General features: G+C 40.7%; 2 long non-coding RNA genes across 7 annotated transcripts; one reads left to right on the top strand and one right to left on the bottom strand.

Moving 5' to 3' along the window:
* Nucleotides 1-30,765: 30,765 nt before the first annotated feature.
* LOC123370776 lies at nucleotides 30,766-132,714 on the bottom strand. Of its 6 annotated transcripts, none has more exons than XR_006579538.1 (4): nucleotides 132,436-132,714; nucleotides 84,340-84,443; nucleotides 43,375-43,496; nucleotides 30,766-33,319 (listed from the first exon to the last, which is right to left on the bottom strand). It is a non-coding gene; the product is annotated as an uncharacterized LOC123370776 (long non-coding RNA). The 6 variants fall into 6 exon arrangements; XR_006579537.1 differs by lacking the exon at nucleotides 132,436-132,714 and adding an exon at nucleotides 105,250-105,309; XR_006579540.1 differs by lacking the exon at nucleotides 84,340-84,443.
* On the top strand, nucleotides 119,941-132,562 carry LOC123370777. Its single transcript, XR_006579543.1, has 3 exons — nucleotides 119,941-120,009; nucleotides 129,797-129,873; nucleotides 132,479-132,562. It is a non-coding gene; the product is annotated as an uncharacterized LOC123370777 (long non-coding RNA).
* Nucleotides 132,715-144,179: the final 11,465 nt, after the last annotated feature.

Genomic DNA, 144,179 nt, shown 5'->3' with positions numbered 1-144,179 from the left:
TAATCTGATGACTGAACCACTTTATTTAATATTAGAAATATAAAATGAAGCACAAAATCCTGTTACCACTATAAAAATAACATCACAACCCTCGTTAGGTTAAATTTCCTCCAGATGAACTTACTCATCTTAAACTGTATGCTTAGTTTCAATCATGTTGACAGCATACCACTGTGGATTTCAAACAAGGATCTCTTTAAAATTACAGGAGGTGGTCCAAATGGCTAACACAAATGATAGATGGTTTTTTTAAAGGTAGTTGAGATGAAGGAATTTTAGTCTTCCAAGAAAAGAGGGAACATGTCTCCTCACGGCAAGTACCATAGGTATTTAAAAACAAATATGTTACTATTTATCATTGTGCGACCGAATCAGCTTTCCCTTTGTGACTATAGCTGAGAACTATGTGAAATTAGCATTGCAGCTTTGGGGAGAGAAACAAAAATTGCATCAGGAGGAGTGACCTGTGTTAGACCTCAGTCACATGATCTCTTGTCCACTTACCAAGCCACTCTACAACTCTTGGTAGTTTGAAGCTGTGAAAAATGCATACTGAAAATGTTATCTGCTTGGTTTCTTGTTGAATCAGCCAGCTGTGTGTGGAGGTAAACTAATTTCCACCATCGTGTGCAAGTTTAGATGTCAGAGAAGCCAGAAAACATGTAATATTGAATTAGAGCTATTGGCCATCAACCTTTTTAGTGGTATTTGAACAGTGTTTAACGAAGATGATCACCACTAGTGACAACATGACAGTTTTCGTCTCCACTCTTCACGGAAGGTGGAATAGGAAATGATTTCAGAGATATTGTACGTCACATTTTCAAAGCTAAGTGACCTCTGGCCACAAAAGTTCTAAACAACAGCAAAGCAGACCTTTATTAAATTAGATCATATACATTGTTTTCTTTAGCAAGTAACTAATTTATGTGATTACTTTGCTGGCATATGGCTTAAACTGTATGCTTAGTTTCAACCACTTTGGCAACATATATTCCCTAAAACACTTAAGGGTAAATATTCAGAGAGCTGTACAAGGTTTAGCCATGCAACTCTTAATAACATTAATGGGAGCCGCACAGATAAATCCCCAAAGCATCATACTAAATATTTAGCCCTGAAGCAGAACCAGGCTTTTGTCTCTCTCTCATATATATATATATATATATATATATATATATATATATATATATATATAAAAACTCATCAGTAAATCATTTATGATCTTGGCTGAACCAGAAAATATTTTTCCATTTCCTTAGGACAATATTTTCCTTTGAAATTCATTACATTTGACTTAATGATTCTGAACGTGTACCTACTGTATACTCACCCTTGATTATTGAAATGGCATGCTTTTAAGATTATTTTGAAGTTTATTGGGATCATTTCACACTAATGAACCAGTACAGATATTGCACATAGATGCACTGCAAAGGCAATCATTGTCAATGACAAGCCCATATTTGTTGGACCTGCTATAGCATATTTTGTATTAATAAAACCTTCAGCCCTTTAAAGCCCGTGACATATTCCAGAGATACAAATTAATTAAAAAAATATAAACTTTCAAAATAAATCAATTATTAATTCATTTCTTCAACAAATGTCAGTTTAGAATTTCATTACCCTATTATATTGTTATGACGCTCATGCTTTTGTTCTTTTTTTAACCTCGGAATGCTAGAGGCCCCTGTATTACAAAAATAGAAAATGGCCAAGCTTGGAGAGTAAGCAAAACTAGATATCTACATCAGCCTGAGAAAAGGCAAAGATACTGAGACAAATGCAGAAAGATCTAAGTGAAATGGAACAATAGAGAGAGTGAAAAGTTCAGACAGCTGACTCGCAAACTAGAGAAAAGTAACATGGCATACTCCTCAGATCCCCTCACTTAGTTACATGTTTAGATAATGTAGGAGTGAAATTCGACCATCTGTCAAAAGATTTTTATGGTTCTAAGTTATGACAAAATGGATTGAAATGGTAGAGAAGAAAACATTCTTCGTGCTTTCTTTCAGATGCCAGCATTGGTAGTTTCCTGACATTATTCACAAGGCAATTCCATACCCCGTTGTGCATGCACGTGTATGCATGTGCGCATGCAACTGTTATGTTAAATGCCAACTTGAGATAATCTATTGAATGTTCTGGTTGAAAATTGTTTGTAATCATAATGCCCAAAGACTTGAGGCCCTCTTAACCTGTTAATTTGCTTTTAATATTGGCAAGCATCTTCACCCATAGGCAAAGCACCAGGATCTAAATTGTGTGCTTTGTGCAGCTAAAACTCAAAGAATAATTACATGCTCATGCTAATTGTTATTCCTTTGTTGATTTCAGCTATTTATTATTGTAGTATACTTGTCGGTCCCATATTACTTGGTATGGATCTTTATTGAAACTTTTCAGACACACGCAGTTGGAGCTGGACAAAATTTTTCAGACAAATAGTTTATCCACCGAAAAATGAACTTTTGTGTTAATCAAAACTATTCACGAATTCATGTCAAGGTAAAACAGTTTCAACTGAATTGAAAAAAAACTCAAAACAATTTGGTAATGTCAGAATGAAACATTTTGGTTTTAATTCAAAAAATTTCATTTAGATTTTTCACGCATTTTGACAATAGCAAAAAGTCACAATAGAGCTGGAGGAAGAGGTAAAGGTGATGCCTCCCTTATTAACTTTAGCACAGTGGGTAGCACACTCATTTGGGATGTAGGAGCGCTGGATTCGATTCCCCCTCCTCTTCTTGAAGCTATTTTACTTGCTATAAATAAATTAAATAGCAGAGCTGAGATGTGAGCTCTGGTTTCCATACCACAGGTGAGTGTCCGAACTACCAGGCTGCAGAGTTACTCTCATTCTTGTTCTCTGGCCCAAAGACTATCCATTGTCATTCATAGTGGCAGGTCATACTCATTCATGATGCCAGTGAATAGTCATTGGGCCAAGTTCAAATCCCTGTTCACAATGACTATTTAATTATTTATAAAAAGTGGAACAGCTTCAAGAGGAGACATTGAGAAAGCCTCCTACCAGAATATCTCACAGCCCAGTGGGTAGGGCAACCATCTGAAATGTGAGAAGCCTAAATTCAAATTCTTTCTCCACACTAGGCAGAGGGGAGACTTTAATCTGGGCCTTCCACATCCTCACTTACCACCCTGGTGAAGTCAACAGAACTTTTCTAAAATGGACTTTTGCTGCATTTCAGTGAATCCTGTCCAAAGCAAGAGTGTGGATTTAAAGGGAAGTTCAGAATAAAAAAAGGTTTCCTAAAAGGCATAGTTTGAAAGTAGATTCAGAAAGCAGTAACAACAAGTGAAGTCTTCTGCACTACTTTTTGAACATCACACTTTTTAAAATTACATTCTAAAAATAGATTAATCGGCGTTGTGTCCTAGGTACTTATTTGCCACAACTCTTTTAACAGGTTATCATCCTGACAATGTAATTTACATAACATTTTCTTGAGAAGCAAGCAAGTGTAGGTCAGCTTTGTAAAGATCTGTGTACACAGAGTGAATACTAATACTATAGTGACCCTGTAGCAATTGTTAATGTTAAGGGCGAATAGCCATTCTATGTGAAACCCTTTATTTATCAAAACATTCTAAAAAAATTCTTTGTACTCCAATTTTGTTCAGAATTATTTTTGTTTGTATTACAGTTGTACTTAGAGCTCCAACTAAGATCAGGGTCTTATTGTGTTAGGCACTCTACAAACCAATATCGCTTGATATGGGGGTTGGGCAAACTTTTTGGCCCGAGGGCCACATCTGGGAATAGAAATTGTATGGTGGGCCATGAATGCTCAGAAAATTGGGGTTGGGATATGGGAGGGGGTGAGGACTCTGGTTGGGGGTGCGGGCTCCTGGATGGGACCAGAAATGAGGTGTTCAGGGTGCGGGAGGGGGCTCTGGGCTGGGATGGGGGAGTGGGAGTGGGGTGAGGGCTCTGGCTGGGGATGCAGGCTCTTGGGTGGGGCTGGGGATGAGAGGGTTAGAGTGCAGGAGGGTGCTCCAGGCTGGGATCGAGGGGTTTGGAGGGCAGGAGGGGGATCAGGGCTGGGGCAGGGGGTTGGGGGATGGTGAGAGGCTCAGGGGTGCAGGCTCCAGGCAGCGCTTATCTCAAGCGGCTCCCAGAAGCAGCAGCATGTCCCTTCTCTGGCTCCTATGCAGAGACGTGCCCTGGCAGCTCTGCACGCTGCCCCATCTGATTGCTCTCTTTAAATATATCAGAGGGATAAATACCAGGGAGGGAGAGGAATTATTTCAGCTCAGTACTAATGTGGACACGAGAACAAATGGATATAAATTGGCAGTCGGGAAGTTTAGGCTTGAAATTAGACGAAGGTTTCTAACCATCAGGGTAGTGAAATTCTGGAACAGCCTACCGAGGGAAACAGTGGGGGCGAAGGACCTCTCTGGCTTTAAGATTAAGCTTGATAAGTTTATGGAGGGAATGGTTTGATAGGATAACGTGATTTAGTCAATAGGTCAATAACGTGCCGCCACTGGTAATTAGTACCAAGGGTCAATGTTGGGATATTGAAAGTCTTTTTCCCGAGTGTCTGGCTGGAGAGTCTTGCCCGCATGCTCGGGGTTCAGCTGATCGCCATATTTGGGGTCAGGAAGGAATCTTCCTCCAGGGTAGATTGGCAGTGGCCCTGGAGGTTTTTCGCCTTCCTCCGCAGCATGGGGCAGGGGTCGCTTGCTGGAGGATTATCTGCTACTTGAAGTCTTTAAATCAGGATTTGGGGACTTCAACAGCTGAGTCAAGGGAGAGAATTATTTCAGGAGTGGGTGGGTCAGCTTTTGTGGCCTGCATTTTGCGGGAGGTCAGACTAGATGATCATAATGGTCCCTTCTGATCTTAAGTTCTATGATTCTAGGATCTGCAGGCACCACCCCTGCAGCTCCCATTGGGGCACTGGAGGGGGGCCATGCTGCTGCTTCCGGGAGCTTCATGGAGCAGCCCCCGACCCTGCTCCTCAGATGGAGCGCCGGAGGGGGACTATGCCATGGCTTCCGGGAGCCACGTAGAGTGGCCCCCAACTCTGCGCCCCGGCTGGAGTGCCGGAGTGGGGCAAGCCCCAGACCCTGCTCCCCTGAGGGAGCTCAAGGGCTAGATTAAAACCGCTAGCAGGCCGAATCCAGCCCATGGGTCATAGTTTGTCCACCCCTGGAGTAAATGTTAAGGTGAACAACCCAAATACAAATAAATAATTTTTCTCTATTCCTCTCAAATAAGCATAATTTCTTGTTCTTAAAATCAAAGTTAGTCTTGTAAAATATTATTTTACTAGACTTAAGTAATTAGTAGAAAATAATAAATTTGATAAATTCAGCTTCTTATTCTTGTTTACAAGTTGTCCTGAAACAGATTATGATTTTCTCAACATTTATTTGAAATGACCTGTTAAATAATTTCTATCATTAATGCTTTGTCTATAGTTCATTCATGCCCCATTTGCTATGAGTATTTCAAATTTGGATTGTGCTGATTGGACACAAAGGTCACATTGTGCTCTTGATTGGATGAGCTCAGCTCTTAGAATCAGGTGTCTGGTGACAATACCCATATTTATATGTTTCAATATTCACTTTCTGCAGTTAAAATTATCTGTTCTTTCTAGCCCTGAAGGCAATAAATCCTTCAGCTCATTTGCTGGAACATTCACAAAAAGTGAACCCAAAAGAATAGTTACCACAACGAAAGCAAGTTCTGTGTTTTATTTGAGCTAATATTCACATAAATGTTTTTATGTATTTGCTTCACTCTAATTTTTATTCGCCTCTCAACTTCCTGGCTTTATTAAGAACCAGAGCAGAACTACCAAAAGAGCCTGTTCTTGGGGATCTGTGACCCAGATGCAGGTAAGAAGTAGAAGAATCTCATGAAAGACAGTTTTTCTAAGCTTTGCAGTTGAATTTCTCATGGGGAAAAAAGAGGCTTGGATATAAGCTTCAGATTAGCATTCATACATTTGGATTCATTTTCACACTTCCAAACTTGTTGGAAGCAAATCGATACGAATCCTACACAACTAAGTTCAAATAATCACATTAGGACTCTAATTATAATGTCACTAATAGCATAAATGCTGGAAATGCAAATATATTGTTGGGTTTCTCTTATTCTCTATTGGCCATAACTGTTTTGCAGTTCTGGGAAGGGTGCATTCCCATCAATTTTCCTTATCTTGGGGTAAATTTTTGACATTCCTTTGCTGTTCCCTTCCTCCAGAGTTGTTTTACCCTGTGGCTTTACCCTGCTCCTCACAGCAAGGTCCATGTCTTGGCAAGGGCTTGGCTACACTTACAAATTTGCAGCGCTGCAGCAGGGTGTGAAAACACACCCTCTCCAGCGCTGCAAATTGCGGCGCTGCAAAGCGCCAGTGTGGTCAAAGCCCCAGCGCTGGGAGCGCGGCTCCCAGCGCTGTCCGTTATTCGGATTCCCCACAGGGAGGTGGAGTACGGATAGCGCTGGGAGAGCTCTCTCCCAGCGCTGGCGCTTTGACTACACTTAGCGCTTACACTTTGCAGTTCTGGGAAGGGTGCATTCCCATCAATTTTCCTTATCTTGGGGTAAATTTTTGACATTCCATTGCTGTTCCCTTCCTCCAGAGTTGTTTTACCCTGTGGCTTTACCCTGCTCCTCACAGCAAGGTCCATGTCTTGGCAAATTTTCTATCAGTGAGTATCAGTAAAACCAACCTATGGGGATTTTCCTATTGACTACCTCAGGAGTTGAATCTGATCCTATAGAAATAATACCTATTGCCTATTAGAAATAGCCTGTGAAAATTAAAAAAAAAAAAGTAACTACCCATAGCATATTTTTAAAATATTAGTTACCAAAATGTGCAAAGCATAACAGGATAAATCAGTATTACACAAAATAAGGAGATTTCAAATGTGCAGCACATATGTAAGAGACTCACAGAAAGGCACTAAAATGTTAATATCTCATTCCCATAATTGTTGCTGTCTGTTGGTTAGCTGATGTTTGGAAACATAGCCCAATGCCTAGAATTTGCAAGCTTTTCCTTTCAAGCAAGAAATCATTGCTTGAATCTTAATCCTAATTGGTACTGTTAATGTAGACAAAGCTGCTGATAATTATGCTCTCAGTAATGCTCAGTGTAATGTGGGTTAATTTTTCTGCCCATAGTTTTCTCAGAAAAAAATATTCTTGTCAGGGAGGGGGAACAGGAAAAATGGTATGCAAATTGTGACTCAAGGACCTTGCTACTCTGCATTACATTTATAAGTAATAGGTTTATAGGCACACATAATAAGCATGTAAATATTGCCACTTCAATTTAGCAAGCCCTCAATTCAGTTGGGAAGAGCTAAGAGCTAATCTGTTAGGCCCCTTTTTTTTTTTTTTTAAAGTAAGACCTCTTCTGTTGTATGTTATCAGACACTATCTGGAAAACAATTCTTGTTTTTCATTTAGCTTCCTGTGTAGATGCTTAATAGGCTACCCCAGTAGGAAGGCATCAAACTGAAAAGTCTCACCTGTCTCTTGCAGGTAGTTCCAAATCACTGACAATCTTTTGCTTGCCTAAAGCTGCTCTTTATAAATCTGTCACAAAGCAGAACAAGATATTTAAAAGACTGACAACTGAAGTATTTAGTTAAAAAACTAGCATTTTCTAAAGTGTGAATACATTGATCAGCTAAGCAATTTAATGAATCTGCCATCTTGCATCAGCACTATTTTCTAAATTAAGTCATATTCAGTATAAAAGCCTTATTGTTATTCAGAACACTTCTCAGCTACAGCTGTAGGATTTGATTAAATCAATATGTGCCTACTAGGAACAGCTTGTTGAGAGAAAGGAATGTGAAGATGCAATACAACACAAGGTGCAGGAGGAAGACAATGCCAGGCTAAATTCCACTAATAAAGTCGGAGTATGCATTACATTCTTATTTAGAGTATTTTTTTATGATATTTACCCTCTATTATTCTAAAGTTTTCTTCAGGATTATAAACATTGTTAAACTACAAAAATAGAAGTAGAAGCTATTTTGAAGTTTATGTACATACACACCATTCAACTCTCTTTTTCTAGCTGTGTTTGCTCACTGCATATTAAAACGTGTGGTGATGTCTAAATAAAACAATGGGGTCCTAAATGTATATGATAGATTCTTAAATAAACTTTGGGCCAGCATTAATTTATGGGAGTAAGGAGTTCATAATCTGGCTTCTTGATATTTCCAGGGGCATAATAGAGGACACAAAGTGAAGACAATGAGGTTGAACAGGGCTATTAAGGCTCTACTTTGGCCTGCAGGAGATTCATTACAATTTATGACTCATGTGATCGAAAGAACCCAGCTTAACTCTCAGAATCCAGGTTGAGTTTACAGGGCTGGCAGCTAACAATAGATCCTCATAATATATTCTTATGGAATCCCTATTCAGAATAGATCTGAACTGAATCTGTAATGTTGTAATGGATGAGTAGTGTAATTAAATAACAGTGGTCATGGTTATCTTTGATAAATATTTCTGATACCTGAAGTATCATAAAATCATAGAAGATTAGGGTTGGAAGAGACCTCAGGAAGTCATCTAGTCCAGCTCCCTGCTCAAAGCAGGACCAAATCCAACGAAATCATCCCAGCCAGGGCTTTGTCAAGCCTGACCATAAAAACCTCTAAGGATGGAGATTCCACAACCTCCCTAGGCAGGGCTCAGCAAGCAGGTGCTTGGGGCAGCCAAGGGGAAAGGGGCGGCAATTCGGCAGCGGGTCCCTCGGTCTCTCTCGGAGGGAAGGACCTGCCACCAAAGTGCCGCCGAAGAAGAAAGCAGCGTGGTGGAGCTACCACCGAATTGCCGCTGATTGCGATCATGGCATTTTATTATTTTTTTTCCCCCGTCACTTAGGGCGGCAAAAACCCTGGAGCCGGCCCTATCCCTAGGTAACCCATTCCAGTGCTTCACCACCCTTCTAGTAAAATAGTTTTTCCTAATATCTGACCTAGACCTCCCCCACTGCAACTTGAGACCACTGCTCTTTGTTCTGTCACCTGCCACCACTGAGAACAGCCTAGCTCCATCCTCTTTGGAACCCCCCTTCAGGTAGTTGAAGGCTGCTATCAAATCCTCCCTCATTCTTCTCTTCTGCAAACTAAACAATCCCAGTTCCCTCAGCCTCTCCTCATAAGTCATGTGCTCCAGCCCCCTAATCATTTTCGTTGCTCTCTGCTGGACTCTCTCCAATTTGTCCACATCCTTTCTGTAGTGGGGAGCCCAAAATTGGATACAATACTCCAGATGTGGCCTCACCAGTGCCAAATAGAGGGGAATAATCACTTCCCTCGATCTGCTGGCAATGCTTCTACTAATGCAGCCCAATATGCCGTTAGCCTTCTTAGCAACAAAGGCACACTGCTGACTCATATCCAGATTCTCGTCCACTGTAATCCCCAGGTCCTTTTCTGCAGGACTGCTGCTTAGTCAGGCCCCCGCCTCTAGCAGTGCATGGGATTCTTCCATCCTAAATGCAGAACTCTGCACTTGTCCTTGTTGAACCTCATCAGATTTCTTTTGTCCTAATCCTCCAATTTGTCTAGGTCACTCTGGACCCTATCTCTGCCCTCCAGCATATCTATCTCTCCCCCCAGTTTAGTGTCATCCGCGAACTTGCTGAGGGTGCAATCCATCCCACCATTCGGATCATTAATGAAGATGAACTAAACTGCCCCAGGACCAACCCCTGGGGCACTCAGCTTGATACTGGCTGCCAACTAGACATCAAGCCATTGATCAGTACCTGTTGAGCCTGATGATCTATCCTGATTTCAATCCACCTTATAGTCCATTCATCCAATCCATACTTTTTTAACTTGCCGGCAAGAATACTGTGGAAGACCGTATCAAAAGCTTTGGTAAAGTCAAAGTATAGCACGTCCACTGCTTTCCCCATATCCACAGAGCCAGTTATCTTATCATAGAAGGCAATCAGGTTGGTCAGGCATGACTTGTCTTTGGTGACATAGGTGCTGACTTTTAGCGGCGCTGGTGGGTGATCCAGCCCTGGAGCACCCATGGAGTTGGTGCCTATGCTTGGTGAATCCATGTTGACTGTTCCTGACCACCTTCCTCTCCTCCAAGTCCTTCAAAATGGATTTCTTGGTTACTTGCTCCATGATTTTTCCGGGGAGTGAGTTGAGACTGACCGGTCTGTAGTTCTCCAGATTCTCCTTCTTCCCTTTTTTAAATATGGGCACTATATTTGCATTTTTCCAATTGTTCGGGACCTTCCCTGATTGCCACAAGTTTTCAAAGATAATGGCCAATGGCTCTGCAATCTCATCAGCCAACTCCCTCAGCATGCTTGGATGCATTAGTTCCGGCCCTATGGACTTGTGCATGTCCAGCTTTTCTAAATAGTCCTTAACCTGTTCTTACACTACTGAGGGCTGCTTACTTCCTCCCCCCCTACTGCGCTGCTCAGTGCAGCAGTCTGGGAGCTTACCTTGTCTGTGAAGACCAAGGCAAAAAAAAAAAGCATTGAGTACTTCAGCTTTTTCTACATAATCTGTCACTAGGTTGCCTCCCCCATTCAGTAAGGGTCCCATACTTTCCCTGACCTTCTTCTTGTTGCTAACATACCTGTAGAAAGAAAGTTAGTTGGGAACTTAAGATTTTACTAATAATGAGTTTTGTTCTATTTTGTATTTTCATTAGAATCTCTGTATTCAAAGTGCATATGTGGTGTTTTGTTCATTTGTTTTTCTCTATTTTTACATTCTTTTTTTCATGAGATACAAGTATTTGAATTTTAATCTCCAATAAATTTGGTTAAAAGTAGTTTGCAGCACTTTCATCACTTCTCTCTTTCACACTTCAAGTGGCTATCCATTCTAGCTTACTAGAAAGTAAAGCTTTCATGGTCATTAAACTTTTCTCAGAAGTCAAAAGGAGATCAAGCTACGTAGAAGCATGGATCTGCCTTTTCATGAATGGCTAGTAGTTATTTGACAAATTGTTTCACCGCAGAGAGGGCTGCAATTGAAAAAAATTAAGAAAAGAACTGTTCAAAGTACGAATTGATATCAGTGTAACTTGGATACTATCCATCAGTATTTGTTGGGTACATGTTTGGAGGCTCCAAGAGCCAATATAATTCTAGGAGATAATGAGAATTAATGGATTGGCTGTATCTTATGATCAGGATGAGGTTGCTGAAGGCACAGAATTAAGTTATGAGAAAGTTATCCATGGCTATCAGTATCACTGTTCAAAGGGACTCTTGCCAGTTGGCCATTGCCTAGGCTCACTACGATTTATGTTTGATCCTAGGAAAATAAAAGTGTAGATAAGACACCAGAAGATATGAGATTTAGGGGAAATAGTGGATCTGAAATAAAATTATTCGGTGAAGCTGCTTGCATGATTTTCAGTGTCATGCATTGATTAAAAATCAATTCAATGGGCAATATTATACACATATTTTGACATCTTCTGGAGACATGAATTGTTAAGCTGTGTTTCCCTAATTATTATTTTTTCCCGTTTCTCCAGTTATAGACCCAGCATCTTCGTTATGGAAATATCCAAGGAAGAGTGTCCGGGAGAATGAAAACAAGGCCCAGTGCCACCATGTTGTGTCTGGGGAACCTGGTCTGCTGCCTCTCCTCCCAACTTCCTAGCAGAGCAGTTCAAATGCACAAACCACAAAAACCACCCACCTTTTCTTTTACAACCCTTAAAAAAAAAACCACTTACCTGTTCTACCCAGAACGTTTTATTTCAGAGTGTTATATATTAAATAAACATAATTAATGAAGTTCTGGATGGACCACTTCCAGGTGTGTTAGTGTCACAAAGGATCATGGAAACTGAGTTTGGTCTTGCATTTATAAAGCAGTATCCATTGTTCCAAATCATTATTTATTTGCCACTTCCATGTGTAGGTAAAGTGTAAAGTCTGATGCTAAAAAAAAAAAAGACAAAAAAAGAAGAATTAGATTGGAATATAAAGATAAAATATTAATTTAAAAAATTAAACCTTGACCAATTTTACTGTTACTACACTCTGCCAATGCAGTGATTGTGGAAATTAGAAACACTTTCCCCAAACTTGCCTAACTCTTAATATTAATAATCCTTTCTTCATCATAATCATGTATTTAATTACTAGAGTCACTACAACAACAAATAGGGGCATTAGTTTGTCCATAATAGCAATCATAATTAATGCATCAAGATTACTGTCTGTCAAGTCTATTACACAGCAGTGAAACCTGCATCAATCTTAGCACATCATTTGCAAAAGAACAATAGCAGTTTAGGGAAAGGATTTTAATTGCTTCCTGATTATGTTGCAGTGGCTACTTCTAAAATATATGAAATCCATGTTAGGAGACATATACATTTTCCCCATCAGCTAAAGTTAATAAGTACTTGCAACAGTTCCAAGCTGATAATGTTCCACAGCCCCAACTGACATACAAGGGCATTGTAATGTATTATCACTGTACATTTTACACATTAGAATAGTTGCACAACAGAGAAATAGTCTTTTTTATAAACCATGATCTTGGTATTAATATAATTAGAATCTTTTGTCATTGTATGGGCTCTATGACCCAAATCCTCAAAGCTATTTAGGATAACTATTGATTTCAATGGCAGGTCGGTGCCTAAATATCTTTGAGGATGTGGGCCTATTAGACTTGATGGCCCAGATTCTGACCTCATTCGTACCAACAGCAATCCAAGGTAACTCCAATGACAGTAGCATCAGTTTAGCTGTATCTTTCAACCAGCTTAATTGAGAACAGAATCTAGCCCTGTGAAGCATAAAACTATGGAGCACAATAAAGATTTCAAGTCATTCCAATAATCTATTCTGTTGTGTAATACCAGTTGGTTTCAAGACACAAAATGAAATACAGGAAATTCCTCCTCTTTCACTGTCAGAAATATTGGCTAACAAATACATATCTATAGATTTGATACATTTATTATTTTTTTTCTTATAAGCATTCTCTGTGTCTTACAACACTACATACATTCCTTTTCATACAGCACCCAACATAATGGGATCCCAGTCCATGACTAAGGCTTCTAAGTAATACAGTAATACAAATAAAAACATAACATAATTACTAATATAACTCCTATGGGTGTAGTGAGGTAAAATTTGCTCAGCCAAAATTTCTCTGCAACTATCCTCTGGGGTGTCTGATAGGAGATTTTATTTATTTATTTCAGTTGAAATAATAACTAAAAAGAGGCCTATCCAAGGCTCCAGACACCGTACCACAACATTAACAATGCAATTAAATCCCAGCAGCATTAAAGTGGTCCATTCGACTGGAACTCCGCCAGCCAGCTATGTACAAATCACCTTGCTGACCCTTCATCCTTAAGAGGTAAATCAGAAACCTGGTCAAACTCCCTCTGGTCAGGCACTCACCAAACTACTGTGTTTGCATCTCAACAGTGGATCCCTGTGGCAGGCTGCAGGCACTGCCTCTTTCTGTGGCTCCTAGGCTCACTCCATGGGCATAGATTCAATCAGGTACCCCTTCTCAGAAGTGGAACCCCACAGTTCTGCTGCCCTTGGCCCCAAGACTAGTGCTGAATCCGCAGTAGCTTAGGTAAACCTCCTCAGAGCTCCACCCTTGTGGGTACTCTGGTTTACAGATTGACCTTTATGGGACTCATGATAGTTGAAGAAAATAAGACAGACTTTGCAAAAGGATGTCTAAACATATTTCTCTCTTTACTTTACACTGCAAGTCAGGGACCATCTTTTTGTTGTGTTTGTACTGCACCTAATACAATGTGGTCCTGGTCTATGACTAAGGCCCCTAGGCACTATGATAATACAAATAATAAATAATAAAACAGCACAAGAGAGATACAGATCCATGGAAACTAAGAAACAATTGTAAACAATTCCCTAGCTCAGGTTCCTCACCATACTTTCTTTAGGATTTGGTCAGTGCTTTCAAGGGTTTCCAGGTCCTCTCTCCTGACCTTGCTTCTCCCAGCTCAGTATCTTCTGTCTGTTCTGGTCAGTGAGAGAGCTGCTTAGAGAGAATCTGGTCTTTTTATAACGTCCAGTCCCCTCTGTCATGTGACTCTCCTGGTTAGTGTCAAAGACCCGTCTTGTGATAAAAGTCCCCTGTCAGGTGGTGTGTTGCTTGGTTGCCACCAACATGGATCCAGACTTGAAAAGCTGGTTTGACTTAGATTGCAGCCATCCCATTGTTCTGTCAGAACAAGGCTTATTCCATTGCTGATGATCCTTAATGACTGTCCAAGTAAGAGGCAGACACATAGGCACCAGTTCTCCTCTCCTCTCCACAGGAAGTACGATGCAAGAATATAGTAACGGCCATCATAAGAGCATAAGCATACAAAGAAGTCACAATATCAAACAGAATTCATAAATTGTACATGGACAGATTTGTCTATGACTGTCATATCAAGTATATACTCCAATATGATTTCTCAAAAAACACTGTCAAAAAGATGGCAGCTTTCGAATCTGTTCTGATCCATTCATTGAGTAAGTCTACCTAAAGCTATTCATGAATTTGACATAAAGTCATCTAATAGTTCTAGCCCATTTTTTTTTTACTGACTTAGCTGCCATTCAGAAAGTGACCTTTAGCCAAGTGGGGAATGCATGCTTTAACTCTCCCTCTGCAGGCTGTAGAGCAGAGATGTGCACTTGTGTCTCCTATATTGCAGAAACATGCCCCAGTCACTAGGCTATAGAAACTTCTGATATGGGGCTTTCTCAGTCTCTCCCCTGTTGAAGCTGTTCCACAAGGATGAGACAGTAAACAGAGGCAAAGCAACTTGGAAGAGCCAGGACTAGAACCCATATCGCCCAACTGCTAGGTCAATATCCTAAGCACTAGACCATTTTTCCTCCCTTAAATATAAATTCATATACTCCTGTCCAACAAAAAAGAAAACAGAACATTTGACCTACCATTCTCAAGTTTCTTAAAAAGAATTAGGCATCACAGCTCAGCACAGGGAAAATGTCAATTGTTCTAGCCCATCTAGAAATATCATTGCCAATATTATTTAAAGGCTTTATCTTAAAATCCTTCTATATTCAGAACTCCCATTGAAGTAACTAGTTGCTTTGAACATACTGACTGGACATAATCTTTGTTTTGTTCCCTTTGTAATTCAGAATTGTGGTAACTAATAATTTGGAATATAGTCATTTTAGGACCTGCTGCGTTAAAGCACCTAAGCATGTGCTTAAAGTTAAAGCATGTTCTTAATTGTTTCATTAAATTGGGACCTTAGTCTCTTACTTTGAATCATAACTTTCTGTACAATCATTAGAAAAGGATACTTCACAACATGCTATTCTCAGATTAAATAATGTGCACTTGGTGCACTAGAACAGATGCCCTTTCTCAGGAGAGCCCCTGACCACCAGAAAAAAACCTAAAACTGAGTGGCAGTGCTGCTCTGTGCACTAGATCACTCAGATTTGGCCCAGCCATCCTTCTATGAGGATGGAAGGTTGGCTGGGCCAAACCTGAGCAGAGCAGAGCCATGTGAGTGCATGGCAGGTGATGGGAGTGATCAGGTCATGGTGGCCAGAAGTGGGAGGAGCCACCCTTGTTCAGGATGGGAACAAAGCACTAAGCTGGGAGGGGGGTGCACTGGTGAATGGCCAGGAAGGTCTCAGAGGCAGTGGATGAGGGGACAGGGGAGTTGGTGGTGGGCTACAGGGTGAGTGGGGAGTGATGGGGGCCTGTGGGGTGAGGGGTTGAGGGCCAGGATGTTGATGGTGAGTGGGGTATGTTGGGGTTGAGGTACTGAGGATTGCAGTGAGCAGGATATATGTCAGGACTGCTGGGATCTGTGTGAGGACTGTCCGGTGGAAGGTAGTTGCCACAGTTGCCAACTTTCACGTGGTAAATAAGCACCTGACTTTCACAAAAAGCCAAAGATCAAGCTAATCCCATTTCAAAAAAGGCCAAAACAAGCCAATTCCTAAGAACCCCAACACTATGTGACTAGATCCCCTTAACTCTCCCCGCCTTGCCCGTGCTTGCCAAGAGCCAATCAAAAAAAAGAAGTAACGAGCTACAACAAGCAACAAGCTACAAGCCAAAAACTAGCAACAAGCAACTCACAAGCCAATTAAGCCAAAAACAAAGCCAATTTCTGTGGGTTTTTTTTTTTTGTGGATTTGGCATGTCTGGTTGTTGCACAATTTGTAGGCAGAGACGGGCATTCTAGGGTCTGTGTGGGATGTGACATATATGGAATAGAGACACTTTAAGGAAGGCAGGAGGCCCCCATTTCCATAGGCACAGGGCCCAATTTTTTAAATCTGGGCCTGACCATTCTTATGTTGTCAAAACAGGTTTTTGATAATGTGCTAATCTTAATGGCCCATAGCCTTTCAAAAATGCTATGGTTGGGATTATATTTTTAGCCCCTGGCTACTTCATCTACCATTGAACAGATCTCTGAAAGTCACACAAAAATGAGTCATTGTGGTAGATTTGTTAACATGATTCCAGTCATGTGGTTGTCACCTTGGGTTCAGCATTCCAAGAGCAATAAGTTAGATATAATAAAACCAGATAAACTGAAGGGTCATCTTAAACACATACTGAAAATAGAAAATAAAGTTAGCGGCAATATTTTGACCTCAAGCTTTTTCTTGCTTCTATGAATCATCTGTAGAAGAAAAAAGTGTTAGGCAAAAGAGAGAAGTAATTTATATTTATGCAGAGACAGATAATAGATGACGCATGCTAGAAAACATCAGGCAATGTGGACTCTAAGGCTATGGTTACACTTGCAGATGTAGAGCTCTGTGAGTTAAACCAGCCCTCGGAGAGCACAGTAGGGAAAGCACTGCAGTGTGTCCACACTGTCAGATTCAAGCGCACTTGCGTGGCCACATTAACAGTCCTTGCAATGCCAGAGAGAGAAGTGCATTGTGATAGCTATCCCAGCATGCAAGTGGCTGCAACATGCTTTTCAAATAGCGGGTGGGGTGGAGTGTGACAGGTAGAGTGACCAGATAGCAAGTGTGAAAATTTGGGATGGGGGTGGGGAGTAATAGTAGGCTATATAAGAAAAAGCCCCAAATATTGGGACTGTCCCTATAAAATCAGGACATCTGGTCACCCTAGGGACAGGGAGTGTGTTGTGTGTATGTGGAGGTAGAGAGAGTGGGTTTTTGGAGGGCTGAGAGCATGTCAGCATGCTGTCTTGTAAGTTCAGACAGCAGCAGACTCCCCCTCCTCCCCACCTCTCTCACTCACAGCAGCAACATTCTACACTAATGGTTGCTTTGTCCCAGAGCAGATAAGCGTGCCGGATGTCAGAAATGGAGCTTTGAAAGGGCATATCTGCATTCCTGCAGCCAACTCCAAAACAATGACAAGAGTGGCCACTTAAGGGGATTATGGGACATTTCTGGAGGCCAATCACAGTGCAGTAATGCAACACCTCATTCACCCTGATGCTGGGGTGGTTCAGCCGAGGCTCAGCAAGCATTATGCTTCTTGTGGAGGTGGATTACCAGGAGCGTTCCACTCCAAGTGCCTTGCCAGTGTGCATGGGTCATGAGTTAGGGCCCCTGGGGCTGCTTTAATGCACTCTAAGGGCTGGGCTACACTAGCGGGGGAGGGGGTTTGAACTAAGATACACAACTTCGGCTACGCTATTCGCGAACTAAGTATCTTAGTTCGACTTACCTGGCCATCCTCACGGCAGCAAGTCGACTGCCGCAGTGTCCCCGTCAACTCCGCTTACTTTTCCTGCCATGGTAGAGTATGGGAATCGATTAGCAGATTGATTTATCACGTCCAGATGAGACGCGATAAATCGATCCCCAATACATCGAACACTACCCGCCAATCTGGCGAGTAGTATAGACGTACCCTAACTTGCAAGTGTAGCCAAGCCCTAAGCAGCTATTTAAAATTTGTTTCCATTCTTTTTATCCCATTTTCTCACTTTTCAGTCACTCCTCCTTAGTTTGCAGGTATACAAAAACTCCACTTAACTGGAGAACATGTGATCTTTGATCCCCAGCTACAATAAACTCAATTATATGTCCCAGTACCAATACAGTTGTCTTTCATTAAGAATAAAGTCAGCCCAAAACCTACTCCACATTGAATCTGCTGCAATATTGGCCCCAAAGCAACCACATATTAAAAACAACTTTACCCTTCTCAGTAACATCAAGAGATATCAATGAGAGAGGTGATGCCTTCCCTATCCAATAAGTCTATAATAAACTGGAAAAGTCAACAGAACAAGTCAGCCACCACTAACAATTTAACTAGTGTTCAATTTATAAATAACCCCCAAAAGCAAGAAGTACATGTTTACAACCCTCAGGCTTTCACAACTCTGCTAAAAGAAATACAGACCAGGTTCTGGACTGTACGGTAGAAGCAGAAGGTCTGCAAACTTCATCTTTCCACATTACTGTTTGTGTTCCCTCATTGGATAAGTATAGATAGCTATAAAGGGGGAGGGGAGGATGTGCTTGATCAAGTCACTAGGCCTTCAATTCTGTCAAGGAGAGGGCAGGAGCATTTATGGAGCTAGAGGTGCTGGGTCAGCAGGGTTAGAGAGTCCCTAGGACATTCTGAATCTCTCACTTTTTGGTTACTTGAATCAGGTATTTCTATGGGGAACATGGAGGTCATGCTATGTAATGGAGAGGCTCACGTTATGTAACTCAGGGACACAGGGCCAGCCCTAGACCAAATGGCACCCCAAGCAAGGAGTGTCTTCAGCACGCCCACCCTGCCCCCCATTTGTTAAACTTTTGAACACCTTATTTTTACTGTACTTATTTGTAGCTCATTTCATTACTTTGATGCACAATTTGCATGCATGATTTATTCCTGTCATATAAGATGATAAATTTGCATGCTAGGATCTGTAAATCTGTATTTATTCATGCCATATATAAGCAAATAAAAAAATTGTTTCCTCTAAGCTTATAGAAACTTTTTACTTTTAAGAATAACTTAAGTACTAATAAGAAACTGAACTGTGCACTATTAAATAGTGTTACAGAAGGTGACAGCCTTAGAATGTTAACAGTAGTCCTTTAGTTCAAAATGTCGCTTTTCTCACCATATACAATAAAACAAGGTTCACAATATGGCAGCTGGGCTCTCACTTCATTCTTGTATCTCACTGACTGACTGGCAATGCCCCACCCCTTCTATACCTATGAGGGCATGGTTGACAACATTCTAGGAGGTTCAAGGAAAATGTAGTTCTTAGAAAGTCTGGAAGGTTCCACAAGATTCTAAAAAAGCTCAGAACATTCTAGGAGGTTAGAGAAAAATGAATCCACATATGGAAGACCTGAAACATTTTACTTCAAACATTCTATTTTCCCTTTTGTTGCTAGCAACAAAACAGCATCCCGAGCTCAGCACTCACCAAGCCTGGCACCCCAGGTGGTCGTCTGGGTTGCCTGCCCCTAAATCCAGCCCTGTGAGGATAATTGGAACTTAGACACTGAATAAGAGATGTCTGAGTGATTACTGAACATCAGTTTCCTGAAACAGCATCACCAGAAAAGCTAGGCTACTCTAATATACAAGTTGAGAGTCAGATTTAAAAAGTTAATTTTCTTTTATTTTTGTACAGTACCTAACAAACCTCCTGCATGTGCTACCATAAATAAATATTAATTAACAGCCACTGCTTGAATGATACATGACATCTTCTGTAACCCAGCTATACAACAATTAGAAAATGATACTTTACAGTGTACTATTCTCTTTTGACATAGTGGGGCATTTAATCTTCACAGGAAAATTAAAAAGGCCACGAGATTTAAAATAATCTGTAACTTTCCCTACATTTCTGATAATGTGCTAATCTCAGTTTCCCACAATCTTAAATTTGGGGTTCTTATATTTCCAGTTTCTGGATATTTCATCTGACTTCACAAACAGATGTCTGAGAGTCACACAAAAATGAGTCATCCTGCTAGGTTTGCTGACATGATTCCAGTTCCTGTGACAGGGTCTTTGGATTTAGAGTTTCAGAAAGCTGGATAAGAGCACCATGGAAATAACAACAACAGCAATAAATAATAACTAGTAATATCAATAAAGTTCCAGTGAACTTGGATAAACTTCCTCCTGGAAATAACAAAATTTGAATGAGCTGAATTCCAAAGGAATGATACAGAAATGATCTAGTTTGGTGGTCATTATTAGACCTTCAGCCTAGATAAAAATACTTTAACCTACAAAAAGTCTTCCTGTTTGCATAAGGGATACTGTGCATATGTAGCATTCCCAACAATTTCAGATTATCTTGGTCAACAAGAGTTTGTTCCTTTTGTCCTTTTCTTTGCCCTACTTTCTGGGACATAGTCTTTGCCTGTACATTTTATCTTGCCTATGCCCCCGGAAACCAATCAACACTAACAAATTCCTTACGTTGGTTACATAGACTCTAATATCTTTCCTCAGTTGTGAGATGTCCCAAACAAAGTATGTACATACAAACAGCAGATTAATACAGATATTTATCTGTCAAACTGATGATAAACATGTAATTTATGAACTCCGACATAGGAAGCATCTTTTGGTCGTCTGTTTTTACATCACCTAACATAATGGAGAACTGTTCTCGGAGGGGGCTCCTATGAGTTACCAAAATACAAAACAATAATTGTAAATATTTCTCTTTATTGCTGTCCCATTACAGACCTTGATGGTATATTGCCATCTGTTCTTAAAAAATAATAAAAATGAAAAGCTGGTAAAATAAAAATACAGAACTAAAGCAAATCAGAACCATCTTCTTTAGCCTCAAGACTTACATTATGGAAATTACACTACAAAAATAAATGAGGCAAGACAATTATAAATTATAATAATTTGAAAATTGTCATCACTTATCAGTTCTTGACAGACAGCGAGTAAACAACATGATAAAAGCCAGTATCTCACATGAAATTATTTTTAAAAAATCACCATCTCCCTTTTCTAGGCTTTTACAGTAATTTAATAAAAATTTCACTGAATGGCCTCAGGAAAGTGGAGGATGAGTAATAAAAGTGTATCTATGGTTAGAAATAATAACTAACTTTTATTTAGTTCTCTCATTCTGACTCAATGAATATAAAAATGCAAGGTTATTTCTTTAATGAAACATAACATATCTGCTATGTATTGGTCTGGCTATTTTCTTATATATTTAAATTTGATATGATTAAATGATTGGCTTTGAAATAAAGTCAGTGGATAGGAATAGTTGGTCAATTGATGTATTAGCTACAAACTTCTATTTTGAGTATCCATAAAACAAAATGACTTTAATTACTTTTAGAAGGCACAAAGAAACAATTAAATTAAATTTAGGTAACCAGTCATGGTAGATAGGAAATCAGCTCAGCAGCAGATTTTACTTTAATTACTAACTTTGGTCATGAGAGACTGATTAGAAATTTTTTTTTCCTCACTTGGTAATCAGGAAAAGATGAATACATTTAAGAGTTCTTGTGCGCTTTTCCTCCAGAAAAGCTATCACACACAGTAATGTTCTCCTACAAGTTGAAGTGAAACTTTTTTCAACCTCAACATAAGTATGTGTTAGCATATCTCTTGGCCACAGGCTAGTTGTGATGAAAATAGTGCCAAAAGTCAGAAAGAATTTGTGCAGAAGTGTATACATGATCAGATTATTTTTTAACATTTAACTAAATAAAATTAACTTTTCCAAGGACCTGACTATTCTCTCATTGGTCTTTGCTTAAATAGCCTGAGTGAGTCACTCAGGCTTCTCAGGGTGATTCACCCCAGAAAAGGAATTATGGAGTCCTCCCAAAAAATAATATGAGTTGATTAGTGATGGGCCTAGATGCTGTTTTCAAGACTTTTTTTCATGATACTACATGGAAAAATCAGCAGGATATTTGACACAATAAACCTCAGAGATCTGCATGAATGTGCAAACTCATACTTTGAGTGAATGTGTTCTTTAGGTCATACAGTGGAAGGTGATGCACTTAATAGACATTTTACTCTGAATGTTGGATTGCATGTCATTGGAGTAGAATGCAGTAAACAGATGCTTGGAAAACTCAGAATGCAAAGCGAAGTTCTTCAGTCTGATTTAGTAATGTCTCTAAATTTAGTATGTCCTCTTTTCAGTGGGAGACCAAGGGGAGAAGGCAAATGTGTGCTTGGACCAGCAGGGGATAGACAACCTTTTAGAGGAGGGTGGAAGAGAGAGGCAGAGTCCTTTCACCCTCTCCTCACCCAGAGCTCATGTAGACATCACGCCTGGGCAGGAAGAAGGGGCAAGATGAGGGTGGAGAGATTTCTCACCTTTACCATCCCCCATTAGCTAGACAAGGTGGATGGGGAAGAGAGGGAGAGTTGATTGTCTTTTACAACCTCCCCTGCCCACAACTTGCTGTATGTGAAGTCCTCAGGGGGAATGCATCAACCATTCTACTGCCCTCCATCCACACACACGTCCCTGCCCTACGATGGAGGTATAGTTTGGACTGCTTCCAAGAACTGTGGGTCTGACTAACTGGCAATTTTGAGGATCAGAAAAGAATTTTTCCCTCGGAGCTTGATGTATAAGGTGTCCAATGGGGGGAGTGGAGGCATCCTGGGGCCCCTATGTGATGCTGTACCCATATTCTTCATAAAATATTGTTATGATATAAATATGGCATAACTAAAATATGTTTTATACAAGTTGGGTCATGTAAGGTACCATTTGAAAGGTTATGATTTGCTGGATGTACTTATCCAATTTGTATGCATATATAATTTCTGTATCTGAAATTAGAAATATTGACTATGTAACAATTACAACTATGTGTTTACTTCGGGGAACGCCCACCAGATAGCAGGCCATCATCCTTAATGAGCCATTTAAGGAGGACAATAGAACTCTGAAGATACTAATCTCCCATCTTCCTGATGAGCTTTCTGGGATGTTGCTTTGACACTGTAGTTTTATCTGATGCTGTCACCTGGTCTGGAGTACCACCTGGGACACTACTGGTACTTTTCCACTGGAAACAAAGAGTTCCCACCTTATGTAAATTCTATTTAAGGCTGGGGAGTAAATAATTCAGGACTCGCCTCCATGACTGCCCAGGAAGGAAGACTGCTAAAAACACCTAAAGGGAAAAGCAGGGTTGAGTCCAGGCTGAGACAGGGGTCCAGTCTGTAAAGAGAAATAACTGGAACTCTAAGCAGAAATTCTGCAACTTGCCTAAAACAACATTGAGGTGAGAAATTTCATTTTGTAACCTGTTCCTTGAGTATATTAAGCTTAGTTTGTGTGTTTTGTTTTCTTTGTTCAGTAATCTGCTTTGTTCTGTTTGCTATCCCTTATAATCACTTTAAAATTACCTTTGTAGTTAATAAACTTATTTCTTGTTCATTTCAAAACCCAGTTTGTGCAATTCACATCTGGGGGTAGGGGGGCAAAGAGCTATTCATAACTTTCTCCACACTGAGGGACAGGGCAAATTTTTATTAACTGGTGCTGTGCAGATCTTTCTATACAGTGCAAGACAATATTGTTTTGGGTTTATACCCCAAAGGAAGTGTGCATGTGAGTGCTGGCCATTCTCCTAGCTAAGTCTTCTCACACACAGCTGATTTCAGTCTATGTGTGTGTGTGCTAAAGAAGGCTTGAGGGCCTGGCATACCACAGACAGGGTGAGGAAGCCCAGGGTGGGGGAATAGATGGGCTCAGTGAGACCCCAGCACAACAAGTAGCATCCCGGATGCAGGGGTCCAACCCGTCAGACCCTGTTTTAAGGTAATAAAGAGTAGGGAGAGTAATTTAAAAGCTGTACATTTATAAGCAGAGTTTGTAATTTCATTGCAAATTGTGGGTTTAAAGCTCATGCAGGTGCCAAAATCCAGTGACTTACAGTCAGTTTGGGAGTTTGCAATACTGCCTTCCTCTGGCTACCCAGAAGTAACTCCCTTTCCCCACAACTACCTTGCAGGCTGAGGGAGTTGCTAAACTATCCCCTCCCCTGTATCCCACCCCCATCACTATCTTCTGCACCTCCCTCAACTTCCCCACATCCTTCCCCCCATTCCTCAGCAACCTCTAAATCTGCCTTCTGCACCAGTGCCCTGCACCCCTTCATTCTCCCCAGTTACCTTTCAGTGTCTCTTCTGCTCCTCACAATCCCGGGGTCCTGCTAGCTCCCTAAACCACAGTGGCAGACATTTTGCCTGTGGGCATGGCTTCAATCTCACTGAAAATGGGGAGGGGTGGCTGCCAACTTTATTACGATAGACTATAGACCATATGCAGATAGACTATAGAGAAATGGTGGCCATCTTGCTCGCTTCAGCCCTCTTGACTATAATAGGAGGTGGTGCCATTTTGAATAAGGGAAGATTTATGAGTTGACAGCCTTTCATCATGTTTTCATGAGACAGATAAACCCCCAAAATTGGTGGAGTCACACTAACATCACGAGAGTTGGCAATATGAGTATATAAAATACTGAGACACATCTCACACACTGCCTTAAGAGAACTCTAGCAGGGGTTAGAGCAATCAATTATGGAAGTGCTGATCATATGACAAACCATTAGCTTGCATAGGCTTCTTTCAATGTATATAGTCTAATCAAAAGTAAATATAATGGGCTAGATTCCTAGCTGATATAAATAAACATAGCTTCACGGTGGCCTAATATATTGTTTGAGGAGAATGAAAGTACCTCTTCTTATGACCACAAGAAATTTGTTTCTAATATTTAATTACTCATACTAATGTCATTTTAAGCCTTTTCCCCAGGCATTGATAGCTTCAGGATTACGTTACATGCTGATTTAAATTGTATCCTACTGATGTTCTTACATGGCTGTCATCACTGTAGTATCCTAGCACCTTCCAGAAGTTCATTGAACAATATGACTAGCATCTGTCATGGGTGCTTCTCTCTCTCTCTTCCTCTGCCAAAGGAGAAATCGTGTAGGTATTTTTCTTTTCTTTTTTATTTAATCTGCTTATACAGTATTAGCAAAGCAAGATTGAAGAAGCGTGCCTTGTCTTTGAAAAGAAAGGTGGTAAGATTTAGGATGGTTCTTAATGCAGGTGGGAGTTCATTCCACTGTCTCAGTCAGGTCCCCAAGATAGCTCTGTTTCCTGTACAAATGGGCTAAACCTTTGATATGGGCAGCTCTATTGTCCTAGAGGAATGAAGCTACCAAATACAGTGCTAGAGCTTTGGGCCATATTTTAGGTATTCTTGGCCAAAATCACTGAGTGCCTTGGAAATGAAGACCGAGGCCTTGAATTTGACTTAATATTCTGTGGAAAGCCAGTGCAGAAGCCAGAGAGTGGAGGACAGGTGTGATGTGCTTGTGTGAGTTCATTATGGCTGAGGAAACAGGCTGCTGTATTCTATATTACCTGGAGTTTCCTAAGGGATGAGGGCTACATGCCCAGGTAGACAGCATTGCTGCAGTCCAGTAGAAGGTGACAAAAGCACACATAACTGAGGCCATCTAAGGATAGGATATAGTTTCCTGGACAATCATAGATGTAGCTATATGAGAGCATAACATGGGTGGAAGAATCCAGAAGTATTTTTAAACAGCAGACAGAAATGTTCAGTTGTGGTTGCATACCTTCAACCAATGGAGATGGCACCATGGCCAAAAATTCCTCCTCGTGCTTTCCTAGGCGGATCAGCATAGCCACAGCTTCAGCTTCAACCAGCTGTTCTTCATCCATGAGCTGATTTTATACAAGCATTGGTCCATTTTAGTGACAAAGACAGCTTGGTGATAACAGAGAGGAACTCCAAAATATGCAGCTGTGCACCAGCATCCTCACATAATTTGTTTGTACATAATAAAATGTTAAGTATGGTGAGGGGTTCCATGCTTTGATAAAGACACAGACAATTTGCTCTTAAAACACAGACTGCATATTGTATAAAGTGGTACTGCATCATTTTGTTTCAATAAATGTCAAAACATTTATATTATAGTATATAATATTAAAAGCAGTATTTTAATATAATACTATGGAGAATGTGATAGATATCCTTATTATTTTGTATGCATATTCTTTGTATCTCAATTTACCTGCTTGATATTATTCTGGTTGACTGCAGGGAGTTAAATCAAAGGAGGCTGAAAAAGGAGGAGTTGAAACAATGACAGAGATACGGTATCTTCTGGGGGAATTCCAAAGGCCCTTAAGGTAACAATGTGTGAGCTAGTCAGTAAGAAATTCCTACCCTGGCTAGCGACAGCAGGTAACAGGCCTATTTTCCCAAGGTGAGAGCCTAAGATCAAAAGAACATTAAGCTGTTAAAAACTGCCTAGAGGAAGAAGAGAAGAGACATGGGGAGATAGAAGAAACTTCAGAGGGAGAGTCTGTCATTCCCTTCCCAGAGTTAGGCAGAACCTGCAGCAAGACTGGAAATAAGGCAGGTACTCTGCAGGATGTGTGCGACAGCTGGACTCAACTAAGCTTTGAGAGAGTCCATGAGAGAGGTGATGAGCTGTAGGTAGGACCCAGGCACACAGACCTTTTAGATTATAAACCTTTCCTCCATGCTTGCTATGTACCTTTGGGAGAATGGTCAATATGTCAGTAAAAAGTCATTGTAGAGGGTTGTAGTTTACTGAGCACTCCCACATGGCGAGTTCACTTTGCAGGTATACGGCCTCTATTAGCCGCCCTCTCTTGCAGGCTCCTTAAGAATGCCAAAGTGTCTCTCGTATGGCTAACAGCACCCTCATCTAGGGCTAGCTGAATAGCAGAAGTTCAAACAATCCTCAGAGAGTCCATAATGATCAAACAAAAGTTCATACTTACCAATGGTTCTTCTGCCACATGTGGAGCTCTTCCTCTGTCTCAGTCTACTCCATGCAAAGTCCTAGTCCTTTCTGGCTGACACTCAGCCCTCTGACCACAGCTTCCTTCTCCTGCTAGACACTTCCTGCAGGTCTTTATAAGGAATCACCTGATGCAACCTATGTGTGCCTCTTTAGTAATCAGGATTGTCTAACCTCAGCCCTACACACCTTAAGGGGCAAGCCACCCTGTTACAGTTACTCTAATCAGCTGCTGTTCACAGGCTCCTAGAGAGGAGTGTCTTGCAAGTACCAACTGCAGCTGGGGCTGTTATGGTAACATGATTGGCAACAGGGGGGCTGCTACCACAAGATCCAGTCTTAAGGCAGGTCCATACTCAACGCGTGGGTCGACGCGGTGAGTTCGACTTCTCCGAGTTCGAACTATCGCGTCTAATCAAGACGCGATAGTTCGAATTCCCCGCGCGCTCCGGTCGACTCCAGAACTCCACCACTGCGAACGGCGGTGGCGGAGTCGACCTTGGAGCCGCGGAGTTCGACCCCGTCGCGTCTGGACGGGTAAGTAAGTCGAACTAGGGTACTTCGAGTTCAGCTACGCTATTCGCGTAGCTGAACTTGCCTACCCTAGTTCGACCCCCGCCCTTAGTGTAGACCAGGCCTTAGAGTAGAAGAACTGCCATGTTCCACTCAAAGAGAGTTAAAAGGTACTGAAACCTGCCACCCAGGGTACTCGTGAGGGACTGCAAGGGGGTATGTGGCATTGTTCACCCTGTGGCAGGACAGTGGGAATCAGGGATGAGGAATAGGGGAAATAGGGGGTATTGTGAGCTGGTGATCCAGTCTAAAGTGGGGTGAACCATGGAGTTCCATGCTGGAAAGAGTACAGGTAGAAGCTGTGAACTTGGAAAGAGTGGGAGAGAGATCATAGGTGCAGCTTGCCCCTGAGCCATCACAAATACACAAGTTAAATGTTACATTTTGACACTACTGAAATTGATTTTTTTTACATTATTGAAATGAATCAGGGAAGTTAAAATGATTTGTTTTAACACTTTCCAATAGAAAACTTCATCAAAATAGACAGGTTCCTGCAAAATGTTTCAAGTTTGGCAAAACTGCATTTTCCAACAGAAAACTGTTTAGTTTTGAACATTTTTCAACCAGCCCTACAGCTTTGTGATAATACCTAGCTCTTTTTATTAATATTTTATAGAATGTTTGTCATTTGGAGATATCGATGTGCTTTATAGTGAAGGTTAAATATCCCCTAAGCACTTGACAATGCTGTTACAGAAAAGCAGCCTCCATCACAGGTGTTATTTTGTTTCAGAATTCAAGAGAAGTAAGTGCCTCTCTGTGGTCCACTTGTACTATCAATCTTACCACTCTGGATGTTATAAAGTGGCTATGTTCAAGTTCCTCATAATGGCTATGACCCAAAGCCCACTGAATTCAATGGAAAGAGTCTCATTGATTTTGAATCAAGTTCTATATGTTTCACCGCAGACTCTTGGGTAACATGGCAAAGGGATTCACTCTGGATCATAAAATTTTAATGAGGAAAGTAAATACTGGTTACCATACAAAACCATGAGAATGGAATTCTACACCATTCTCCATCCCAGAGTCCTCAGGGGAACTCAGACATAGGAATAGTGACATTTTTCCTTGAGTTAGATATAAAAATATACTTTCTCAAGAAGCTGACAAAATACATGCTTTGCTGCTATTACGGTCTTGAGTCCAGGGCAGTGGTGGCAGAACTCAGGAGGTGTAGGTTCATTTGCCAGATCTACCATGGACTTCATGAGTGACCTTGTACAAGTCTCTAGAGCTCAAATCCACAAAGATACTTAGATTCCTCACCCCAGATGTAGGTGCTTACATTCCAGTTTTAGGCATCTATGTGATCCACAAAACCTTCGCGTGGCTGCTGCCTAACCCTGTAGGTCCCCAAACTCACTCAGTGCCTAAAGTTTTACAGTAAAATTTCCCTAAGCACCTAAATTTCTGCCTCTGCACACGTGCATTGCTGGCTCATTCTAGGTGCCCAGAAACATGAGCCCCAATGCAATCCTTAAACCAGGGAAAGCGGGCATTCCCCTTCCTATCGTGCCTGTGAGGCCTGATCCAACAAGTTTGCTTTGATCACACCTACTGGATCAGTCCCCATTCAAGATCCCAAAGAGGAAGGGGTGCCTGCTTTATAACTTTTAGCCTAATGGTTAGAGCAATCAGCTGGGATATGGGAGATCCAGGGTCAATTCCCTCCTCTGAGAAAAGAGTTCTAATCAATGGACTACTGGCTATTCTAGTGCATGGGTGCTTCAATCTCTCCTGTTAAAGCTGTTCCACTTTGGATTAATACTTCAATTGCCCGGCATCTAAGGCACTCAAGTTGAGAGCTGGACCACCCAGCTTCCAGTCCCCCGTCTCCAGTAACTATTTACCACCACCACCTCTTCTGGCTTTCATAACAGCTAAAATGCCTAACTCTAGGGGAGGGGTTCCCTGCTGTGGATTGCAAGCAGAGATGGGTGCCTCCCTGCAGCCTAGACTAAAGCCATGTCTATACTGCCCCGTCCCCCCACCCCAGTTCAGACTACAGGGGTATAAATAAGAGTGTGCACCAAAGTGCTGCGCTGTAACTCACCTGTGTGGACGCTGTGGACACAAACTAAGAGGGTCCTAGTTTGCATTAATGTGATCCTTTCGAGCTAGGATTACACTAACGCAAAATGGGAATCTTTTAGTTCACTCCTGCAGCATCCACATGGGGGAGTCACAGCACAGCACTTTGTAGTCCAAACTGTAAAGCAACTTAGACAAGCCCTTAGGCACCTAACTTCATGAGAGGGACAGGGCTTAGGACACACCTTTCTCATTGACATCTCCCATTGGTTAGTTTAGGCAGCTCCCCACCTCCTGTGCTACCTTTTATTTGGATCCCATTCTTAGGTGCCTATCTCTCTCCATTCATTGTACAGGGAGCCTAAGCAGCTAACTCAGGGTTTGTGGATCCCATTGTTGTTCCAGTGATTTTTTAGTTGCCTGAAAGTTAGGCATTGCAACTCCTGACTTCCTTTGTCTATCTGGCCCTATGTGCCTCCATTCACTATTGGTAAAATTGGGGGGAAAATCTTCTCATATTCTGTGTCTATTTAAATTGTAAACCCTTTTAGCTACAGACAGTTTCTTACTATGTATTTGTATGACATTTAGCACATTTAGCGCAATGCGGCCTCTATATACAGTACTATCATCCGTGTAATAAATAATAGCATTATTAAAAGGTAACCCTCTTTTCCCCCCATCACTTGGGTGATAATGCCAAATTAAATATTTTGTCCCATTAGATACTACTTCCAGTTTGTTTTTAAAGAACTGTAAGAATATAGTGATGCCACAGCTTGGTTGCCAGGTAAACATTTTTTCTAGCACAGCCCAATTTTAGCACCCTATGTGGAAGAGAGTAAGTTTGTACATAAGAGATTTTAAAAATCCACCACATTAAAGTATCTAAGCGACGGGGAACTCTGTTAAAATCAATTTTCTGTTTCTAGATGCTATAGGACATACAATCTTCCACTTTGGCTATTCTCTAAGGAAAAGCAGATATGCCATTACTAGAGTCAGCAGGGAGTATCAGATACTGACATGTCATCAGTATACGGACATTTAAACTGTGAATAGTCAACCTAAGGGCAGCACATAAATAATGAAGGGGTGCCAAAATGAAGTCCAGAGAAACTCAACACAGAATGGTAAAACTCTTTTATACTTTATAAAGAGATGGCACAATCCATATACCAGGTTGTTATATAAAATGCACATGGATTTTAACCCTTCAGTTGACCCTAGCCTTCATTTTCCTTTTTGTTTGTTCAAGGTGGCAATGGTGTGATCCAGGGTTATCCCCAGGCAACACAGATTATGATCGTGCATCAACAGTGACCCACAAAAATTGATGTTTAATTTCTTCTTGACCTGGGTATTACTCAAATGGAAAGCTGAGACCACTGTTTTTCAGGCATTTGGCTTGAAATAGGTTTCTAGTGCTTTTGGATCCTGTTCTAGAACCTTTTCTGAGGTTTCAACTGAGGAAGACTGAGTAGCCAGCGTGATGTCATCTGCGTACGTGAACTTGCGGGAGGACATTGGTGGAATATCGCTGGTATATAGGTTGAAAAGTGCTGGAGCTAGAATGGAGCCTTGCAGGAGTCCATCGTTCAGTCTTCATGGACTGTTGCTCAGTGATCTTTTATACTAAACCTCCTATACTGAGAAAATGGAAATGTATGGAGAAGTTAGACAATCCTAGATCTGCATGGAAAAATGCCATTGAAGGATTGAAAACTCTCCTCTGTCTATGCTGGTTAAATCTCTGGATTCATTGGACCACTCCCTTTGCATTTTTATGACCTCATGACATGTTCTTATGGATTCCTGATTGATGGTCAATGAATCCCTTTCACTTTGTGCAACCCTAGATTAATCCCATTGCACAAAATATGTCCAATGAGCACAACCCTGGACCTTCCAAAATACCTGATTGCCTTGTTAATTGATGCCATTACTGTTGGCCTCAATTTATTTTGGGTAGGATTGTGTATGTAGGTAAAGAATGAGATTTATTAATTAGAAAATATACTCCATGACAATGAGAGAAAAATCTTTACTGTACCTAACAAAAGCATTGGGCAAGAAACAGTAGGAAATGGGGGGGGAAAAACCAATTCAATGCTTCTCAAAATTCTAATCTGATAAGGACCTACGTTTGAGACTAACTCCATTATTTTGAAAATCCTGGACAAAAACAGTCTCAGCATTGAGAATGGACACCGGTTCAAAAACAGATTATGATTTCTCATAGTCTCTATAATATTCTCTTTGTGGATTATAACACCAACATAGAAATTTCTATCAAATGCACAGGGAAGACTGACATAGCTCCTTTCGAAAGAAAGAAAAACTTTTGTGAATTTTTGAAACAGCAATGCCTTCCTAGGTAGAAGTATTGTTTGCATTTTAGGTTAGGGTCCTTCCTCCCCTCAAGAACAAACAGGTTTTGCAGCCAGAAGTACTCAATTAGCCACAAAAAGTTGATTTTGTTCCTTGGATAAGGAAAAAGAGCTTCCTGTTTCACCAAAGCTCGAACGTCACCATATTTGTAACAAAAGGCATTGTTAGCTGACCACCCTCAAATTCACAAAAACAGCATCATCAAAATACTAGTGTCCGTGAGAAGTTTTGTTATAGAGCCAGTACTGGTAGTTTCTGCCTATCACCTTGGGCCCCAATCCTGCAGTCATTTAAGCATACGGGCAATATAATGGGTCTACATGAGTAGACCCATTAAAGTTAATGGGACTACTCACATAAGTAAAGTCATGGACGTGATTAAGTGTTCGTAGGACTGGTGATATAGTGAAATTCAGCACCACTGAGAGCTTGATATTGACTTCAGTGGTGTCAGGATTTCATAGCATATGAGTGCCTGATCCAAACCCAATTAAATCAATGGAAGACTTCAATAGGCTTTGGATCAGGCCCTATGTGCATTTCACACACCTGCATTCTTTCCTTATATGGATACCCTGGCAGCAATCAAATCACTTGCTGTTTTACAGCACTGGCCCTTATTGCATTCACAGCATGTGACCTCACCAGTTAATTAAAAGAAAGAAGAAATGTACTACGTAGTCTGGTTTACCAATCCATCACTGTAAAATCAGTTTGGACAAAATCCCAGTACTTAACGTCAATAATAACCATGCATCCTGTATTGCTTTTATGTTAACAGATACGGCCTATACAATATTCTTATTGAAAATAAAATTAAATGCTTTGGTAACTCCTGAGTTATTATTGTCAACATCGTTGCCATAATACCCATAGCTGATTTTTTTAACATATAGTCACAGAATGTTCAGTAGGTGCAGTATTATATGTAGCACAAAGGAGGGTCTTGAGCTGGGAATTGTGCGTGGGATGGAGTCAGACAGTGAGAGGAAACAAGTGGCTGGCCATTGACATTATAGATGGATGGCACGAGCATACCAGATTTCATTCTCCTTTTCCACTTACACCTGCAAAAAGAGCACATGCATTACCCTGAAGTTCAATATTCTTCTCAGGACTTGAAGTCATCTTTGATTTTATTGACTCTCTATTTACTCATGTCATTTGTTTCTTCTTGGATGAAATTTGTAGAAATTCACCAGCATTCTTCACGATACTCTCGTCCCTTATTGCACCCATCCTTTGACCTGGCACTCAAGCAGCAGTATATAATTTCATCTCTGTGTTGCAAGTTTCTTTGGACATATTCTTCACTATGGAATCAAAGTTCTAGGATCATTACCCATTTGTATGGTTAACGTATGGCTTAGAGAAATGTGGAGAGCTCGTTGGAGTGATGTAATGGAGCAATGTATATAGCCTGTGTGACCTGTGATAATGGAGAGAGAGATATTATGACACAAGGAAACATAACGAACATGTGGTCTTGCAAAGGTATTGCCTGTGCTCCTGCCTTTTAACTCAACAAGGTCCAAATGTGTGAAAAGGACCCAAAATGAGGAATGCAAAAACATCATTCATGCAGGAAACTGGAAATGATGCAAGATTCTTAACTTTCATGGGAATGTCTTCCTATAACCTCAGTTTCTTGATGGTTTATTTTAGATGCAGATAATTTTCATCAATAAAATAGAGAAGACGTGAAATGTATGTGGTATCTAGGGAACTTTGGGACTGAAATGAGGCCTGTCACTCAAATGAGGTATACTTGAGAGATATGTTGATGCTCTGTCTTAATGTTCCCCTGACAAAGCACAATAGCATCTAAAGGAGGGTCATGCCCTCCCCAACTGGAATCATCCCTTCTAGGCATTGTTGGCAATATTGAAACTCCCCTCTTAGAGGGGACCCAACATTAGTATCCTGTTTCTTCCTGCATAATTGTAATGAGAATGGGTTATTTTTATGGTTTTCTCTTCTACCAAACCCACAGAAGACTAGCTATAATTTAACCCATAATCTACTTCAATAGGTTAGAAAATATAAAAATATGAAAGCCTAAGTATTCTGCATTGATAATCGCGTCTTTTTTTTTTTTTTTTTTTTTTTACTATCTGGAAGTGGGTATCCTTGCTAGCTATTTAATTTTAAGGGCCATGAGGGATATGTGGATTTTCTTGATCTTGCCAGTCACCAACAACCCAAGCTTGTCATTGCACTTATTTTAAGCAGGAGACATTAGTTATGCAATTAAGGCCAAATCCTTCAGTCCTCACAGTTGCAAGGAATTAGCCTATTTCACTCACAAAACATTTCCACGGAGGAGTCCAAACATTTACAGGGAAAGGATAATAGGAGTAATGTCACAGTATGTGTGTGAGACGTTTGTTTTAACTTGTAGGCTTTTCAATTCCAGTTCTTTAATTGCGATGGAAAAACATCATAAAAAAGAAAAACATAAAAAGGAAATTAAAACTGAAAGGTTTATATTTTCTTCATTGCACATATGATCATTTCAAACATTCCCTCCATTGCTGGAAATGGGCTGCCTTCAGGGAGAGCATATAATTAGAATAAAGAAAAGCTCATTGCTACCAGTCTCTTCGTGCAATGCTTACAATTGGCTTGTTGGCAATGGACTGTTAAATAGAATGCATTAAAAGCACTAACCATAATGGGGGGTAGCAGTGTGATTGTCATAATATCAAGATCCAGTAACTTGATTGTTAAATCATTCATTTAGGGGAGGAAAACTGTTGAGATAAAATTTCTTTAAGATGTGACGAGTATTCAGAAAACTGATATACTGAATTCCATAACAAAACATGTCATGATTACAAAAATCTTGTTCTTAAAAAAAGACAAGTCAAGGAAACAAGTTATAATAATTTTGACAGCAAATTTTAAATGCATTTTATATAAAATGACTGGACTGTGACAGGTATGTTAATACTTTTGTTTCATGCCGTTTTGAAAATGAAACAATACACTGTTTTCTCAAAACTCCATCTTTCATTTCCCCCAATCATTCATTCTCTTCCTACTGTAATTATGAGACAATCACTGTTCTAATGTTAATTGGTAGCGTCAGAGACAATTGGAGCTGGCAACTCTCCATAATAAACAGCAAAATACTCTCTAAGCTGTTGTTTATGGAGAAGAGCAAGATTATCTTTATATAAGGAAAATCTCATTAAAGGACAAATGCTTTTAGACCAGCAACATAGGTCTTGAGGATTTGGTCCTACTAATTTGTCAGTGGGGCAGAACACAGCTTCTATAATTATCCTGTGCTCCAAAGAGTGAGGATCTGTAGATTCATATGCCTACCACATCCTTGATGGGACGTTGACGTCAATGGGATTTGGATCATGCACAATGTGCAGATCTCCCACTGAAGGGACTGGAAGATCTACATATGCAGTTTGAAGGAACTGACCTAAGGTTTGACCAAATGTGGTAGGGAGTAGTAGGAAATAAAAGTGCTTGACTATTCTTTTATCCTTCACCTTTGTTTCCATCTCCTTCATTTAATGTTATCCATTTCTCCATACATGATGCAGTAACCGCCTATTCCTGAGTTAGCTGATTAAAAAAACATAGCATGGGCCATCTTCAATGCTAACTAGATACTGTCAGTATTCTGTACCTTTCCAAACCTACATCATCTTCACATAAGAAATAAACAGCACCATCTGGTCATGTGGCCAAAAGGTAACCAAACTCTCCCTCCAATTGGAATTCACTTTTTTATCTGCAGTTCCCCTTTAGCACCTTTCCCCACTTTGTGCTAAATTTATGTTTGCAGAGACAAGCTAGCATTTTGTTAACCACATTGAAATGAATGAAGTTTGGCTTGTAACAGCAAATTGTTTTCCCCCAGCTAAAGAAAACGCAATATCCTCCTGTACTGCTTTATATAGAAAACTGTAGCTATGACTCTGCATTCTCCTGGAATTGATTCTAAGTAGGATAAACCTCATCCTCGAACTTACTTGTCTTTTTAAATAATGCTCTGTGGAAAAGGCCCACTCAATAAGAAATGCACACGCAGGAATAAATCACGATTTTAAAACATGATACATTTTAAACTTGTATTTTTAAGTCCAAGGGGGGAAAAAAAACTTTGAAATTCCAGTAATGTTCCCAAGGAAAAGTTTCCAATACCATGCACTCTCTCAGCTTTGGAACCTTTGTCATCATTACCTTCTTCTGTAGCCTTATAGAAGTGAAATTAATACTGGATTGGCAATACATGCTTACAGCCGGGATTTGGACACTCCAGTTTGCTGAACCCTATTCATCATATACAATAGAACATGCAGTGACAAGTTAAAATCTGGGGACTTACAAAGTCAATACTTCCCGTAGGAAATAAACGTTCCTTTCATAGAATCATAGAATATCAGGGTTGGAAGGGACCTCAGGAGGTCATCTAGTCCAACCCCCTGCTCACAGCAGGACCAATCCCCAACTAAATCATCCCAGACAGGGCTTCATCAAGTCTGACCTTAAAAACCTCTAAGGAAGGAGATTCCACCACCTCCCTAGGTAACCCATTCCAGTGCTTCCCCACCTTCCTAGTGGAAAAGTTTTCCCTAATATCCAACCTAAACCTCTGCCACTGAAACTTGAGACCATTGCTCCTTGTTCTGTCATCTGGTACCACCAAGAAGAGTCTAGATCCATCCTCTTTGGAGCCCCCTTTCAGTTAGTTGAAAGCAGCTATCAAATCCCCCCTCATTCTTCTCTTCTGCAGACTATACAATCCCAGTTCCCTCAGCCTCTCCTCATAAGTTATGTGCTTTTCCTTTTGTAACATCCTTTATGACTCTGGCTGTTTTCACATACACTTAGGCAACCATGATTAACTTCAGTGAGGTTGCCTAGGTGTGAAAGCAGAATCTAATTGTTAATAACATAGAATTTGATTGAAGAGCACAGTTGGACCACTTTAGATTTTAGCAATGTATTGCTTCACTTGGTGTCCAAATTATAGTTTAGCTACATTTCAGCAAAGATGCAACTTGTTGCCATGACAGCAGCTGAAGGAAGCTATATTGACAAAAGAGTTCTGCATTCCACATAAAGGATGGGTTAGGTGTTAAAACAGACAAAAGGATAGTAAGTGGTTTCAGACCGGAGCATTCTATAAATGCCTCTAAACCAGATGAGTAAGGATGTTTGCCCTCTGCCAGTACAGTAGAGAGAGCACTGTCTATGCCAAGTCTTTGACACTGCAAATCTCCAAAAGGCCACCACTTATATAGGCTCTGTAAACACCATCTGTGTATGCTGAGAAAACATTTCCAGAAATAAATGAGTCATATGCCAGATCTCTATATTTGTTAGCAACGTGGATGATAGGTTTGTGGAGAATGATATAACAGGGTGCTACCCTAGAATCCACCCCAGGTTTTACAAAGTAATCCATGTATATAACTGGACAGGACAAATTGTGATTTGGTTTATTTTCAGGAAGACAACCAGCGGTCATTCCAGGTGCCTCCAATAACTTGCTTGCTTCTTACTTCAGTAATGAGTTAGTGTATCCATTAGGGACTCTCGTGACCCCTCCATCCTACCTCATGTTAGATAGTTAAATTGAAAGCACTCAATACATCCAAACCCTCGTATTTTACTGAAAAGCTCATACCCTGCAAATGTATCAGTGACTTAGAGGGCTGGTAAAGTTATTTATATTCAAAAAGTTTTCTGCCCTGAACTAAACAGATTACAAACCAAACACAGGAGGCAAGACTATAACCCACAAATTATGTCAAGCCAAGGCATTGCCTAGTTAAGATATGAGACATGCTAAAACCTACTCAGCATGGTTGAATGGTATATACCGTAACCAGTACATGCAAGTCTCATTTATCATCTCTATTAAAATAGCCCAACAAAGATAAAGGACTTCATTATGTTAGGCATTGTACTAACATGTAATACAAGACAGACTCTGCCCAAAAATATGTTAATCTAAATCGACAAGAAAGACGAGAGAAACAGTGGCACAGAGAGGTGAAGTAACTTGCCCAAGGTCATAGAGTAGGGCAGCAGCAGAGGGTCCTGTCCACTGGACCACTCCACCTCTCATGTTCCCCACCCTGAATGTCCTAATCTCTTCCTTTACTCCTAAAATGTGTCAAAACTTTTGTAAAATCAAGCTCATTTGGATTTCTAAAGTATTTTAATACTGGGTATTTTATTTTTAATATTGTTACCATACTTCTATTGTGAAATATTGTGGCATGGAGCCATTTAATATAGAGAAATGGAGAACGTGAACTGACAATCTTTAGCTCTACTTCTCTGAGCTACTAGATGTCACATCTCATAAGCTAAGCAAGGCTTGGCCTGGTCAGCTCTTGCATGAGAGGGATGCAGCAAATACTGTCCCCGTCACTATCATACTAACGCCGGCTCTGGGCCTAATCCCAATCCTACTAATATAAATGGGAATCTTTCTGCTGACTTCAATGGGAGTAGAATCGAGCTCTACGGTATTAAGGAACATTTTCAGATGAGATGTAAAAATCAAGATGCTAAACCACTTATGGTTAAATATCCAATGGCATTTTCTACAAGAATATGAGTATTAGTCCTGGGTCCCAGCTAAATCTCAGTTAGTTAATTATGCTGGGCCATATATACATTCAGGTATAACGTCATTGACAACAATGGAGTTACAACACGTATGAATAACAGTACACAACACCACCATGTAACAGTTTAGGGTTATTATTTCTAATATGCTCGGTGCTCTCCAAACTTCTTGCATGACTTCTGCTCCAAAGAGAATGTATTCTACATAGCAAAAACAGGCTCATTTTCAACTGGTCAGAAATTTTCTGAAAGCACGATTTCCGGTCAGAAAACACAGACTCATTGAAAGCAAAACATTTCATAGACATGTGTTGTTTTCAACGAATCTTCCAGTGGAACACAGGCTGGTCTCAAAACTTATCTGCCTGGTTTCCTGTGCGTTCACCCAGCTTCTCAGCAGCCTGCCTGAAGAACAGCCTTACAGTCAGGACCCCAGAGCTTCCCAGTCTGCCAGGCCAGTGGGCGCCCCAGATTGCCTGATTCTTGCAGCATGGGAAGCCAGCTGCCCTAAGAGTTAGACAACTCAGGAAGCCAGTTAGGCCAACTGGGAGAATCTCAGAATCTAGTTCCCACCTCCATAGCAGGAAGCCTGCAAACCCTGGGGCTATTGGGGATTCTGCCTCCCTGTCATGGAGCTAGGATCCGGGAAGCCCCGGCTCAAGCCAGAATGAAACAGAACAAAACAAAATTTGGAGATGTCAAATTTTTCTGCAAAACAGAAACTTTGTGTTGTGGCCGTCTCTAGTACAATGGAAGTAAAGTAACCAAGTAGCTAAATGGTTGGGGGCAGGAAGAGATTATTTCCAGGTACACACAATCTAGCCATAATCAAACAGTTTCTTGTAAATGTACTGTAGAAATACAAAACAGTCTTATGTGGGCCAGCTCATGGAGAGACATGAAAGAATGCACGGAAATGATTGTGGGAGGAGCAGAGATGTGGGTAGTTAGCCAGACACTGTTGGCAGAATTGAGAGTGTGGGAAGAGGGATGTGAAAAGAGAAAAGCAGAAATGATAATCGGATGCAGTGGATCCGAGAAGCCAATGGAAAGATTTAAAGAGTGGGGATATGGTGAGACCAATGGGCAGGGAAACTGAACTCATAACATAAGTACAGCCATACTGGGTCAGACCAAAGGTCCATCTAGCCCAGTATCCTGTCTACCGACAGTGGCCAATACCCGGTGCCCCAGAGGGAATGAACAGAACAGGCAATCATCAGGTGATCTATCCCCCATCGCCCATTCCCAGCTTCTGACAAACAGAGGCTAGGGACACTCAGAGGTAGCTTTTTGAGTCTGAGAGGGAGTAGTGTGAGTCAGGGAGGGATGAGAGAAGAGAGCAAAAGGAGGAGGCTGAAATGATCAAGATCTGAAGGATAAGAATATTAGCAGTAGGGATAGAAAGAAGTGGACTGATCGAAGCAAGATTTTGGAGGAAGAAACATGAGGATTTGGATACGGCTTGGGTGTGTGAGGCAAGGAATAAATGTTGACAAAGGTTACAAACCTAAGCAAACAAGAGGAATTGTGGTGTTAACAACTGTGACACAGAATGTGGGGAATGGAGAGGTCTTGGGAAAGAAAATAAGTAACTCAGTTTGACCACATTAAAGCTTCAGACTCTGGTGAGACATCTAGGAGGATATGACAGAGAGACAGGGTGAGGTGCAGGACTGGATAGGTAGACAAGCCAGGAGGTCTAACTTTTGAAAAGTGACTAGTGATTTTGAGAATCTTAATTTCTGTGTGCTCAACCTGAGGCACATTAAATGTGTCTGATTTTCAAAGGACAGGTGATCAGAACTTTCAGGAAGCATAATCCCAGTGTGAGTAACAAGATATCTTCCTTTTTAATTTTAGAGTACAATATTTCATTAAATACAATCTATTTCACTCCTTGGGTAATTACATCTTCCGTTGGCTTGGGCTGTCAAGTACCAGAATGTTGAGATTTTAGACATAGCTTTTAGTTACTCTTTTTTACTCTGTTCCAAAAATGTTATTTTCTGTATTTCAAACTGTTTGTCATTTTTATTACCAGCCTATCAAAACTGAATGTTCTCACTGTGCTGGTGGAACATTTAAGTAAAAACCTATTAGAGGTGGCCTATTTTCATTCTGCATTTGTACTTAAAGGCCTGCTCTTCTAGAATTTTTTTTTAAATATCATTGTCATCCATCACTTTTGCCCTTTCATACAGCAATACCCTCTTAAACGGTTTCATTTTCATAGCAGCAGGCCTGCTTTCAGGCATCTTATACTGTGTTCCAAAAATTGAATCAACCAAAAGTATAAGAATATAAGAATGGCCATACTGGGTCAGACCAATGGTCCATTTAGCCCATTATTCTCTCTTCTGACAGTGGCCAATGCCAGATGCTTCAGAGAATGGAACACACCAATCAAGTGATTCATCCCCTATCATTCAGTCCCAGCTTCTGGCAGCCAGAGGCTCAGATAGCCAGAGCATGGGATTACATCCCTGACCATCTCAGCTAATAGCCATTGATGGACCCATCCTCCATGACCTTAGCTAATTCTTTTTTGAATCCAGTTATAGTTTTGGCCTTCACAGCATCCCTTGACAATGAGTTCCACAGGGTAATTGTGCGTTGTCTGAAGTACTGCCTTTAATTTATTTAAAACCTGCTGCCTATTAATTTCATTGGGTATTCCCTAGTTCTTGTGTTATGGGAAGGGATAAATAACACGTATCCACTTTCTCCACACCATTTATGATTTTATAGATCTGTATCATATCCCCCCTTAATCATCTCTTTTCCAAGGTGAATAGTCCTAATCTTAATCATTTTTGTTGCCCTTCTCTGTATCTTTTCCATTGCTACTATATCTTTTTTGAGATAGGGTGACCAGAACTTTGTGCAATAATCAAGGTGTGGGCATATCATGGCTTTATATAGTGGCATTATGATATTTACTGTCTTATTTGCTATCCCTTTCCTAATGGTTCCTAACATTGTTTGTTTTTCACTGCCATTGCACATTGAGCAGATATTTTCAGAGAACTATCCACAGTGCCTCCAAGATCTCTTTCTTGAGTAGTAACAGCTAATTTAGACACCATCATTTTGTATGTATAGTTGGAATTATGTTTTCTAATATGCACTACTTTGCATTTATCAACATTTAATTTCATCTGCCATTTTGCTGCCCAGTCACCCAGTTTTGAGAGAACCCTTTGTAACTCTTCACAGTCTGCTTTGGACTTAACTCTCTTGAGTAGTTTTGTACCATCTGCAAATTTTGCCACCTCACTGTTTACTCCTTTTTCTAGATCATTTATCAATATGTTGAACAGCACTGGTCCCAGTACAGATCCCGGAGGGACACCACTATTTACTCTTCTCCATTCTGAAAACTGACCATTTATTCCTACCCTTTGTTTCCTATCTTTTAACCAGTTTCTGATCCATGAGAGGACCTTCCCTCTTATCCCATGACTGCTTACTTTACTTAAGAGCTTTTGGTGAGGGACCTTGTCAAAGGCTTTCTGAAAATCTAAGGACACTATATCCCCCTTGTCCACATGCTTGTTGACCCCCCTCAAAGAATTTTAGTCGATTGGTGAGGCACGATTTCTCTTTACAAAAGCCGTGTTGACATTTCCTCAATAAATTATGTTTATCTATGTGTCTGATTATTTTGTTCTTACTATAGTTTCAATCAATCAATTTGCCTGGTACTGAAGTTAGGCTTGCCAGCTTGTAATTGCCAGGATTGCCCCTGGAGCCTTTTTTAAAAATTGGTGTCACATTAGCTATCCACCAGTCATCTGGTACAGAAATTGATTTAAATGATAGATTACATACCTCAGTTAGTAGTTTTGCAGTTTCACATTTGAGTTCCTTCAGAACTCTTGGGCGAATACCATCTGGTCCTGGTGACTTATTACTCTTTAATTTATCAATTTGTTCCAAAACCTACTGTATTGACACCTCAATCTGGGACAGTTCTTCAGATTTGTAATCTACAAAGAATGGCTCAAATGTGAGAATCTCCCTCACATTCTCTGCAGTGAAGACCAATGCAAAGAATTCATTTAGCTTCTCCACAATGGTCATTTAACTTCTAAGCAATGGTCATTTTTTAAAAAAACACAGACCTTACATATTTGAAAATAGATCACTGTGATTTTTTAAATCTTCCTGACACCTGCATTACTCTTCCCATTGGCCACATGACCATATATTTTTTGTCCTAATCCTCTTTCCTCCTAACTACTACCAGTGTTGTCACTTTATATTATGTTAATACATATATTAATTCTGCAATCCTTAATTACACATTGAGCTCTCCTTACTCATTCAAATGCTTCCACTGAGCTCATATGTGAAATAAATGCTACACAACATAAATATAGTTTGCAAAAATCAAGCCCTTAGACTATTAAGTTCTTTGAGGCAAAGACTCCAAGTGCTTTCCAAAACAATATACGCTGTGTGTCTATGTGCTAGGTAAATGTTAAAAACTAAGTCTGCATTTTCTCACTCATTTCTAAATTTACTATGCATTAAAGACTAGCATACTTTTAATCTGACTTAAATTCAACAGCACTGCTCTTCCATATATGGACAAGAAGGAAATTCCATTTTGGCTCACCTGATAGAATTGCAGCCTATAAACCACAAACATCCCATTTCAATTCTTGGCTGAAATAATGCTCAGGATGTGCACACACTCCATGAGTTCAACCACCAGATTGCAGGGACGGGCAGGGGACAAGACTCTGTTAATTAATTAAGTCTGCTCGAATGTCAATACACTACTTGGCAGATGCACAATACTCTGCTATTGCACAGTTTACTGACTCTGCATTTGGCTATTTTTCAAAGACTCATCATTATATTCACCTGGTTCATCCAGGAATACTTCCAATCCTCTTCCTCAGAGGCAATCAGAAGGGTAGATTTATTATGGTTGTCAGTCACCTCAGACTCACACAGTTTACTCTGCTGAACGGACATCTTTATTCCTAAACCAAAACAGTACAGGATAGTTCATGTAACCAGCAGAAGTTTCATAAGTTATAATTGTACATGCCAAAGCAATTTAAATTTGTGATATTAAAAACAATCAATTTTCCTTCTGCTCAGGCCATTCTTATCATCACTATGATTTGACTTTACTCAACCAATGAAGCCTCGGACTTCACTGAGCCAATACGGAAAATCTAGACCTTTCTGTATTTCTTTAGTTCAGTACATAGTATATATTGTTTCTTAAAAGCAAGTAATCCCTTGCTGGATCTAGGATCTTCTATTTAGGGGTTATTTGTCTTTGTGTTAGGTTTTTCACTACCTTCTTAATGTATCAGGTAGCCATTTTCTGGCCAAAATAATGTGAGATTTTGAGTCTTCATGGTACTTCAGTTCCTGGCTGGAGGAAATAGTAAAAGAAGACCCGATTTCATGTAATATTCATCTCAGGCATTTTTGGAGGGTAAAAGTGAGTGTAAGAGAGCAATCAAACAATAGTGCACCACACTGTCATACCACTGATCAGCACCTTTGAACCACGGTCTTGCTGATCTGTGGATCTGTCCACCAATTTAAAGGTTTTAGTACTTCAAGCTCTAGCTTTTTTATATGTAATTTTCACAAGCACTATCTTATCAGCTAGCACCATGTGGAGCATGAATTTCTATACCATGTAGCTCTATTATTTACATTATAGGATGTATTGGTAGTTAGCAACAGCAACTACAAAATTAGCACTCATGGTGTAAAGAGAGACTGAACAAGCTGCACAAGTTATGTCAACTCTTGCCAGCAATTACCACACAGAGCTATATAAGATACCACTATTGACCCCCATAGACTAGAGAATAACTATGGTATCTTGGGTATCAATTTTTTCAACAGTAGGAAAATACTGACTTTCATTGTAACGCTATGTTGTTCCAGCAGAGAAACTAATAAACCTTGGCTCAGGATTTTTCACTAAGATGTCCCTGAGCATTAGATTCCAAGCAATAACATCATGATAATGCAGCTCCCCACCCACTTAGAACAGAAAGTAAAGTGTAAATTAATCTCATCTTTCTTTTTGTAGTGAATGATCCATTCCCAGTCTTTATGGCTCATCTCTTTTCATCTCTTGAGAATAGGCCACTTCCACCTTAATTGAATTGGCTTGTTAGCACTAACCCCCCACTTCATAAGTCAACTCTTTTCATGTGCTGTGTATTTATATCTGTCTGCTGTATTTTCCACTCCAGGCATCTGATGAAGTGAGTTTTAGCCCATGAAAGCTTATGCTCAAATACATTTGTTAGTCTCTAAGATGCCACAAGGACTCCTCATCCTTATTCTTCTGTAAGGCATTCACCATATTGTACCATAAAGATAGAATATTCTTCAAATTCATTTGGTAATGTTCCCTCTTGAAACTATCATTGTAGTGAATATTTGCATAAGAGCACTATCCATTCCTATATTCCAGCAGAGCAGTAGCTTGGCTGTGGTTAAGGCTGAGTATTGCTTCTTGTCTAAAAGACAATTATCTGAAGTGCTCTAAAATCCATATGCTTACTGAGATTGTCTTGAAATTTGCTGTGCCTCATACAGGTGTGTGGCCGAAATTTGAGGGCTTCCCAAGATACAATCCACTAAAATGATGTTTACAAAATCACCTGATTCTTACTGGGTTTGTTTGTTTTGGGTTATTTTTGTCTGTGCATAACTGGGGCTCATCCTATGGTTCTAATCCTTCCTAAATGGACCTCAGTTAGTGCATGATACCCACTGCCCCTTTGGGGAAGCAATATTTCAAAGGCACTTGAGGGTTAGATTTAGAATTCTAGGTTGGGTTGAGCCTAACTGATGAACCAGAGAGTAAAATGCACATGTGCAACAAGACAAGGGCACAGTTCATGCAGAGGGGGCTGCAAGGAGCTGCTTATTGCAGTAATTGGATGGCTCAGCATGACATGCTGTAACCACTGAACCTCAAGCACTATGAGTTTGAGCCCTATCTTTGGAGACTTTAGTTGTTCCCTGCCTCTATATTGCAGGGGCTTCTTTTGGGAAGTTTTGCCCACGTTTAAGACTTAATATTGTAAAGTGCTTTAAAATCCACATGCAGACTCTGATTTTACTTTAGAAGTATGCACAAGGAAATTAGCATTAATTAAATAGAAGAAAGATGAAAGACTCTAGTAAGCAGTTAGGATAATTGTGTTTCTCAACTATTTATTTTCTGATGGAACTGAGTGTGATCAAAAGACAGCAAATCACTGGGTTGTTTGGTCTAGAGCAGGGGTCGGCAACCTTTCAGAAGTGGTGTGCTGAGTCTTCATTTATTCACTCTAATTTAAGGTTTCATGTGCCGGTAATACATTTTAACATTTTAGAAGGTCTCTTTCTATAAGTCTATAATATATAACTAAACTGTTGTTGTCTGTAAAATAAATAAGGTTTTTAAAATGTTTAAGAAGCTTCATTTAAAATTAAATTAAAATGCAGAGCCCCCCGGACCGGTGGCCAGGACCCCGGCCGTGTGAGTGCCACTGAAAATCAGCTTGTGTGCCGTGTTCGGCGTGCATGCCATAGGTTGTCTAGAGGTTCCTGATACTCAGACTTCAGTAACATCAACCGCTCATAAAATGTTCAGGTTCATTAAACTATTGTGTTGTTGGCTAGGGAATATGAGGGTGGGAAAGAGTTGGGTGGATACAGGGTGTGGGCTCTTTCCCTTTGGAAACTCTTATATTTTAGGGCTATACTCTTCCACAGCTTCCAGGGACTCAGCACACCCCTGACAATGACCTTTATTAGTGTAAGGATCATCCAGACACAAAGTTTTGGAAACTTGGCTAGAGCTTTGAAGAACAAGGTTTCCAAAAATGTAATTTTTTCTAGTTTCCCTTGATGTATGAGGTCATCGTCAAAGGGACCTTTGTTCTTTGTGAGCTCAGAAATGCTGACAGAGAAGATCCAAAAGGCGGCAAAGTTGTGTACCACATTCCTCTGCAGTCACATACTTGGAGGGGAAGGAAAGTGATCCTACCTATGTCCTCCCCTACTTCTGTCCCACTCCCTTACAAATATCCCCCATTGCCCACCATTTCCTCCCCAAGGCTGTTCCACCAGACCAACAGAGGGGGCTCAAGAGCTCCTCTTACCTGCACTGCTCCCTGCAGTGGGGAGGGGACACCAGGCTCACCATTCTCCTTGATTGTGCTGCTTCTAAGGAAAAGGGGAAGGTCAGAGCAGTGCAGGAGATTGTGGGGAGGTACCCTGGCCATATACATCCCCTTTGGTCAGGGGTGCCAGCAGTGTTACTGGGGACCCTACGCGGTGGTCATTAGAACTGCCTTTTCAGAGCTTTTTTCCAGTTTTTACATTGCTAGCCCCAAATCAAAGTTTTCTAATCTTTCTGTGGGTCTAGCTCTTTATGTTTATATGCCAACCTCTGCATATCCTGGCAGCTTGTCTATGTTGTGCTCAGATTCCTAGGTGACACCAGGCAGTGCATCTGTACCACCTGACTGGTACTTCCCACATACAATATGTTTTTACTTCTGATGTGTTCAGCTGCTTTTTTTAAAATACTTGCTCTGTTTTAAATGGCAGCATGTAAATTAAGAAACGTTTAATAGGATGTCAATTAAAAGTGCTTAAAAATACCACTTCTTTACTTGCCTCAAAGTATGGGCTCCCCTCCTCTTTCTAGATGTGGCTTACAAGGGCCTGGGGACTTCTCTTTCTCCCTAATCAGTGAGAGTCAGACAGCTTGATATATATGCTCAGACCTGCTGCTCTGAGCATATATATCGGCTTTGCCCAACAGTGTTGCATGTCATCAGCTTCCACTACATCAAATCCATTCAGAGGACCACCTTGATTTCACCTTGAACTTCCTCAGGTGTGGGAGTGAGAGTTTTACATAAAATCTCAGTGACAACAAAGTGCATGCATGTATCATGTCAATGTGAAGGTGAGTCAAAACATATTTAACTTATTGGTCTGGAGTGCTAGTTGTCATGGCATGTCAATTAAGCATAGAATACTCCCAGAAACCATGTGTTCCAGTTGGTGAACTGTGGGTCTGCCGTGGTGTTGGTTTACAGGATTGCATAATTTTGTCAAATTAATATTGGGGTAGATTTCTATTTGAGAGACTGAATTTGATCTTATCTTAACCATGCCCTGTTTATTCACTTCGTTTCTCTTTTTCTGTTGCCATGACTGGGGAATAAATAGAATCTCTCGCTTCTAGACACCTTCATCTGTTGCCCACATGCCTCTTAGCAATATTTTAGCCAATCAATCCTTCTGGAAAGGATTGATGGACATGACAGTGCATTTTGCACATGGAGACAGGTTTCATTTTTGAGTTCTATTTAGAAATCTGTTTTGAACTAGGTCAGGTTAATTTGCTCCACCTGAGCCCAGGCACAAGGGCAGCGTGAGGGTGTGTGTGTGGAGAAGAGGAAATGTTAAAGCAACAGTGAGCTGACAGATTAAGAACACTTCACCTGCATATATGGGATAGAAACATCTTGGTATTGTGGAAATCAGTTTTTAAAGCAGGTACATTTTCCTTCTCTGCATCCATAGGTATGACTAATTGCAGAGCATCTGTTAGGTCTGAGAAGACCTAATGCAGATTTCTCTAGCTCCTGAGAACCGAGGATGGCAACAGGGAGGACTGACTGATAAAATTACACGAATTTCACAAGTAAAGATTGCAGAATTGGATCTAATCTTAAGAGTAGCCATCTGCACTCACTTTAGCACAACTGAAAATTCTTTTTAATTCAGTTTCTCAGTTTTTTAGCTCTAATAATTGAATACTTACAATGTATCAAAGATCATAACCACTAATGAACCTGGCTGTCTCTGAGTGATGTATTTTTTACTTCTGTGTTTTTAATGTATAATAAATAAAGCTGTGAGTCAAAGTTCAAAAGCTGTATTCACCAATTAATCCACCTTCAGTCTTGTCTAAATGAAAATGAACCTTTCCTTTCCTTACCTTGTACTGCAGAAGAGGGAGAGGGGGTGGGCGGGAACGGAAATTGAGCTAAAAAGGCTCAAAAGAGATAATCTATATTAAAAAACAATTCCCTTATAGTGGAACCCAAATATTAAGCTTTTAGGATCTGGACTTTCCTAGATATATACAATATTTTTTTGTCAAACTCAGTTGCCACTCACTATCTGGAGGAGAAAGAAAGAATTTGCATATAAATTAAATAAAAATATGACATAATTATCCAAACTAAAATGTAACCATGAAACAGATGTATCTATCAGCAACACTGGACTTTAATTACTATTCAGTCATCAGTTTTTTTTCTTCAGTTTTTTTCCTTAAGCATGTACTGTACAAACGTTTGTATGGCACGGTCTAATTTAAATTGTCAATGGCTGGAGTGTTTTGTTTGTTTGTTTTTTGTTTTGGGGGTGTGCTCTATGCTTAAAATGGACTAATACTGTTATAAGGAGGTAGATCACGGGATCTAGCATGTACTATCTAGTAGTGCTCACTGGGTTCAGATATTTTAATCTCATATTGATAAAAAGTGCTACCTAACTGGAATCTAATGTGGAAACTGATGTTGGGGGAGAGATGCATACATTTAAACATGATCTTATTGACAGTCACTAACTGTTGAACAGTTAGTGATCTTGATTATTGTACCATAGCTTAATATATTTCTTAAGGGCAAAAATGACCTCTCTTCTATGGTCTTGAGCAAAGTGCCATTTTAATGACCTCTGTCTGCCCTCCAACTTCTCTCTTACTTTAACTGATTCAATTGTTCTTATCTACCATCTGTCAGCCATGGTGCTCTCACCATGGACACAGCTATTAACTTCATTGCACGCTCACAAGATGAGAGACCAAGAAAAATGTCTGAAGATAAATCATGGAACAGCAGTGAAATAAGAAAATAGGATATTTTGCTCTAGAAAACCAGTTTGTTTCTAGAGACTTGAGCTTGCAATGCATAAGAATTTAAACAAACAGTGTTAACAATGGTTCCAGGCCTGCTTTAATCAAATAGTGAGAGAGACAGTATAGAACAGGGGTCGGCAACCTGCGGCTCCCGGCTCGCCAGGGTAAGCACCCTGGCGGGCCGGCCTGGTTTGTTTATCTGCCGCGTCGGCAAGTTCGGCCGATCGCGGCTCCCACTGGCCGCGGTTCGCAGTCCCAGGCCAATGCGGGAGGCAGGAAGCCGAGGGATGTTCTGGCCGAGGGATGTTGCTTCCCCAAAGGGGCAGTGGGTATCATGCACTAACTGAGGTCCATTTAGGAAGGATTAGAACCATAGGATGAGCCCCAGTTATGCACAGACAAAAATAACCCAAAACAAACAAACCCAGTAAGAATCAGGTGATTTTGTAAACATCATTTTAGTGGATTGTATCTTGGGAAGCCCTCAAATTTCGGCCACACACCTGTATGAGGCACAGCAAATTTCAAGACAATCTCAGTAAGCATATGGATTTTAGAGCACTTCAGATAATTGTCTTTTAGACAAGAAGCAATACTCAGCCTTAACCACAGCCAAGCTACTGCTCTGCTGGAATATAGGAATGGATAGTGCTCTTATGCAAATATTCACTACAATGATAGTTTCAAGAGGGAACATTACCAAATGAATTTGCAGAATATTCTATCTTTATGGTACAATATGGTGAATGCCTTACAAAAGAATAAGGATAGTTATTTTTAAATAGATAACATTGCCTCAAAATTCTGTGGGGGATTGCCTGAAATTTTTATTATATCTTACTATTTTTACAGGTCCCCAAAATATGCTAAACACTTTTCAAAACAAGTAGAAAAACAAGATTGTTGTCCCGAAGAGTTTACAATCTGATGTACAAGTTGGAATAGTGAGAGGATGGGTTGAGAAAGCATAGTTACAGTAATAAGATTATGTGGTTACTCAGGTGAGGCATGTACAATTTGTATTACATATATTCTGTAGTAATTTTACTATTGGGGGTGTGTGTATAGTGTGTATACACTATATATTAAAAAACAATAAAACATGTATGTGGGGAGATGGATGTATAAGAATTATCCTTATAGGTGCCTCATCTGCTTTGAGAGGGATGAAAAGCTCCACAAATTATTCTCTGGAAGTTCTTTGAAGTTTCATAGACCTTTCACAGAGAGGTTTTAAACTCCATTTAAATAATTTTTAAGACCAGGAGTGAGTGTTAATTGAGGAATTACAACTGCAGTACCTACTTTTGTGTTTGTTCTTCTTACCCAGAGTCACATGTTCATCTCTGAAAAGGCTGTTATTGGTTTTGCCAGCTTGGTCTCTAACACAGCTGTTCTAATACTACTCCAAGTCTCTCTCTCCCCGTCTTTCTCTAAAATGGAGGCATAAGGGCACATTTTCTCTAGAAAATGCATTCCATGGCATGTAAGAGTGTGTTCCAGTAGCATTGAGACTAATAATTTGCATCTGTACAATGAATTATATTATAGTTTATATATAACCATGATTAATAACTTTGCTCCTCACACCCAGCGGAATTGTCCATCACAAGAGTAAAGTTTGTCTATGTAGGAGACAGCTTTCTCAAACACTGGTCCAAGACCTTGGAGTGAACTCTCACAGGAACTAAGAACAACCACAAACCATCCCATCATTAACACCAAGGGCAAAATGCACTTCTATGAGCTTGTCTTCTGTAATATAAACACATCCCACCGTGTACATAACATTTATAAAAACAGCCCACCACACTACACAGAGAATTTTCCCCCTGAGGTGAGACAGAGAGAGAATGAACCACACAGGATAGAACCACCTTAGTGCACATCTGGAAGGTACTCATTTCCTGGGGTGAGGAGTGATGTAAAGGAATCTGTGTAGAACAGAATATACTCAGAACACAGTGACACAAAATGTTGAAGAGATGAAGCATAAAACTTACAGAGAAAGCAAGTTTTACCCTGAGACTTAAAAAAATAAAATAAAGTTGGTGGATCAGAGAGAGATCCAAATAGGTAAGGTACTACAAATTTGAAAGAGCAAATCAAAAGTGTGGAGAATCACAGGGAGGGGATGGGGAGAGGGCAAAGATAAGAGAATAAGGACAAGAGAACAAAGTTAGAGAAGGAGGGTGGAGGGAGTTCGAAAACCAGAAAGGCAATTTTTATCTGGATTCAGATTTCAGATTCAGAGCCTGTGAAGGTAACACAGGAGAGAAATAACTTGGATCCAAAGCAAGAGATCATTTTGGACCCCATGACGTTTAGAATTAAGTTTTAGGAAGAACAAAGGAAGGAATTTCACTTATTGAAATAGGACATGATTAAAGCAGTAAGGATTTCAGCAGTCAGTGTCATTTTTAACTTGTCCAATCTATTTTTTTTAACTTTGCAATTTCCATAAGAGGCTTCCTTATTTCTCAATGTATTTACTGCATATAGATAGTTTTTCAAAATGACTCATTCATCTTATGCCTGCTGTGCTGTACTGTGCATCTATATTTTATGGTGGCATGTTTAATTTTTCTCTGTAGTTCCTGCTGTGGTAAACTTTAATGAATAATTTGGTTAGTTATTTTTTTCAACCTATGAAGAAGAATGTAGTAATTTATATTTTTAAGATGTCTGCTTTAAAACTTTTTGTTTTCAGAGTCTCTCTGTGAAAGCTAATTGCATTAATTTCTTGAAAGGTGGCTGACTTGTTGTTTCTACCCTGCTGCTACTTAATTTGGCTGTATTAGATGTCTTGTTTTCTTCATTAGTTTTTATATATTTGGAAGATTTTTTTCTATCATTCCATCTACCTGTCTAAATTCTGCAAGTGACTGAGTATCTTCTAGAAGACTTATCATGCTTTCACTTGTACTTTATTTATGGAGTGTATAATATCTATTAGGTCAGCAAATGCTTAGTCCAGATTAAGTTAATGTAAGTAGACATCAACTTTTTAAGGCTATGTCTGAGTCTTTGGCTTCACTTACAGTTATTACTTTGGAAAATCCATTAAAAAGTCTTGCATTCAGAAAACGTGTGCTTTGGCTTGCAAATAATTTTTAAGTGATCCCCAAAATGCATAAATTGGTATTCTTCAAGCATCTCATCTCAAAGTGTGATGGATCAGGCTGTGTGATACTATAGCAAGAGACTTGTCTCCTGAATGGTTCAAAGGCAGAGTGATGCCGTGTCATGGTGTAGGTATGGTAGTTACTATTAAGAAATACATTCAGTGTAATGGATTATCTGCATTCTAATTCTGATTCCTACTGATTACAAGGTGCTGAGACAGCAGTTTCATTAACCTTTGAGGGTTTTTAAAAAATAATCACTTCCCCAGTTTCCCTTATGTAATCTAACTAGTTTTGTTAATGTATTACCTCAGTTGAGCTGATAGTTGTAGCATAGATCAGTTCAGGGAATGAAGCTAAGGGTCTGATTCTGCCACTCTTACTCAGAGAGAGCAGTAGCTTACTCCCCAAGTAGTCTCCTCAATATCAGTTGTCAGGACCAACCTCAATCAGTCCTTGCACTCTCAACACATAAGGACTGGAATTGTGCCTTGCTGCTGTGCAGGGACACAAAATGAAAGAAAAGGTCTCTGCTGCCTCCCCTTCCCTCCCATACTCATCTGCAAAGGACCCAACACAATCTGGCCAATCGCTTGTAACACTCTCTGGAACAAGGGTCTTGTCTTATTGTTTGACAGTGAAGCACCTAGTGCATTTCTAGCACTATATAAATAATAAATAAGCACGATGCTCCGACTCAATTATAGTAATTTACTGTAAGTGGCTCAATTTTCTGGGAATAGGTTACAGAGAATTAGGAAATAGCTCAATCTTGAATAAACTGTGTGGTCAGAAGAGGGGTAATGTATGAGTAATGCATTTCCAATTGATGATGAATACTCCAGATGTTCATCACTCTAAAACTGTCCATACAGTATTTTTGTTGCTGCAGATCAGTCGACTCAGAGATTGGTTGTGAGATAAGGAGCCTTTCATTGCCAAACCAAGCTAGTGGAGATCATTAGTGCCCCCAAAACGTACCTATTTCAAGGTTGTCCAGTGAACTTTAGGAAATGAGTTGGCGGTCTCGATCCAGTCCCTAATGGATAGGAGTGCACCATTCTCATAATTAGTGATGGGCCACGCTTCAGCATATTCAGAGTTTAGATTTAGTTTGAGCAAACATCTTCATATTTCAATGTTTATCCTAGCTATACAGACCCCTTCAGCTTGCAAAACTGAGCTCGAGGTCTCACAAGAACAAGTTTTTCACAAAAATTGTGGCCATTCTATTTTCAAGAACCACTAGAAAATGACATGGGAAAAAGTATTTGAACATTTCATGTAGTAATGTTTAGTTCTAGAAGTAAGGGAATGTTTGAACAGGATTCTGATTTTCTCTACATCTATTCACCTCCTCCTGGTCAAAATTAGTACTGCTGGTGGCAGTCTCATGAAAAAGACCAAAACCAAAACAGTATATAGCTAATGACTTCTAATAAATACATTCATTAGACAAAGTTATGCGAAAAATTTGTTTTCTGTTTCAGGAAAACTTGTGCCCTTAAAATTGTACTTTTATGTAAAATTTCAAGGCTATTTATGCCTTGATTTTTTTTCAAAATAAGAAGAGTTTCATAGTAAGTATTAAGCTACTGAAGTTGCGAGCTGGGCAGCAGCGATCTTTGAAGTTTTTAAAAGAAGAAGAGAGGGTGTGAGAGAGAATGAGACACTTACACAGGCAGTGGAGTGAGGGTGGGAGTAAAGGGTCCACAAGTTTTTTGGGATCCTTTATTTTGGATGAAGAATGAGAGTTTCAGTATTAAACTACTGTAAAAATACAGTATGTGGGACATAAGGTAGCTCCAATCTTGTGCCACACATAAGGGCTTACAACAATACTATTAGTTGCTTAAAAATCCTGCATGTGGAACCAAGTCTCTGTGTTCCACTAAGGGAGAAGGGCCACCAGGACGAATGCCAGCAAACTCTGTGAACTTTAATAAAGAAGCAGCAACAACAATTAGATAGATCTGTCTCCTGCTTCCCAATCAGGATTCCTTCCCACTAAGTTATGGACAAACCATTAACATTTGTTGCCTGTGCATTGAACGCACACAAATTAAAGTTAAGTAGGATATTAGCAGCCGCAGATAAAATGGCTCCATCCACTATAGCAGGCTACCATAGCTGTTCCAGAGTGCAAAAGCAGCTAGTCATAGTGATTCTCTGTTGACCTGAACCTTGTGTAGTCATTTGCACTGGTGAAAAGGGAGGACAAAGTGGGTGCAAAATGCTATCAGATCATAATAGTATTGTTTTACACTCACTTTGCTGATGTAAATGACTCCACAAGGGGGAGGGCAACAGAGAATCAGACCTCATGTGTGTAAGATTAATTAAAGAAATGGGAACCCAAAAGAAAATGAGGGCTACTCACCCAGGCAAAAGTGAACTTTATATAAAGTTGCAGCTGAATACAAATGTTGTTCAATTACACAAGAACTAGAGATAGGACAAGGTGAGGTCACATGGAATCTGGCTGCAAATTCCCAGCCTTTGGGAAATTGGAGTATTCATCGTTCAGTGGTACTCTGCTTTTCCATAGTAGATTCCATATAGTCGGGTTTATTGAAACATTTATATTTACAAAATACTGATTAATTATCACTAACATTAATTCCTCAACACTCTGTTTTGAGGATGGCTATATCTGATTCACCATTTTATATTACAGAAATGACCTAAAAGTTCATCAGTGTAAGATGTTGTACCAAACCTGAATTTATTGTAATTTAAAATTGTATGTCTTATGTATGCATAAGCTGTTGGCCATGAAAGGTGGGCAAAAGCCACATTTCTTTGTGTACATACTGTGGAGAAGAACTACCCAAGACCTGCTAACAAAAGAGTTGCTTCAAAGATGTCTCCAAGAGAGAGATTTTATAAAAGAAGAGAGAGTGAATGTGGAGGGAAGGAGGAGGGGCAGTGGAAGGTTGGGAAGAAGAAACCCAAGGTATATTTAATAGATCCAGATTGCATTGCAACAGCTAGCACACTAACAAACAGATTTGTGAGAAACGGGCTATAAGAAAGAGAGGTTGACAAAGGACACTGATGCTTTGTGTTGCTAACAAAGGACACTGATGCTTTGTGAAAGTTAACTTGCACACATCTCTGACCATTGGCTGAACATGTGCTTCTGAGGACCTCAGGATAAGGGGACCATGAGACTTACCTACTGCCTACTGCCCTTTCTTTTACCACTGGAGGTTGGCGAATGTGACCCTAAGAACTCCTCCATGCCAAATGGCAATAACAAAGAAATCACTGTTCTGTAACAGCACCACCTGACCGGCCTGCCAAACTCACTACACGCAACAGATTGCTTTCATAATATTTATCCAAAGAGGGTCAAGTGAGGTATCTAATAAAAGCATATGTCATACTGAGCCTCATAATAGTTGTGAAGTGTGTGTGTATTATATATATATATATATATATATATACACACACACACACACACACACTGGAAGATATCTTCTAAAATCTGAATCAAAGCAGGGTTGACAAGTAGGTATTGACCAGACAAAGGATGTATGTTCACCTGTCTGCATTGTCAGCCAACACCATGGAAGCTGGTTTGCATATGACTGTCAACATGAAGATGTGCAACATGGAGCCAACACGCCAGGGAACAAAGCTCTGACTCTGGGGACAAATCAATGATTTGGGGGAATATAAGAAAGGAAAAAAAGACATGACTTCATCCTTACTGAGGAAGCAATAAGAACCGCACTTTTGCATTAATGAAAGAGGGATCCCAACCATGTTGGTTGGAGATACTGGGAAATTGCATGAGGTGAGATAATATTAACAATTAACATTGTCTAAAGTAATTTAAGTCTAGGAAGCATGTTATACTTTTTGTTTTGTATGTATCTATTTCTGTTTCCATCATTATCTTTATTCACTCTCTCAACTTTATTATCAAAGGCTAAGATTTATGATAGTTTTCACTATAAATATAGCTCAGTGCTGTGATAGTATATTGGAGATAATCCTCAAGGGAGCCAAACAAGCTGCTGTGTGCATTGCTCCTTAGGGGACAGGTTACTTTGTAATTGCTGTCAGTGTCCAGTGGTGAAGGGCTGGACACTGCAGGGGAATGCTTCTAAGAGGCTCGGGGACTGGAGTGCACTTATTGTTAATCTGCAAGACAAAGCAAGAGCTGGCATAGCCCAGAGGAGGTTCTTTAGGTGGCTAACAGACTGATGGTGTCAGGGAGCTGACACCCAGTTAAGCACCAGCAAGACTCCCTCTTGCGGGAGGCAGGGGATAACAAGGTCACTCACAGTCCTGAACACCACAAGAAAGTGTCATAGAGTATGTTCACCCCAGTGGGTCCCCTTGCTAGCTGACTACTCTGAAACAGATCTATTAGCTCAAGTGCTTGGTGGGATGCAAGAGGCATTCATAGATTCTAGGGCTGGAAGGGACCTTGAGAGGTCATTCAGTTTGCTTTGCTGTGTTATTGGAGTGTGCAACACCTCTGCAGTACCATTCCAGCAACCTTGCTGCTATACTGGTGGGTTGGAGTCATGGAGTGAAAGTGGGGGAAGGGCAAGGTTAGGTGTCCACAGAGCATCTTCACTTGCCCCCCTGAGGGTTTTTCTGTCTCTGAGTGCTCATGGAGTGGTATGGTCAGGATTTCTGACAGACGCTGTGAAAAACATGTCAAATTAGCCTGCAAGAGCTGGGAATATCCTGATCAGCAATATGTGACTTTTTCATACCATTCAGAGTATCCTTAGCTTGAATTTAATGAATTTTAATATATATACAGTCAGATTCCAGCTAGAAAACAGGTAACAAAAATAACCCCAGATTTTCCACCAGGTAAAATGGAAATATATATTTACATTATGAGGCAGCTACTAAAGCCTGAAGGCATTCCAGCTAATCAGTGATGGTATTCTGCATCACATGCTAATATAAGATGGTAGATAGACCTATGTCAGGAATGTTCATCATGCTTGTCTTTCACATTAAACAAAACCCAGCATATTGGGACTAATTCAAAGGTGATGTGAATGGAAATGTTAGCAACACATTAGTCCATTATTGCAAGTCGGCACAGATAGCTCAGGGATAATGAGAAGTGACATAAGCGATGATGGAAACGTGGGGTGACAGCAGGGAATAAGATAAAGCAGGAGTGGGGCCTCACTTTTATGCAGACTTATTGCTGTACAATTTACACCACTTGCCTCATCCTCTGATTCTGTTTTTATGAAATCCCATTGTTTGCCACACTAGCAGAAAGAGAAATGTGAGTATTATGGGATGGGACCTTAATAGTGTCAAAGAAGCCAGTGGTAATGCTGTGCTCATAAATTAAGCACGGAATTACCACTGGCATCTTTGACACAATCATCAATTAAGCAGATTAAGAAAATGGTTTAATTAAAATTTTGTGCAATTTAGTTTGGCAATACAATAACTGAGTTCCACAAATCTTGATTGAGATCATCACTACTGAACCTGCCAGGCCCAAGGGAAAAGGAGGGAGGTTATATCTTTCTGATGGTATAGCACGGGATTCTGAAATTGTGGCCAACGGACCACTAATGAGTTACAGAGCCCTGCCACCTAGCATATGGAAAGCTTCTGTCACAACATTGAAATATAGTCATTCTTCATGCACAGATCCTTCCTGCTAGTTAATATGATTATAATCATTTACTTGTATAGCAATCTAGATGTGCATGGCACTTTACAATACAGAAAAAGATTCTATTCACTGTGAAGTATATTATTCAAATTAAATAAACATAAACAAGATAACATGTCAGCACAGAGGGAAAGAAAAGTGAGCAATACGACGATACAGTCACTTGGGAGGGCAAAGTACATATCAGAAAGGTAACTGCAAGAAGATAATTTTACATTAAATAACAATAATAAATGTATCTGATGATCATTTATGAGCCTCCATGATGGGTTTAAAAGATGAGATTTAAAGGAGAGCACAGACAGGATCAGGAAGGGAGTTCTAGCTATAGGAGGGGGTCATGAAAGAAAGCCTTCAGGCTGACCTAGGAAAAGGACATTAAAGATTATTCAGTCCATTGTATAGTTTTGTGGGAGGGTAAGAGAAGAAAAGAGCTGAGATGAAGGAAAGAGTTGGGTTGTGGAGAGCCTTGAAAATACGAACAAAGAATTAAAATTTGATTTGGGAGGCAATGGGAAGCCAGCAAAGGGGATTTTGGAGGGGGATGGACATAGGCAACTGCAGTAGTAGGCTGTGAGATAATTAAGGCCTGAACAAGGTACTTTCACACACAAGTAACCAAGTACTCCATTACAAGCAGGGTAGTGGATGAGGAATGGCTATCTACGGAAAACGTTTGGACTGGGGGCCGGTCTCTGGGAATGGTTAGTACTAGCATTAGAGGAAATTTGTAGTGCAGGTGAAATGTCCCTCAGACTTCTGCTTTTTTCTACATTCAGTCCTGGATCTGTCTTAACTTGAAATCATTATTTCTTGGCACCGGTGACCCAAGACAACATCCACTGAACTTAGTGGGAGTTTTTGTTTTCTATTGACTCCAGTCAGAGTGCAATTCAGGTCTTGGAGAGGATCTACATGGCTGGAAGTTATTTTCTTTTTTTCTGGTAAGGCTCTTGAGAAAGACTAAGGATTCTGTAAATATAGATGTGTAAATAAAGGTAGCTACCAAATGCTTCTTAAATGTGTTCAATATTTGATACTGAAAATTAAAATTACCTATAGGAAAATTTCCAAAAGCCACATGGAGCGTCAAAACTTTTAAACATATTTTCCTGATGAGCGCCTTCTTGTTATTTTATCATTGGGAGTCAGAAGTGCTCCTGTTTTATAGCGCTATTGAAGGTTTAAAATTTTAAACAAATTGTTTTTTTTCCTACAACAAACATATAATTTATCAAGTCAGGAGCCTTGCTCAGTTTATTACATTATTTTTCCATGCATGAAAATTCATTTGCTGCTCTGTCTCTTATTGAAAATGGTAATTTCCTGGGTGGATGCACATCTGTTATCATATTGGAGTCCAGTATGATGAGCCTTAGTGCAATACAATGGTACTCCCACCTGCTTTCTATAATCACTGGAGCAATGGTCTGAAATATCCCTTTTCTGATTAAACAAAACAAAAACAAAACAAAAAAACATTGCTTGCCATATGGAATCCACCCATCATTTCTTTCATTCCAATCTCCCTGTTAGCTCTATAGTCACCACAAGTCATGCCATACAATGTTCCTACCTTTATTTTATCTACTCAAATCCTATCAACAAAATTTATTTTAAATGTTAATAATGTCTATTGCAATCAAGTTGTTTTGAAAATGGCTGGTGCATTTTGTAAGCAAATCCTAACCACAGAAAGAACAGGAAAAGGGCAACAATAGGTAATCAATGAAGAAAGGATTCAAACGCAAGAAACCTTGTAGTCATATTCAAGTGTATTGTTTCACAGAATCTTTTTGTCCACATTCTTTAGCAACAAATGGAAGGTTGCATAAGATTCTGACATCACCATTACTTGTTGGCTGCAAAGTCCCATTGTCTTGCTAAGTAGCTAGGGGGAAAAAGAACTCCTCATAGACTCATAGACTTTAAGGTCAGAAGGGACCATTATGATCATCTAGTCTGACCTCCTGCACAATGCAGGCCACAGAATCTCACCCATCCACTTCAATAACAAACCCCTAACCTATGTCTGAGTTATTGAAGTCCTCAAATTGTGGTTTGATGCTGCAGAGGAAGGCGAAAAACCTCCAGGGCCTCTGCCAATCTGCCCTGGAGGAAAATCCTCTTGAACTTCCCTGTTATCTGTGTCACCCTAATACACTTTTCTATATTAGACTGCTTCAAAGCCCATTGGACCCACTGGAAAAACTTGAATTAATTTCAATAAACTATGGATCAGGTCTTATAGGAAGTTATTTACAACTTCCCATCAAAGGAAGGTATTAACATCAGTAAGCTTCTTTGCTGTCAATTTAAAAGTATGATTCAACCATGCATGGGGCTAGAATATTTAGAACCATGTGTACCACAGCACCTTACGGCCACTATTTCTTGTAGATAAGGCAATGATTAATGACTATTTGGAACAATTATTAGTTAGGGTCCAAATTTTCAAAAACAGCCATTAATTTTGGGTGCCCAACACTCATTAGAATTCTGTAAGCGCTTCAGAACAGGGGCTATTTCTTACTACGCATTCACTTGTACAGAACCTAGCACAGGGTGGGCCTGTAGGTGCTACCACAGGGCTCAGCAACCTCTGGCACGCAGCTTGCCAGGGTAAGCACCCTGGCGGGCCGGGCCAGTTTGTTTATCTGTCGCGTCAGCAGGTTCAGCCAATCGCGGCTCCCACTGGCCATGGTTCACTGTTCCAGGCCACTCATTAGAATTTTGTTTTTGTATTATGGTAGCACAGGGGTCGGCAACCTCTGGCACACGGCTCGCCAGGGTAAGCACCCTGGCGAGCCGGACCAGTTTGTTTATCTGCCGCGTCGGCAGGCTCAGCGGACTGTGGCTCCCACTGGTCGCGGTTCGCCGTCCCAGGCCAATGGGAGTGGCGGGAAGTGGCACGGGCCGAGGGATGTGCTGGCCGCGGTTTCCCACCTCCCGCATTGGCTTGGGACAGTGAACCATGGCCAGTGGGAGCCGCGATCGGCTGAACCTGCTGACACGACAGATAAACAAACTGGCGCGGCCCGCCAGGGTGCTTACCCTGGCAAGCCGCGTGCCAGAGGTTGCTGAGCCCTGTGGTAGCACCTACAGGCCCACCCTGTGCTAGGTTCTGTACAAGCGAATGCATAGTAAGAAATAGCCCCTGTTCTGAAGAGCTTACAATCTGAATAGATAGAACAGAAAAAAAGGTGGGAGAGATAGCAGAGGCACAGAAATTTGAAGTTATTTGTCCTAGGTCACACAGCAGGTTCCTGGCACAGTCCCTATCTTGTGCCCTATTCACTGAACCACTCCACCTCTCAGAGGTGCTGAGTACGCACAAATGCAATTGAAGTCCATTGGAGCTGTAGGTACTTAGCATATTTCAAAATCATTCTTTACTCCATGTGTCAGATCATTCTGCTAACTCAACTAAGTAGTATAACTATTAATAGAACTAGTGCAGACATGGAAAATTAGAATCCATCTCATTCTTCTTCATCATCAAAATTGTCACAGGCTCATATATGGTGGAAATAGAATTATTACCAGTTCATCTCCCTGCAAGTATAAGAGTACTGTATCAACAGCTAGTTGCTGGTAATAGAAAGTTTATAGAAACCTGGGGTCCCAGACTGGGTTTACAAAGCTGATAGTTAGTCAAATAAAAGCAAAATAAACATACACACCTTTTTGACTGGAAAACTGAAAGTCATTGTAGGAGAATATATTTGTAATGCCACAATTTTATGGTTTCTTTTCAAAATAACCACACTTTAAACAGGGCCAAATTCATCCCCACTGAGCTCAAGAGAGAGGATGACTTTGGCCTAAAGTACATGCTTGTTGAAGGTATTTTGATTGAGCAGTAAACTTAATACCTTTAATGTTTCCAAAAAATACAAAATGTTAAGAGATCTCAAACTGATTAACTTAAAGGAGAACCATGCGGGGGGGGAGGGTAATTGTCATATGCAGTTATAGTGTTTTCAGGATCTTGAGCAAGATAGTGGGCTGAAATATTTCTCTGGAATGGAGGAATATATACTTGTAAAATGCAAAGAAATGTGGGCCAGATCCTCAGCTGCAGTAAATCCATGTTGCACCACTGAAGTCAATAAAGTTATAGCAACTAATTTTAAAACTGCTTTACAGTTACTCGGATGGTAATTCCCCAGAGACGTTAAAAAATGATACTGAGCTACTATGAATGAAATAGTCACAGGTACTAATCCCTTTCCAACTGAAGCCAATGAGATTTCATTCTATTAAGTCTCCTTCCAGGATTTTAAAATCAATGAAAGGAGATTATAGGGGAAATTTCAGATGTTCCTATATAATTACTTTTCATAAACAAGTGAGAGAGATTGGAATAGGGTGGACTCTACATAATGTCTAGAAAACTAGAGGCTGCTACGTTATTAGAGAATGCTGCTCTGAGAATCTAGAAGCCCTGTAGTTACTGCCCACAATCCACCAATTAGTCTTATTAATACAGCAGGTGCTCCTTGGTGGAATGTGGACAAAGCTAATTGGCAGCAGGCACTTGCTTGCCTAGAGTTTGAGGAAGATATATCTACAGCAAGGAAAGTTCTGGGAAGAGGTCAGATGGCTGTACTTTCTAGCTGAATTCCTGTGGTCTTTGAGTCTGAACTGCCTCCAAAGGTATTTTATATGGATACTTCAGCTCCTTTCCTTTCTGCTTGATATCGGAAGTTCCCTTCCTTTCTGTTTGATATCAGCTAACAACAGGTGTATTTTCTGCTTGAACATGGAAAAAAATATTGACTTGGTAACAATTACAGTAAATGCCTTTAACTTCATATTGATTCTAACCCATGAGTTTTAAGATTCAGATTTATTCAGAATAAATTAGAACTCTTCTTGTAGCACGCTTTTCATAAAGAATTGAGTACAGTAGTTTAAATATCTTCTTACAGCTCAACTGGGAACAAAGACGCTGATTTTTTATTTTATTTTTTTCCCCAGTGAGTGCTTTCCACCTTCCAGTGTTACTGTGCGCCATGTACATGCTCTTGCCACCTACTGGTGGCTCGTGGATGCTGAGCACACCCTTTATTTTTTCAGTGGGTGCTTGAGCCCCAGAGCACCCCTGGTGTTGGCGCCTGTGACGAGGAAGATAATCATCAATAAGCCTTGATAACTCCCTTCCAGACCACAATAGGGAACTACTAATAAAGCCATTCAAATTGTGGGCATTTGCAAAATAACAGTTCCACTGAAAACCGGCACAGGACCAGAATGAATGGCTGTGGGGGCTGGCAATGATAATAGGATTCAGAGCCTTTTACCTGAAGTTTACTTGTACAGATTTAACCCTGGCTGGCAATGTGAAAGCCATTACCATCAGATGGCTCTTCTGTGCTCGATGTGAAATGAGTGAGGTCCCCGGTAAAAAGTTTCCCCAACAGGAAAAAAATCACAATCCCATTTAGTCCCCTTGATAACCATTTTCGTTTTGGCTAATGGAATTCTTAGAAATGGTCAAGGAAGTCTCTCCAAATCAAGGTTGAGAAAACTGGCAATGCTGTTTCAGGAAGCTAGTACTCTTGCTGTCTGATTTCTATGTGTTCTGCAGTGAAATCAGAATGTCAGTCTCCAGGGCTGATAGGCAAATATCTTACACATGCACTGCATTCATTAAGAGAAGCAAATAAATGAAATCTCACAAAAACAAACCAGACAGCACCCTCGAAGTAAATGTGACTTGCACTGTGGGTAGCAACCTTGTGTTGATATATGTATATATATTTTTGATAGGCTACATTAATTCCTCTTCACTGCTGGTATATCTATATATATTTTTGGCAGATCCTTAGATATTTGTTCAAACATAATAAATCGTATTCACTCTGACAATCATCTTGTTTCTTATTCATGTGAGAGAGGAAGATGAAGGGGGATTGTTGTAATAATTGTGAACCTAACCGGTAAAAAGTGGGTAAAGGTTGAGGAGTAGTCACATTGACCACATTAGGGCCCTACCAAATTCATGGCCATGAAAAATGCATCACGGACCATGAAATGTGGTCTCTTCCCCCCTTCCCTCCCATGAAAAATGGTCTTTTGTGTGCGTTTACCCTGTATTATACAGATTTCATAGGGGAAACCAGCATTTTTTCAAACAGGGAGGTCTCACCCAAAAGGGAGCTTCAGGGGGGTTGCAAAGTTGTTGTACGGGAGTCGTGGTATTGCCACCCTTACTCCTTCACTGCCTTCAAAGCTGGGGGGCCAGAGATGGCGGCCGTTGGCTGGGCACCCAGCTTTGAAGGCAGTGCCTCGCCAGCAATACCATACCATATCATGCCATCCTTACTTCTGCACTGCTGCCTTCAGAGCTGCATGGCCAGAGAGGGGCAGCTGCTGACTGAGGGCCCAGTTCTCAAGGCAGCAATGCAGAAGTAAGAGTGGCAATACAATACCATGCCATCCTTACTTCTGCACTGCTGCTGGGGGCGGCTCTGCCTTGAAATGGGTTCCTGGCCAGCAGCCACTGCTCTCCGGTTGCCCAGCTCTGAAGGCAGTGCCACTGTCAGCAGCAGCGCAGAAGTAAGGGTAGCATAACCACAACCCCCCCCCCACACACACACACACAATAACCTTGCGACCCCCTTCACCTCCTTTTTGGGTCAGGACCCCTACAATTACAACACTGTGAAAATTCAGATTTAAATATCTGAAATCATGACAATTATGATTTTTAAAATCCTATCACCTTGAAATTGACCAAAATGGACTGTGAATTTGGTAGGGCCCTACGTTTTATATAAAATTGTTTAAGAAATGATGTATGTGGGAGATAGAAAGACTGAATTGATTTAAACAAAGAAGTCTACTGATAGCACCCAAGAACTGTTTTAAGATCATGTCTGGTAAACAAGAGGAGTGTGGAACCAGAAATTACACCTGATTAGTGCACAAGGTAATGTGGGGTGAGCTTATCCACCATCAACCCCTTTTGAGACACTTAAAAAAAAGACTTCTGGGGGGACTATTACCACCACTACTGTAATTGCAGTGGAAGGATCTTTATTGTGTCACCGAGACCCTGACACAGCAGTGAGGATGCTTGACCATCACCACTGCATCAGCAAGGACCCCAGCTTGACACATCTGAGATCCTGCTCTGTCATCCCCTCCCTTGTGTCCCCTTTTCTGTCTCCCACTATCTTCCTCCTATCCTCTCTCTCTCTCTCAGCTTTTCAGCTGATCCTGAAATGAACTACATTGCATGGCAGCAGCATGATGAAATGAGATGGCCCACCTAGCTCTGCTCACACTGAAAAAGACCAGTGAAGGAAAGGGTTCTGACCAGACCAACCAGATAATGGTTTTGACCATGAAGGCAACCTGGGCTTCAGAACAATAGCAATCATGGCCAACCTGCCAGCCCAAAGCATCTGTCCAGGACTGACTAGCCTCCCTGTATCTTGAAGAACATCAACAAAAGCAATATTTCCCATCATCTTTTACTATCATATCCCCTCTCTCCCTTCTGTATCTGTCTATTATATCAAAAGCAGTAAATTATCATTACCAACTCAGAATTGAATAGCGCTAATCCTTTTCTACCCCATCAAGGACAGCCTGACAGAATAAGAGACTTAAACTAATATTCTCTTTCTTTAAAAAGAGATTGATAGGTTTTGAGTGTTTGTTTTACATAATCATTAAATTTCCATTTTAATCCTTTTTGCCTTGTTTTGATTAGTTTCCTTGAGTGGTTTAATCCATACATTTCTAACCTCTGGAATTAATTTCCTAGAGTGTTTGCCATGGTATTGTTATGAGCTAGGTTAAACCTTGCTATGGGTTGAGTTAAGACCATGTTAAAACTGATGTCTGAACATGCCTTTCCCTTAAGATAGTTAAGGGACCACGCCTAGAACAATGCCTAATAGAAACTAGCACAATGTGGGTGGAGGGTTCCACTGAGTATTCCTCTGACCAGGAGAATGGGTGTGTCTGTATGTGAAAAAGACAAGCTAGGGCGCAGACCCAGAAACTCAGAGGGAGTGCCAGTATTTGAAAGGCTCCCTACAGCACTGATGTCTTGACTGAACTGCATACCAAGGCAAGATTTCTGGTGGAACTGAGGGTATGGCTACACTAGCGATTTGCAGCGCTGGAAAGCCTCCACCAGCGCTGCAATTAGTAAGTGGCCACACCTGCAGGGCACTTCCAGCGCTGCAACTCCCTGGCTGCAGCGCTGGCCGTACACCTCACTCAGCATGGGGAATAAGGATTCCAGCGCTGGTGCTGCAGCGCTGGTCATCAAGTGTGGCCACACACCAGCGCTGTGATTGGCCTCCAGGGTATAAGGATGTTTCCCAGAATGCCTGTTCAGCCACTCCGCTCATCAGGTCAGACTCTACTGCCCTGGCCTCAGGTGACCCACCCTTTAAATGCCCCGGGAATTTTAAAAATCCCCTTCCTGTTTGCTCAGCCAGGTGTGGAGTGCAATCAGTGAATCTTTACAGGTGACCATGCCTCCACGTGGCAAACGAGCCCCAGCATGGAGCAATGGCGAGCTGATGGACCTCAGTGTTTGGGGGGAGGAATCTGTGCAGGCACAGCTGCACTCTAGCCGTAAGAATTATGATACCTTTTCCCAGGTATCAAGAGCCATGCAGGATAGGGGCCATGAGCGTGACGCGCTGCAGTGCAGGGTAAAAGTAAAGGAGCTGCGGAGTGCCTATTGCAAAGCACGCGAGGGAAACCGCCGATCCGGCGCTGCCCCCACGACCTGCCAGTTTTACAAGGAGCTGGATGCGATTTATGGGGGTGACCCCTCTGTAAATCCAAGGACCACGATGGACAGTTCAGAGCCGGTAGAGGAGGGGGAGGGGGAGGCAGACAGTGAGGCTACTGTGGTGGGGGAAGACACCCCGGAGTCCCAGGAGGCATGCAGTCAGGAGCTCTTCTCAAGCCAGGAGGAAGCTAGCCAGTCGCAGCCCCTGGGACTTGGTGCAGAAGAATCACAGGAGCAGGTCCCAGGTAAGCAGCTTTTATTGCAATGCAAAGGTTTTGGGAGAGGAGGGGGGGTGGTATGGCTGCATGCTTGCATGCCTAGACATGGAATATCCCATTGATGTGGTCTATCACGTCGCTGTAATCTGCCTCTGTAATCTCTTCAAAAGTTTCTGCACGAGCATAGGCAATTCGCGTGACCAAGTTTAAAGGGAGAGCCATTGTGGTCCCTGTCCCAGTCAGGCTAACGCGTCCGCGCCACTGTTCCAGGAGGGGTGGGGGGACCATGGCTGCACACAGGCAAGCTGCATAGGGGCCAGGGCGGAATCCGCATTGTTGTAGGAGACCCTCCCTTGCTTCCCAGGTAACCTGCAGCAGGGAGATATCTTCAAGTATTAACTCCTGTGGGAAATGGAGGGAGTGTTTCAGTGCAGGTCCCAACTGCTGCTTGCTTCCTGCCTTTACCAAGGCCCAAAAAAAGCAGTGCACCCATGAAGCAAAAAGCACCCTGCCCAGGCAAACCGCGGCAGGAACCCCAGTTTAATTCCTGAGGGACATGGAGGGAGTGTTTCCCAGCATGTCTCCCAGGTTTTATTGACTTCTACTTCTACTATGCGATACCCTCACTTACCATTTCTGGGAGGCTGTGAATTCTCTAGCTGTGTTTGAAATGTCTGAGGAATGCTACAGTGTGAGACTTGAAACTAACTTCAGATTATACACAATGCAGGCTCTCTTAAAATGTATCATTTGCTGTATTTTTATAGTGTCCTTGACTAGTCCTGGACCGGTCTTATCAGTGACTGAAAGAAAGCTTCAGAACCTGAGAAGGAAGCCTAACAAAAGCAAGGAAGATTTGGTGAAGGCAGTTATGAACCAGTGTGCAACAGAGAATAAAACTGCGCAGGAATGGAGAGAAAAGATGCAGCACTGGAAGGAAACAGAAAGCAGGAGAAAGGCGTTGACGCTGAAGAAAACCACGAGACAGCTTATAAACCTCATGGCGCGCCAAACAGACTGTATGCAGTCACTGGTAGCAATGCAGGCAGAGCACTACCGTGCCAAACCCCCACCCTCCCAAACCTCTTTCCCCTATGCACCAATGTCAGCTCCAAGTCCCGTTCCCCAGCATCCAGGTTCTTACCTACACCATCACCAGCTGCCCCCAACACCTGTACGGTCACCTATGAGCCCAGAGAACTACGACCCTTACCCTCTGCACTCAACCCCCATCACCATGCAACAGTACAATCCTGAGGTGCACAGCACTCCTGGCAGTACATATGCAAACCTATGAATGTACAGTTCAACAACCAACCCCCATGCCTGTTTACTTGCTTTTTTTTAAATAAATGATTTCTTTGATTATGAAACAGTTTTTATTATTGCATAAAGTGAAAGATAACAAACACCAAGGAAAACACAGGTAACAAACAGCAAGGAAAACACAGGCAATTAAAAGCACTGTAACCAGTGCACGTCACTCCTGGGCAAGGAAAAAAACACTACTGTTGGCTTTCGGCCTCAAATTCCTCCCTCAAGGCATCCCTAATCCTTGTTGCCCTGTGGTGGGCGTCTCTAGTAGCCCTGCTGTCTGGCTGTGCAAATTCAGCCTCCAGGACTTGTACCTCGTTGGTCCATGCCTGGCTGAATGTTTCACCCTTCCCTTCACAAATATTATGGAGGGTACAGCACGCGGATATAACCGCAGGGATGCTGCTTTCCCCCAAGTCTTGCTTCCCATAAAGGGCTCTCCAGCGCCCCTTTAAATGCCCGAAAGCACACTCCACAGTCATTCGGCACCGGCTAAGCCTGTAGTTGAAACGGTCCTGGCTCCTGTCCAGCTTCCCTGTATAGGGTTTCATGAGCCAAGGCATTAATGGGTAAGCAGGGTCCCCAAGGATCACAATGGGCATTTCAACGTCCCCTACTGTGATCTTTCAGTCTGGGAAAAATGTCCCTTCCTGCATCTTCCTGAACAGGCCACTGTTCCGAAAGATGCGTGCATCATGCACCTTTCCAGGCCAGCCTGTGTAAATGTCAATGAAACGCCCACGGTGATCCACAAGCGCCTGGAGAACCATAGAGAAATACCCCTTGCGATTAATGTACTCGTAGGCTAGGTGGGGTGGTGCTAGAATAGGAATATGCGTCCCATCTATTGCCCCTCCACAGTTAGGGAAACCCATTTCTGCAAAGCCATCCACAATGTCCTGCACGTTCCCCACAGTCACGGTTCTCCTTAGCAGGATGTGATTAATGGCCCTGCAAACTTGCATCAACACGATTCCAACGGTCGACTTTCCCACTCCAAACTGGTTCCCGACCGACCGGTAGCTGTCTGGAGTTGCCAGCTTCCAGATTGCAATAGCCACCCGCTTTTCCACCGTCAGGGCAGCTCTCAATCTTGTGTCCTTGCGCTGCAGGGTGGGGGCGAGCTCAGCACACAGTCCCATGAAAGTGGCTTTTCTCATACGAAAGTTCTGCAGCCACTGCTCGTCATCCCAGACTTCCATGACAATGTGATCCCACCACTCACTGCTTGTTTCACGAGCCCAAAAGCGGCGTTCCACGGTGCTGAGCATTTCCGTTACCGCCACAAGCAATTTCATGTCACCCGCATTAGGCAAATCCAGATCATCGTCGGACTCCTCACTGTCACTTTGGAGCTGAAGGAATAGCTCAACTGCCAAACGTGATGTGCTGGCGACAGTCATCAGCAAAGTCCTCAGCAGCTCAGGCTCCATTTCACACAGAAAGTGTGCTGCACTCACAATGGCAAGAAACGTGGACGGGGAAACTGTGACTGCTGGGAAGTGAAGCGATGCACCACGGGGAGTTGGAACAGGAAGCGGAATGACCCACACACTTCCTTCCCCTTCCCACAATACTCAGCGCCAAAACGGCGCCAAAACGGGACGAGGTGCTCTGTGGGATAGCTTCCCACAATGCACCTCTCAGTACAGCGCTGCAAATTCTGCAAATTTGGCCACACTGCAGCGCTGGTAGCTGTCAGTGTGGCCACACTGCAGCGCTGGCCCTGCACAGCTGGACGACCAGCGCTGCAAACTACCAGCACTGCAACTCGCCAGTGTAGCCATACCCTGAGGCATGACCATAGAGAGAGACATTATAGTACAGAAAGACTGAGAATTGACTCCTGCTACCCTTTTTCCCCTTCCCCTTACCCCTCCACACATAGAGCTCTAGTTTCACCATCACTGTCCACTAAATCAAGATGTAAATTACAAAAGATATCTGAACAAGTTCAAATGCGGAAATGCACCACAGAGACACCCAAATAACCTTCACTCTACCCTGTAGTAACACCATGAGGGTGGAAAACAATTGAAAAAAATCTGGTTTTAAAGATCAGTTTAATCTAATCAGGGAACACAAACACTAGAATGTCTTCACCATAGTCACGTGGTTATTGCATTGTGTCACTACAAGTCAAGTCAATGGGAACTGGATGTCTGACTGCCTGTTGTGCCCTTGAAATTCTCCCTAGAGTTATCAATCCGTACTCAAGCACAATTCCTATTGACTTCACTTATTGTTTGAGAGAGTAAGGACTGAGTAAGAACTAAGCAAGGATTTCCACTACCACAACTACCACCACTCCCTCTAAAAACAAACAGTGGAATTGGATGAGGGTTTTGTTTTGCTCTAGTGCCTGTGTTTAAAATGCCTACCTATTCCACTAGCTAATGCAGTCAGACAGCTTTTCACATACTGCATGAATTCTCTTCATGGTATCATGCCTCCAAGACACACTTTGAGGGAATATACCCTAAAAAATGATTCAGTCAAATTAAATTAAAGCATTAATATCTATTTTATGGGCACACAGCATAGGAAAAGTGGACTAAATAAAACCTGCATTAATAAATCTACCCGATAAGAAGTTGTTCATGCTATTGCATAACTTGGTAAAAGAAAGATTTAAGAGACTCAGTACCTCCAGAAAATCTAGTCTAACTTCTCTTTCTTAGCAAATGATAGATATGTCCACCCATTATCTTTAGGCCAAGATTTTCAAAATTGACTAGTGATTTTGGGTGCCTCAATATTTGGGTTCCCCACCAGAGACACCTTCCTTGGGCCTGGTGCTAAGTATTCACCCTCTAAACTACAGATCCCTTTAAGGTGTCTCAAGTTGGACAGCCAAAATCTTTATCTGCTTTTGAAAATGTTGGCATTATCTTTGATCTTCTCAGGCCCAATCTCCTATTTATTTCTAAGGAGGGGAGAGATATAGCCCTGCTATGCTTTATCCCACCAGCTTGATAGATTAATTTAAAATCTCATATTTTTGTGGGCACTATAAAGGTATACGAGATTCAGAACTGTGCTTAGAGAATTTGTATTTTAGGTTCCTGTCTTCCTGGTTCCAAAATATTTTAAGGCCAATCCTGGACTTTTATGACTCTATGTGAAATACAGAAGTTCCCTGTTATGAAGTGAGGTTTTGTTCCTTTGTTTGGAAACAAAACAACTGTTTCCTTCCACAAGGTTACAAAAGGATGATTACCCATCTTGTGATACTTTTCTAGAAGCCAATTAATCAAAGAGGCCATTATTTTTTCAAAACAATGATTACATTCAGTTGATTCCATTCTCACATGATAGGACAAAAATTGCAGGGAGAAAAGTCTTATATCACAGTACTCAAGTTACATACATTTAAAATTAATAATTATATCCTAATTAATGATAGGGTTTCTCCATAATGATATAAATCTTTTCCTGATAATAGGGGTCCTGCTCTGCAATGAGCTTATTATTACTATTATGTTGTATAAGCATTTGTATAGTGCTCATCACTGTAGTATCTGATTAATCTTATGAGGCACAGATGCATCTTTTTCCTTTAAAACATATAACCCTTTGCCTTTATCATCCTCACCCAGGGTCTTAAAGTGATAGACCACTGGACATTCAAAGTCTGTCAGAACACAAAGAAATTAACTCTAATTTTTAAAAGTCCACAAGACATGGAAAAATGAACAGCATCTTGGAGAAGATTAGAGAGTAATAAAGGCATAGATTCTAAACCTTAAACTGTATCTAGTATAAATAAGAAACTAGGTACTGTGTGAAAATACTTTCTTTTGCACATGCAGAACTCCCATTCTAGTAATATCAGTTCTGCTTGAACTTCAGTGGACAAATCCAGGTACACTCTGATTCCTACACAAAACTATATAAATATAGAGTTAAATGTAAATATAGAGGGTAGATAATAGCAATTTAAGGAGAAAAATATATTACAAGGATGCTATAACTATCCCTAAAACAAGCATTCAAAATCGAGGAAATGTTCTGAATTTAACTTCTCTACAAATCCAAATATATTAAGATATGGAAGTACACACTCAGAAGACTCAAACAACCATAACTCTGTCCTGTAATGACACCATACTGAATAACCATGCAATTATGATTAATACATTTTAGTATTTGTGTTCTCAGATTAGAAGAAATTTTCAAAGACATGATTTTTATGCTTTCCCTGACATCCTAGTTAGCATTTATTATAGAACTTTTCAGAAGAAATTACTCTTGGAACCAAGTCATCTACCATTGAGAACTCTTGATACATGCAACATCTCTTTCATACCACTAACTCATTGCAAGCAATTCATTACATGCAAATTGGTCATAGAGAAAAAATGATGATTGGGTGAGTCACAAAGGTCCAAGTTAACAATGACTGAGATGTTTACCTGTCCCTGTCTATTCTATTCATTGTGTAGATAAAGTTGTGACAAATAGTACACCTGACACAGAAAGTGAAAAGTTAAGTCAACTAATAGTACATACCATCTTGTCCTCTATCCACAAGCACACACCTTACCATTACCACCACTTTTGTATACCACAGACCACACTCTGCAGCCTTTACTATCTTTCTCTCAACTTGCCCTCATTCCCAAATTATCTCCCAACACTATTCTTTGTGGATGATTGATGCAGCAATGTATTGTGTTCAGAAGAGTAGTTTTATCAGCCCACTTACCAAAAGCCCTCATCCTGAGGTGGTCAAAGTTAAGATTGTGGCGCACCGTAATTCTGATAATGGTAAAGTGTGTGCTTATTACAAATTGATAAAGAAAAACCAAAGAAGAGATACAAAGAAAATTGAAGGACATAAAAACTAACACGCTGAAACTTCACAGAGATTGACCACCTGCTTTTACAAAAGAAAAAAAGAAAAGAAATGAGAAATTGTGTCCTATTTTAAGCTACTTTAGAATACAACCCAATTTATGTATCCAGTTCCAGGTACCTCTATACAAAAAACATCAAAACACAACTATCCTCAATAACTTTGCTTAATTACAACCTAATTTCTTCAAATATAGCCTATGCACAGAAAAATAAAAGTCTGACAGAGTGATAAATTTCTTAGAATAAGTGCCATAATTTCAGGGAGGATACACTGTATTTTTCATACATAACAAAGCAGTTGAATCTTTTCTTTTAGTGCACAATTCCACTCAATCTTAACTATGGAACAATGACCAGTGCTTCCATAGTACCATAACTGCCTGTTCTAATTTAAAAAGACATTTTGTTCAGGCTGTTAAAGGCACATTAGAAAATACAATTGAAAATGAAACATTTGGCTTAAAAATAACATTTCCCATCTCAACATACACCTCCTATTGTAACAAGTAATCCCAAAGATCAGAATAAGCAATGTTGGAGAAAGTGGTTTCTCTCTTCTTCTTTTTAAAATATATTTCACGGTAGTGTGTGTACAATTAGTTTAACTATTTTCTTGATGGTGTATGTCTTTCCCTTGGTCCTATAATAAGTGTTTTACCACTAACAGCTGCACAGTGTGCACAGAAAAAAAAGGGGAATGACCAATTGGCCTGAAAATGTTTGTTTTTCTTGCTCTCAGCTCCTCCCAAAAGATCCTACAAACCGAGCATCAGAAATACACTTATTTCACTGTACATATAAATTCTCAGAAGAGTCTATCATTTGGGGGAGGATATATTGTATTCCTTATACTGTATGTCAGTGGTCCCCAACCTTTTTGTGGCCCTTAGCACACATGTTTTCAGAAGAGTGTGGTGGGCGCCGACAATTTTTCAAGGCTTATTTTGTATTTGTACATTAAATACGAAAATCATATTTAATATTACATAATATATGAATCCATAGGATAAAAAAGGCAATTTTACATGTAAAAGGTATTAATTAAATTATTCGGCAATTACTCTTTCACCTTACCATGTGAATTTGCTCTTTATCTACCTGTAAGAAAAATTAAGGAGTTTTTACAAAATAAATATCATGAACAGTTTTCATCTTATTTATTTTAAAGAAGTAAAACATTGTTGAACTGCTGGTCCAAATATATTTATTATTCTTACTTTAACATAGGTAGCCAGTTATGGTTAATTAAAAATATTCTTTGTATTGTCACTTGTATCTGAATTTCAATAAACAAGAAAAAAGTTAAACACAAGTTAATCATATGCGCTCATCTGCACTTAATGGAAAATAGGTATCATTAATTCACGTGTTTTTTCTAATAAAAAGTCAGTGTGATTTTTGGCACTGCATTTCTTCAGCCAATTTTTTGTAGTTGGGAGAGTAGTATGATATTCCCGTTTGTAAGCAATTGTCAAGATGGGCATCTGTAAGCCGAGATCTGTATTTTGATTTCATGATGTTCATTATTGAAAACAGAACTTCGCATAGGTAAGTGGAACCAAAATAAGATTTTATTTTGTATGCTACATTTTTTAAGGCAGGAAACTTTTTTCAGTCAACCAGATTCCAAAAGTTTTCATCTGTTGCACAGGATTTTAGAACAATATCATTTTGAAGGTCCAAAATCTCCAGTTCCACGTCTTCTGTTCTTACTTGAATGAGACTCGCAATTGATGTAGCCATTTCTGTTACCTCTATTTGGCAAGTGAAAGGATTCACAAGAAAGGCAATTACAGGCTCAATGATGGTCAACTGTTGAAATCTCTTTTCAAGTTGTTCCAGAAGTGTTTGAATGTGGATAACAAATGGTGATGGATTAAAATCACTGTCACATACCATTTTCTTCATACTTGGGAAATGTACGAGAGACTTCGTCTTTGTCTTCATGTGACATCCACAAGATCAGTTTTGCTTTGAATGATTTTACAAAACCAGTCATTTGAACCACGTTTGTCTTTTCCCTGGAGCTCAAGATTTAAAATGTTCAATTTGATGTCGGCAAGAAAAGCCAAGTCCATTAACCAGCTGGAGTCTTCTAGTTGCTCAAAGTTCTGATTTGTGGACTTCAGAAATTCTTTGATCTCTTCAATTAGGCTTAAAAAAACAACATGCAAGAACTTTACCTTTGCTCAGCCATCGTACTTCTGTGTGCAAGATAAGATCAGATTGTTTATCATCAACATCTTCCAACAGGGCCTTAAAAAGTCGGTGTTGCAAAGGTTTTGCTTGAATAGAGTTAATTTTAATAACGACATTCATGACGTGTTGAAAAGAAAGAACTTTGACGCACAAAGCTTCTTGGTGGATAATGCAATGATAAGACACAAAGTTCGGAAAGGATTCATTCTTCTTACAGAGTGCAATGAATCCATTGGCACTGCCCATCATTGCTGGTGCTCCATCAGTGGTGATCGCAGACACCTTGTGTAGTGGCATACTAATTGATGTTGCGTATGATTTGAATAAATTATAGATGTCCTCACCCTTTGTTCGCCCTTTCATAGGCAATACTTTTAGTAACTCTTCTTTTATGGTGAAGTCACTAAATACCATCCTCACCATAACTGCCAACTGTGCTGTATCCGATATATCTGTCGACTCATCGAATTGCAGTGAAAACCAGTCACATATTTCCAAGTCATGCTTTAGCTGAGTTTGCATGTTGCTTGAAATTGCATGTATCCTCCTCGTAACTGTGTTGTCCGATAACTGCAAGTCTTATATTGCCAACAAAATCTCACCCTTGTTAGGAAATCCTTGAAACAGGCAATCAGCACAAGTCAAAAATGCTTCCTTCAACAATTCACCATCTTGAAAGGGTTTTTTCTTCTTTGCGAGCAGATAAGCAATTTTAAAGGAAGCAATAGTAGCACCTTTAGACTTTACCACTTGTCTAGTGAAAACAGATTGCTGGGCAGATAGAAGAAAATTAATTAACTCAAATCAAACCTTTCTCAACTCAGATTTAAGTGGATGGCTAATGTCAAAAGAGCCGTGATTAGTTTGGAAATGGCGTTCGACATTATGTTTTTTCGGCACTGCAACAGAACCCCCGCACAATAAGCAAACACATTTCCCTTTATTTTCAATAAAACAATTGGATTCTTCCCACTCTCTGTTGAAATATGTATGTTGTCTTTTATTTGAACCACTCATTTTGGGGCAAAATATTAAAAAAATAATAAATCGCAAAGCACAAGAAAACAGCAGCATCAGTGCAGCAGAAGAATACTCACATACAGGGCCAGCTCCAGGCACCAGTGAAGCAAGCACATGCCTGGGGCAACACATGCTACGGGGTGGCATTCTGTCCATTCTTGGGACGGCAGTCGGAGCATATTTTTTTAATTTTTTTTTTTGGTGGCAGTTCTGGGCAGCAGAGAGAGAAGCTGGAAAGAAGTCATGAGGACAGAGAACACCGGAGCCTGCAGCCCCGGAGTACTCTGTCTCCAGCAGGCGTGGGGCCCTGGCTTCTCTGCCCTGTTGGGCACTAGGCAGGCCCCACACCTGCCGGGGACAGAGAGCACCAGTGCCCACAGACTGCAGCCCCGGAGTTCTCTATCCCCGGCAGGCATGGGCCGCGGCTTCTCTCTCCTGCTGAGCATTAGGTGGGTGCACATAAATGCCCTGGCGGGTGCCATGGCACCCACGGGCACTGCGTTGGGGACCACTGCTGTATGTAATAAAGTTGTTGAATCTCTGCTTTGTGTAAAACCTAACCAACATTAAACTATGGAATCATGAACAGTACTTAATACATTTCAGAACATACTAATTAAAGGGCATTCTAGTTGATCTAGATAGTTGATCTTTTAAAAATTAATGTTAGACAGTATCCCTTTTAAAGGTTGCATTTTCAATCCTGAAACAGAGTAGACCTTTAAGCAAAAATAACTAATTAACATGGTTCTTGAGAGAACAACGAGCAATCAGCCAAAAGGCAGCTTGAAAACATAAGAACCCACAAGCCTTGCCATTGGCTGAAGAGGAGAGAAATGCAAAAAGTTGTAGGAAAGAAATGCCAAACAACTATACAAGATTTTATTAATGGTTTCAGCAGTTAACAGCTTACTGAGAGAAAACAAGTCATATTCTATTTGTGAATGCAACTATTTTTATCAGGTATTTACCATAATATATTGCAGAGGGTAAAAAATTAGTTCTATACATTAGTGTGACATACTGCAATGTTTAATTTTTTTGATGTGAGGTCTACCTGTATATTTAATTTGAAGGGTAGTACAATCTCTAACCTCACGCCTCTTTCCCTGGGTTGCTTTCTATTTTGTCTCACACAGGTTTTCTCTGCCATTCTGCATAAATTCTTCCCTGACGGCCAGGATCCCAGGACTTCTCTCTCTCTCCTCGGGTTTCCTCTTTTTCCCCTCTCTAAGCCCAGAGGAACTGCCGACTTCCATGCTGCAATACCCTTCTGCTGCAAATTTCCTGGCTTTATACTTAACCAGCTTCTCCCCCAAGCTGGGCGTCATCAACCATTGGTCATTTTCAGTCAAGCCAGACTCTCCACCAGGTGTGGCCTATAAAGTTAATTGGCCCTGTCTGTGCCACCTTAATTCTTTCAGGGCTGATGTGGCGGGGGGGGGAGGGGAGAGGAGTTTAACACCCCACCCCAGGTGTGTTAACAGGAATGTCCTATGTAGGACTCAGGAGGTAATTGATCCATTCTACCCAGCACTGGTGAGGCCTCAGTGGAAGTAGTATGGAGATAAATAAAGGATAGCTAGGATTAGGGCCTTATCTTTACTCGAATATTTTCAAGCAGTTCCTCCCTACTCGTAAGAATTAGGGCTGAATAGAGACAACTTTGGTACCTGTAACATGAGTCACTTTTTTTTTTTTTTTGCTTGTGTGCACTCAGTTCTTGGAGTATGTGTAAAAATTGTAAGACACCATACAGTGTTAGAAAGGCTAAAACGACATATTGCTTAGTGATGCAGAATATAAACATTTTATGGATAATACAAGGAGCAGCACTGGGACATACACAGGACTGAAAGCAAGTGAACTAATTTATTGTGATGTATAGCTTTGTAAATCTAATTCCTTTTGCCTCAAGACCAACCTGTGTAGGCTCGTTACTGAATAATTAAGGAAAATGATATTCTCCAGTACATTCACCAGGATGCCTGTTTTCTATAGCTATCTGCTAATGAACCCCATGAGAATTCCAACTGAGCAGAGAAACAAAATGTGATCCAATTTATTCTTAATAATTCTCGCATCCTTGAGAATAGCATACCATGCAATTAGCGAATTTTCTGTTGTGGTTTCGTAAAATTTTGAATCGAAAACTGCAATAGATTTAAAGTACTTTGAAAGAGAGTGTTAGATGAAACACAGTACACATTTTTGTTTTCTGTAATGATAACGGGGGGAGGGGTGAGCCTGGGGTTATTTATTTCCACTTATTGGAAGAAGCTTCTGGGCTAATGTTATATGAACAGCTTAGAGAAGGGGATAATTTAAAAATGGGCAGCGCGGGGGAGGAGGAGAAACCCTTCTGTGCATCTTTAAATCTGACCTACAGAGTCTGAATCAAGCAACAATTATTAATGTGGCTTAACAAAGTAAGGGCTTGATCCTGCATACACTTGTGTGCATAGTACAATTGACTCCAGTGGGAACACGTGAGAGTAAGCTCTGATTGCAGGGGCCAAGGGCACAGGATCAAGCCCAAAAGTTGTAATCAAAATGTGCACTGAAAACGCTTATTGGTGATGAAGCTTTCTTTTCAAAGAACACTCTACTAACTTGTAAAATGAGGGTGAGCTTAATTAAAGTCAATTAAACATTATTCGACAGAAACACAAGTCTCAGAATTAATTAATTAATGCCAGTGTCTAAATCAATTCCTTTAAAGCCAAATTGTTGTTATAAAACTCTTCATTACCATAAATCAGTTTGTTAAAACTCAAGTTGAATAACTCTCCTAGTTCTTACACTTCTCTTTAGTCATGGACTTCAGTAACTTCATTGGGATGATTTCTTACATAAGGCATGTGAAATTGCACACTATAGCACTGCACTTATTTTTTTTAAGTGTTATATCCACCTAGTGCAACCATCAGAAAGAAAAAACAAACAAAACCCCCAAACCACACATTAGGTCAGGGTGGGCAAATTACGGCCTGCAGGCCGGATCCAGCCCATCAGGGCTTTGGATCCGGCCTGTGGGATTGCCAGCCCTGTGGCACAGCAGGTCTAAGGCAGGCTCCCTGCCTGCCCTGGCCCTGCACTGCTCCCGGAAACGCCGGAGTTTGATCATTAAAAAAAGCTTCTTTTGTGAAAAGATGGGAATATAAGAATAACGACAAAAAGTCTAAAATATCTTACAGGCAACAGTATCACATTAAGGCATTTTCTATTTTATCCATCATTGTTACCTAAAATAGATTAAATAAATTAATCTAATGTGAATATTACTTGAAGTTTGACAAGATTCCCATACACTCATTATGGCTGCACAGAGTCCATCTTAGCCTATGGCTACACTACGGAGCTTACAGCAGCGCAGCATAGAATCATAGAATATCAGGGTTGGAAGGGACCTCCGGAGGTCATCTAGTCCAACCCCCTGCTCAAAGCAGGACCAATCCCCAATTAAATCATCCCAGCCAGGGCTTTGTCAAGCCTGACCTTAAAAACATCTAAGGAAGGAGATTCCACCACCTCCCTAGGTAACCCATTCCAGTGCTTCACCACTCTCCGAGTGAAAAAGTTTTTTCTAATTTCCAACCTAAACCTCCCCCACTGCAACTTGAGACCATTACTCCGTGTTCTGTGGCTACACTACAGAGCTTACACCAATGCTGCCGCGCCACTGGAGTGCTGCTAATGCAAATGCTCTACACTGATGGGAGAGCTCTCCCACTGACATAATTACTCCAATCCCACAAGCGGCAGTAGCTATGTCAGTGGGAGAAGCTCTCCATACTGCTGTCCACACCAGTGCTTAGGTCAGTGTAACTTATGTCGCTTGGGGGGGGGTGGCTTATTCAGACTTCTGAGCAATATAATTTATACCAACTTAAGATGTGGTGTGTACATAGCCTCAGTGTCTTGGAACTCAGTTTAAGGGGTGAGCCCTAGTTCCCCTACCAGCTACTGGGAAAGTGGCACAGTCCGGGCAGAGGATTACCTGAGACAGTTTCTCCAGAGGGACTTTGATAACCCAGATGGGGAAAATTATAATGACCTGGCCAAAGGGTCAAGCCACAAGCACTCAAAGCCAAGAATAGGAAGCACAGCGAGACCTAGAGTGTGAGAGGGGCCACCACAGCAGCGAGATATGGAACGGGGCATCAGACAGGGCAGAGCTGTTCCCCAGACACATTCAAGAGGAGGCATCCTACCAGTGAGTAGAGACCCCTGTGACAACCCCCTAAAATATTAGTCTTTCTTGCAACTGTATCACATTGTTGGCTTGTGTTCAATTTGTGATCCACTATAACTCCCAGATCCTTTCCAGCAATACTGCTGCCTAGCCAGTTATTCCCCTTTTGTTTTTGCATTTGATTTTTTCTTCTTAAGTGTAGAACTTTGCATTTTTCTATACTGACTTTAATCATGTTGATTTCAGACCAATTCTCCAATTTATCAAAGTCCTTTTGGATTCTAATCCTGTCCTCCAAAGTGCTTTCAACGCCTCCCAGCTTGGCAGCATCTACAAACATTCTAAACATACTCTCTGTTCCATTGTCCAAGTCATTAATGAAAATATTGAGTAGTACTGAACCTTGTACGGACTGCTGAGGGACCCCACTACATACTACTTCCTATATCTAAATGTGAAATTAGGGTGCCCAAAGTAAGGTGTGGCATGCATTTTTAGGTTTGGACTTTTAAAAGTACTTTGTGTCATCCTAACTCTGCAACCACTGAAATCAAATTGAGCTTTGCCATTCATTTCAGTGAGAGCAGAAGTAGGCCAATATGGTTGCAAATCTCTCCCTTGATGTATTGCAATTACAGTAGAATGTTTTGGGGTTTTTTTTCCTTTTAATGAATCTTTTTTCAAGGTGGGTCTCTCTAAATCGAATGGGCTTTGGCTCAAGCCTTTATAGCACAGGAAAAAGATCTGATCTGTGGCTTAGCATCACAGTTTGAAGACTATTGCACTCACTGAGTTTTTCCTCCAACTCTTTCTTCTAATACAAATGTTATTCATCCTTTGTTATTGTTGTTAATGAAGGTGATGAGTTTGTGTTATGTGAGTAATAAAATTAAGAGGCAATTAAGATTTTATATATAAGTTGCATAAATTATTACTTTTTCAAATTGTTTTTATTTGAGTTGGGATTGTTGATTTTTTTCCCATATTTAGATAAATGGAAAAAACTTCTTGGTTATCTCTCCCTACTCCCCTCTTCCTCCTATTATGTCATGAGGAATAGCTTACATGGATGATACAAAGGAAATTATTTGCATAAGATATAAAGGGTTTTATGCTTCAGAAAAGTTATTCAAGAAATTGCTTTTCATAATTTCTCACACAAAAGATCAGAGGAATGTGCACCAGAATAGCAAATCTGGGTGGTGGTTGTTTTTGCCATTTAGAGTCAACATTTTAATTCTCAGATCTTCTATGCCCAATAGTTAAATACACACAATGTATATCGTTATGTGTATCCTGTAATTACATGGTCAAACTAACAATGAATTATAACCATTTAATTAAGATTGAAATAAATTGTAATGTTTTGTTACAAATAGGCCTCTAGCAGTTAACTAAATGGGACTCTCCATGCTTCTGCAACTTTCCACTGGGAACTTTTGGCCTGAGTTTGTTACCCTTCAGGGCTCCCTGCCAAGGTTGCCAGCTTTGGCTGGACATATTCCTGGAGGTTTCATCAGATGACATAATCTTTAATTAAATATTAATCTTTAATTCCTGGAGACTCCAGGACAATCCTGGAGGGTTGGCAACCCTACTTCCTGCAAAGCCTGCCTTGTCTCCCTTACCAAAGAGAAATGGGTGTTGGGTGAAGTCTGGGACATGGTGATGTCAGGAGGCTAATTCATTTTCTGTTACATTCATAATGTCACTGGGGTACTTGGTTTGACTTGATCTGGGGTAATGGGTCAGATTGCTTGTTTATTAGTATATTTTAACAAGACTGTCAAGGTCTTTTAACCCACTAGATGAGCACTCTTATTGCAGACTAGTAAAAATCCTACTAAATCATGTTGGAAGGATGGATCCTGGGGTAATAGGTGGACTAAGTTGGCAAAATGGAGTGAGGGTGAAGAAAGGAAGACGCTCCCCTCCAATAACTGAAACCTTTGCTCACTCTGAAGATTGCTGATTATCCTCTTGTGGAAACAGAACATGGAGAGGAGAAATGCACAATGAAAGGAACTGGGGAAAGAGGGTGAAAAGAAAAAAGTAGAAACCAGGACAGGAAGACCGAAGAGAAGGTAAGAAGAGACAGAGGCGTGAGGGTATTTCTGCAGCAAGTCAATGATGCCATCCTGAAAGGGATTTATCATATTTTCATAGAGTTCAGGGCTAGAAGAGATCACCAGATCATCCAGTCTGAGCTCCTACATCTAACAAGCCCTTACATTTCACCCAATTACCCCTATACTGAGCCCCATGACTTAAGTTAAACCAAAGCACTTCAGTTTTCAGAAGACTAAACTGCCACTGACAGAGAACAGGAGAGACAGAGGGCTACCAGTGCCCAAGGTCCCAGCAATGGCAAGAAATTGATTCGTTGAGATAAGCCCAAATGATACTATGATACTAGCAGCAAAGCCACACCCCATGCTACAAAGAGAAAAAAACGGGAACTGGGGAATATTACTTCCTGATCCCAAAACTGGTGATCAGTTTGACCCTGAGCATCTGAGCAAGAGAAACCACTCTGGCATCTAAGAAAAAAGATTCTCTGTACCACTTCAGAGACCTGATCCAGTCCAGCTGATGTCCCACCCCCAGCTCTGGCCAAACACTGAGGCTTCAGAAGAAGGTGAAAAAACATCCTACAATACATCTGGGCAATTATGAATGGTGTGTGTGTGCGCGGGCGGGGGTGGTTCTTTCCTGACCATTGTAGACAACTAGCTAATGCGTTGAATCATGATATTTGATTATAGTTACACAGTTGCAAGTGCTGTGTGCTTGGACAATGCAGAGCCTCCAGATTTAAAAAAAAAAAAAAGAACAGGAGTACCTGTGGCACCTTAGAGACTAACACATTTATTTGAGCATAAGCTTTCATGGGCTATCTGATGAAGTGGGCGTTAGCCCATGAAAGCTTATGCTCAGATAAATTTGTTAGTCTCCAAGGTGCCACAAATACTCCTCGTTCTTTTTGCTGATACAGACTAACACGACTACCACTCTGAAACCTGTCTCCAGATTTAAATTACTTTAAATCTGATAGAGAGAGAAGTGTTGCTTGCAGGATTGCCTTCTTACATAAGGCATGTGTTAGTTTCCGGCTATCTTGCAGAATCATAGCTGACACACTTTAGTGGTTTCACAGCTGTTTGATATATCTTAAGATGCCTCTGAAGATGGATAGGAGATAGAGCCTTAAAAGGATCATTCTTGCCCTATCAGATTATCTGTATATTCAGATATAGGCTCACCCTGAAGTTATCTAAAACCCTTATACTAAAGGGGAAACCTAGTGAGCCAAACCCAGGAGCTATGCTGTCTTTACTACTCTAGGACACATTACTGCACTTGGTAGATTAGCTACTCTGTTCTTTCAAAGGACAACTGATGCCATCAGTCAGCTGGTACCCCCTCTACACCTTGAGGGTTTCCTCATAGTCATCGTATACATGGTAACAGATCATCATCTACCCCATAGATAGGAACACATGTGAAATGATGCGTTAATATCACTCTTTTTACCCACCTGCCACTTAAGGTTTTACTACCAGTTCAGGTGCTCGTAAGGTTGTATTGTCTCAGTACGGCACAGATGCTCTATGGAAGGATTGCAGATTTGTCTTGGCTGATCTGTGTGGAGGATTTGTGATATATAGGAAGAGGAAGAAGAGCATTGGAAACCATATCATTAGAATGTCATCAGGCTGCTTTCTATAATTTTTCATTCTGTTCATTCCCTCCCCTGAGCTTACTGGCTATTTGTTTCAACATTCTCCTCCCCACCCACCCCAGACTCTCACTACTCATCCTCTGTACTTGCTTTCTGCCCTTGGCTCCTCATCCTTTCCCTTCAGTGTTTCTTCTCCCATTTCTTGTCTTTTAGTTTAGTTAATCCCTTCCTCATTAAACCCTATCCACAGGATTTAGATAAAAAAAATCAAAACACTAACATGACATTTGCAAACCATCTGTTTGTTTGTATGTTGTATCCCTTTCTTTCCTGTCTTGTCTATTTAGATTGTAAGCTCTTTAGGGCAGGAATTATCTTATTCTGTATTTGTACACATCCGAGCAATGGCCCATTATATAGTAGTGGGGTTTGAAAATCCTATTAGCTGAGCTGAGAGCTGTGTGAGTTTGGAGGCCCAATACTGTGGGCAGATTTTTCAAAGAACAAGCATCCTTAAAGTTATTCTTGTTTTCTGAGCACTCAAAACTAGACATCCTTTCCTCTGCAGAGTGCCTGAGGAGAGACCAGATGAGGATTCCCCTCCACTCTCTTTAGGACTGTGACCATTTCTACTTATATATTTGGATGACTAACACAATAGGATCCCAGTCCTGACTGGGGTCTTCGGTGTTATCATAATATAAATGATTGAGTACAGTACATGGAAAACATTCTAATAGATTCAGGCAGGTAAGAAGTTTAAGCGGCAGTAATTCAAGAGTTCTGGTACCAAAAGCTCCTTCCCTAAAATGGGCTGCATTTGAAGGAAATATTGTATTCAGTTTTTACCTGAACTACTTAACCTTGTGGAAACTATGCCCTAATATTTTCATTAGTATTAATGAGTTATCGACATGCATCAGTTGGAGACAATACCTAAATGAGTCTGAATTACCAAGCCATGTCTTGGTGAAAGTAAGAATTTCAAGGATGTGCTCCTTGATTAATTCATGAATGAAGACTGATTGCTGAAAAGAACTTGGCATTAAACAAAGCTGTCTTCAGGGAACATCCTGAGCTTATATCTACCCGGCAGGGGAAACGGCACAGAATTCAATGAGCTTGTTTGTCAAGGTGAGTATGTCATTAAGGAGTTAGCCAGACATGGCCCGTAAATGACTTTGCTTCAGAAACCAGCCTTCTTAAGTTATGACGACACATCCCCCAAGAAAAGTACAAAGGATGTCAAACGAATAGCAAGCAGAAGTAACTAGCTGTTACCTAAAGTTACAGGAACAACAAAGACAGCTGTTTATGGAATTATGAGGAGAATCTGTGTCTTAAATTTTATAAGATTAATAGGTATGTGTTCAATACAAGTGGCTATCCATACTTAAAAGAGGCAATGCTAAATGCCATATTCATTCCTATACATCTACAGCAATGCACAGCAGGTCTTAAAAGCCTTTCAGACCTGTAAAGGTATGGATTGCATTTGTTTCAATAGCAATGAATATATGTTGATAGGACTCAAATATTAGTTGCATTTCATTTGAATCAATACAATCCAAAGAACTGGAGGTCACACAAGTCTTATTTTGCCGCTAGTGAACTTTAACTTCGTTAACCTCCTTTAGCTTCTACTTTATTCATTTTAATTTGCTTAGTCAAATCAGCATTTAATTTTTTCCAAAAGTGTGGGGAGGGGGTTAAATGTAATACTTTTTTTTTTTTGGTTCACTTTATGGCACAGTTTCATTAGGCCAGCTCAGATGAGACATGCGATGCAGGGTAATCTAATGAGCCTCAGATATGAGGGTTAAAGAGCAAGCTGTTAGTTCTATCACTGATTGCTCTCATCAGATAAATGCTTATAAAAGCTTTCAGCCCAACTCCTCAGAAATCATTCTTTTTATTTCTAGTAACGAGAGAGTGAGCGCACAGTATGTGTCCTTAGATTTATTACTATAATGTAATTAAGCTCCAGAAGCACATTTGCAAGAAAAGCATTGCTGGGGAGGATCCTCTAAATGGAGCTTAGGAAAAGATTCATTGCTAGAAGCCTCTACAAAGAGAAAATCCTGCTTTTTCCTCAGAGGATGCAGAGGACACTGTTGTAGAAGAATCTGTGCAATTTTTTACAACCATATAATCTTTGTCCTACATCTGTGTATATAGTAAGGTTTCAGGGCAATGCTTGTTTCTTACTTTTCACTGGATGTTCAGATATCATCTGAGGGAGACTAACATGTCAGATCTGCCCTGTGTTCATTTTAATGCTTTTTGTCATCACCAAGAAGTATTTGAGACCAACTCAGACATGATTCTTTCAATGAAATACCTATTTGAATAAATTAAAATCTACAATCTACAAACCCTATCACAATCTTTATTCAGGCAAAACACCTCTGGACTGTTTGATCATGTAATATAAATGAAGTTCTAAACAAGTAATATGGAATGTAGGCAAAAATTCAATTTACTATTCAAAGAAAAGTTGAAGCCTTTATCTTCACAGGCAATGTTTGTGAATTACTGGATCAATGTTTGCTAATCATTGAAAAAGGAGATGAATATACACAGTATCTATCCCTTCAGTAACAATCAGATGCATCACCTAATGCTGAAGGAAAGAAAGCAACATAAGCCAGTTTTTTTTAATCATTTGTCTTTCTTACATCTTCCATTTTCTAATATGGAATCCAGATCTCTGAAGGTGAAAGGCTAGTGCAATAGTCCACAATGCTGCAGAACTGATTTTCTGTTCATATATTTTTACTCTAAATTTGAATTTTTCAAGGTGTACACATTAAATGAGAAAAAGCTCTGCCTAAAATAAATTTTTGTCTAATACAGAAATGTTAATATTTTGCTTTTGAGAATCAGTAGCTTAGAGAAGTGAGTATCTGCTGAAGTGAAAATAGAAGCAATGAAGAAACTTTATTTACCACAGAAATATCCAATATTAAAGATGTCAAGCATATTTATATTCTAAGTTAAGGCAATAAGATGGGGAACCATTGCAAGCCATTTTATACCAGTGTTGCCCTGGATTTGAGGGGGAACTGTGTAGCCCAGATTTTGATCAAGCTAATTGCAACCATATTGTTTGCATTCAGCCAGCATAAATCAGCCACCACATAGTTATGGGTTAATTTGAGAAAGCAGGGTTTCTGGAGGCGAGGTCAAAACTAGCTGCAGGCTTTCAGTTTCTGCTAATCAGAATGCAAGGAGAGGAGAAAAGAGTTAACAGATTGAGACTGAAAGAAAATAAGTGGATTAAGACCTTGAATTTGGGCATCTTTGATATAGAAGCTCATTATGACTAAGGGTACGTCCATACTTACCGCCGGGTCAACGGGTAGCGTTCGACTTCTCGGAGTTTGAACTATTGTGTCTAATCAAGATGCAATAGTTCGAACTCCGAACGCGCTCCCGTCGACTCCGGAACTCCACCATCGCGAACGGCAGTGGCGGAGTCGACGGGGGAGACGCGGACTTCGATCCCGCGGTGTCTGGACAGGTAAGAAGTTCGAACTAAGGTAGTTCGACTTCAGCTACGCTATTCGTGTAGCTGAAGTCACGTACCTTAGTTCGACCCCCCACCCTAGTGTAGACCAGGCCTAAGATTGTTAGCACTGTTTGTTATTGAAGTTAGGAGAGGTGATGACCTGGGAGGGGTCACTATGAGCTATATATTTTGTAAAAGTTATCTAGTCTTTTTATAATTAAGAGACTGTACTTTGCAGCATCTCTCTGAAGCTATCATGAGAGATTTTTTCCTGACACCATACTCCCCAGTGGGGAAGTGACCAGCCATGGTGGACCTGCTGTCAATTACTCAATATCATCTCAAATTCTAGGTAATGTTCTAGGGATGTTCTGGCCGCGGCTTCCTGCCTCCTGCGTTGGCCTGGGACCGCGAATCGTGGCCAGTGGGAGCCGCGATCAGCCGAACTTGCCGACGCGGCAGATAAACAAACTGGGCTGGCTCGCCAGGGTGCTTACCCTGGCGAGCCGTGAGCCACCGGTTGCCGACCCCTGGTCTAGATCCATTCTCTTTGGAACCCCCTTTCAGGTAGTTGAAAGCAACTATCAAATTCCCCCTCATTCTTCTCTTCTGCAAACTAAACAATCCCAGTTCCCTCAGCCTCTCCTCATAAGTCATGTGCTCCAGCCCCATAATCATTTTTGTTGTCCTCCGCTGGACTCTCTCCAATTTTTCCGCATCCTTCTTGTAGTGTGGGGCCCAAAACTGGACACAGTACTCCAGATGAAGCCTCACCATTGTTGAATAGAGAGGAATGATCATGTCCCTCAATCTTCTGGCAATGCCCCTACTTATACAGCCCAAAATGCCATTAGCCTTCTTGGCAACAAAGGAACGTTGTTGACTCATATCCAGCTTCTCCTCCATTGTAACCCCTAGGTCCTTTTCTGCAGAACTGCTGCCTAGCCATTCGGTCCCTAGTCTGTAACAAGGCATGGGATTCTTTCATCCTAAGTGCAGGACTCTGCACTTGTCCTTGTTGAACCTCATCAGATTTCTTTTGGCCCAATCCTCTAATTTGTCAAGGTACCTCTGTATCCTATCCCTACCCTCCAGCATTTCTAACACTCCTCCCAGTTTAGTGTCACCTGCAAACTTGCTGAGGGTGCAATCCACACCATCCTCCAGATCATTAATGAAGGTATTGAACAAAACCAGCCCCAGGACCGACCCTTGGGGCACTCCGCTTGATACCGGCTGCCAACTAGACATGGAGCCATTGATCACTATCTGAGCCCGATGATCTAGCCAGCTTTCTATCCACCTTATAGTCCATTCATCCAGCCTATACGTCTTTACCTTGCCGGCAAGAATACTGTGGGAGACCGTATCAAAAGCTTTGCTAAAGTCAAGGAATAACACATCCACTGCTTTTCCCTCATCCACAGAGCCAATTATCTCGTCATAGAAGGCAATTAGGTTAGTCAGGCATGAATTGCCCTTGGTGAATCCATGCTGACTGTTCCTTATCACTCTCCTCTCCTCTAAGTGCTTCAGAATTGATTCATGCCTTAGTCAAACAACTTACTGGGCTCAATACAGGGGTAAGTAGGTGAAATTCTGTAGCTTGTTTTATACCTGAGGTCAGACTTGATGATTCATTTGTCCTTTCTGGTCTTTAAATCTATGAATTGTATGCAAGATGTAATTAGGGGAAAGATGCCCATTAACACAAGCTATGTACTTTACAGCATAGCTAAGTAATAGATCACTATTTCTTATATTTATCATACCTTAGTATTTAGTTTTATGCAACAATTTCAAAACTAACAATCATCAAAACATGCACTTCCTCCCCTATGCCAAAGTCTATGAAATGTAGCCGGCCTCTACTGGTTTGAATTCTATGTTTATCCCTTTTGAAATCCGACTTACTTAAGTAATAACTAAATTCAGTGATTGTGTTACATTTAATCCAGATAAACAACTAATTTGACCTTAAAGGGGTGAGAAATAGAGAGAAGACAAATAAGAGAAAGTAATTTACTTTCCCCATCAAGAGAATTTGTAGAAAACACATTGTTATACAGTGGAACAAGACTTTTGGTTAATGTGCTCAGATTTGAACATACACCTTGCTGTTTCTGACAAGCACTATTCCAGAACTACTAATGGGGCTTGAGGCATAAAGGAACAATTTTCCTTGTGTGTAGATTAGCTTCAGGTTTACAAACACAGACATACAAAATGAAGGCCAATTAGAATTTTAGTATTGCCATATTACATCTCTTTTACTGCTACTGAAGTTTTGTATTGTAAGCAATACAAAGAAAATACCTCAGGTAAATAATGACATAGAGAAAGGAGTTGAATGGCTATAACACTTCTAAATGGTGAGACTGATCATTACTCTTTACTGGGTATCAGCAGCATATTCTGACAAGCAAATTAATTTCAAAGCAAGCTGCAATTACTTCTTGATGACCATCCATGACAATACCAGAATATCAGTAAAAATTAAGGCCAATCGCAATTTGTGCACTTGGTTGGTGATCAGCTGAACAGTCCTTGATTGATGTTACTGTCACAGAATCCAGGACATGGTGAGCATTTTTACTGCACAGTTCAGAATAGTCTGACGCTGTATCAAACGAAATAATGTAATTGAAAATTGAGAGATAAGAGTTTAAATGGATAAAGCATAGCACAAGATTTCCAGGTGCCATTTTTATTTTCATATCTAATATCCACCCCATTTAACAGGGAGAGAAAATTAGAATTCTTGTCCATCATTAAAAGGCAATGTCTCTGAATACTTTGCCAGACCAGCACCACCAGGATCATCAAAGGCTACTATTAGCTTATCCAGCTTTACAACATATATTGTCTCATTCGATATGTTATTGCACTCTTTCCTAGTGGTGAGGTTGCAAAAAATGAAGGAAGGTGGCTACTAACCTGAGGTCAGTCTGTGCTAATGATGTTAATTTTACAGGTGGCAGAGGTACATGATGTAATATGGGTCTCTGACACAGGAGTGTTGATAAGAAACACTGTGCCAAAACCTCTGTTAAACTACACCAATTTCCACCAACAAAGTAAATGAAACTATGCTGATTTACACCAGCTCAGGATCTGTTAGTAAAATGTTATTTGAGGGTTTAGTATCCACTCATTTCAGGAGCTACGATTAGTCATGACAGATTCCTTTTTAATCCAGGTTGGGGAAATTACCACTGAAATACTTTCCTCAATCAAAGTTGTTTTCTTTAACTCCAGGAGCTGATCAGGACTCTATTGAATCTTTTTAGAGTTTAGAGATTATTTAAATAATCTCACATAAACAAAAATAAAGATTGTAGAGAAATGAAAATAATTCTATTTAAATAAATATCTGAGAGGAGTCTTCTTTCAAAAGGGCTATGTATGAAAATCGTTAATAGCTCAGTCATTAACAGGGACTTAATACTACTCTATTATTGACACTCACTTTGCCAGAAATTGAAGGTCAAGGTTAGCCATTTCCTGATAGAGGCATTTTTTTTTAAACTTAAGGATTTTTTCAGCGGAGGAACAAGGGGACAGAACTGGGCTCTGTCCCCATTCCCTGTACAGCAATAAAATCAGCTTCTGAGGGTCAGAATTAAGTATCTTTATATCAAAGATCCTGTTGCATTAATGGGGACCAGCAACTCTATCTACCACCTATATACTAAATCTTCATAAATCCAGATAAGATTACTAAACTGCCCTGGAATTACTTTAAATTTTATCAGCAAGTTCCAAGACTCTAGCAACTAGGAAGATTATCAATTATCATGCCAGAGAAGCTATTAATCTGCCAAACTGAAACTTTACTCTTGCCAAATATTACAGTAGCTCAATATTTTGGGGGGGTGGAAATATTATATAAAAAGAAGGATCTCTTTCACTCTGTCTTTCTAAATACTGGTCATTTTTCCATTAAGTTTTGCTTCCTCAGTGAAGGATAAGAGTGTTCTGGTGCCTTTTTCTTATACCCCCAAAATTCATGGGTTTTGTCTCTGGAGTCAGCAAGACCAGTGTCTTGTCTCTTGTTGACTTTCTATCCCCTGTTGACTCAGATGTAAATAGGACTTCCATTGTATTGGCCTACAAAGCTTAATCTACCTGGCCAACAGGGAGCCATGTGAATCAACATTTTTGTCTGATCCAAAATCTCTTCATCAGCTCTGCCCTGAGCACAGACTTTAAAATATATTTGCTGTACGTACACACAACTCCTTAACTATCCATGCATACATCTCACAATAATTATGAGGCTCGGTATGACTTAAGCTTTTATTAGATACCTTACATGACCATCTTGGTTAACTATTACAAAAGCAACGTGTTGACTATAGTGAGTTTGTCAGGCCTTTTGGGAGTTCCTGTTACAGAAGAGTGAACCCTTTGCCAGTTGGCACTGAGGGGTCTTCAGGGTCATAACAGGACTGAGGAGATCTGGATGCAGTTCCCTCTTCTGCCACAGTCTTCCCATGTGACCTTGGGCAAGTCACTTCATCTCTCTGTCTCAATTCCCCCATCCATAAAAAGACTTTAAAAGGGATAATATTGCTTCCTTTCTCTCAGTCTTTGTCTGTCTAGTCTTATCTTGGTTGGTGCTTCTGGGTGCCCGAGTAATACAGATAATAAATATTAATAATACAGATAAATATATTTGGTGTAACCAGGTGCAAGATGAATATTATTAAAGCTGGATATTTAAAAAGGTTGACCAGATTTCTAATTTTTTCATTAGAGATAGACACTAGGAATTTTGGCTTTCAAAGCTCATATCTCAAATATTTTTAATTATAACTATTGATCTTTCACTAAGACATTTTAGTGTACATTGAGGAAATGTTCATTACTGATTTATGTCCCTATTCCTTTACTCGCTTTGAGAGGATCTGCAGAATGATTAGTCACAGTACTTTGATTGTCTTCATTTGGTACAAAAATCATTTTCTTTTTTTACTCATAATGTAGGTGTCATTAGCTTTACTAATAAGTACAACACCAGTTTTCCCATGTATTATAATATTTCCAAGGTATTTTTCCAACCATTCTGATTGCACCAACTCATTACTAAAGATTCTCTGCTCACATATTTTGGTATGTATGTATGATGAATCCACTAATCCTCTTTGATTTCTAAAGATTTCATATGATTCCAGGAAACCCAATTCTTGTTTCTTTAATTTGGAATTCATCTGCAAATGCATCTCATTCATTAACTAAATGATCTGGAAAATGGGGTAAACAGTGAGATGGCAAAATTTGCAGATGATAACTATCTTGAGTAATTTTGTAATTCCAAAGTAGACTCAGAAGAGTTACAAAGGGATCTCACTAAACTGGGCAACAAAATGGCAGATGAAATTTAGTGTTGATAAATGCAAAGTAACACACACTGGAAAACATAATCCTAACTATACATATAAAAAGATGGGATCTAAATTAGCTGTTATCACTCAAGAAAGATCTTGGAGTGATTGTGGATAGTTCTCTGAAAATATTTGCTCACTGTGCTGCAGCAGTCAAAAATGCTAACAGAATGTTAGAAACAGTTAAGGGGATAGATAACAAGACAGAAAATATCACTATATAAATCTATGGTATGCTCACATCTTGAATACTGTGTGCATATGGTCGCTCCATCTCTAAAAAGATGTACTGGAATTGGAAAAAGTACAGGAAAGGGCAAGGAAAACATATTAGACGTATGGAACAGCTTCCATCTGAGGAGAGTTTTAAAAGCCTGGGACTTTTCAGCTTGGAAAAGAGATGATTAAGAGGGGATACAATGGAGAGCTACAAAATTGTGAATGGTGTGGTGAAAATGAATAAGGAAGTGTTATTTATTCCTTCACATAACACAAGAACTAGGGGTCACCTAATGAAATGAATAGGCAGCAGGTTTAAAACAAACAAAAGGAATTATTTCACACAATGCACAGTCAACCTGTGGAACTTGTTGCCAGAGAATGTTGTGAAGGCCAAAAGTATAACTTGATTCAAAAAAGAATTAGATGGATCCATTCTACATAAACCTATCAATGGCTGCTAGCCAAGATGGCCAGGGATCCAACCCCATGCTATGGATGTCCCTAGCCTCTGACTGCCGGAAGCTGGGAGTGAATGACAGGGGATGGATCACTCAATGATTGCCTTTTCTGTTCATTCCCTTTGAACCACCAGGCAATGGCCACTGTCAAAAGACGGGAATTGGGCTATATGGACCATTGGGCTGACCCAATATGGCCATTCTTATATAATTCTATACTCAAAATTATGATCTCTGAGAAATCATTCTACTTCTAACTCCTTCCCACATCCAAAGGAGACCATACTGGCTGGAAAAGAGAAAACCTATGTTTATAACTTCATTCCATTCCAAATCAGGAGATGAAGCATATGAAGAAAGAAGTACGAATGACAGTAATATAATAATATCTTAACAGTCATTTCCTGTTACCGTTTCTGTTTAACTTTAAATATTAGTCTCCTTTTTCCTTTTATGGTCACTCATCATTAAGTACTATTGGCTTCATTGTCATGTCTGGAAAGACCTTGACTCTTCTAATTTTCAGACCAATTGTTTTTTCCCCCCATTCCTTCTACAAGAGTCTCACAAACTCCAATTGGAAGCTAGCTGAACTTTTGGTTCTAACTTTTTGTAAGTTGGATTGCAGACTCATACTAAACATACTGAAGAATAAAATAGTTTTTTTAGGTTATTTCCATTCTTTCCTCCTAATTTGTCTCTGAGGAAACAATATCTAATTTGGTTATTTTGGGGCATGGAGAAATTGTTACGTCACCTTTTCTCAAGCTAAGCAGGGTTAAAGGACATGTAGTACTCCTATCAGTTCTTAAACAAATTTGATTAATATTCTATTTGTGGACTGTGCTGCCATGACTTCCTGAACTATAGTTAAACATTTCTATTTAAATCAGTGCTCCTTGATATTATCTGAATGCTATTTTTTGCCTGTGCTGATCTGCATAGCCACAATAACTTTGCATAATGAGATGTGGCACTACTACAGGTTGAAATCTCAGCTCGTGGATTGCATGAAAGAAACTGTCACTTGTAATCATTATCAGTAAGTGGGTTTTTTCCCTGTGTTCCTTGTAGTGATCAGGTTTTATTTGCCTGCTTCTATTATTCTCAGAGCTGGTAACTTAAGGCTGTGATAGTGCAATTAATGATAATGCCCCAGAGATATATCCATTCAAGGAAAACTTCAGGATTATTAATGTATTACTAATTCATTCAACACACAGAAGCAAAGGTTATATTTTCAAGAACAACAAATCATTTCAATTTCTTGCAGAAGGGTATAATAAGAATCTTGCATTCAATATTGTTCTCATAACTGCCTTAATTAGACTTTAATTTGGATTGTTTAGTGACCTGTAAGTAAAGACTACTAGAATATTGCAGGCACAATAGAAGTGTGTATTATACAACTTTCATCTCAACATGCAGCTCTGCAATTTTCTGGCTTTCGCCAGAACAATTATTTAATGTGCATTTGAGTTGGCATCAATCCATCCCTCAGTCCCTAGAGCTGAATAGGCACTTTGGGAAACTCCACCCGTCATAGCAACCCAGATTTGTGAAATGCCCCACTAGTCTGAGCAGGAAGACTCGACTAGTGCCATCCCTGATAAATTCTGAAAGAAGCTGAGAGAAAAAAGCAAAGGGGAAAAGAAAACAGCCAAAAAGGAAAAAAGCACTGAATGGAGAAGGGAGAAATCGAGAGGAAGGGTTGGAGGAAAAAAAGAAGCTTAATAGAGAGGAATAGGGGGACAAAATGCAAGAGAAAGGGAGGAGGGAAAGAGTAGAAGAGCAGTATAATGCACAGATGCTGAAGTGGCCTTTAAAAAAGGGTACAAAAAGAGTGCAGTTTAGATGTTACCCGGAAAGTACATCATAGTTGATGCTGGTAGCATCACCTATAGTTAAAGCTGTCTGACACTTTTCCATTATAAAGATTACATTTTCAGTTGCTTATAACATTGCAAAGTTTAATCATGTGGACTGAAATTTTCCATGCTGAGTGTCCTGCCTAAGGCTGTATATATAAGCTTTAGCTAAAACAATTCAGCTGTATCAAGAATTAGTCTGGTAAAAAAAATTTTTTTTTTAAATCGGGAAAAACATAAGACCAAAAAATTTACAACCTTTTCACTGAGACACTCTAGACTCTCCATGCTTTAGGGCAAGGGCTTGAAATGTTGCAAGCAAGGGTTGCCCTGGTGTCAAGGGATGTCCCTTTTGCTGTCCTCATGAAAACTCACCCACATTTTGCCCAAGTTATGGACCTCTGAAAAATTTAAGTTCACATAAGATGAGTAGAGACTTCTTAAGAGTCTGGCAGCTAAAATTCCGAAGATTCCATCTGCACTAAGCATGCTACATCCCCTCACAGCTCCTATGTGTGACCAGACTGCATGTACCTGTCCCCAAGACAGTTTGAGCATGCTCCATCTCAGAGCTGCAGAGGCTCAGCAGGACTTTCCCTGCAATTGTTTCTCCTACCTGCCATGGCCACTGTGAGATCCCAGGCATCAGAATTGAGAACAGAGAGACTCTCTCTGCTGTACTCCTGGCACCCCGGCAGCATGGAGAAGCAGATTGACTAATGCAAAGGGGTGAGGAGGAAAGAGCAGAGAAGGGCACTGGGGCATTAGCCAGGGGAAATGGGATTGGAGGAGCCAGAGAATGGGAAGGAGATAAGGGGATGGAGACGGGAGCCAATGTGGGGGACAGCTGCAGAGGAGAGGAGGAGGGGACTGGAGCATTCATAGGCACAGAATGGGCGATCATTAGATTGAAGAAGGAGGAGTCAGAAGTCGGTTGGGTAGGAGAACAGGGGGACAGAGATAGACTGTTCTATCAATGTGCCCACAGCCTATAACCATGAGAACTTGCACACCTCCAGAATCTGAAATTGAACCCAGGAGTGCCAAGTCTCTGTATTTTTCTGCTGTAAGCAAATAGCTATGAAACCCTTTGGCAAAGTGTTCCTCGTCTCCCTTGTGAGGGAAAATTTAGTAGGCCTTAAACTTTAGTCAAGGCCCTGAGTTTGGTGAAGCTTGCTTACAGCCCTTGAACTAAGATCCTGCTTGTTTCTCTGTACAAGGGGCAGAAGGAGTCAGAGTGGAAAAAATCCCCAAACGGAACAATTTGTAATAGCCCAAGCTTAGGAAATATAACTGCAATAGCACTGTTAGAAAAGTCAAATTGCAAACGAACCAGACTGTGAATAACAAGAAGAGTGATTGTTCTTTTTGCTTTTGACCTGTATTAATTTTGCAATGTAGTCCAACTAAGATAATTAATACAGAAGTATGTGTAATTTGTCTGTGGTTACAAGCTTTTTAAAGCTTGTGTGTTCCTGGACTTGGTGGAGCAGCTCCAATAGCTGTCACCCCCTGCACACTTGTAATCAATAAAGGGCCTCAGGGTGATCTGATTGAAAAACACAATATGTGGTTTCATTTTTTCCACATCACCCTTCAGTGGCTTGTCCGCATTAGGGATAACAGCCTACTACTGCTACTATTTACCCTATTAGTAAAGTGGCAGGTCTGTGTCCAAACTTTGCTGATGATCCAAGTTGGGGGTCAACATGGCCCTATACCAGGGGTGGTCAAACTTTTTGGGCCGAGGGCCACATCTGGGTGGGGAAATTGTATGCAGGGCTGGGGCAGGGGGTTAGGGTGCGGGAGGGAATGTGGGCTATGGAAAGGGGTGCGGCATGCAGGAAGGGGCTCAGGGCAAGGGATTGGGGCAGAGGAGGGGTGCGGGGTGTGGCAGGGGACTCAGGGCAGGGAGTTGGAATGCACAGGGGTGCAGCAGAGAGCTCAGGACAGGGGGTTGGAGTGCAGGAGGGGTGTGAGGTGCGGCAGGGGGCTCAGGGCAGGGAGTTGGGGTGCACAGGGGTGCAGGGCACAGCAGGGAGCTCAGGGCAAGGAGTTGGGGTGCAGGAGAGGTGCGGAGTGTATGAGGGGGATCAGGGCAGGGGGTTGGGATGCAGGAGGGGTGAGAAGTGCAGGCAGGGAGCATAGGGCAGGGAGCTGGGGGCAGGGTGCAGGAGGGGTTCGGACTCTGGCCCAGCACCGCTTATCTAAAGCGGCTCCAGGATGGAAACGGCACACACCGGGGCCAGGGCAGGCTCCCTGCCTGCCTGCCCACCCAGTTCCCAGCCCCGTGCCACTCCAGGAAGCTCTGTAGCCCCAGGGGAGGGGAGGAAGGGCTCCACGTGTGCTGCCCTTGCCATGCCTCCAGGTACTTCCTGTGGTTGGCCGTGGTTCCCCATTCTCTTACCTCCAGGCCCTGCCCCCCGACCCAGGAACCGCAGGGACGTGGTGCCGGCCGCTTCTGAGAGCGGTGCAGGGCCCATGGAGCCACGGGGGGCAATCCCGCAGGCCGGAGCCAAAGCCCTGATGGGCCAGATCCGGCCCACGGGCCGTAGTTTGCCCACCCCTGCTCTATATGATAAAATTTCTATTCTTATTTTTTTAAACAATGTTAGAAAATTGTATCCTAAAAACTATGTCCTCGGGGAGGGGGAATAGTAAGTGAACATAACTAAAGACTATCACAATGAATATGCAAAAGGAGACTGAAAGAAGAATCCACCACAATTCTAGCACTTCCTAATGTCTGGGTGCTTGACTCTTAACCAAAAATAAAAAAAAGTTAAGTTAAATTGATGTAGTTTGTTAGACCATCCTCAGGGAGTGAATGATTTGGCTGCAGTTTCATTTTCAACATTTTTATAGTGTTCAAAAATCAAGATGTTTTTAGGCTCACATTGAAATACACAGTCTGAGACCTGCATTGAATTCAGAAGCTGTTTTGAAACCTTGGATCATGTTTCTACCCAAATCCAATTTCCAAAATCCAGCATGTCCTTGTCTGTTGATTTCTTTTTACCAATACTATTCTGGCCTTGCTCCAGGTATGACAGAAGTATGCTGGTATAGTGAAGCTGAGATCTCTGTTATAAAGGTATATCAGTGATCCAGTGTAATTGCTATCTTATTATAAAATTTTGCAACAGATCATCCCCCCATGGAAACAAGTGCCATGTTGGTGGATCAACATATTATGTGTGGAGTTTCCTTGAAATCTTCCCCTCTGGTGGGGTAGGACTAATGGCCTCCCAATCCTACATACCACCAGTCTGCAAAAAGTCAGCCTCTTGACTCTTCTGAGGCTCCCTACTAGCAGCACAGGTCCCATTGGACAGGCAATCCACACTTGTGCAAATTGCTTCTTACATAGGGGAGGGGAGATACAGAAGTAGTGCCAGTTAATACTGCTGGAATATTAAGTTAAACACATCAATATGCATAGGGTTATTAACTCTCTAGAGAGGAGAGAATGCATTGAACAGCAATAGCCATCATGATGTCAGAGTCAGGACTCACAATTTGTTAGATCACTCTATTTACTAGCACAGCGCTCTGCTAATAACACCCAGATAATGTGAGCACCATGCAAGACCCACACTACTTTATTTTATACAGATGAAAAGGCACGAACTTGACAAGATAACAAAGGGAGCAGAACTGACAAGTTTACCTGAGGCTAGACATACATAGTTAATTTCCTTACTAACTTTTACCAGTCTCCAGTTAATGTTTCACCATTAGCTAAGTGGACTCATTGTAATGTCTCTTTTCCTGACACCTGTATTTTAACATTCCTCATTTCTGCTTAAAGGTGCATACAGCATTTCTTTAATCCTTTCTATTTTTACAATAGAATTCATTCTACTTTCACAATGACAACTGCTCCTCCCCCATTTAGGGGGAGAAACATGGTGAATCTACTAACTCTATCCTTTCCCTTTCGCAAATCTGTTCCCCAAACCCAAATTCTCCTCTATGGCAAAACCCAGAGGATCCCCAAAGAGCTGTGCTGTACAGCTGTGTGATAAGTCTAATTCCTGCATGGGCATTCCAAATTCTACCCCCAAGGTTCCAGAACATAGAAGACTATCAGAACTCGGAGGCAGTATAGGAAGAACTTTCCCCTCTATAAATGACCTGAAGCACAAGTGTTTATCTTGTTGAAGCACAGAGCAATGAGGCTAATCAGGGAAAAACCACAAGGAAAGTTTGGAAAAGTTCATGTTTGCTACAATCCAGTCCACTAGCAAAAGTAATTAGTAATTTATAAAGTATATTCTGAATGTATGGTCACTAACATTATTTGGCAGACCCCTAGTCAGGCAGATGACAGGAGATAGGTGATAGTCAAATACAGGCAGTAATCTGTATACTGGAGATCACATTCAGTGCAGAGTCAAACTTGTACAGTTCACAGTTAGGCATAGTGTAACTTTCATGACTATAATTCAAAGACTTCAGGAGGCTGGATTTTTTGGTTTGTTTTTTAATAGGGTGCAAGACAATACAAAACAAATTCTCCAGCATTGTGACTATAAAGCCCTGCAGCAAATGTCTAGGTCTCCTGACCTTCATTGATGATTAGCATTGCATCCATGTTAATATTTTCATATTGTGTCTACTTAATAGTATTTTTACTGTGTCTGGCAAAATAGTTATATTTCGTGTGCCATTCACTGTAGTGGAGTCTTATTAAATGCACAAGCTAGATCCTGCCATTCTCCATTTCTTTTCAAGATTCCATGCAACAGATTTCACTATTTTTCATCAGTCCTCACTGTAGTCACACATATCAAAGCCTTTTTTTAAAATTGGAAACTTTTCAATTTCAAGGAGATTTACAGGCAATGCTACGTTGTAGTGAGGCTAGATGATGTAATTGGAACTTTTTCAGTTCTTTCATACCATCCTAAAGTTGTCCATTAGAACTATGTCTGAAATTACATTTATGAAAATCTTAAGTGGGTATCATTTAGGAATGAGTTGGCTCAGGTTCAAATTAGTTGGATGCAGAATACAGCTGAATTCTCATTTCTGAGCAAAACACAGAAGGTTCAGAGAACTGCAGCTACTTCTTTAGATTGAATTTGTAAGGAATACATTTAAATGAACTTGTTTCTGATGGCCATTACTCTGCTAATCTAGAAAAAATGTACTACTCACTACTTGGAATTGTGTGTGGTTGGTTCACTTCTACAGAGATCTTGTGTCTCTCTCTCCCTCCCCCACCAGGCATGCATGCACGCACACACACAAATTCTCTGTTTGTATTTTGTCTTATTAGTTAATCCTACCAGCCGCTCTTCAAAATTAGAAATTTTATTGAAGAACTCAAATGTGATTTGGATTAGTTGCTCAGTTTTCCACTTATTTAAATTTCTGCGGGAAGACCTGTGGCTTTCATTAATATCTTCAATCTTCTGTGTTATGTCACTTTTACTATAACAGGCTTTGTGTGAATGATGTTATACACATAAGTTTATCAGCAGTAAAATAGTCTAATATGCCAATCGGGTCACATTTTTGGATAATTGCTTCCCAAACCTATTTGAGAATTATTTTAATATCGTATAATTATCTGAATAAATTACGGGAGCACTAAAAAAAGTATCACTAGAAAGAAATCCTTAGTGAAATAATATAGTAGGACTTTCACTCCCATGCTATCCAAAGAAGACAGTCGGAATGAAACAGCTTAAGTCTGGAAGCCCAGAAGGACAGGCTAAATCAGGGTTAACAGCACAAACCATATATAGAGATGCATGCTGCAAAGTAAAATCAAATTGTATTATATAGCAATGGTATTGGTATAAGTAAGTATTTTTAAAATTTATAATTATACTGTATTATAGGTATATAAAATGCACATTCAAACACAATGTGTGCAATTTGAAGAACTCCTCCTAGAATACCACGATTTTAGTTACATTTTAATATTAGGTAACTGCCATTTGTTTTTACAGATGAGAACAGTGCTGCTACTCTTTCCAGGGCCCAGGGGCAAAGATCTGTGTAGTTAGCAGTCATGATCAGGAACAAACAAACAGAACAAAGTTGTTGTCTTTCCAGCTTGCAACAAGCTTTACTACATTTCCCGGTCTAATTCTATTCAGAACAATCACCTTATTCATCATCCCCAGAGAAAGGTACAGAATTCAATAACAATGACTCAGAGTCAGAGGGAAAGCAGTGGAGCTGGCTCATGTACAGTGCCTGGTGAGGAGGATTTTTAGTGCCAGTGGACTCTCTGTCTCGATAAAATGCAATTCAAGCACTCAGTGAGCAATCAAATCATTAAGAACCCAACTCATCTGCAAAGCACCTGGACAGTGTGTGAATTCAGCAGACTAACATTATTTCATCATGCAGTAAGTCAAATTTGAAAGTAGTGAAAGAACTTAAAAATGATGGCTTCTTTTCTTTCTTCCCTTCCTTACCCTCACCCGCAATAGTACAGCATATTTTATTATTCTATTATGTTACCTGAGTCAGATCAAAGGCTGGCTTGAAACGACAGTGGGTTTGCAGGAGCCTTTGTTAAAATTCTGCTATCCAGCAGAATGGAAGGTGGAGGTGATTTCCCTGCCTCTGGTGGAGATGACCCCTTCTTTAGTTAAGTAACTCATCCATGGCACTAATGACTTATCCTGGGCCTTATACAGGTACTTCTGAAAATGCATAGGGTTGTTTTTTTATTTTTTATTTTATTTTTTTTTACTTTGGAATGCACCAGATTTCACTACATGTCAGCTTTTTTCAGGATGTTGGGATGTATATTTTGGTCTTTTCCCCTGAAAGAGGATGCTCCCACTGTGATTTCAGATAACGAAACTTTAAACAAGGTGCTATATTATCACTCAGGATATCTTTCAGTATAAACATTTCCAACAAGTGGACTTAATAGAAGTTAGTTATCCCACAGTCATTATTTACCTACTTAGTTGTGGTTACAAAAAAAACAAAACAAAAAAAACCACCACAACACACCCAACACCTCTAGCTCCATTTAAACTGGAGAACAAATAAGCAGTTCTCCCATCTTCTCACCCTCCTTTCTCTGCACATACATCACACAGCCCAGTATATGGTATTTAACACAAGCTAAAAGGTGATGTTTTTGGTATTCGTGTAACCCTTTTGCCAGGTGTTGATGGCAGCAAAAGAGGGCCAAGTTCAATTTTATATGGTTTAAACAACACCGGCTTCACCCCCGACCCAGAAACCTGTGAAACTATATGCACTACCCAGGACAACCCTGATGGGAAATACTTCCCCACTCGCAAGCAAGTCCTTTAACCGTAGTCACAGCCTCAGTCCTGGCAACTGAGAGTGGCTGGTGCATTCTAACCTCTTCCCTCCTCCCCAGCTTCCCATTCACAGTTAGCTGTCTCCTAGGTTGAAGAATTCCAAGGATGCTGGTAGGCCAGTGCTGCCTGAGCTTCTCTGGGGCTCTACACCTGACCCAGCTGGGGTGATTTAATTGCTGGGTAGTTGCTCTCTGTTCAGCTCCTGCCATCACCCTGCACTGTCATCACCTCAAAGATGCTGCCACCAAAGAGGCACTCCCCACATAAAATAGGAGATTCTTTCCCCTTTCTAACTGTGCCCAGGCACCCTTATCCAATTATGATGACAGCAGTTTTGATGAGAGTAACCCCAGGCACATTCAATATCAATGTCTTGTCTTTGTAATTCCCAGTCAAGTCAATAGTATTTTATTGCCCCCAAACTCAAAATGTAACTGAACTATAATAAACATGACCCAAACATTCAAAATAGATTCAAAGTAGATGTGATCTGAACCTCATTTTCAGTGTAACCAATCTTCAGTTCAAAGTTATATTTGATTTCATGAAAGGAAAGAAACCAGGGATTCTTAGTAATGAATCTAGGCAAACTGATTCTACAATGTAAGTATCACCCACCTCAGTCAAACTCTTCCAAGATTCAGTAAACATTTATAACTATTAACTTGTGGGAGCCTCTGCACATCAAGACCAGAAACAGAAGTGTTGAAATGCCACTATTTCAGGCAGTGGTAGTTAGAGAAAGCTGGTTCTTAATGTGTTTTCTGGCCCATGCGGAAACGGATGAAGTCATGAAAGAAAACCTGTTCTTGTGATATTTTTCGGACAATTTTGCATACGCAAGAGTTGTAGATCAGTCAGATAAGGGAGCCGGGGGACTATTTGCATGAGTAAGAGTTTGCAGCAGAGGGCCCTTAATCTGATTGACAGAAGACATTAAATGACAAAAACTATAATGGAATGCATGGTAATGGTATGTAAGTATTGATCCTGCAATACTTATTCAAGCAAATGGTATACTCACACACATAGCTGAATGGAACAGTTTACTTGAATAAGGATTTCCAGAAAGAATAATAATAAGGGACACGGAATCTGCTCCCAGGTTTGGATAGACTTTCAGACACCAGGTGATTATTCAAACCGAGTTCAAATAATCAATGGTCTCAAGTTGCAGTGCGGGAGGTTTAGGTTGGATATTAGGAAAAACTTGTTCACTAGGAGGGTGGTGAAGCACTTGGATGGGTTACCTAGGGAGGTGGTGGAATCTCCATCCTTAGAGGTTTTTAAGGCCAGGCTTGACAAAGCCCTGGCTGGGATGATTTAGTTGGGAACTGGTCCTGCTTTGAGCAGGGGGTTGGACTAGATGACCTCCTGAGGTCCCTTCCAACCCTGTTGTTCTATGATTCTATTAATTTCACTTTGGAGATTATAGTACTTTTTTGAGTTGAAAAGGGCAGCCTTTGATGGATTCCATTTCTCCTCTAACCTGTTATCTTTTGTAGTCAATGGTCTTCCCCGGTAGATGAGAGGAGTTTCCTTCTACGTTTGCAAAACCATGTTCTTAGGATTTTTATTCTGAAATGGAATGGAAACTCTGACCTAATGCTACTCTACAAAGTAATAATATAGTGGTGTTTTTGTTGGAAAGAATTTGATTTTTCTGCTCTTTCTCCAGATGCACAGCTGCTTAGGAGCAAGCTCACAGAATATTTATGTCTTTAAACAGTTGCATAAATCAATTTTTGTTTTTATAGTTAAACAGTAAAGTGCACATAGAAGAGATTTAGTATTCTGTACCTACTTATTCAACTAGAGAAGCATGAATATTGATCTTGAATGAGAATTTGCCTGCAGAAAAATTAACAGAATTGTGAAGCCATTTACAGTTTAATAAACCAGACCAAATGACACAATATAGCATAGAGACCTTCATTAACATAGAGCTAAGGTTGCACCCAACGCAAATCACAGAATCCAAAGAAATAAGTAGGTAAGCCATTAACCACCCACCTTCACTCCATTCATCATATCATCTTCTTAGATTCAACTATCTCCCTTCCAACAGCCAGATATCTCCACCTCCTGCTGAACAAACAATGTACTACCTGAATTCAGATCATAAATATAATACACCAATGCAAATTCTATTTCAAGTCTATAATTTCTAAATAAAAGTCAATTCTATATTTAGAAAAATCACAACTGATGTGTCACCCATTGTTTGGCATAAGAACCTAAACAGAATTAACATTCTAAAGCAGAGATTAGAATTCACAATGCAATAGCTTCTGCGTGAAGCAAAATGAGAAGAACCCTAATTTCTGCTAAAAAGAGACACTGCTCTAATGGAAATAATTGTTGGTTTCTCTCACACCACCAGCCTCTCTCAGTGAGGGATTAGTTCACCCAAATCAGCAGGGAGAGACTGGCAGTATAGAATATGAGGGAACACAGTCCGATCTGTGGATGCCTGACATAACGAATGTCAGTGAAAATGAGGTAGGATCAGAGAAAACTAGAGAAAGAACAAGTGAAAAAATTACTTAGACAAATTAGATGTCTTCAAGTCACCGGGGCCTGATGAAATACATCCTAGAATACACAAGGATGTGACTGAGGAGATATCTGAACCATTAGCAATTATCTTCAAAAAGTCATGGAAGACAGGAGAGATACCAGAGGACTGGAAAGGGGCAAATATAGTGCCAATCTATAAAAAGGGAAATAAGGACAACCTAGGGAATTACAGACCAGTCAACTTAACTTCAGTAATGGATAAGATAATGGAGCAAATAATTAAGCAATTAATTTGTGAACACTTAGAAGATAATATGGTGATAAGTAACAGTCAGCATGGATTTGTCAAGAACAAATTGTGTCAGACCAACCTAATAGCTTTCATTGACAGGTTAATACGCCTTGTGGATAGAGGGAAAGCAGTAGGTGTGGTATATCTTGACTTTAGTAAGGTTTTTGATATGGTCTTGCATGACCTTCTCATAAACAAACTAGAGAAATACAATCTAGATGGAGCTACTATAAGGTGGGTGCATAACTGGTTGAAAAATTCTTCCCGGAGAGTAGTTATCAGTGGTTCACAGTCAAACTGGAATGGCATATCGAGTGGGGTTCCATAGGGATCAGTTCTGGGTCCAGTTCTGTTCAATATCTTCATCAATGATTTAAATAATGGTATAGAGAGTACGCTTATAAAGTTTGCAGATGATACCAAGCTGGGAGGGGTTGCAAAGGTTTGAGGATAGGATTAAAATTAAAAATGAACTGGACAAACTAGAGAAATGGTCTGAAGTAAATAGGATGAAATTTAATAAGGACAAATGCAAAGTACTCCTAAGGAAAGAACAATCAGTTGCACATATACAAAATGAGAAATGACTGCCTGGGAAGGAGTAATGCAGAAAGGGATGTGGAGGTCATGGTGGATCATAAGCTAAATATGAGTCAACAGTGTAACACTGTTGCAAAAAAAAAAAAGAAGTAAACATAATTCTGGGATATATTAGCAGGAGTATTTTAAGCAAGACAGGAGATGTAATTATTCTACTCTACTCTGCACTGATTAGGCCTCAACTGGAGTATTGCGCCACATTTTAGGAAAGATGTGGACAAATTGGAGAAAATCCAGAGAAGAACAAAAATTATTAAAGGTCTAGAAAACCTGACCTAGAGGGAAGATTGAAAAAAATGGGTTTGTTTAGTCTGGAGAAGACAGAGGGGACATGATAACAGTTTTCAAGTACATAAAAGGTTGTTACAAGGAGGAGGGAGAAAAATTATTCTTCTTAACCTCTGAGGATAGGACAAGAATCAATGGGATTAAAATGCAGCAAGGGCAGTTTAGGTTGGACATTAGGAAAAACTTCCTGATTGTCAGGGTGGTTAAGCACTGGAATAAATTGCCCAGGGATGTTGTGGAATCTGCATCATTGGGGATTTTTGAGAGACAAACACCTGTCATGGATGATCTAGATAATACTTAGCCCTGCAATGAGTGCAGGGGACTGGACTAGAAGACCTCTTGAGGTCCCTTCCAGTCCTACATTCTATGTCCTCTCTCTCACAACAGCAGATGCATGGACTGCCATGGGAGGAGTATAACGAGGCAACTTGCAGCAGCAGGGGGAGGATGCCAATAAGTAAGCATCATATCGCCATCTCTCACCCTGAATCCACTCTGTCAAATATTCTCACACACATCCCTTCTTACATGTGAATTCACATTGTTGTGTATTTGGTTGTCATGGTTTTTGTTGCTATGGCAACTGAGTTAGATTATTATGGGTTAGCTCAGCCAGCTTCAGCCGGCTGAATGAGTTCTCTGAGTCTGTAAATAAAATGGTGGTTTTGTTAGCTGTCTGCTGTCTGGCCTCAAGTGATTTCTTCCTAAACCGGCTGCCCCCAAGGATATAACAAGTGGCGACGAGGGTGGGATTCCGGTGCTGCTCCAGTAACAGAAGGAAGTAAAAGTCAAGGTAAAGAACAAACAAACAAAAAAGCTGCTTGTTTGCACTGACTGTGAAAGTGAAACTAAAATCATGGCTACTCTGACCAGGCCACTGGAACTTTTTGATGAGAATATAGAGCAGTGGCATGTGTATACTGAGCGTTTTGAGCTTTTTTTTTATTGCAAATGACATTACAGAAGCAAAGAAGGTGCCAATATTCTTAAGTGTTGTAGGGGCTAAAACCTACTCCCTGCTACGCAGCTTACTACACCCTGTTAAGCCAGCAACTAAATCTTACAGTGACATTGTGGAAATCCTGGGGTCTCATTTTTCCCCAAAACCACTGGTAATTGCTGAAAGATATAGGTTCCACAAAAGAGACCAAAAGGAAGATGAAACAGTTGTACAATTTGTAGCCATTTTAAAAAAGCTAGCAGAACACTGAATTTAAAGAAATGTTAAATGATGCCCTGCGTGACAGGTTAGTGTGTGGCCTCTACAGTGAAGCTATACAGAAGCGCCTACTGACAGAGGCTCAGCTTACCTTACAGAAGGCTGTTGATATTGCTGTCTCCATGGAACTGGCTACAAGGGAGGCGCAATACATCGGTGCATCCCCTAGGGTGCAAAAAGTGTCACAAGAACCGACCCACAAAACTGTGCAGAGTGAAGAATGTTACCGCTGTGGTAAGCCGGGTCACCAGGCATCAGAATGCTGGTGTAAGGACCTGGTGTGTCGACACTGTGGCAAAAAGGGACACATTGAGTGTGCCTGTAAACAAAAGAAAAAGAGGCCTGTGGTCTGGCCGACAAAAAGAGGAACCTTGCATACCCTAGAGCAGACCCAGGATGATCAAGGTGACACCTCAGCGCAAGAGAAAGTGCCACTGCATGTTTTGTCTTTGGCAGTGGGCTCACATGAATACTGGGTAACCCCGTTATTGGATGGCAAACGTATACGCATGGAACTGGACACCGGTGCAGCCGTCTCACTGATCTCCGAGACTGTGTATAAAGAAAAGCTACAGCATCTTCCGCTTAAGGCAACAAAAACTGTTCTGAAGACGTATACGGGAGAAGCTGTGCCTATGCTGGGCACTATTGATGTTAAGGTGGAGCTCAATGGACAGGTGGCTAAATTGCCACTGTTTGTGGTGAGAGGTAACTACCCAGCCTTAATGGGTAGGTCTTGGCTTGGGAAGATTCAACTAAACTGGGCAGAAGTGCACTGGATGACTAAAGAAGAAACCAGTCTAACCCCTATACTAAGGAAACATGCTGCTGTTTTTGGAGATGATTTGGGAAGTATGAAGGGAATCACTGTGACATTGAACATTAAACCTGACAGTCCACCAAAATATCTGAAAGCCCGAACTGTGCCATATGCCATCAGGCCAAAAGTTGAAGCAGACCTGGAGCGCCTGGTCACCAATGGAGTCCTAATACCAGTTACCCATAGCTCATGGGCCACTCCTATCGTTCCAATCATGAAGAAAGATGGCTCTCTCCGGATTTGCGGTGATTTTAAAGTCACTGTCAACCCAGTGTTGTGTGCAGAGCAATACCCGCTTCCCCGCATCGATGACCTCTTCGCAGGCCTGGCTGGGGGACAAAAGTTCAGTAAGATTGATCTGAGTCAAGCATATTTACAGATGCACGTCGATGAAAAGTCCCAAGAGCTGTTGACTATTGCGACTCATAAGGGGCTTTATCGATACTGTCGCCTACCCTTCGGAATAACGTCTGCTCCCGCCCTGTTCCAGAGGGCTATGGACCAGATCTTGTGTGGCTTGTCAGGAGTTCAGTGCTATCTGGATGATATCCTGGTCACTGGAAGAAATGAAGAGGATCACTTAAAGAATTTAGAGGCTACCCTACAAAGACTGGAAGAGTATGGCCTACGAGTTCGCAAAGACAAGTGTGAATTCTTCAAGCCCTCTGTTGAATATTTGGGACACATCATTGATTCTGCAGGTCTTCATAAGGCCCCTGCAAAAGTTAAAGCTATTGTGGAGGCTCCCCCACCTCGAAATGTAAGCCAGCTGTGCTCGTTTCTAGGACTCCTGAACTATTATGGAAAGTTCATCTTACAGTTAGCCACACTGCTAAAACCACTTCATGAGCTCCTTGGGCAGAAAAAGGCCTGGAAGTGGACTGAAGCCTGTGATGTTGCATTTAACAAAGCTAAGGATGCATTGCTAAATTCTGAAGTTCTAACGCACTTTGATCCATCCTTACCAATGCAATTGGCCTGCGACGCCTCCCCTTATGGAGTGGGAGCAGTCATGTCACATATTATGCCTTCAGGAGAAAAGAGACCTATTGCTTTTGCTTCACGCACTCTAAGCAAAGCAGAAACTAACTACGCCCAAATCAAACGTGAGGCATTAGGAATTGTTTTTGGAATTCGGAAGTTTCATCAGTACCTGTTTGGGTGAAAGTTTACTCTTCTTACAGACCATCGACCTCTGATGTCAATTTTTGGACCCTACACAGGCATTCCCCCATTAGCTGCTAGTCGTATGCAATGTTGGGCATTGTTACTTTCAGCACACACATATGAAATCAAATATCGGAAATCCACTCTACACGGCAATGCAGATGGCCTCTCAAGGTTGCCTTTGCCGGTCAAACATCAAGATAGTGCCCAAAAGGAAATCTTCTACTTTGAACAGGTAGAGAATACACCCATCACTGCTACTCAGATAAAGAAGGCAACTCACGTTGACCCAGTATTGTCCCAAGTTATGGACCTGGTGATGCATGGAAAATCTCGACAAACCTCTCCGGTCTCATCTGACCTTGTTCCCTACATGTCCAAGCGGATGGAGTTATCGGTCCAATCTGGTTGTTTGTTGTGGGGGAGACGTGTCATTATTCCACCACCACTGAGATCACAGATGTTAGAACAGCTACATTCCGGTCACTGTGGAATAGTGCGCATGAAGGAAATTGCACGAAGCTATTTTTGGTGGCCTGGATTGGACAGCGCTATTGAAGAGAAGGCAAAAGCTTGTATGTCATGTCAGGGTGTGAGGAATGCACCCCAGTGGGCACCCCTACACCCATGGGACTGGCCTGAAAACCCGTGGCAACGTATTCACGTTGACTTTGCTGGCCCCCTTGAAGGAAGCATGTTCTTGGTGGGAATAGATGCCCACTCTAAATGACCAGAAGTCTCTATAATGCAGTCCACTTCTGCAGAGAGTACTATCCAAAAACTACGAGGACTCTTTAGTCGTTTTGGTCTGCCAGAACAACTTGTGAGCGACAACGGACCGCAGTTCGTTTCTCAGGAGTTTCAAAATTTTATGAAGGCAAATGGGATACACCACATCACGTCAGCACCATATCATCCGTCCACCAACGGATTAGCTGAAAGATTTGTGCAGACAATGAAAAACGCTTTGAAATCAGCAAGGGACAACACTCCATTCAAAAGCGTCTGGATACCTTTTTACTTTCCTACAGAAACACACCTCATGCTACGACCGACGCATCTCCGGCCTTTCTAATGATGGGATGACAGCTGCGCACTTGCTTTGATCTGCTGAAACCTTCTGAACCCCGACAAATTGTGCAACATCAGCAGCAATATCAAGTCATCAGACGGGCACCCAGAGCAAAAGACCGAACCTTTAGCCCGGGACAGCCAGTTTTGGCTCGGAATTATACTTCCAGAGCTAAATGGGTCCCGGCCACAGTCATCATTCAAACAGGACCTGTTTCCTACACAGTCCGGACTGCAGAGAATCTTACCTGGCGGCGACATGTAGATCAGCTGTTGCCAGGTCATGCCAGTCCTCAGGACCCATCTGCAGTTGAGGGGTCTGACTTCACCTCTTCTGGTGAGGCACTGAATCACGAGTCACCTGTTCCTGACTGTTCTCCTCCATTACTGCTGGCGGCTGAGATACCCCTTTGCCCAGCACGAGTTGATACCACCTCCTCACCCGTTCGTGCTGCGGACCCTGAGCCCCTAGTGCTTTCGGGTGCAATAACACCAGAAGTTCGCCGTAATCCACCTAGAGACAGAAGGCCTCCTCATCGGCTGGATCTTTAGCTAGGGCGAACCCACGGTTATGGGGCAAAATAATCCCCAGGGTTTAGCCGGGAATGGAGGCAGTCTACCCTCCTTCTCTAGTCTAGTGTGTGTTTTATTTAGGGGATGTTCTTATTAGGGGGGGAGGAATATGTTGTGTATTTGGTTGTCATGGTTTTTGTTGCTATGGCAACTGAGTTAGATTATTATGGGTTAGCTCAGCCAGCTTCAGCCGGCTGAGTGAGTTCTCTGAGTCTGTAAATAAAATGGTGGTTTTGTTAGCTGTCTGCTGTCTGGCCTCAAGTGATTTCTTCCTAAACCGGCTGCCCCCAAGGATATAACACACATGAAATCACTTTGCATTGTGAGTTGAGCTGCACAATGTTTAACTGGTAGATTCTGTCATCTTCATAGAAGGTGAAAAATACCCAAACAGATAGAGTGCATTCATAGGTGACACTACTGTAATTTGAAAGGTAATTTCTTGCACTTTATGAGCATTTGAGAATAGACATTTAACAACATGGCTAATCAAAAATAGATTTTACCCTCAGAATTACAGAGGCACTACAATATTTCACTAAATAATAGGGGAATTTTAATTCTCTTCCATAGTATAATAATTATGAATTAAATAGTTGCAGTTATCACAGACAAACTGTATAATAGGATTAAGGACTTAGAACCTGACCCAGCAAAATGCTGAATGACCTCAATTCATAAATATTTTATTCATGGTTAATAAAATAGTTATTTAGTTAATTGGTTTTAGTGTAACAGGGCCATTTTCCATGGTTTCTAATGGAAATGATGATTTCAGGTTAACAGGAAGTGACATGGAGTATTAGAGAAAGCCCAGTACTTCTGAAAAATTAAACTATGAAAACCAATGTTACATTCTGTTCATATACAGCAAATTCAGAACTGATTATTAATTACATCAGATCATTACCAAAATGTCTCAGTGTTCAAAATTACATGAAGCAATTAATGAAAATACAAGGGCTTTATTATTTTTTTTAAGAAATCTGCATATTTTAGTAAAAAAGAATCAAACATAGGCCTGAGTCTAGATACATTTAGGAATGTGCTTAACTTCAAGCACAATTAGTCTCATTGAAGTCATTCTTCATGTGCTTAAAGGTAGTAGGTACATATTCATGGCTATGGCCCAAATCTTATAAGATCTGTGAGATCAAACTAGATGATCTAACGGTCCCTTCTGACCTTCTAATCTATGAATAATTGTCCATCAGTATGCTAGAGTGTCATTTTGCACTGTCTGGCAGCTCCTTCATTAGTCTTTCAGACCGGTGAAATGGAAAGATGACTTTGGTGTGTTGTGCCACAGAATACGACTTTCATTTTATGTGACACTAATCCAGTTCCCAAGTGGATTGAGTAACTGAATACTTTATCGTGACTAGAGAACTTTCAGCTGTATTATGGCTGCATAAATCTGATTTTTTTTTATTATAAAGTAGTAAGTATTTATAAACTGAGGCCTGATCCTGACACCCTTATTGATTGTATGGTAGTTGCTCAAGGTGTAGTTCTGTTGACCTCCAGGGGACTATTTGCATGAGTGCTACTTCCTGACGTGCAAACCTTATTGACAGGACTTAAGTTACTCTGTCAGTTAAGAAAAGCTAATAAAAAGCAGTATTGCCAAACTCAGTCAATACTGAGCCATGAGTCAGCCACCCAGAAAATGATGTGATTATTTTAACAAAAATATCCACGACTAAATCTAATTCTGGGTTCATGTTTTCAAGTTTTTCTACACAACCATTAGGGTATACACTTAATTTTTTTAAATGAAATCTGAGATTCTCATGTAAATCACTTGGGCCCAGATCCACAAAGGGATTTAGGCGCCTAAAGAAATCATTGGAATCCACAAACCCTGGATTAGTCACCTGGGTTCCATATACATTGCATAGGGAGAGATTGACACCTAAGAATGAGGATCCACAAAAGACAGTGTGTTAGGCAGGGAGCCCATGGGAGATGCTGACAAGAAGTATGTGTTGTAATCTCCGCCCCTCCCCAAGATATGGGCACCCAAGTCTGGGCTTCAGGGAGGCACCTATCTCTGCTTGCAATCCACAGCCAAGAACCCTGTCCTGGAGGAGTAGCAGGCGCTAAGGATATTTTTTTACAAGAATAACAACAGCACATGCCTAACTGCACACACAACCACCAGCAGAGGAGGAGGAGGCAACCTCCCTTATAACAGGACTATACAGAGTCCTTGTCATTCTGTCGCTTACCCACTGCATATTTAATTAGTTATATACAGCGGAACAGCATCAACAGGAGAAACAGTCTATAGTCCAGTGGTTAGATCAGTCTCTTGAGAGGTGGGAGACCCCTGTTAAATCCCTTTGCCTTTTCAGTCAGCAGTAGGGGTAATTGAACCAGAATCTTCCACATGCCACCTGAGTACCCTAAATTCTGGGCTAAAGTTTATAAGGGAGTCTTCTTGCTCCCCATCCATTTTGTTTGGGGTTAGGTGTGCTCCAAGCACCCCTACCCAGATTGGGCCCCACAGACAAGATAGGTAGCTGTGGGGATGCCTTCACCTGGCTTGAGGATCATGCTTGGGCTTAGGGGTGAGATAAGCATCCAGACATCTTCCTGAGGCAGCAGTGTGCATGCCCAGCAGCACAAGCCTAGGCACCTGGGGAACTTTTACAGCAACAATTAATACTCTAAGTCAGTGGTTCTTACCTTTATTGCAGCCTACACCCCTTTGGTTCTCAAAATATGTTCTCACACCTCTTATCAAAAATCCTTGAAATAGGGCAGTTCTTTAAACCTAGATATATTTTTTGTTTGTATATTACAGTAATCGTTAAAAAAATGTATAATGTTAATATACAGATAGGTTTAATGAAACAAAATAGTTGTACTTATGTGCCTGTGTTTAATTTGTGTTTTCGATGATTTACCTTCTAAAACAATCTGGCATGTCTCGCACCCATAAGGGGTGCGTGCACCCCAGGTTAAGAACCACTGCTCTAAGTGAATTTAGGTGCCTATGGGTTTAAGCAGACGTGAAATTTGGGGTGAAATAAGTGCCTAAATCTGGGGTTTAAGTGTCCAAGTCTCATTGTGGATCTGGGTCATTACAAAAAACACCAAATATCACAAGACTCTCAATAAACTTACAAGAATTGGTAGAACTGGAAAGCGGTAGAGGGAATAGCCAAGAAGCATTCACTAGTTTGAATTAGATTTTAATTTGAGAGAGAGAGAGCGAGAGAGAGAGAGAGCGAGAGAGAGCGTTCACTGCTTTTGTCTGAATATAGCGATAAAACAAATTCACCTGAGCTGATGTTGATCCAGAAAGTACTGTAAGAAAAAAAATGAACTTAGGGTACAATATTGGCCACTGACCTTCACCCTGGTCTTCAGCCCACCATCTTCAAATATATTCTTAGGAAAGAAAATGGAACTAACAAGATGTAGACATAATAATAAGCATGTGTCATAACTGATCTCTATAGTAGCCTTCCATATTCTATTCTTGGGGGTTGTTTTTTTTAAAATAGTGCTCACCACTAGTGTCTAACGACTTCCAATGCTCCATATTTATAATTGTCAGCCACTTCTGTGCCATGTTTAATTTAGAATGTAACCTTCTAAAGGCAGGGCACTGTCATTTTTCAGTTGCCTATGAAGTGGTGTGTGCGTAATCTCCATCCCCAAGGTGTCATTATTCCAAGTGAGAACTCCCACTTGGGACTGTGCAAATAACTGATTCCTCAGTTTGCAGGCAATTCCAAAAAAGAAAATTAAAAATCAGTTTGGGTTGACCAAAAAAACCAAAATTTTCAGTGAATTAAAAAGTGGAAGTTTCAGATCATACTACAGTGTAACTGTATTGTTCAACCTGAAACTTTTGTTTTGTTGTCAGGATGTTTTAGAGGGTTTTTTTTTAAATAAAACTGAAGTTTAAAAAACAAAGTAATTTTAAATAAAAAATTCAAAATGTTCTATTTAAAAAATATCAGTGAAATGTTTAAATTTGGGGGGAGACTTTTTTAGGGGGTGGAGGCAGGGGAAAGAAGGCATTTTCACACAAGAAATTCAACTCAACATCAATTTGCTAAATGATCAAAAAATTTCACCCACCTCTAGTCTCCTTACCATAGATGGTACAAAAGTAGACTGGGTACCCAAAGATGCTGTAGTTATTGACTAACAACTTCACAGCAGTTTAACTATAATTAAGACTAACATTTAGTCACAGGTATTTTTGGTAAAAATCATAGACAGGTCACGGGCAATAAATTAAAATTCACAGCCCGTGATCTGTCCATGACTTTTACCAAAAATACCCATGACGAAATCTACTTCTGGGGCCCCACTGTTCTGCAGGGCCTCTCTTCAGTTCTGGGAGTTGACTGCCCCCCAGCCACTGCTCCTAGGGACTGCACTCCAGACGGCCTCTGGGTGCCTCTGGGGCCACTGCTCTAGCTGCCCCAGGACCACTTCTGCTTAGCCAATCCCCAGGGCACCCCCAGGACTGCTCCCCAGAGCCAGCCCCACCGGCCGCTGCCCGGGCGCTCCCCGGAGCCAGCCCCACCGGCCGCTGCCCGGGCACTCCCCGGAGCCAGCCCCACCGGCCGCTGCCCGGGCGGTCTCTGGGACCAGCTGCCTGGGGCCTCCTGAGCAGCGGCTGGCGTGGTTGGCCCTGGGGACCGTCAGAGCAGTTGCCCCCAGGTCGCTCCAGCAGTGGCCAGTGCAGCCCAAGCAGCTGGCTCTGAAGTCAGCCACACCAGCCACTGAGGTCACAGAAAGTTATGGAATCCGTGACTTCCACGACCTCCATGAAAGAATTGCAGTCTTAACTATGATGTATCAATTCTGCCTTCTGAACAGGTGCTGGGTGGTATTTCAGCAATGGCAGAGTAGAAAAAGCAATGCACTTGAATTCACTACTCCAACATCCACATGCTGCTTTATCAAGATGGCAGAAGAACAATATTTTAAAACTTAATTACTGTAGGAATCAAAAATATGCTCATTAGACATTTCACTCCAATGACTTCACTCCAAAGAACCCTGAAGGAATAGGGTGACTATCATTTTGGTTTGATTAGCTCCTTAGCTTTTGGCTTTCAAATTAAGTTATGATTAGAATTACATAATAATTAAAACTTTGTTAGTAGAAAGCATTCACAGATGATTTCAAGTATTTTGCTTAGCTCTCCAATATCATTTCATATGGCTCTGAACAGGTGTATTCACCATGGATTAAACCAGATTTTTGGATTTACTTCTTAGACAAATCTCACTCAAAGTCTTAACACAGTTACAAATAGACATATTGTAATTAAGATAACACTAGAGAAGAGTAAGGGAAGTCGACCAGAGAGCATCTCCCATTGATGCAGTGCAGCGATGACACCCCAGTAAGTTGACCAAGCTACGCTGACTACAGATATGTTATTCACATAGCTGGAGTAGAGTAATTTTGGTCGATTTACCCCCGTAATGAAGACAAGCCCACAGTCAAATTTTGCTGACCACTAGGCTATGCTGCTGAAGCCCATCCTTTCTCTCTGTTCTATGTGATTCAAAGAGAATTGTGAGGGCAGGTAATATATATTGGTGGGACCATGGTGAGGTGGTTTAAATGGTTGTAGTTTTTTTCTATGGTAGGATTATTGCTCAGTGGGAAGTGATTGAGAAAGCTGTTTATTTGTATAAATAAATATTTCAGGGGATTTTCAAGAGTGTCCAGAGTGATGGTTCTTTCATTGCATAGAAATGGGTACAAATACTTATGCTCAATATGACAACCAGGAGGTTCTCCAGCAGTTCCTATAGGACACCCCAGGGTGGGAATCATGGGGTGATGGGGATTCTCACATTAATAAAGCCCTGAACTCTACTAGGTAATGAAGTTGCATTGTATACGCTACAATTATAACTACTGGAAGGAAGGAAATAACGAACAAAGGAAAAACTAAAACGGCTAATAAGCTGAAATTCCAAATGTTTCTGAAGAGCCATGTACAGAGTGGGAGCACAGTCTTCTAAGTGTGTGTGTTACATGTTATAATAGACAGGCAATATCAAGTAAATAAGAGCCAATGTGAAGATTATATTTGATATGTTTTCACAAAAGTCAATTTTGCAACAATTGGAACTCTAGAAAACTATGTATGTAATCAGTCTTAGGTTTCACCACATAAAATAAAGTGCCAAAAAGACAAGTTAAAACCTGTTGTTTTCTAATAGATTATATCAAACCAAATTCAGAAAAAAAAATATTTCTAATATTAAGATTCTAGTTTTTATATAGCCTATTATCATTAGCTCTCTTTGAGATATGCATTATTTTGTAAATCACACAGCAGAAACATTTGATTGCTAACAAGCTAAATACAGAAAAGGTAGCATTTAAACAAATTATGGGATGTGTATTGAGACATGACTCACTATGTAGCATGGGGGGGGAGAAACAGCATTTCATGCATACAGTATCATCTGAATATAATTACCATAATTTAAAAGGTGCCTTAATTTAAAAAGTAGTTATTCTAGTGAAAACCAGATTTTAAATGTGACTAAAATGGATTGTCAGAAAAATGATGTATGTATAATATCTGTAGTTACAATGTGATGGGGGAGGACCAACATGAGAATTTCATTAAATGGAAGACAATAATTTTGTTCAGTTCAAGTAAAGTAAAAAGAGAAAAGTTTAAAGAAAAATCAACAAAACATTTCTTAACTAGTTTTACATAAGAACAGCCATACTGGATCAGACCAAAGATCCATCTAGCCCAGTATTCTGTTTTTCGACCGTGGCCAATGCCAGGTGCCCCAGAGGGAATGAACAGGTAATCAAGTGAACCATTCCCTGTTGTACATTCACAGCTTCTGGCAAATAGAGGGTAGGAACGCTATCTCTGTCCATCCTGGCTAATAGCCCTTGCTGGATGGATGGACCAAACATTATAGTATTAACATTTCAACTGCTCTTATGTTAAATCCTATTTTAGAATTTATTTTCAGAATTTAATTGTTAAAATGTATGCTAGGCTAAAACTTGACATAACTAACCTCAGCCAACGAACACTTAAAAAAACCTAATTATTTCACAGATCAGTTTGAATATTCTCTTTTAAAGTTACTTGCCTCCATCATATCCCATGGGATCTTTGGGTGTGGAGGGCTGAATAGAGGTCTGGGGAAAGCAAGAAGCATACTGAGGTACCAGTTTTCTCCACTTCCACTCCTCATATCTCTTAACCCTAGCTAGATCCATGGGTTTTGGTCAACCTCCACTCACAGAATCAGAAGGGAGTATGGTGCACAAAATGTAATCCCTCTATTTCTTTATAAACTAACAGTAAATACCACAGCGCCCCCCCCCCACTTCCCCCAAATAGCACAATTCATTTTTCTTTAATGGTCTTGTGGATTAATCTGAAAAACCTCTTTACAAGTGTGTAGTCAGTTGACTAAGTTATAAATCATTCACAGTATTTTCCCCTTTTTCAGTCAGCATCTTTTAAAAAAAAGGCACAAAAATTTTCAGTCCACTGATTAACCCAGAAATCATAACTCATACATTAAAACATGCATTTTATGGTCCAGCAGTTTTCCAAGTAACACACAACTATTCATGGCACTCACCAAATTAATCATGTTCTCTGGCAAAGTAATTATGCACTTGCCTGTGCACCCAATAAGCAGTGTAATCACTGGTAACTATAACTATCTAGGTAGTTCTAATTCCAGTCTAATTCCAATTACTGTGGCATCTCAACTTCATGAATCTTGCACTGAAGCAGTTACATAATTCTATTCACCGAAGTCAATGCTTACGTGTTTGCAGGATCAGGACCTGCAGTGAAAATGGGAGAGGTATTGAGCCTCTGCAGATTCAGCTGACAACCGTGGGGGTGTCAGGTGTTCAGCACCTGCAAGATTTGGCCTTAGTCTTTTAAACTGACATTTACAACTCACCCAACACTCACCAAAACTATCTGCACGCTTGTCACCTTGCATACCAAATTAGCAATTTGGATTACTTTTTCTAACTGGGTTTCAATTACTGTAATTGCACTCTTGTTATTACACTACAATTAGTAATTGTTAGCTATTGTTAATAGCTCCTGGCTGATCCTGCTCCATGCTCTCTTTATTGATGTTACTCCCTTCCTTACAGCACAGCTGAGGAAAGCAAAGGGACAATCAGTGAGCAAAGTCATTAATAAAGGCCAAGATCCTCAAAAGGTATTTAGGTGCCTAATTCGCACATAATTTACTGCTGGCAATAGAAGCAGGTGCTTTTTTTTTTTTTAAATCTGCCACTGTATTTATGAATGCTTCTGGGCTATCTGAATGTTACAGTCTCAAGACTCTCAGGTTAAACAAAAGATACTTCAAGAGAATGAAGTACTATACAAAGCTGTAAGAAACACAGAGTAATATGAAGTAGAATAAATTATTCTGTAAATCACATCAGTGTGGTACAGATCCCACACCCAGGAAATTCAATAGTATATTTACAGTTTGAGTGAGACATGATATGACAAACATAAATGGAGCAGTCACCAGGAGTAGATAAGAAGTTTTTAGGCTACAAATTGTATGCGCTAGCAAGCTGAACATGATGGGAATGTTTTCATACTGTTGAATGCCCCACTGCAAATGTATTGTTATGACCAAACTAGCAATGGAATGCATGCTATGAATCACTAATCTGAGCAGCATGAAACTTCAGAGAAAAGGCTAAACAGAGGGAGCGTGTAAATAATTCAAACACAATATAGTCAAATAATCATATTATTTTACAGTGTCTGAAGAACAAAACCCAAATGTTAAAACTTACTCTGCATTTTGGAGGGTATTTTGGCCCCAATGCACAAAAGCATTTTATGGGCTTAACTTTAAGTGTTTAACATCAACTTCAATAGGACTTACATGTATGCTTAAATGCTTTGTTGGTTTGGGTCCTTATCCACAAAAACACTCCTTAAATTTTCATGAAATCCCAGGGAAAGGGATTTCCTATCTCCCATCTGCAGAACTCAGGATTTAGCTTTTGACGTTTTACATATTCATTAACAACTAGGACTCAACTAGCATAAAATGATCTAAGTTATATGACAACATTAATGGTAATGCTGATGAAATATCCATATTTATCAATTCCAGCAAAATGTATTGTTTTGCAGTGTTCTTTGGCACATATGAGAGAGAATCTCCAAAAATAATTAATGCAGAAATTCCAGGGCTAGTCTCCCATTAACAAAACACTTTTAAAATAAATCATAAATGCCAAAATATTGGTGGAAATTAATCAAAGTTATATGTGAAAGTGAACATTAGCGAGAGAGAGAGATTTTAGCCACATAAACTGTGTATTCTGAGCCATGTGTCAGCTGTTTTTGTACTATTACTGTTATTTTTTCTACAGCTTGAGGGTAAACAGTCTACCAGGGGTCACTATGTCATTGTGATGTCAGAGCACCTTAACAACCTAGCCAGAGAATGATCCAGGTAGCTCTCAATCTGCAAGGAGGCTACATCCCTCTGGGATTTGCCATGATGATGATGATGATGATGGAGGAAAGATTTCTACATTATAATCCTAATTGCAAATTGAGAACCATCCAGACTGATCTCTGACAAGATGTTTCAGGTGATCTGTTTGCCAGGGACAGACAAACTGAATATACAATCTTGTTGCACCACTGAAGCTTTTGGTCCCCACAAGATCATTGATCATGTAGCAGCATTCCTTGATACACACACTTCAGAATTCATTGGTCTTCTATTCTAATACCACGTCTGTAATAAAAAACTGCCACAACCAGACCAGTGGCAATGGAGGCAGTTGCTTGGTTCAGCTTTGAGTATCCTCATTTCTGATCTTGTCCTGCCACTTGATATGGAGCAGCTGACTGAGATGATGAGAATTGCGAACATTAATCCAGTGATCTTCAGCCCTCCTTGGTGTCCACATTTCACTTCAGTACAACAGAGTTTGTATAACTATGTTTCTATAGATCCACAGCTTTGTACGAAGTTCAATGTTACATCCTCCACAGAGGCTGCTGAAGGGCCCAAAGCATGGCAGAAACTGCTGCTATATGTGCATCCGCATCTTTCAATCATTGTCCAGCACTGTCTATGATGCTGCCCAAATATTTGACAGTTGCCATCTCCTCGATATGCCATCCAGACAGGTTAATATTGAACTTGTAATCTGGAGGCTGTCAGATAGTAATGGCCAGGGATTCTGGTCTTGTTATTAATGCAGATAAAGCTATGTACACTGTTTCTTGCCCAATCCGATTTCCCACCAGCTGCAGCCATTTTCCAAACTAAGCCAAAGATTCTAAATGAGGAACTGCTTTAACTGTGACATGTGGGCTGTACTAGAATGATTCAAATTAAACCAACTATCCTTAAAGAAGGTTTAATATGTTTAAATAACAGAATTAAGTTATTTGGAGAAAGCACCAAATAAAGTTCATACCCTTTTGGCTATTTAAATGTAGTAGGGAATACTGCAGCTCAATGGTGAGTAAAAATATTAGTGCTTATTAGAACTTTCTTCAAAAAGAATATTCTTCTGGCATGAATAGGTGAACTTATTAAACATATAATAGTCTGGTTGGTGCTCAAGCAGTAGTCATCAAATAATATTGCCAACTACTGCCCCATCTCTTTGCAACAATCTTTTGCAGGATGGAGGGTCTTATATTTAGCCCTGAATCAGACCATCTTGTTATCTTCCTGGGGAGGATGTAAATAATTCAACATGGAGAGGGAGCACAAGGATGGAAGGAGTAAGAGGGGAAGTGGAATGGAGGGAGTAAGAGGTGAGGATCTGGCCACAATGACTGAAGTTATCCTACTGAAACATTATAGAGTGAGTACAGTTAAGGAGTTTTCACTATTTTGAAAGGGCAAATTCCATGCCCTGATCTGCACACAGATCTCATCTGTCTCCAACAGTGGCCAGTACCACATAAAGTATAATTAGGCAATACCATGCCCATAAGGGAAGTTTCCTCCTAACTACAGATAATGAGTGATTGAATATTGTCCTCAAAAAAGAGGGTTGAAATCCTTTACAAATTTTTCTCTTAAATAGTGTTACTGCAAATATTCATATGGTTCATGTATCTAAGCCTTTTTCAATTCATACTGAGTTCTTTTAGGATTTCATATTTAGCCTCCTCACAACCTTCATGGCTTCACCAGGTTGGCTGTAGTCATGGTTATGTTAGAGGAAAAGGGGATATCATTGAAATATATACCTTTTGTAATAGCTATATAAAAGGTAGAATATATATATATATAAAATTTTATTTGAACCTGCAATCTTGAACTATATTATATTATATAGTTATCAAGATTGCAGGTTCAAATAAAAGTTGGTACAAATTGAAGCTAAAGAAAACATCAGGCCTGAAGAGAGTTTGGACATTAATTAATTAATAAGGACAAATGCAAAGTACTCCGCTTAAGAAGGCACAATCAGTTGCACATATACAAAATGAGAAATGACTGCTAAGAAAGAATACTCAGAAAGGGATCTGGGTGTAATAGTGGATCACAAGCTCAATGAGAGTCAGCAATATGACACTGTTGCAAAAAAGCATACATTCTGGATTTAGTAGCAGGAGTATTGTAAGCAAAACACAAGAATTAATTTTTCCGGTCTATTACTGATTAGGCCTCAACTGGAGTATTGTGTCCAGTTCTGGGCGCCACATTTCAAGAAAGATGTGGGCAATTTGGAGAAAGTCCAGAAAAGATCAACAAAAATGATGAAAGGTCTAGAAAACCTGACCTATGAGGGAAGATTGAAAAAATTGGGTTTGTTTAGTCTGGAGAAGAGAAGACTGAAGGGCAATATAAGAGTTTTCAAGTACATAAAAGGCTGTTACAAAGAGGGGGGAGAAAATGTATTCTCTTTAATGTCTGAGGATAGGACAAGCAGCAATGTTCTTAAATTGCAGCAAGGGCAGTTTAGGTTGGATATTAGGAAAAACTTCCCAACTGTCATAGTAATTAAACATTGAATAAATCACCCAGGGAGGCTGTGGAATCTTCATCATTGGACATTTTTAAGAGCAGATCAAACACCTGCCAGGGATGGTCTAGATAATATTTAGTCCTGCCTTGAGTGCAGGAGACTGGACTAGAAGACCTCTTGAGGTCCATTCCAGTCCTACAATTCTACAGACTATCAATATCACCACACAAAAATATAGCTGAAAATATAAGTTGTGGATATATTTGCGGATTTTTATTTTATTTTTATTATTATAATTATTGGTTTTGTTTGTTTTTTGTTGTTTTGCAGAATCAGAATTGTTTTTAGAGGACAAAAGTATTACATGCTAGTTTGTAGCAAAGTAAGATGTCTGCTATCTTAGAATATTACTATTTATCCCAATTATTCAGCAAAGTTATTGTGACCAATACCTTTTTAATAATGTAAAATGTGCCTTGGCCATCTTTTTATCATACTATATGTTATGATACAGACAGATTCACTGAGCTTTGTCTTCTGTGTCAAAATGTGCCTATTATACAGTAACGATTCACCATGGCCTTTGACTCATCTATTTTTTAAATTAATTTCTCATTTAATGTTTCACACGATTTTCTTATAAAGGCCAGACACAGCAAGTTAGGAGTATTTTACATTTATCTGAATTCAAGGATCTTCTTTCAAGGCTTCATCTTATTTATATTTTTCCAGGTCTAACTTGGAAAAATTCTTGGCCATTATTTATTCTTTCCTGATAACAAAGGTCTGACAAGAACTAACTCTTCCTCTTTTACTTTCACAGCTATTCTTTGCCATGTGTCCATTATTCCAGAATGTTCAGAACCAAATTCAAATTAGTGTGTTTCTTGCTTTTTTTTTTCCTATGCATGGGGAAGCAGTTTTCTGTGATATGTAATGTTAGAATCATAGAACATTTTAACATTAGAATTCTTCATGCTGAATGACAACTACTTTTTTGAGATCTTGATACAAACACATCAAAGCTGGTACTTAAAACCCTTGGCCAAATCTACATTGACAGTAAAAGTCATTTGTTCCCAGTTTCCCATTTATTGCTATTTTTGAATTGTGTTTAATTAAAAAAAAAGTGCGTTCTTGCGGGGGAGGGGGGGGGAAATCAGCTACTTTTTGCTAGTAGCTACTTTTCCACAGTAAACCAGTGCACAAAGTGTATTCCTTTATGGCTAAGCAGGATTCTTGAATGTTTTAAGAAGCTGATAGTGTACAGCAAGGGGGCACATGCATACAAATGGAAGAAGCAAGAATAAAGAGGAACACATTATGATGTTGATCCTGTACTCATGGACACAAGGCAAAACTCCCACTTCTGCAGTGGTGCAGGATAAGGATTTATTAGTCCAAGCAGGCTCATATCTCTCACACACACACACACACCAGGGGCATTAGCATTAGAAAGAGTGGTAGGTTGAGCTCAAACTTTTATCTACAGCACTGTACCCGCCTCAGCTGCAGGGGGGGTCCCTCAATGTGCCACTGTTCTGTTGCATTATGCATTGACTGGAATGACTTTCTGAAGTACTTCTGCTACACTAGAGCCCCCTGTTGGAATATGCCTTACACAGCTTTGGGCACAGCAGAAATTGCTCCCAAACAAGACCTAGCACAGAGTTAGGATGATGAGAAGCAAGTTTTACTGTGATTTTTATTTTCTCATTCTTGTGAAGAGAGCACTAGCCCAAAGGTACACGTTTTGACCTATGAACTTAGACAGTGTTCCTTGATGGATTTTGTATCTATAGGCACTAGGCTCTGACTTTGCTCCTCGCCAACTCTGCTTGTCTTCTCCTCCACCTTCTCCCCCACCAATCCTCCAAGCCAGCAGAAGAAAGCCTAGGTAGGGCAAGGAAGGAGATCAGCTGGTTACAGAAAGGATTTTCATTGCAGCATCTTCCTTAGCCAGGGGGAAGGCTGCACCTGATACTTCTTCCAGCCCAACAGTCCTTGGGAGGCCAGCAGAGGGAAGGGAGTTGGCTGAGCATTGCCACATAAAGAACCAACTTCAGGCTGCAGAGCAGAAATACTGTTGTCCTTTATCACCATTATCCTCCCCTATAATTACACCCATGCCTTGTCATATGACTAAAAAGGAATCCCTGGAAACAAAGGAAACAAAGTAGAAATCCAGTTTAAAGCATAAGTATGACTGAATATAAATTGGGTAAAAATTCCAGAGTGTAACAGTACACAGAAAGAGAGAATGGTTAGAGAGATTTGTTGGTGTCATAAGCGTTACATTGGAAAAATGGAACCAAAACTTCAGTCTAACAAAAGTTACTGACAATTAATTCTTCCACTTGAAATACTCAGGAAGAATTAAACTGCAACATCCTCACTGTAAGCAGTGTTCTCATAGTGCCGGCTATATGATGAAATACAACAAAACAGACAGCGTAAAATGTGACTGGAGTTTGATTGGCATATTTCTGTGGGGATTTAACTGAAAGAATTGGACTCATGGATTACATTGGCAGTTACAGCCCCCTTTACTGTCATATTTTAATGTAGTTGCTGTTGTCATTTTCTCAGTATTCATTAATGCCTATTTTTCCACAGCATGTTCCATCATATAGCAAAGGGACCACATTTATTCAGCGCCCTCTGTCTGCTATCAAAGTTGTCCTGATGATTTTTTTCACAATTCAAAAATGCCTCCTGTTTTCATTTGCACAGTTCTTGGCTTTGTTATAATGCACCAAAATATGAAACCATTATGATAATAAATAAATGCAAAACAGGGTTGTGTTAGGCTCTTTTAGGGCCAGAGCCTCAGCAGGTTTAAATCAGCATAGCTCAAAAGCAGGCTGTGGAGCTATGACAATTTCAACTCGCTGAAGCTCTGGTCCTCAACGTTTCCCTGGATACGAAGGTTTATTGAACAATCAGACTTGCAAGGAAAATATTAAAAATACTGTTTCCACCTTCTCTCTCTTTCGAAATGCAAGGGATCAAGATTTTTCTAGGTTAAGTTTTCCAAGAACTACAGAAAAGAAAGGAACTTATTTAGTGTCTTAATATGACCAAAAATGGCTGATCAGGATTGGATATTCTTAAAATTACTATTAGACGGTCCATATATTAAATGAGATGTACTATTATGATTGTGTCTGCTCATCAGCGGTGCTGGAACTAGGAGTGAGGTAGCACCCTCTGACTTTAAATGGTTCCGTCATCTACAGGGTTTACAGTTTTCATCAATGGCTTTCAGCATCTCCACTATCAAAATTGTTCCAATGCTACTGCTGCTTGTAACAGAACTTAAGGAAGTAAAAACTTGCAGACACAAGTCATTTTAGAAGTCTGGAAATATAGTGCATTGGGAAAGGAATATCTTGTAATCTAGTTCAGATAAATTATGCAGAAAAAAGGACCAATTAATGATGAGCAACACAGGTTGAATAAAGGAGATTATTCTTTTTAGTATTACCTGTCGGTGTAACAAAATCTCCCTGCAACTGTGTTCAAACATGTTAAAGGACAAAGTCCTGAAATAGGAAGACTAAGTGCTGTGGACTGAAAATCAGTTGCAATGTTAACATTTTGTAGGGAAATTACCAAATTTTTCAAGTCATTGAGTTCTAAAATTATCAATGCTAAAAATCAAAGCAAGAAAAAAGGACGTCATTCGATTCTATTACCTGATGCCCCAATAGATTAAGATGCCAAGCATGTGCCTAACTTTAAGCATGACTGGTCCCAGTGAAGTCAATGGAACTACTCCCATGCCTAAAGTTAAGCATGTGCTTAACCATCTCAGAGAATTGGAGTTTTAATGAATATGGTCAATAGGTTGTTGAAGTGCATGTGCTGCTAAAGGAATTATGCATTCAGAAACTGAAATTCCTATTGTAATGTTCTCTTCCGATATTATACTTAAAGTTAAAAATCCTAAACCTTTATTTTTAAAATGAGATAAAAAAATCTTCAGGTGAGATTTTCATCCCCTTACTCATATTTAATAGTATCTTAATCCATAGTCAGGACCACTCATGGAGTAAGGTGCTACACAGTACAAGTAAGTGAATCAGAATCTAGCTCTCCATGTACTTGTTACCTACTGTACTCATCCCACCACACACCTCTCACTCCCTTTAGTCATTGTCATCCCTTCACTATGCTGAGTTTAATTTAGAGCCTGACTCCACAAACTATCCCACTGTATAGGAAAGCTAGGAAGTATGACAAGAGCCCACGCTGGCTTAACCAGGAGATCTTCAGTGATCTAAAACTCACAAGAGTCATACAAAAAGTGGAAACTAGGTCAAATTACAAAGGATTAAAATAAATAAATTCAAGCACATAGAGACAAAATTAGAAAGGCCAAGCTACAAAATGAGATTAAACTAAGTAGAGACACAAAAGGTAACAAGAAAACATCCTACAAGTACATTAGAAGCAAGAGAAAGAACAAGGATAGAGTAGGCCCATTACGCAATGAGGGGGTTGAGGGAGAAACAACAGGAAATGGCGAGAAGTCCTAAATGATTTTTTTGTTTCAGTTTTCACAAAAAGGTTAGTAGCAAATGGACATCTAACCTCATGAATGCCAGTGAAAATGAAGTACCCGGAAAGATAATGGAACAAATAATTAAGCAATCAGTTTGCAAACATCTAGAAGATAATAAGGTGATAAAGTAACAGCATGGATTTGTCAGGAACAAATCATGTAAAACCAATTGTGTCAAAGAAACCTAATAGCATTCTTTGACAGGGTAACAAGCCTTATGGATAGGTGGGGAAGACTTTTGATACCGTCTCGCATGACCTTATCATAAACAAACTAGGGAAATACAACCTCAATGGAGCTACCATAAGGTGGGTGCATAACTGGTTGGAAAACCGTTCCCCGAGAGTAGTTATCAGTGGTTCACATCAAGCTGGAAGGGAATATAAAATGGGGATCAGTTCTAGGTCTGGTTCTGTTCAATATTTTCATCAATGGCATAGAAAGTACACTTTGCGGAAGATACCAAGTTGGGAGGGATTGCGAGTGCTTTGGAGGATAGGATTAAAATTCAAAATGATCTGGACAAACTGGAGAAATGGTCTGAAGAAAATAGGATGAAATTCAAAAAGGACAAATGCAAAGTACACCACTTAAGACAAAACAATCACATACAAAATGAGAAATGACTGCATAGGAAGGAGTATTTCATAAAGGGATCTGGGAGTCATAGTGGATCACAAGCTAAATATGAATCAGTGTAACACTGTTCCCATAAAAAAAAAAAAACATGATTCTGGGACGTATTAGCAGGAGTGTTGTAAGCAAGTCACAAGTAGTAATTCTTTCACTCTACTCTGGGCTGATTAAGCCTCAACTGGAGTATTGAGGCCAGTTCTGGGCACCGCATTTCAGGAAAGATGTGTGCAAATTGGTGACAGTCCAGAGAAGAGCAACAAAAATTATTACAGATCTAGAAAATATTACCCATGAGGGAAAATTTAAAAAATTGGGTTTGTTTTAGTCTGGAGAAGAGAAGACTGAGAGACGACATAACAGTTTTCAAGTACATAACAGTTTGTTACAAGGAGGAGGAAGTTGCATTGTGCTCTTTAACCTTTGAGGATAAGACAAGAAGCAATGGGCTTAAACTGTAGCAAGGGCAGTTTAGGTTGGAGACTAGGAAAAACTTCCTAATTGTCATGATAGTTAAGCACTGACTAAATTGCCTATCGAGGTTGTGGAATCTCCATCATTGGGGATTTTTGAGAGCTGGTCAGACACCCACCCATCAAGGATGGTCTACAGAAAATTTAATTCCCTGAGTGCCGGGGACTGGACTAGAAGACCTCTCAACATCCCTTTCAATCCTATGATGAGCATATCATTCAATGATTAGCAGGTGGGACTAAACGCGCAAGTAAAATGGCAGAATCAGGCCCTAAATTAGGCTCAATACAAAAAGGGATGACACTGACCTCCATGGGACTTGTCATATGAGTATTCTATCTTGTTCCTTCTAGGTTCTTATGCCACTGCTTAATGCACTACTGGAAGGCATTTGGGTATGTGATTAACATATGAGTATGTGCTACTTCAGGTAAGGGATGCAGAAGCAGACCCTCATACTCAGAACGCTTTGAGACAATGAGGTGTTTTTTTGGTTTGTTTAATTGTTTTGCCCCTGGAGCACCACACATTTTTATGACACTGAATGCAACAAAATTTTAATAGATTAATGGAGGCTATAACATGACCAGAGAGATATTTCCTTCCCAAAGATGTCCTGGAAAAGGGTAATCCTTAGAAATTCACTTTATCCAAGGAGCTGAGAAAAAAATTCACAGGAGAAAATAATCCAGTCCCAGGACAGAAGTGATTATTCTCTAATTATTATATTTGGCACCTGGGTGATTTGTAACATGGGCCCTAGATGACATAAAAGGTGCAAACTTTCTTATCCCTCTGCATTAAGACAAATGGGTCTTTTATCCTTAGTCCTCCTTAACCTATGATCCTGGACACCCAATTTATTTCAAAGTAGTGTTTAGCCCTAGACTATGAAGCCTTGATTATTTACCTCCACCCTTTGGCGATTACAGTCTAAGACTGGCTTTACCATTTCAGAAACCAAATCTGAAATGCATCATTGGTGCTCATGAAGATTCTATACTAAGAGCTAGATGTTCTGTGGAACCTGCTGGAGTTAATGACTAAGTTAATATAATGAAGAGCAGTCTTCCCAAACATAATTGGCTGTTGCTGCAGATCATTTATTTTGTAAATTACCACATTTCATACCTAAAACATAAAACAAAACCTCATAAAGCTAAGTAAAAATCATGTTAGTCAAAAAATGCTACTTTCATGATTCTTTGCAAACTGAAACTAAATGGAGTTCTGCCGCTGACTTCAGTGGGACCACGATTTCATCCACTGAGCTTCATCCATTTGTTTGGAAGTGCCTATGAGGAGCGCTAAGACAGGAAGATTTCCCTTTTACAGATGACTGGTCAGGCTAGTATTACCAGTCAGATTCCTAAAATCCTCAAAGTATAAAGTACATACTCAGCTCTGTCTATAGTTATATCAGACACATGGGCTACTGTCAGCGCATGATTACTGAGAGGATAAAGACAAGTCTGTCATGTGCCACAGTAGTATCCAGGGAGGTCAAACAACTTTGAAAGGGAGTGTAGCAGATCGAGCACTCACTGCCGCAGCACCTCCTGCTGGTCATCTGGGAATTAGCTCGATTCCAGCCTCTGCTGGACGGTGTCTCCCCTGCCTCAGGCCCCCCATGTCCCTCCTGGACTCCGGTGCCTCTTACCTTGGGGTGTTACCGACAGCAGTACCCCCCACACTCTGGGTCTCCCATCCCGGGGAACCCCAATCCTCTATGCCCACCTTGCCTCAGTGGTTACTGCCCATCATCATCTAGCCCCCTCTCACTGGGCAAACTGCAGTCTGTGATGGCCACTCATCACTGGCAATGGGGTTGGACCAGCTGCCTCTGCCTATCCCTGGGCTGCACCTCTGCAGCCCCAGTGCCTCCTTGGGCCTTTAACAAGGCCTCAGCTTGGGGAGTTGCCAGGCTGGAGCTCCCCAGCTCCTTTTGCCCTTCCCCAGCACTGCTCTGCTTCAGGTACCCTGTGCTCCCAGGCAGCTAGGTCCTTCCCACTCCAAGGCTGGAGTGAGATTGACTCAACTCCTCCCTTAACCCTTATATCAGGGCCAGCTTTGGCCACTTCCCCACTCAGCCTACCTTTTTCCCCAGGAGCAGGGTAACTGCCCCGCCACAGAGAGTTATTCACTCTCACTTCAGAGACTTCAGAACGTTTGCACTCTATTATTCATTTTATGTGACTTAATGTGGGAAAAGTTTGGGTCATACAAATGTCTGTGGAAAACAAGTTTTGGGCCAGTGGCCAAATTAATGACAAAATACATTAATTTTAGGTAGAAGCAGTTTAGCTGTAGCAATCACATCAAATTAAGTTGCTAGTTATGCCTAGTTTCTCAAGGAAAATTGTTAGGAAAAAATATTTTAAAAACTCAAAGTTCATTATGATTTACTGAAGCAATTTTCTCCTCAGCACCAACAATTCTTGAAGAGCTGTTAAGCAATTATTCAAGAGTACTTTAGGAAAACAAAAATGTACAGAAGTATCAAATGCTATGTCTACACTACAACCTAAGAGCGAGAGTCCCCAGCTGGTGTACATGTACTCATGCTAACTCTCATCGAGCTAGCTTGGGTATAAACAGCAGTCTAGCCTGAAATTGGTGGGTATGTACTCAGCCTGGTTAAACCATGCTGCTTCTGGCTGCTCCTGTTACATTCAAACTAATAGACAGATCAGGTACTTGAGCTGGCCTACAATATCTATCACCTGTGGAGTAGCAATGTCAGTTCCTCCCACCTCCTCAACTTTCATAAAGAATGAAAAAAAGACAGATTCTTCAAAAACACAAAGAAGAAGATTTATTAAGAGAGGGAAAAGGGAAATAGTAATCTAAATAAAAGTGATAATCTGCAATTGTGATTGCCCCAGAAAGGTAGGTGTTAAGCCTGGCCCCTCACAACCCCTTTGGCAATAATTTCCAACAGAATAAACCCTAAACAAAAACACCCCAAAACTATGCTATCACAATGGATGACCTTGGACTGGATTAGGTAGCTGATGTGATATCCATCCTTGCAGCTCGGGTTTGTCAGATCCTGGACCTATGACCGGTTATGGCTGAGGGTGGGAGGAACACCGGACCATCCACATATAGGAACCAGGAAACAGCAATGCTGGAACCAGGATCAGGTAGGTTGTCTCAGGTGTTAGATGACGTTTACTCAGGTGTTGTGCAGATCGATGAGGTAGATCGTGATCCGTAGAGGTGATCCTCGAAGTCCGCACAAACAAGCCTGATACCGGCTGCCTCTGAGATGAACAGCCCGTCAGTTAGGGCATGCAGTCCTTTTCTGTATTCTGTAGCATGAACATTCCAGGTTTGAACTGGACCACTGGTGGCCGTTGCTCCTTCCTGCCACAAGTGACAAGAAGGGGGGCAACAAATATGGAGTCAGTGTTGTTAATTGTCTAGACTTCATTTTGAATCACAGGGTCCATTAGCCACATCACCTTAATTAACAGTTCCTTATGTCCCTTCTGCCCCTCTGAGTTGGCAGCAACAAGGGCCGGGTTCAGTATCCAGGGGTTCCGTTTTAATAACACAATGCAAAACCGGCTCGAGCCCCCACCCAGTGACCTGGGACAATTACATACCAAACCCCCGGGCGCCTCTAGGAGGCTATACTTCCCCACTCGCAATCACGGAGTCCGAGTGTAGCAAAATCCTTTTAATAAAGGAGGGAAACAATGCGGCATTACGTTGGAGAAACACCACAAACAGGATTATAACACAAACCATAAGCAAAAAACCCACCTCCAAGTACGTTTGTCAATGTCCTTTTCCCCTTAGGGTCTTAAGTCCAAATCATCCCAAAGTCCAACAACCCCAAACGTCTCTGTCCCTGGTCAGTGCCACCCCAGAGTTCAAAAGTTCATCTGCAGAGTTTTTACCCCCTCTGCTTACTCTTATAACTTCAGTATAGACATCAACATGAACATAACTGAGCATTTATATAGGGAAACTTTCCTACACTACCTGGGCTACTCCAGCTATATTGTTATTTATCCTCACACTATCTTAAGGAGAGCTAGCACAAGTATGTGTACACAACTTCACACCCCTATCTCAGGGTATAGACATAGCCTTACATAATATGAAACAGGAGAAATCTTTAGACTTTCAGTTCTGTGGGAGCATGACCTCTAGAGAAATACCTTTTTAAAAACCAGCCATTTTGAATACTGTGTCTCATATTATCTTTCACAGCAGGAAATAAAAATATATTAAGATTTCTGAATATGCATGAAAGGCAAACCTCTAGAGAAGAGTAAGGAGAAAATTAATTAGATAAAATGTTTCTATACTCTAGTACCTCAATTTTAATCATAATCAGCAATCAAGGTGGATATACAAGACAACGTGATTTTTCAACAGAGACTTTACAAGTCCTTCATCATAATATGTAGATAATACCAACACAAAAACAAGTCATTGCATGACAGTATTTAGATGAAGTCTAGTAACTTTGGTCTTGATTGCACCCCCTAGACCTGCATGTGGAAATGAACCTCTATTTGGTGTTTGTAGCTAAATACCTGACTGCAAAAGCCATGGGGAGAAAAACAAATTAATAATGGAGGCCACACCAAAGCTATTACAACATGCTCTCCCTTTTCCTCAAACCCTCCTGCTATTTCCCAGGAAAAAGGTCAGATTACAAAGTTCAGGAGTACCATCTAACACTACATATATTTCACACCATGTAGGATCTTCCACATGGAAGGGGACATCATCTGCCTCCAGAGCAATGTTCACTACCTCCCTTCTCTGAAGCCTGACTGAGGTGCTGCTTGGTTCCTGGGATCCACATCATGGGAAAGGAGTGAGCCAAGAGGAGGAGTGATCAGGCTGAAGATATCAACCCCCAGCTACACCCGCGCAGAACTGGAAGAAGCAATAATACAGCTCTGAGTTGTAACCTTTCTGCACAGCCCCTCCTCAGTGGGTTCCCCTTAAAAGGGACAGTGTGGGGGCAACAGCCAGTTTTGGGAGCCCTGTCAAGGGCTGGGGAGGAGAGGCACTGAAGCTCCAGAGCCTGTGAAAAGGTGGGAGCACAGGTCACCTCATTCTGTTCCCCAGGAACTCCTGGGGGCTCCATAGGCTTGGGAGCTAGTCCCACAGCCTGTTCTGCATAGGGGCAGACTCCACAAGGAAAGCCATTTCAAGATGTTCACCTTTCCGCCCTCTCGTGGATTTTCTGATAGTAGATAGCAAGCAGGCCTTTTATTACTATATAAGCACAGCATCCTGTATATTGGCTTACTTTTCACTTACATTTGTTAAAATGTTGTGCTTTTATTTTTTGTTAGCTCTTCCTTTGGACACAGCATTCCCTCACTGCTATGCGGCACAGAGGGGACAGAAAGTGCAGAGAACAACATGGCGAGTAACTGTGGCTAAGTGAGAGGCTCTCTCTGCTTCACCTTCTCTGATCACCCAAAAGTGTGGGTGTGTGCCCTGGCAACAATGAAGTAATCTGTTCTCTCCAAGAACTGCCAGAGAAATCAGTTTACATGTACCACTAACTCCTCTGCATGCTGAGTGAGTGACTCTCCCCGAGGAGCTATAAAGAACAAAACTATGGAGTGGCAGTGACCAAACTGTCATGACTGAGGGAAGGGGGGTGGGAGGGAAGTCCCCCCCAACAAAATGGCTTTAGACCATGGATACACCCCCACACATACACCTCTGCTGCTTTTGCAAGCCCTAGACCTTCCATCTCTGCATTCCACTGGTCACATGGTAAAGGGAGACTGTACCAACTCCATAGCCCTTAAAGATATGTAGGGCTGAGTTAATTTATTCCTCTACACATGTTCTTGCAAAGAAAGGAAAGAAAGAAATAGACCACAGCTGGGAGAGTGCAATTTAAATATATCATCTAGATTTAGCTTCTTACAAAAAAGGAAAGAAAACACATTGCAATATTAGAATACTGAATAGCTTATAAAAGAGACAAAAAAAAGTAGACAAGTATAAGAAAGTCCTTTGATTAACTTAAGGAGTCTAGAATATATTGTGCAGTTTTCTATTGTTTCTGCCAGCAAAGGAATTTCTCAAATCACCATGATATCAGCCAGTCTCTTCAGCTGCCCTTCCATACACGTTGGACATACAGGGTTTTTCCAAATTCTTAAAAACTCATCCTTCTGGTAATGGCTAAAGCTCTAGTAATCCACTTAAAAGCAGAACAGTGAAAACAAAGTAGTTTATGTATCTACAAGCCCAAGGGACAATAATTTAACTATGGGAGAAATAACACTATTTCAGGGATCAGCAACCTTTGGCACACGGCCTGTCAGGGAAATCTGCTGGTGGGCCGGGACAGTTTGTTGACCTGCAGTGCCTGCAGCTTCAGCCGATCACAGCTCCCACTGCCCACGGTTCACCGTTTCAGGCCAATGGGAGCTGTGGGAAGCGGCAGCCAGCACATCCCTCAGCCCTTGTCTCTTTCTGCATCCCCCATTGGCCTAGAACGGCGAACCACGGCCAGTGGGAGATGCATTGGGCCAAACCTGAGGATGCTTCAGGTAAACAAACCATCCCGGCCTGCCAGCGGATTTCCCTGAGGGGCTGCATGCCAAAGGTTGCCGATCTCTGCTATATTTCTTGATATCTTTCCAAATGTCAGTTGAGACAGTCCACATCTGCAGGCACAAAGAATAGAGTGTGTGAGAAATGTGTAGGTTTTGTTGGGAACTGATATCTCCAACATTTTATATCCACAGAGGAAAAAGCCTAATGCATTTTATAAGCAAGTCCAGAGATATCAATATAAATAATTGCTGTAGCATCCATAGTGTGCTAGGCATTTTCATAGATTCCAAGTCCAGAAGGGACCATTGTGATCATCTAGTCTGACCTCTGTATAATATAGACCACAGAATGTCACAAAATAATTCCTAGAGCAGATCTTTTAGGAAAAATACATCCAATGGTGATTTTAAAATTGCCAGTGATGGAGAATCCACCATGACCCTTGGTAAATTGTTCCAATGGTTAATTACTCACTGTTAAAAATGTCCACTTTATTTCCAGTCTGAATTAATCTAGCTTCAACTTCCAGCCATTGAATCATGCTGCAACTTCCTCTACTAGATTGAAGAGCCTATTAAGTATTTGTTCCCCTTATTGGTACATATAGAGTGTGGTCAAAGTCACCCCTTTACCTTCTCTTTGTTAAGCTGCATAGATTGAGCCCCTTGAGTCTATTGTGAGAAGGTAAGTTTTCTAATCCTTTAATCATTCTTGCGGCTCTTCTCTGAACCCTCTTCAATTTATCAACATCCTTCTTAAATTGCGAGCACCAGAACCACACACTTTTTTCCAGCAGCAGTCGCACCATTGCCAAATACAGATATAAAATAACTTTCTACTTCTACTTGAGATTTCTCTCTTTATGCAAGCTAGGATTGAATTAGCCCTTTTGGCTATAGGGTCACATTAGAAGCTCATATTGAGCTGGTTATCGATTACAACCACCAAATCTTTATCAGAGTCAGAGTCACTGCTGCCCAGGATAGACTCCCCAATCCTGTAAGTATTGCCTACATTCTTTATTCCTAGATGTACATTTAGCCGTACTAAATTGCATATTGTTTGCTTGTGCCCAGTTTACCAAGCGATTCAGATCATCCTCTATCAGTGACCTGTCTACTTCATTGCTTACCACTTCCTCAAATTTATGTCATTTGCAAACTTTGTCGATGATTTAATGTTTTCTTCCGGGTAATTAATAAAAATGTTAAATAGCATAGGGCCAAGAACTGATTCTTGTGGGACCCCACTGACAACATACCCATTCAATGAGGATTCCCCAATTACAGTTGTCTTTTGAGACCTGTTCGCCAGTTTTTAATCCATTTCATGTGTAGCATGTTAATTTTATATCATTTGGGGGGGCACCTAAAACCAAAATCTCATGCATACCAAGTCAAACACCTTACAGAGACTTTATTACATCAACGCTGTTGCCCGTATCAACCAAACATGTAGTCTTATAACAAAAGATTACAAGTTAGTTTGACAGGATCTATTTTCCCTAAACCCACTTGGATTGTCATTAATTTTATTACCTTTCTTTAATTCTCTTTTAAATCGAGTCCCATATCAGCCACTCCATCTTGCTTCAGTTGTATGTCAGGCAGACAGGCCTGTAATTACCTGGATCATCCCATTTATACTGTTTAAATATTGGCACAATACTAGCTTTTTTCCAGTCTTCTAGAACATCCCCCCTGTTCCAAGACTCACTGAAAATCAGCATTAACAATCCAGAGAACTCCTCAGATAGCTCATTATACACTTGATGCAAGTTACCTGGACTTGCTGATTTAAAAATGTCTAACTTTAGGAGCTTCTGTTCAATATGTGCCTAAGATACTAGTGGAAAGAAAAGTGTGTTATCATTGGATGAGACTTCATCTGTTTTTTATCTCAAATGGAGAACAAAAATATTTATTGAACATTTCTGCATGCTTATTGATATTACTACTATTTCCATCTACTAATGGACCAGTACCATTGTCAGGATTCTTTTTGTTCCTAATAAGCTAAAATAAACCTCCTTATTGTCCTCATCTACGGCCAGCAGGGTTATCTCCTTTTGCTTCCTTAATCCATTTTCCACAATTCCTAGTTTCTGATATGTATTCATTATCATCAACATCTATTTTATTTAAAAAGAAGCTTGGAATATTGAGCAAAGGAAACTATCACCGGTTTGATTCCTTTCAGTTTTCAGGGAAACAGGACATTCTTTGTAAATAAACAGGATTGCATCAAAGAAATACCTGACTATTATCAATTTCTCCCAGTGGAAACAACCCACAAAAGTCCCCAAATATTGGCCAATTGCTGGATCAAAAAGGGTAACATTAGCAACTTTTTTCTCCCCCCAGGCAAATTTTAATTTTATATCCAATTGGGGGAAACTGCAGCTATTTCATGGTAAAAACAGTAGTAAGTATGGGTTACCTCTATAGAAAAAAATTATAGAAGTTTTAAATATAAGAAAACTGGAAGTGAACTGAAAGGAAGTGCCACCTCATTTTCTCTTGTAAGCCAAGAGGAGACATATGGTGGGTCTGCTTAAAAAGTACCAGAACACTTCCAATATTTAGCACGTGTACTACTGCAGCAAGGCACTCTTAACATGCTGCAATAAAACATCAGTTTAACTTTTGAGCACAAGATTCTTCCTGAAAAGGGCAGAAATAGGTTACCAATAGATGTAAGGAAAAGGATAAGTGAAAACAGCTATAAAGTTTAAGACTCAGATTTCCCATTGACTTCACTGGAAGTTATGGTACTTGACACCTCTGGAAAAAAAAAATCAGGCAATTTTTGTTTAGGCAGTTAGCTTTTGAAAATACTGGTGATTATCCTCCAAGAGATCCATGGCTCCCTCCTATCCCACAAGAAATTCACTTTAATTTCGTTTACTTTTTTTAAAAGCTCACCTGCAATCTTCTGTGGAAGTGTGCTAAAAATGGTGTTATCCTTTGGCCAGTGTATATCTTTATAATCTACTTTTTACCAGTGACATGGTAAACTCTCATAATTTGTACAGAGACAGGTCATATTAGAGCTAACAAATCCTACTACAGGTAGCTTGTAATTAGCCTTCTGAGTGAGCAATTACACCACTAACAGTAAGTGTGATAATTAGTTGAAAACAGATTAGATTTTCCCCACTTTATCTGGTCTGTAAAATTTTTTCGCAATTCCTCAATCAAATCCAGGAGAGAAGGAGCTGAATTTAACGTGTCTAGTGATTAAAAGACAGTCAGGAAGTCTCAGTCCATACTAGCTTGCACACGGTCCCCCTCTTACCACCCCCACCCCCCATTTGGTGGCTCTCAGTGCATGAATCATTCGAAGGCTGCTATTTATTTGTAAGCTTGACAGGAGAGCAGAAAAAAAATGGTCAAAAAAGTGTGAGGCATACACAAGGCAGCCTCTTCTAGTACTGCTTTTTAGCTCGGTGATGAATGACGACATTAAACATCCTCTTAACAAAAAGGAGTACAGTATAAAATCTTTGCCCAATTGATTGAATTAGTTTTGAAAGCCGGTTTTAAGGACAAATAGTAAATATTGGCATTTAATTCTGTCAAAGCCTCTTCAGCCTCAAATGGCAGGGCTCTTGTAGGGTGTTGTGGTAATTATGCTTAATTAGATTCCTATCATTACTTGCTCTAAGTTTCCTCTTTATGACTCTCACCTGATTGACAAATAGAAGGAGAACGATCACACAGAAGAAATTTAGTTCCCCTTCATACCTGAGGTATGTAATCTGAACTAATTTACTGATATCAATCATAATAGGAAGTCTTTTGGGCATATGCAGTACTGCTGGCTAGATTTACCTTTTAAGGCCCCCATCACCAAGTGCCTCACAATAATGTTTTTATTTATCCTCAACACCCCGTGAGGTACAATGCTCCATTTTACTGATGGGGAAGGGAGACAGAGAGGCTAAGGCCCAGATAGACAGACAGATTTTGGCATTACAGTGAAGAGCATCAAATTAAAGTTTATTTAACAGAGCCTGAGGCAGATTCAAATGAATGCAAGCCTAAGGGTTTGGAAACAAAGTTTACAAATTAAAAAAAAAGTACAGTCTAGAGCCTATACTTGTTAATAAGTTACTTTGTCTAATAAGATATTAGAAATAAATTAGGAAAGGTGTTCCACAATACAAACAAATGAAAGACAATACAAGAGCAAGTCTGTACTATCTTGAAACTGCCACTCCAGCAATATCTCTATATGCTTGTAGGGCTGCTGTCTCCTCTACCCAGGAAGGATTAACATCATGCCCAAGTTTTTCCTAACCCTTCCATCAGGGCATGGTTTATTAATTGAAAGAAAAACTATTCTCCTGACCAACAGAGACTGCAGAGGCCCAGAGGCCTTCCCCTTTGCATCTCTTGCTCTACACCCCTAACCCTCCATCTGCAACTCCCCTTCCAAGTGAAATATTTCATCCCTTTATAGCCATAATCTGCCTCCTTTCCAGACCAGGACAGGTTGGCCCCAGGGCCTCTGACCATCTTATTACAATGCTGAATTCAGATAAAACCAAATGTATAGGAAAGAACAGTGCCATCTGGAAACCACCTGTAGCTTTGCTGAAACTAATGCTGGTTACAAAATTTGTTTTTATTGCAATCTTTTAAAAAATATTACAAACTACTGGAACAATAAAATGGTTATACAAAAACATAAGTCACAATAATTGAGCATTAAGTCAGCATATGTAAACTACATAAAATAGACAGAAGAGGAAAAGATTCTAAAAATATGAGATAAGTGAAAAAGTAAATTTTAAAAGCAAAGACTGAACAAGGGAGACATTTCAGAGTGGTAGCCGTGTTAGTCTGTATCAGCAACGAGGAGTCCTTGTGGCACCTTAGAGACTAACAAATTTATTTGGGCATAAGCTTTTGTGGGCTAGAACCCACTTCATCAGATGCATGGAGTGGAAAATACAGTAGGCAGATAAAAATACACAGCACAGGAAAAGATGGGTATTGCTTTACCAAGTGGGGGGGGTCAGTGCTAACGAGCCAATACTATTAAGGTGGAAGTGGCCTATTCTCAACAGCTGAGAAGAAGGGGTGAAAACCAAGGGAGGGAAAAATCCCTTGTCCTGCTAATGAGGCCAATGCAATCAAGGTGGACCATTTCAAACAGTTTGTTATACCAATAGAATAAAAACCAGTAGGATCTTATTAAGAGGGGTAAGGCAAAGATGCCACATTTATTGTAAATATAATAATTAAACAATGTTGTTAACTTTTATCTTTTGCTTTACTACTTATTCCTATCACTACATGATATATATTTTCATTCACACAATCATTTATTCAAGTTCTGTATAGGTGTTATAGTTACCAGCCTAGAAGTTACTAGCCAGGTATCTTGGTCATGAGGATGGAGCTGAGTCTGTGTCAGATGCACCTGATGCTGATGTTGGCAGCAGAACCAGAGACTCAAAGTCCTCAGTCTTTAGAATCCATTCTTATAGGAATTAATTCCTATGTTAGTCTATGGGAACTGTTTCATCCTGCTGTTGTTGACTCAATCAGCAGATGGCACATTCCTGGTGGCTTCACACTGTCCAAAGTTTGTGTTTCTCATCCTTCCAGGTGTTTGGGATGGATCCCAGTTTACCCTCCGGGGGTTGTCTGGTGGTCCACTTGACACATTCTTTGGCCGATGGATACTCTTTTTAGGCTGGCACCTCCCTAAACATTCATGTACATCAAGCATTCATCAACATACATTCCATATCTTAACTTTTAATTTACTGTCTCCACCACTTTTGGAGTGTGTGCTAATTCATTTGAGACTCCCAGCCCTTTAATCACAGAGGGTGGGGGTCTGTTATTAGGAGCCATTGCTGTTACAATGAAGTGAAAGTCACTTAACGGCTTATAGCATTTGTTTACATTGTATCAATTACAGCTTAAGGCTCACAGCAGGGGTGGTAGCATAGTGTTTACTTCAAGAATAAAGTTAATTAACTTGTTTGTAAGTTTTACATAGTAATACAGTATCTTTCACAGGACAGATACAATCAATGGTTTCTGCAGATAGTAGCGTACAAGTTTTAACAGAAGACCGAAGAGATTTTTGTACTTGGTGAAACTGTTGGATTTTTAAAGTGTGGGGGACAAATTATGGGGGGGCCACTGTCACGTGGGGGAAATCATTGTTAGTACCTTCTTTAATATCCCTACAAGTTGACAAGAAGGTGTGAGTATCAGCCGAGGGAAAATTAGTTTTTGTAGTGTCCCATCCACTCCCGGTCTTTATTCAGGCCTAATTTGATGGTGTCCAGTTTGCAAATTAATTCCAGTTCTGCAGTTTCTCATTGGAGTCTGCTTTTGAAGTTTTTTTTATTGAAGAATTGCCACTTAAATCTGTTACTGAGTGTCCAGGGAGATTGACATGCTCTCCTACTTGTTTCTGAGTGTTACAATTCTTGATGTCTGATTTGTCCATTTATTCTTTTGCATAGAGACTTTCCTGTTTGGCCAATGTACATGGCAGAGGGGCATTGCTGGCACATGATGGCATATATCACATTGGTAGACATGCTGGTGAACAAGCCCCTGATGGCGTGGATGATGTGGTTAGGTCCTATGATGGTGCCCCTTGAATAGATATGCGGACAGAGTTGGCAATGGGGTTTGTTGCAGGGGTTGGTTCCTAGGTTAGGGTTTTTGTTGTGTGGTGTGTAGTTGCTGGTGAGTATTTGCTTCAGGTTGTGGGGGGCTGTTTGTAAGTGAGGACTGGCCTGTCTCCCAAGGTCTGTGAGTGTGAGGGATCATCCTTCAGGATAGGTTGTAGATCATAGGCATGCACAGCACATTTCATTAGGGTGTGCACCCAGGGATTTATTTATTTATTTAAAAGGTGAACATCATAAAGGTTGGGGTAAGGGAGGGAGTGCGGTGTGCAGGAAAGGGCTCAGGGCAGGGGGTTGGGATGCAGGAGGGGTGCGGCAGGGGGCTCAGGACAGGGAGTTGGGGGACGAGGTGCAGGAGGGGTTCAGGCTCCAGCCCAGTGCCACTTACCTGCAGCAGCTTGCTCCCTGCCTGCCTGCCCTGGTCCCACGCCACACCGCTCACCACGTCCCTGCGTGGCCCCGGGGGGAGGGGGGGGAAGACAGGGGTCCGCATGCTGCCCTTGCCACACCTCCAGGTACCTCCCCTGAAGCTCCCATTGGTTGGGAACAGGGAACTGCAGCCAATGGGAGCTGCTGGGGGCAGTGCCTGGAGCAACGCACAGAGCCCTCTGCCCCCGCCGCCCCAGTGACGTGGTGCCATGTCGGCCGCTACTGAGAGCTGCACGGGGCCTGCAGCACCACGGGGGGCAAATCCCGCAGGCCGGATCCAAAACCCTGAGGGGCCGGATTCAGCCTGCGGGCATTAGAGTGTGCCTGGGCACATCCAGCACATCTATATAGATCCTTGATGATGCACTAGAGAGGTTTTAGTTGGGGACTGTAGGTGATGGCTAGTAGCGTTCTGTTACTCTTTGTTGAGCCTGTCCTGTAGTAGGTGACTTCTGGGTACCCTTCTGGTTCTGTCAATCTGTTTCTTCACTTCACCAGGTGGGTACTGTAGTTTTAAGAATGCTTGATAGAGATCCTGTAGGGGTTTGTCTCGATCTGAGGGACTGGAGCAAACGCTGTTGTATCTTAGAGCTTGGCGGTAGACAATGGATTGTGTGATGTGGTCTAGATGAAAGCTGGAGGCATGTAGGTAAGTATAGTGGTCAGTAGGTTTCCGGTATAGTGTGGTGTTTATGTGACCATTGCTTATTTGCACTGTAGTGTCCAGGAAGTGGATCTCTTTTGTGTGGACTGGTCCAGGCTGAGGTTGATGGCGGGGTGGAAATTGTTGAAATCCTGGTGGAATTCCCCAAGGGCCTCCTTCCCATGTGTCCAGATGATGAAAAAGTCATCAATGTAGTGCAAGTAGAGTAGAGGTGTTAGAACAACACTTCCTCAGCTCTCGTCCCTAAGTCAGCCATAAAAATGTTGGCATACTGTGGAACCATGCAGGTACCCATAGCAGTCCTGCTGACTTGAAGGTATAAATTGTCCCCAAATATGAAATAGATGTGGCTGAAGACAAAGTCAAAGTTCAGCCATCAGGTTTGCTGTGACATTATTGGAGTTTCTGTTCCTGATGGCTTGTA

The sequence above is a fragment of the Mauremys mutica genome, chromosome 5 (assembly GCF_020497125.1).
Source record: "Mauremys mutica isolate MM-2020 ecotype Southern chromosome 5, ASM2049712v1, whole genome shotgun sequence".
Lineage (NCBI taxonomy): Eukaryota > Metazoa > Chordata > Testudines > Geoemydidae > Mauremys > Mauremys mutica.
Note: the sequence above shows the minus strand (reverse complement) of the source record. Positions and strands in the feature narration are given on the sequence as shown.